The sequence below is a fragment of the Diceros bicornis genome, chromosome 2, assembly GCF_020826845.1.
Source record: "Diceros bicornis minor isolate mBicDic1 chromosome 2, mDicBic1.mat.cur, whole genome shotgun sequence".
NCBI lineage: Eukaryota > Metazoa > Chordata > Mammalia > Perissodactyla > Rhinocerotidae > Diceros > Diceros bicornis.
Genome location: NC_080741.1, coordinates 36,512,471 through 36,634,366, shown reverse-complemented (window position 1 = coordinate 36,634,366; position 121,896 = coordinate 36,512,471). Strand labels below are relative to the sequence as shown.

Genomic DNA, 121,896 nt, shown 5'->3' with positions numbered 1-121,896 from the left:
GGGCACAAAAGCCCAATGCTAAGGACAGTGGTGTGGAAAAATAGAGCCGAGTCCCTGGAGGCATCAGTGAGCACTAGAACCAAGGCCGGCAGCTGCCTATGTACCTCCTTCTCAAGTGAGGGAAAAACAATCTCCGTTTAAATCACAGAACCGTTTTTTGCTACCTGCAGCCAAATGCACTCTTATTTAACACAGCAACATGGGGCCTAACCCGCCTCATAGCTAGTCCTGCTTCCCCATAAACCAACTAGCAAGCAGGGAAAGTTCTAATTTCCTGAGATTCCTCCAAAGATGTATTGTCCTTGAGTAAAATTACAGGCCTTTTCCCACTTCACGCTACCAAGACCCTGTGGGGTTCTAGCAATTTATGAGATCTGTGGACTCACTCTCCAGAAAATGCCCAGGCGAAGCAACTCTGCCACCACCCTGCAGCATACAAGTGGTCCCACAGTGCTGCTGCCTATCTAAGGCTAGGGAAAGCAGAGGCTGCAGACTTGAACCAACACCAGTGCAGCTTTAGGGTCCTCCCCTCCTCTCAGAGAGGCCCAAGGAAAGAAGCTAGGCCACCTCTGTTTTCTGTATCCACCTGGAAAGAATCTACTCTGGCTATAAAACAACTGCAGTGTGACAAAAGGGCAATAGAGCCCTTGTGCACATCCATCCTATCTTTAAGTGGAGGAAGAAATCCCCCCTTCTCTGAGTTATTTAAGGGCAATGTCTAGTTACATCACAAATACTTAGTTCTGGTATATATCCCTATCTAAACTCGGATTTCAGCAACTGAATAATTCAGGTAAAGTTTCGGATAAATCACGTGCTTATCCAAACACTCCCCTTTCTAGTTGTGAAACTCAGGCACCAAAGATTCAGCTAGTGTGTTACAAATTCTCCAAATCAGGGAAGTGAAGCAATGTACACAGCAAGGGATACTCCTAAACAGCAAGCTTTGATGAATCTACCAAACAAGACCATAACTAGGAGGTCACCCAGTTTTTCTAAAGCAAGTCTGTATTGTGTTGGTGTTTTATCTAGAGTTAACATATTGACCGTATCGACAAATTCTGGCCATGTCAATCCTGTAACACATACCTCTCTCTTGGAAAGAAGCTTTTAAATTTTTGTTTGCATTTGCAAAGGGGTCAGCGATGAACCTTGAACTCCCTGCTAACAGACTCCAGAACCAGTGCTTCTGCCTAAGGGTGTAGGAGGGTGAACAAGACCAGCCCTGAACCCTGTTTGTCTTCATTTGTAATTTTTAAGCAAAGGACTCCTATCAGATCAGTCATCTCTTCTTAACCCAATTTTACTAGCCCTGTGGGTTTTATTACGCATTTTCTGGTCCTTTTAGTCATAACTAGGCATAAAACACATCAACTTCTCCTCCCCTCTGCCCCTGGGTCAGCTTCTGGACTGACTACTCATCGACTGCTGATGTTGCTCTCTCAATTTTTAAAACTTTAACACTAAATGTCAGATGCCAAAATACTCTAACAGTTGCAAGAAAGACAAAGTGTATTATACAAGACTGTTCTGATAAGACCATGTTTTAATTGTCTGTGACACAGATATATCACACAGTGGCTCAAAATTAATAGTCTAGCAAAGATTAAAGAAAAACAGATGAAAATGAGTTTGTGATTCCTTAATTTTAATTAAGCTTTTGGCAAAAAAAATCAGGGGTTAGAATCATTTCAAAATTGTGTCTTCAAAACTAGCACCCTTTACCATCTGTCTTTTATTCATTTTGCTGTGATACAACTAAAAAGGCCCGTAAATACTCCCCTGGTTCTCAGGTAACAGTTTTCCAAGAGCAAAATATCATTTTCTCTGTACAGTGAAAGCTGGCATTTGGATGGGCTGGATCGGGTGGACAGGCTGAAACACTGGCTTCTTTCTCATTTCAGAGAGTGTTTTCACTGCAGGGAGCAGCTGATTCCTTTTGATGATCTGTAAGGCCAGCTGGGTATTACCTATAAAAACACTTTCCATTAAAAACAAAAAGCACATAACAACACCACCATATACAAGGCAAGCCATCAGAATTCTGCAAGGGAGGTAAAAGAGGGTCTGGAAGAGCAGTGGTCTGCAACCTTTGCTATACACTGGAATCATACAATGTTTCCATCCCATCTCCAGAAATTCTGATTTAAGAGATCTAGGGTGTGACCTGGAATGGGATTTTTAAAAGCTCCCCAGTGATTCTAAGGTATAGACCAGGTTGAGAACTTGCCTACAGGTAGACTGCACAGGATAAGGGATCTGGGACCATGCACTGACCCTAATCACACTCTTCAGGAGGCCAAGGCCTGCTGGGTGCCAGGCCCTTCTTCAGCTATAAGAAGAGGAGAGCCTTGTAAGGATTCCCATGATCAACAAGGAGGTATGACTTAGAACTCTTAATGTTTCTGTCTCTTCGAATTTCGCCCATTCACATCTCTTTTCTACTCCATGCTCTCTCTCAGGTAGCGTCCACAGCCTTTCTTCTAGTAAGCCACATCCTGGAGGCTGTATATACCCCAGAGGTAGGACCTGGATTTAGGTTTGGATAAATAATTCTTAGCAAGAACTGGCTTACTGTAACACTCATTAATGACATGTGTTAAAAATACTACAGTGTACAACTCAGAGCATCTGGCATTCTGACTCATGTTCTCAATTAGAGTCACTTGGCTGCCTAAGTGTAAGGTTAATTAGTAGAGATTAATTATAATTAAGTGTCAGAAGTTATGCTATTCTGAATTTTCACAGATAAAAGGATATATGCTTAACTCGCAAGAAGCAGGAATTTGTAAGATACCAAAAACTACCTGGTTACATTTTTGTTTAGAAGAACTTGACAGGTAGTATCTTCAAGGAAGGCAAAGTTTCAATTTCGAAGAGAAAAAGCAGACACCAAGAATCTTGGGCTCTTTGAAGGGATACAGTCCTAACTAGAGAGAAGAATTACTTACCATTCTGCAGTTCAAGGTAGACTGCCAGTAAGATGGCTTCAGGGGGCACTTCTTTAGGATGGATCATTGAAGCCGCCTTTGCTCAAAACAAAAAAGACACCCATGAAAAACCAACAGCTTGAGATACAAACTCCAAGTAATTCCAAAAAAAAAAAAAAGAAAGTCAGCCTACCAAGTCTAAGTTAGCAAACTTATTCAAGCTCATTCCCACATGACCGCCTAGGAACTACTGTAGTTTTGCTCTGACGGCCTCAGCTGCCTTTGTCTTGATCCCTTTCAATTAAACTAGACATGTAATTTTTAGTTCAATATTTATTTTCCCTTGCCTGATCCATAATGAGTTCTTAATAGGGGAAAACCTTTCTTGCCTTTTGGTTTTCAGCTGCTTGGGGTTCTTCATCTACCTCCTGGCTATATTTGGTTTTGAGATGGGTGATCAGATGATTCTACACTCCAGTCATCTGTCCATGTCTGCTGGTGGATCTTCACCATAGACACAGTTGCACTTATATTAAAATCTGCATGCCCATTTGTTTTCCTAAGTAACAACTCAGTATTTTAAGCTGCAAGTGCCCAATGTTAGCAATACGAATTCAAACTTAAAAGGTTGGTAATACAGAAAAAAATGTACCACTAAGCATGTCTGACGTCCCCATTCTTAAGGACTGAAACAGTTCAATTTAGTCAAATAAAATAATTTATTTGTTTAGGCAACATGCTGTCCTTTCCTAGATGTGAGAGCCACATCACCAGCCAGCAGTTTCTCTCTGATCTCGTCCTGAGAAGAGGAAGCCTGGACTGCTCTGGTCGAGGGTGTGAGATTACAGTTTATTTCCTCAGTTCGGGCCTCTTTGGGCTGCAGCCTCTCCCTCACCCTACTATCAACTTGTAGTTTCCCATCCAGTTTCAGGTGCTCATGCTTCCAGCCTGCTTTGCTTCTTCCCTTAATCTAATCAGAAAGTGCACTTCTACAAATATTTATTGACCAGAGGTGGGTGTGAGGGTAAGACAGGGACTTACTCCTGATAATAAACAAGCATATGCAAACAACTGACAACAATCCAAACAAATTTACCTAAATGCTTGGGAGAGAGGAAAGTGAATGTAGGTGAATATGAAGAGAGAAAGAAGAGTTTCTTTCAAATGGAGAGCTTTGGGGAAAGGGAAGCCCACCTTAGTCCCTGCAGGGCAGATACCTGATAGGCAGAAAAGGGGGAGAAATGGCATTCCAGGCTGAGGGGTGAATGTGGAAACATCTGGGGGACCAGACACTTGCACATGGTCAGTTCCCGGCAGCACTGGAAGAAATCTCAGACTGGGGGGATTCTCATCCAGAGCACATGCTCCTAAGTTCCTCACAAATGAAGCAGGGAGGTTTTTATTCCTGTTAGCACATCACTGAGGTATAACAACTCAGTTGAGAAAATGAGAATCTGTACTTCTAGGCTTAGCTTTATACACACAAAATCATCTTTACAGCATTTTGTGGATATTAAAATCTCCATTTTCCCTCCAGGTGATTAGTTAACACAAGTCATTTATTGTTCTTTGCATTGACCACCGTCTGCAGCTTTTTCTAAAATACAAGAATTCACGGCAACAACTTTATGAGACTTAATGGTATTTTGCTTACTGGCTGTTCAGAATGGTTAGTGGTGGGCAGGCAACCTCGGAAACATCTACTCGGAGCCCTTTCCAACTCTTCACATCATTGTTCTGCCCTCCCAGGCAGGGTGGGCCTCCCAATTAACAAAGGTCCAGGCATTGGATTAACCTAAAAACCAAGGGACCAAAACAAAACCCCCTTCAGACCCCGAACCAGGCCTGACCCCATCTGCTCTCCCACTGTGGCAGCCGCCATGGCCACCTGCTGTACGAGAACCTGAGCTAGACCGCACACACTGTAACTTTAGATCCAGAGCCCCGTTTGCTGCAGTCATTGGGGTTCACTGGCACTTTCAAAAGGGCTGTGAAGCACCCCAGCCTTGCCATTGAGAACAGTGAAATGTTTTAACTCTTAGCCTGTACTCAACTCCTAGATGATGCCAAACATGTTTCCCTGGATAGTCTAACACTTAACTTTTCTGATTTTGGATCAGGACTGCTGACGAGATGCCACTAAGTTGACTAAATATCACTCATGGCTATTTTTGACATGGGAAGTTTCATCACTGCTAGACACAACATGGTGGCCTTCATAGGAAGGAAATTTCTGGAAGCCACCATTACCTCTGAGAATAGGCTTAATTTCAATTTCAGTTACTCTGACAAGCATATGGGGCTGTGGGCTCTCTCATGTGCTGCTGATGAATACACCATTTGGCACAAACTTTCCACATTAGAAGTCTTAAAATTCTGCATACCCTCTGACCTTGCAAGTCCCTTTTAAGGAAGGCATCTCCTAAAGGTAAGGCCCATGGGTTAGGGTTGTATCACACCCACTTATTTACTGTCTTATTCGCACAGCTTAGCACAGAAGTAAGTGCTCAGATACCTACTGAATTTATATCCTTCTGAGGAATTTCCTCTTTCTGATTCTGTGAAATCCCTCTGGGGCTGCCCATGGTGGTACCTGTTCCCTTACTCCAGGTAAGGATCCATGCCCATGACTGGTCTAGGGATGGGTGGGTGACCTAGAGGCCCAATCAGAATCTTCCTTGAGACCTGCTGATGGTGCACCATTTCAGTGGTAGAATTCAGAGGTCTATTTTAGTTATACATTGCCAGTAGCTTTCTTTAGTGTATGTGGAGTTTCTTTGGTACCAGTTTTCTGAACCCTGTGTCTCTGAAAGGTATATCTGTAATTTAACTTTTTTAATAGACATAGATTCACATAATTCAAAATCAAAAAGTATACAAGTATCCTGTGAAAAGTCTCCCATTTTAGTGCTCCAGCCACACAGCACTAATCCTGGCACTCCTGCAACCAATGTTAGCAGTTTCTGGTACATCCTTTCAGAGATCTTTTATGTATATACAGGACTATATAGAAATTGCTTTACATCTTGCTTTTTTCACTTAATATGTCTTGGATATTATTTTATAATTTTATTTATTTATTTTCCTCCAAAGCCCCAGTAGATAGTTGTATGTCATAGCTGCACATCCTTCTAGTTGCTGTATGTGGGACGCGGCCTCAGCATGGCCGGAGAAGCAGCGCGTCAGTGCGTGCCCGGGATCCGAACCTGGGCTGCCAGCAGCGGAGTGCGCACACTTAACCGCTAAGCCATGGGGCCGGCCCATTGGATATCTTATTTCAGTATACAGAGTTTGCAGCAGCATTGTATTCAACTATATGGAGGTACCATTATTTATTTAAGTGATCCCTTATTTAGACAGTTTTGAATCTTTTGAAATTCTAAAATCACCAAGAAAAACTCTATTTAAAGTGCCTAGGTTCACTTTGCAATTCTGACCAGTTGTTTACCTCACAAGAATATTTTTAAGCTTGGAAGAGTAATATTCCAATTTTTAATAAATTGACCAGAAGCCTCAAACAAAATTACAAAAGCCATAAACTCCACACCCTTTGCTGGCTGCTTTACAAGAGGGTTTGGCACCGCTCTCTCCAGTCTCACCTGGTGGAGACACTTTCGGGCTTTGTCATATTCACTCCTCAGGCAGTAGGCGCTGCCAAGGTTGAACAGCATCACGGTCCTGGCAGAGTTGACGGAACTGGGGTAGCACTGAGGGGCTCGCTTCCCAGCTGGGGGAAAAAGAGCACAGACACTGGTGAAGAGGCTAGGCCAAGGGCAGGGAGCAACTGACTCCACCATCCCTGAGGAGCTGCTTAGAATAAAGCACAGCACTACTCCTCAGGCTGACAAATGAAGGACACAGGAGGCTCGAGTGTAAATCTTTGGGATGCGGGCCAGGCTACTTAAGTATTGACAAAACTTCTTACTTACAGGATTCCATTGCTTCATTTTCTCCTTTGTCTGATCCTACAAAGACATGAAAATAAATCTGAGGGGGCAGGATAACAGAGTATATTTTCTAAAAACCTAATTTTCATATGAAACGGAAATCTAATATCAAAGCAACTGTCACAGTATTTACTTTTCACGTAATGGAGGTTCTATTAAATGACACCAAAATGCTATCAGCCACCACCATCCCACGCCTGAGAAATAACCTTGAATACAGTGATTGCCAGTCTCACTCCTTCAAAAACTTAGCCATGACTTAAAACTGACTTTTGAACGCAATACTTTTACTCTCCCCTGGATTATGGAATCCCTCCAAAGGAAAAACACAGTATGAGAACCAAAACAAATTGTTCTAACACTATCAGCCTTTCAAAAGTGGGAATTTAGATCATGTGATTGATAATCAACTCCTAGGTCTACTTAGCAAACAATTACTACAAAATCAGTACAACCAAAACTGTAGAGAGACAACTCCAAACTTCTTTCCCTTCACAAGTGTGCCCTTAAATTTCCACACATCCCGAGTTACAACAGGAAGGCAGTGGAAATGGTGACAAGTTCTGATCAAATGTGTCCTTATTAACCTTGGTCCTGCTCATTTGAAGAGATCCCTAAGGAAACATCAGTGACATTCTCTGGGTTCAAGTGAGTAATGGCATCAGATATTCTGTCCAGAGAGATGAGAGCTTCTGCAGCATATAAATGGCCCAAAAATCTAAAATGAAAAAAACAGATTCCAAAATGAAAAGCAGGCAATCATAAAAATATCCAATGTATAATAAGATTTGGTATATGTATGTTTCATATATTTCAAGTGCTTGAATTGAAATCTAAGTCTATAACTGGCTCAATTAAGGGTCATTTGAATTTTATCTCTTTAAAAATATCTTAAAATATATAATAGTTTTTATATTAGCTAAGTAGGAACAAATTACACATATCAATTGAGAAAGTAGTTCAAAACTGGCAAATTTAGGCTATTCTATTTATACAGAAAAATACCATTAGCATAGGAAGGTAATGAAGTTCTAAAATAAGAGGAGGTCCACAGATGGATGCTCGCTGAGTAGAGCATCAGAACCAGAGTCTCTGGTCTCTGCTGCTGGAAGAGTCAAAAGGCACCTGACCACCAGACCAGAGAGAGACCAGATTTGGGTTGGATCAACTTTACTTCTATTCTAGAAGTTTCCTGCTTTTCACATTATCTATTTCATGCCCACTGACGCTAGGCCAGATGCACATCCTCCCGGCCTGCAAGAGTCTGCTTCTTCCAATCTCTGTTAGCCATTTTCCCCCATGATTGCCTGGTTGATTTTTCAAAATTAAAACAGGCTTAGACGTATTACACCCTTGCTCAAAATCTTAATGACTTCTTCTACATGAGAACAAAACAAAACAAACAAAACTAAACTTTTATAGATTTAAAGCTCCCCACAATTGGGTCCCACTTTCCTATATCCAGTCAATATTCTCACTCCCCCAAAGACTCCTCTGTTCCTACCTGGGCAGTGTCCTGGGCAGGGCACACTCACTACTCCCCTGTGGCCTTGCCTTCTTGGGCTCAAAGCTCAGCCTCATCTTCACAAGCCACTATGTAACTACTCCTTTTAAAGGGCCAGCTCAGGTCTCACCTTTTCTAGCTAGCCTGCCCCAACTGAGTCTGTCCACGTGGGTCTTCAGTCCTCAAATCCTAGGCTCTTTCCAATTTGACCATTTTCTGGGATTTATGCACATTAATCACTCAAGAGCTCTTTACTTTTTTATTAAACAATTTCTTTCTTCTAACTAGCAAGGGCTGCAATGACCTTTTATTTTGCTTCCCCACCAAATACCCTAACAGAAATGAGAAAAAAAAAAAAATCAGTAACCTCAAGTATATTTTGAAATAAGATATTTAAAAAATTTCATTAAAGCAGTATCAACAAGTCAATAATCATCACAAAACACAAACACACAAATTCAAAAAACTACTTCAAATTGTTTCTCTGTGAATTTACTTAAAAAAAAATTTTTTTTTTAACTAAATGAAATGCCTTCATGACCCACAAAACACAGAAATCCTTGACTAGGGGTATAGAAAGCAACCAGCAGTGGGGTAAAGATGCTGTGGTATTTGGGCTGCCAAACACAGAAAGACCTGCTTATCCTCACTGGGAAGACAGACAGTGGCCTTGTTATTAATTAATAAACCAATGCTTAGGATAGAATGGTTAAAAGAATTAAAAAAGAAATTACCAGACATGGCTTGGCCAATCCCTCAGAAATTAGCTAAGAAATCATATGACCTAGGAATTTTGTTCCTTTGATGTTCAAAAGGAAGAAACTGATAAATGTGTTTAAACACTCTCCAACAAATGCCAAGTAAAAAATCTTTTTGGGATTATTTGAGAATAGTGATCACAATGTCAACCAAAGGATTAAAAAAAACAGCAAGGATTTATGTTTCATTTTTGGTAAAAAGAAAAACAAACAAAACACTGCTCTAAGAATGGGCACGCACACCACGGTCGGAACACTGCAGTTCCAGCCATGGCAGGAGCTGCCGTTCCTGACTGGTATTTCATGGAGTTGGGCAATGGTCAGGATGGAAGGCACCTTACAGGCAACCCAAGTGCCTTGAACTGGAACTCAGGATCCTTGAGATGCAAAAAAAATTCACTACCAAACATGAAATTACCAAATTAAGAAATTTTTTAATCAGTTGCTTTCCCTAGATGATAATACATATATTCCACTGAGGAAGTAAAAAGAAGCAACATGTACCACAAACTAACTGAAAACCTCCAAACAAAACAAGCCAGGGACACACAGGGTAAGTCACACTTACTTAAGAGATCCTGACAGCTTGGGCTGCTGAAGAAGTTTATCTGCATGATTCAAAGCCATAAGGTTATCACCCAAAGCCAGAGCCACGTAAGCACTACAGGCAAGTATGGAGCATCTGGAACACAAAAGGGAAGGGCTGAAATCCTGAGCTACAAAATCGACAATCATTATATTTGTTAAATAGGAAAGAACGCCCTAATTATAACTGTGACAATCTGGACACCAGGAAAGAAGAGAGGAAGCCACAATACTAATGGTAAGAATTAGAATGATGTATAAAACTCCCATCTGAAGCAGTTTAGCTATTTACCTAAATCATCTTTAGCTTCCATCCAATTGACCCCCATCTCCAACAAAATAACCAAATGGAGTTATAATATATATTTAGCCTGTAAAAAAATAATGTCATTAACGGCCTAGTGAGAACTTACTTCCATAGAATATTTAACATCCTAGAAATAAAGCCATAGAAGTAGATCTTATTCGTTCTACGCACATTTGCGATTTTGCTACGAAACAGTTAACTTACAAAAAAAGTCCATTTAGCTTATTAGCTTACTGTAAAGTCTTCTTCTCTGAACCTATTAAGAAGTCTATATAGTTCTCACTAAGCATCAGTATCAAGAGTAACTAAAAGAATTTCATTCATATAGGTACTATTATCCTAAATGAATATTCAAGAAAAAAAACAGGCTGAATAAATACATGTGAAGATAAAAAATTTAAGTTACACTGATTTTGCTAAAGTTGGGTTGGTTTAGTTTTCTACTTAACAGGCAGCTCATTTAAAACAGGTCTAGCTAAAGACTTGACACTAATAGATCACCTGAATGTTAAACAAGTGCTCCACAAAGCAATCTTAAAATAAACGCTTGTCAAATAGAAATGAGGTCTGAATGGCCAACCAGAAATGACTCGACTTAGATACAAGGTTTTAAGTTATGTTAACAAATTACAATACATATGTATATCATTAAGTGCATTCGGGTTGTAATTTCAGTCTAAGGAAAAATGTAACCATCATATCACCAGAGTTTTCTAACACTCTGAAATCCTCTGACTAGAAATGGCCCTTCTAGTAAAAGCACAGCTGGGTAAATTCAGAAGTAGTCTGCTGTTTTTCTTCACTGGCTCACTCCTGGTTGCTGGAACCTTAGGAAATTATCCACTAAAGGAAAAGTAGCCCCTCAACTCCTAACAACACAGAAAAATAGACTGGTCCCAAAGAAGGCACAAGGAAATTGAGATTTATGGCCGTAGGGTATAGCGGTAGGGCTGAAGGATTACTTAATGAGGTTCCTTGTTTTATCAATGCAGAAACTGAGATTCAAAGTGATCAAATATATTCTCTAGCTTAGAGTGTGTGATTAGAGTCAGGACTAACATTCAACACTATGGACTCCCAATTCACTGCTCTTCCCATCCTATCACATTGCTTCTCTATCAACTCACAAGATCACCCTAAAAATAAGGTAGAAAGAAAAGATTACATTATGATTTTTCTAATGCATACATAACTATGCATACACATGTACTCTAACCTGTCTTTTTAAAAAGGAGGAAAACAGAATCTAATCCAAACATTACAAGTTTAAATTTTGTTACTGAGCATATAACTTAAAATCTGAACCCTGTTCACAGAAGAGAGTACTTTACGAGCAGGCCAGTAGTGTCATTTCTAAAGGGATTTTCCTGGCAAGCCTAATGCCAATATCCCTGTGTCTCCAAGAGCTGTCTTCACAGCAAGGCCACAACCCCTGTGGGGAGTCCTCTCCCTGATGGAAGACTCAAGGGCCCAAAGGAGGGAGCCACTCGCTAGTCATCTCGCATTTTCATAAGCACTGCAGTGGTTAGCTCTGTGTGGAGAGATTAGGGTGACTTATTTTCCTCTTTTGGCTTATTTGTAGTTTTTATTTTAAGATGGGAATGAACATTCATTCATCAGCCAGGTAAGTATTGCTTATGAAGAAAAATAAAGACTTTTAAAGGCCTGGGTTAGGTTTCCAGATGCCCAAGACGACCACCAGCTCAGGGCCTATATGAATGACAGTCACAAAGTTTAATATCCATTTTCATCTATGACTTTGCCAAAGGTCAGGGCAAAACATAAGCTCCTTAAAAGCAGAAGCCCTCATCTGCTTTTTCCTAGACAAAGACTAGAGCAATTTCTCACCACTTGTAGTAAATGTTTAATAGGTATTCGCTGAAGACCACAGCTTTCAATGTTTTAAATTTACTTGTCTAGGCACCCAGACCGCCATCAGTTGGTAGGCCACCTTGCTGATGAGCCACCTCCTTCCTGGCTCCCACAGCCGGGGGAGCCATCCAGCATGCTCTAGGTCCTGGAGTCTAGGACAAGCCTCACCTCAGACAGGCTTGCTGGGAAAAGCCTGCCCTGGCCTCTCCCGACAGTAGGGGGGCTATTACTGCTCCAGCCCACTGTCAAGCCCACTTTGAGTCCAGAAATCAGTCATGTAAGATTTGCAGCAGGATTCTGTTTCCCAGGAAGTCCAAATTATAATTATGTACAAGGTAAAAATCTGTTTTCCTCAACTTTTACCTCTTTTTCTCTTAAGATACCATATCAAATCACAGGGTAAAAGATTCTAATAATAAAATAATCTCTCTCTAAAAAATACTCAAATATGTGAATGCAAAACTTTGGGGCTGACATTCTGATCAAGAGCCATTGGGATTTAGGCAAGTTTCACTGCATGCAACTCAAACTAACATTTATGCTCCTCTTCTCTTTGTGCCTTATAATCTACCCTAACTCACCTCTCATCACCCTCTCACTCATCCTCCTTTTCCTCTTAGAAAACAACACTCCACTCCGCATAATTCCCACAAACTGGTAACACTAGAAACACACATGACTCTATCTACTAAGCCCCTGGAGAAATCACTTTACTTTTGATAGTTGCTACTTAAAATATTGACACCCCCCCTGCACCACCACTTCCTTGACTCATTGTCCAATCTGCTTTACCAACCACTCAGTGGATCTGACAGTTCATCAGACTGGAAGAACTATACCTCAGGGGGAGACACACTAGCTTCTCCCCCTCTGCGGAGGATTTGACACAACCCCACACTCTCTCCTCCACATACTGGAGGAGCTGCCTCTAGGTCCACAGAACGCCAACCCTTGGAAAAGAAAAGAACAAAAAGATGAAGAAGAAGAAAGAAAGGAAAGAAAAGGGAAAAAAACAAAACAAAACTTTCCCTAAAGAACCAAATTACAGCAACAAGCTATACAAGACTGGGCATTAAAATTTGTCAAGTCATATATTCTGTGAGTTAAATGAATCTAAATGAATAACAGTGTAACCCTTATTCAAAGAAGCTAAAATAATTTACTGGGGGTAAATCCAGTCAGTCACCATTTGTCAGAGGAAAATAAATTTACAAAGCAATCTCACAGCAAACGTTTTTTGAAAAATTGGCTCCAAAATCCAATAAGGAATTTCTTCCAACAAACGGAATATGGTACTGGATTTTAAATTAAGGAAAAAAAAATTTTCAAGCTGTTTCCATTTATCTACAACAATCTAGAACATGTTCAGTTTAACTTTCAACTTTTAAGAAAATTTAAAAGTTCAATTAGGAAGTATTTCACTTCATGTCCTCTGTAAACATTTTATTTTCTAATAACAGTTCTGTGCAAAAAGAATCTTATTGACACACACACCCCAAATCCAACACAAATAGAAGCCCAACACAAAGGCTGAAAAAGTTTTTCCCTTAATCAAATCTAGCATCTGGAAGAACCCAGTCCTACCCTAGGCAGTAAATAAAAGGCATAAAATCACAGACAGCATTTTATAAGTGGACAGGACCTTAAGATCCCCAATCCAATTCGCTTTTTTGATAGAAGAGAAAACTAAGGCCCAGAGGGGTTAAATGATTTGTCCAATGTTGGCAGGAGTCCATGGGTTTCCACAGAGTGATAGACCACTGAAGAAATATTCTAAACCTAGCTTGTGGATCAATCTGATTGCCAGTTCCTCTAAATGAGATCCCGGGATGTAGATGTGAATCATGCCAATGTGAACACAAACTGCTCAGAACAGTTTCTCCTTCGGTAGAGTAGCAGGTTCCTTCTTTGGTAAAGTTTAGCAGATGGACAAATTTCAGTAGGACCACTCTCAGTTATAAGACTGAAATGGGGCTGGGTCTCTAGCAAGAGCAAAGGATATTCAAAAGATTATTAACCATAATCCTGTTTTAGTATGTCTCACAAGCTACAAGAGAACCACTAGACTAAGACCAAAAGAAATATGATTCTTTAAGTACACTAAAACTGTCTATAATATTTATGTTATCAACCATTTGTTTGAGTCATTTTCTTTTATAAACAGTGGGCCAGGGGAGGTCCCTTTTAACTGAATGGGAAATAATTCACTGAGCATCACATCAGACAGTAAATGAACTAATAAAGGTTCCATAATTTATACCTGTGGAATAACTTAACTAGGGTTAATTAAATTTGGTGTGAACATTTCCTTTTATCGATTGAGCCTCTTGTTAAAAGAAAAAGAGAAGTTGAAATTTCCTTTTTTATTTTGTATACTTTGATTTTAATTTCTCATATAGTCATTTCCCATGTTGGCCCCAACATTATTTCCTACCCTCTTCCAGTTCTGTTATACTCTTTTCAGGTTCTAGAGCAGCCTCCATTTTAGTTTTAGAAATTAAATTTCAGGGGCCAGCCCGGTGGCGCAAGTGGTTAAGTGTGTGCACTCCGCTGTGGTGGCCCGGGATTTGTCGGTTCGGATCCTGGGCGCACACCCACACATCGCTTGTCAAGCCATGCTGTGGTGGCGTCCCATATAAAGTAGAGGAAGATGCGCATGGATGTTAGCCCAGGGCCAGTCTTCCTCAGGAAAAAAAGACGAAGATTGGCAGATGTTAGCTCAGGGCCGATCTTCCTCACAAAAAAAAAAAAAAGAAACTAAATTTCAGCTAATATCACAATCTTAGAATAATAAAGATGTCCTATAATATGCAACATGTAAGACTCAGTACATACCCATGATGGTTATTATTTTATTTTTGTGTGTGTAAGGAAGATTCGCCCTGAGCTAACATCTGTTGCCAATCTTCCTCTTTTTTTTGTTGAGGAAGATTTGCCCTGAGCTAACATCTGTGCCAATCTTCCTCTATTTTGTATGTGGGTTGCTGCCACAGCATGGCTGATGAGTGGTGCAGGTCTGCGCCTGGGATCCAAATCCGCACACCCAAGCTGCCAAAGTGAAGCGCACCGGACTAAACCACTATGCTACAGGGCTGGCCCGCATGGATGAACTTTGAAAACATTATCCTAAGTGAAAGAAGCCAGTCATAAAAGCCCACATATTATATCATTCCATTCATATTAAAGTCTAGAACAGGGAAATCTATAGAGATAGAAAGTAGATTAACTAGGGCTGGGAAGCAGACTAGGAACAAAGAAGTGATAGCTAAAGAAAAAGGGTTTCTTTTTTTTGTGTGTGTGTGAGGAAGATCAGCCCTGAGCTAACATCCATGCTAATCCTCCTCTTTTTGCTGAGGAAGACCGGCTCTGAGCTAACATCTATTGCCAATCCTCCTCCTTCCCCCCGCCCCCAAAGCCCCAGCAGATAGCTGTACGTCACAGTTGCACGTCCTTCCAGCCGCTGCATGTGGGATGCGGCCTCAGCATGGCCAGAGAAGCAGTGCCTCGGTGTGCGCCCGGGATCCGAACCCGGGCTGCCAGCAGCGGAGCGCGCGCACCCAACTGCTAAGCCACGGGCCCGGCCCCAGGGTTTCTTTTTGAGGGGATGAAAATGTTCTAAAATTGACTGTGGTGAGGGATGCATATATCTGTGAATATACTAAAAACCACTGGATTATACACTTTAAATCGGTGAATTGTAAGGTATGTGAATTATATCTCAATATAGCTGCTTTAAAAATATGATATCAGTAGACAGTCAATAAATGTTTGACTTTTTTTTTTTTAAAGATTTTATTTATTTATTTTTTCCCCCCAAAGCCACAGTAGATAGTTGTATGTCACAGCTGCACATCCTTCTAGTTGCTGTATGTGGGACGCAGCCTCAGCATGGCCGGAGAAGCAGTGCGTCGATGCGCGCCCGGGATCCGAACCCGGGCCGCCAGCAGTGGAGTGCACGCACCCAACCGCTGAGCCACAGGGCCGACCTTGACTTTTTTTTAAATAAGAAATTTCTTAAAAGTATATCCTTATAGGGGCTAGCCCAGTGGTGTAGTGGTTAAGTTTGTGTGCTGTGCTTCAGTGGCCCGGGGTTTGCGGGTTGGGATTCCAGGCACAGACCTACACACTGCTTGTCAAGTCATGTTGTGGCAGTGTCCCATATACAAAATAGAGGAAGACTGGCATGGATGTTAGCTCAGGGACAATCTTCCTCAAGCAAAAAAGGGAAGATTGGCAATAGATGTTAGCTCAGGGCCGATCTTCTTGACCGGGAAAAAAAAAAGTATACCCTTATTATTATTATTATTATTATTTTTTTGTGAGGAAGATCGGCCCTGAGCTAAGATCTGCCAATCTTCCTCCTCTTTTTTTTTTTTTTTTGCTGAGGAAGACTGGCCCTGGGCTAACATCCGTGCCCATCTTCCTCTACTTTATATGGGACGCCGCCACAGCTCGGCCTGACAAGCGGTGCGTCAGTGCACCCCCGGGATCCAAACCGGCAAACCCCGGGCCGCCGCAGCAGAGCGTGTGCACCCAACCGCTTGCGCCACCAGGCCGGCCCCCTATATCCTTATTATTATTATTATTTTTTTTTGTGAGGAAGATCAGCCCTGAGCTAACATCCGATGCCAATCCTCCTCTTTTTGCTGAGGAAGATTGGCCCTGGGCTAACATCCGTGTCCATCTTCCTCTACTTTGTATGGGATGCCACCACAGTGTGGCTTGGCAAGGGGTGTGTTGGTGCACGCCCAGGATCCAAACCTGCGAACCCCAGGCCGCTGAAGTGCAGCACGCTTAACCACTGCGCCACTGGGCTGGCCCCAAAAGTATACCTTTATAATATAACCAATCACTGTATAAGAAAATCATTATCTCCCAAATGCATGTGGCAACATTAATATTTAAATCAAACCATATGGCCAAAATATCAATTCTGCACAAATGTCTACATTCCAAGATTCATTTGGACACTAGCCTTTCAATGACAAAAATTTTTCTCAAGAGATATTCAGCTAAAATTTGTGGCATGTGAGAAAACCAGCATAGCTACAACATTACACATTTGTAGAAACCATGTATCAACAAATACTTCAAACACAGTTCTAAAACCTTAGAGCAGCACTGTCCAATAGAAATATAACTGGAGCCGTAAGTGTGATTTTAAATTTTCTAGTACACGTATTAAAAAAAGGTAGAAAGAAACAGCTGAAATTAATTAATTTTAATATACTTAAATTAATCCAATATACCTAAACTATCATTTCAACATATAATCAATATAAAAAATTATCAACATATTTACATTGTTTCGGTAGTAAGTTTTGAAATCTGGTGTGTATCATATACTTAAACAGTGCACCTTCTATCAGCAACATTACATGTGCTCAGTAGCCACATGTGATGAGTGGACCTGGTACTGGATACTGCAGCCCTAGGGTCTAAGGAATACATGTTAAATTTAAGCAGAGGGGCACTTTTTTGGGTTAAGAAACCAAGTTTTCTGTGTCATGCCACCTCATATATGATATGTAAGAGAAATTGACCATTTATCAATCATAAGGGGTTAAATTATATTTCCTGCAAAAATATATTTAGAATTACATTAATTTTGCAAAATTTCAAAATATCTTAAAATTTTTAGGTGATATCATTTATATACATTAAAATACATCATTTTAAGTGTATAGTTTGATGAGTTTGAATATATACATGTACCAGCCCTATTAAGACTCAGAACATATCTATCACTCCAGAATGATTCCTTCCAGTCAATTCTCCCAACCACTGTTCTGATTTCTATCAATGTAAATTATTTTTGTATAGTTTTGCCTGTCATATAAATACTAAAAATGGAATCATACTGTATGTACCTTATACTGAGTAAAAGAAGAAACACAAAATGTTTTGAGATTCAAATCATGTTGACTTGCGCATCAGTAATTTGTTGCTTTTTATAGCTGAGTAGTATTCCAATACATAGAGTGGATTACAATTTAGTTATCCGTTTTTCTATTGATGGATATTTAGGCTATTTCTAGTTTTTGTCTATCACGAGTAACACTGCTATGAAATTCTTATGTGGACAAGTTTTTGTTTCTTTTGGGTAAATACCTAGAAATAGAATCACCTTTCATTTAAAAAATTTAGGGGGCCGGCCCCATGGCTTAGCAGTTAAGTGCGTACGCTCCGCTACTGGCAGCCCGGGTTCGGATCCCAGGTGTGCACCAATGCACCGTCTGTCTGGCCATGTTGAGGCGGTGTCCCACATACAGCAACTAGAGGGATGTACAGCTATGACATACAACTATCTACTGGGGCTTTGGGGAGAAAAAGGGAAAAAAAAAGGAGGATGATCGGCAACAGATGTTAGCTCAGGGCCGGTCTTCCTCAGCAAAAAGAGGAGGATTGGCATGGATGTTAGCTCAGGGCTGATCTCCCTCAGGAAAAAAAAAAAAGTTAAAAAATTTAAAGTCAGAGCATTTACTCAATTCAATGCTGCAGAATGTGCGTGTGTGTTTTCCTAAATGAATGAAAAAGATGGCTCTGCAGAGCTTTGAGTGGTTCAGGAACTGAAGTAATGTTCTAACAGTGTCATTATATATATATACTTTTCCTGATCCATTATATCAGTACCTCTAAGTTCATCTGAGCTTCACAATTAAACTACTTAGTTGATTTCTGAGACATTTTTCTGATTTGGGGATAAATTTCTGTTTTAATTGTGAGAATATTTTTCTGAAAGCTACCTTGATTGTAATATAGAATCTTACAATTGCTTCACATTGAAAACATACCTGTAACTTGGTTAAAATGAATATTTTTTTGGACTCATCTTCATTTATGTACAAATGGAAAAAACTGAAAAACTCAAGAGGCTGTGACCCCATACCGTAAGAAGTGCCCATTAGAACAGTCATGATAATTTACTGCATATTAGTTATGCTGCAAATAGGAAACGAGGTTTTGCATTGGTGTCTTGGGTATTATAGAGCACAGGGGTCAAATATAATAGTCCATAAAAACTAAACTATACACTAGTCACACACATTTCCAATCATATAAAAGAATTCAGGTCAGAAATAGATGAAATTGCTAAGAATTCCACTATCTTAACAGAGAACCAACGTGCTCAGGCTCCTTCCTTCTATGGAAGACAGCTGGCTTCTGCCACAGAACTGCCCTTTAACATACTCAACTGCATTGTGAGCTTTTATAGCTTTGAAAATAACGACACAAATCTTTTACGACTCCTTCCCTGCACCATTTGTCTCCACATTACCATTACTACTGTCTTGCATGGTAGTTCTTTTTATAAATCTACCCTAAGGCTCCTTCCATCTTGTTCCATTTCCTTTCTCCCATCTGCTCCATAAGAAAAAAAGGTTAATATATACCAGCGAACCCATCTTTGCCTCACTTTATGATGATGGAATTCCTTATGGCAAGGCTTTGCCCCTTTCCACAAAAACAGGGAAGTAATTTCATTTTCTCTGAAAATCACCAATCCTCTTATGAGGACACGTGGAAAGCAAAGACTTGTGCCATGAAAGGTACAAAATTCGTTGAGAGGAAGTACGCCACCCTGCAACTACCTTTCTCTTTAACGCCATTTTCAGAAGGTGAAGTTAAATTACACGACTCTGGAGCTGTTCAACCATCATGGGATAATATACTTCTTAAATTGTATGCATAAAGCAAGCAATCCTAAGATTAGTACTCACTCAAGTCAACTTGTAAAAATCAAATCAAGTTGAAAATTGTTTCAGATATCTTCTTCATTAAGGATTCCCCTTAAAAACTGTATACAATGATATTCACTGCAGCATTATTTGTAATAGCAAAAACTGAAAACATTATAAACAGCTAAATATAAAGGACTATTAAATCATGTCATATCCATATGATACAATTCTATGTATCCATTAGAAAGAATGAAACAGAGCTTTGTACCCACATGGAACAATCTCTAAAGATACACTGTCAAATGGGAAAAGTAAGGTATAGAGCAGTGTGGACACTATGCAATTTGCTAGTGTAAACAACACCATACAGACATTTGCTGGGATAGGAGCGAGAAATCTCCCTTGGAAGGGCATGTAAGACACTGGCAAGCGGTTGCCCCTCAGGGGAGAGGACACAGAGGACTGGGATGGGACGAGATCTACTCTACACTATATAACCTTTTATACTACTTGAATTTTTACCACACAAAATAACCTATTAAAAATAGACGAATGCTTAAATAAATAAGAAATATAGGTGGCTCCATAAAGAGAGACACTTCTAGAAAACATTAGGCATATTGGGGGAAAATGGTACATTTTCTGGCAAGTTAAAGCATTTTCCCAAATACTGTCCTGGGTGAATGCTAACAATCCACCCTCCTTCCCTGCCAGCTCTCTTTATATCAAATCCAGTTTAGCTTTACTTAATTTGCTTTGTTTTTACACAAAATTTGCTTTGTTTTACACATGTGCTTAATTTGCTTTGTTTTACACAAAAATTTTGTCCACTCAGGACAAAAATTTAGCATAGTGAGTTTTTTTTTTTTTTAAGATTTTATTTATTTATTTTTTCCCCCAAAGCCCCAGTAGATAGTTGTATGTCATAGTTGCACATCCTTCTAGTTGCTGTATATGGGACGCGGCCTCAGCGTGGCCGGCGAAGCGGTGCGTCAGTGCGTGCCTGGGATCCGAACCCGGGGCACCAGCAGCGGAGCGCACGCACTTAACCGCTAAGCCACGGGGCCGGCCCAGTAAATTAGTTTTAAAATCTTGACAAGAAAATCTTTCTAAACATTGCACAAAATGGGAAAAAAGTAAACAAAATTAATAAATATGATACTTAAAACATGAAATTCTGGAGACCGGCTCGGTAGCGTAGTGGTTAAGTGCGAGCATTCCACCTCAGCAGCCCAGGGTTCGCCAGTTCAGATCCTGGGCGCGGACCTACTCACCACTCATCAAGCCATGCTGAGGTGGTGTCCCACATAGAAGAACTAAAAGGACCTACAACTAGGGTATACAACTACGTACTGGGGCTTTGAGGAGAAAAACGAAAAACAAGAGGAAGATTGGCAACAAATGTTAGCTCAGGGCCAATCTTCTTCAAAGGAAAAAAAAAAGAAAGAAATTCTGCTTTATAACTAAATATCATAAACAATACCACAAGACAAATGATAAAGGCCAACTTCCATAATAGATAAGAACTCTTAGAAAAACAAAAAGGATGAAAAACTCAATATGAAAATGCTAAATTCTACAAATAGGAGGTTCACAGAAAAACATAAATACAGGCGATCAATAAACTGTGGCATCAGATTGAGCACCCTGAAAGAAATGCAAAATTTTAAAGTGAGATCATTTTCCACTTAGGGTGATAAAATTATCGCAAAAAGAAAAGAGACACCCCAAATCTCACTACCTAATAACTAACCTACTAAATAATATAATTTTCTCCTAAATGTTTGCCATCTGCTTTTTTTTTTTTTTAAATATTTTATTTATTTATTTTTCCCCCAAAGCCCCAGTAGATAGTTGTATGTCATAGCTGCACGTCCTTCTAGTTGCTGTATGTGGGACGCGGCCTCAGCATGGCTGGAGAAGCGGTGCGTCCGTGCGCACCCGGGATCCGAACCTGGGCCGCCAGCAGCGGAGCGCGCGCACTTAACCGCTAAGCCATGGGGCCGGCCCATCCATCTGCTTTTGAGAGCAGTGCGTTTTCTTTTACCTCTGATTCCCCTGCACCTCGCACAAGACCACCACTAATGTTTGTTGGAAAAAACGTGAATAAATGAAATGCTTTCCAAAAGTAATGCATCAATTCACAATCCTACCAGCAATATATAAAGGTTTTAGCTGTACTCTTGTCACTTTTTTGTAACTTAACAGGCAAAAACATAGTAATGGCTCTTTCTTTCCATTTTAATTTGCAGTCCTATTATTGAAATCATTCTTAAAAGTACTGCTATACCATTAAGCCTAGTTCCAAAAATCATCTGAAGAAATAATGGTCAAAAATATCCCAAATTTGGGCGTGGCCCTGTGGCCGAGTGGTTAAACTTCCGTGTGCTCCACTTCGGCAGCCTAGGTTTGTGGGTTTGATCCCGGGTGTGGATCTACTCCACTCAGCAGGCATGCTGTGGAGGTGTCCCATGTACAAAAAAAAATAAAGGAGGATTGGCAGAGACATTAGCTCAGGGTGAATCTTCCTCAACAAAAAAATAAATAAATGAAATAAAATATGGGCCAGCCCCGTGGCTTAGTGGTTAAGTGCGCATGCTCCGCTGCTGGCGGCCCAGGTTCGGATCCCGGGCGCGCACCGACGCACTGCTTCTCCGGCCATGCTGAGGCCGCGTCCCACATACAGCAACTAGAAGGATGTGCAGCTATGACATACAACTATCTACTGGGGTTTTTGGGGAAAATAAATAAATAAATAAAATTATTAAAAAAAATAAAATAAAATAAAAAAATCCCCAATTTGTTGAAAGATAAATTTATAAACAAGTCAGCTAATCCCAAGCAAGATTAAAAACAAAGAAAATCACACTTACACTCATCATAGTGTAACTGCTGAAAAACAAAGAGAGACAATCTATTCCGAGAGAAAAATGCACCTACACACGACTGTGAACTTCCAATCAGACACAATGAAGGCCAGAAGATAGTGCAGCGACATCTTTGAAGGAGCTGACTAAAAGGAAAAAACAAGACAACAACAACAAAACCCCACTACCAACCTAGAATTCTATATTCAGAGAAAATATCCTCCAAGAATGAAGATGAAATAAAGACAATTCCAGATTAAAAATAACAAACATAGGAAAACTAAGACCTGTACTATAAGAAATGCTGAAAGGAAATCTTCAGACTGAAGAGAAATGATACCTTATGGAAACTAGAATCATCAGGAAATGGTAATTATGTGGCTAAACATAAAAGACTCCTCTGTTCCTTTTAATTTCTTTAACATACATATGACTGTTCAAAGCAAAAATAATGGGGTTTATAATGTACATAAACAAAAATATAACTTACCCAACCTGACACAGATGAAAGAGAAAATCTGAATAGCACTCATCTATTGAAGAATTTGAATTCATTACCAAAAATTTCCCATAAGAAAACCTAGGCCAGATGGTTTCACTGGTGAATTCTATGAAGCATTTGAGGAAGAAATAATATCTATCTTATACAAGCTCTTTCAGAAAATAGAGGAGGAAGAAGCACTTCCCAACTCATATGTTCAGCATAACCCTGAAACCAAAACCTGGCAAAGACATTATAAGGAAAGAAAAGTATGAACCAATCTTTCTTGTGAAGATAGAAGCAAATATTCCTAATAAAATACTAACAAGTTGAATCACAATTTACAAAAAAGATAATACATCCCCCCCCCCCCCAAAGCCCCAGTAGATAGTTGTATGTCATAGCTGCACGTCCTTCTAGTTGCTGTATGTGGGACGCGGCCTCAGCATGGCCAGAGAAGCAGTGCGTCGGTGCACGCCGGGATCCGAAACCGGGCCGCCAGTAGCGAAGCGCGCACACTTAACCGCTAAGCCATGGGGCCGGCCTAATACACTCTGACTAGAAGGGTTTATCACAAGATTGAAAGGTTGGTTTAACATTTGACATCCAATCAATGCCAATCAATGTAATTCATAATATTAGTAGAAAAAGTGACATTAAAAACAATGTGCTGATTTCAATAGATGCCATGTTAATCTTATTTAGCTACTCACTTTAAGTTTTCTAGTTCCTGTTTTCTCAGTGGAGAAGAAGGTGGAGCTGGAATGAATTTATCTCCATCATGGCTTTTACTGCTAAAATAAAGAGAGACTCTTAATTATGAAGAGCAACAATGAAACAATAAAATGTAAAATTTTGTTTCCTATCCTCACTGCTATGCAATTTTTTATGACAAAGTGTAAAAGAGCCAAAACAATGAAATATGCTTGGTAACTTGGTATCACTAACATGTTAAGGCTATACTGTATATTAGTTTTTTCCCCAGTACACAATATCTCTACTATACAAAAGAAACCACTCCAATATTTTTATACATTTCTCATTCTTCTGATTGCCTTTTATCAACTACAGTAAAACATAACCCTTTGATGGAGGAAAAAAAAAAAATCCCACTATTTTGTTTCAAATTTTCTATAATAAACATGCATTTCTATTATAGTTAAGAAAAAATGCTAGGATGGGAGACGAGTTTAAAGGTGCCATGTGTAAAGAGAACTTTCTATATATAACGGCATTTGTTTTCTTGTTACTAGATAAGCTCTTCCAATTTCCATAGATTGGCATAATATTTAGTTTATATTAGAAAACTAGACATATCCTGGAGGTGTGTAGTTTACAGTATGTTAAGAGAAAAGGCAGCGAATAATAAGAAATGGAAAGTTTTAGGATTTTAGTATTTATTTTAATAAAAGTAAAAACAGGCTGTCTCTGATAGCACCAGGATTTCTTGAAACTGTTCCTACTGTTAATGAAAAGCTGTTACTTTCCACTTTTCTCTTTTAGCATTCTCTCCTCACTTAGCCTTCTCCTTATTTCTCTCTTCCAGAAACACTTAAACATTCATACTTTCCTTTCTTATTATTCAAAACAGAGAATTTTGGAAATTCAGGCTGAAAATTTTAGGAATTCATCTAAAGGACAAAGAGGCTTACTAATGGAGCCCTGAAGGGATTTTGCCAAGAGGGTTCAAAGGGATGAGAATACCTGCAAGTTTCACTGCTTTCACTGCTCTCCGTGTTCCCACCTAATTGATTATTATTTTTAGACCCATTTTCCTGCTTCGGATCTTGTTGTTCTTCAGGTAACAGCAACAAGGCATTTCTGAGACAAATGGCCGCAAACTCCATACTGGCAACAGGAATGGCTGAAGACTGTCCGTCACTTAAAAGAACAAAACCAAATTAGCTAAGTAAATAACATAAAAATAAGTAAGACTTTTCTATTATCAGGAATAAAACCAATCTAATCATAAACGAAAACTTTGTCCTTTGATAGGTAGAAATTTTAATATAAGCAGTTAGGAGAATGCTAAAGAACCTAAATCCTAAATATCACACATGAGATGTAAAAAACTACAGACTGTAAGTACAGTCATGCGTTGCTTAACAATGGGGATACGTTCTGAAAAATGTGTCGTAAGGTGATTTTTGTCGTGGTGCAAACATCACAGCATATACTTACACAAAGCTAGATGATACAGCCAACTATCTGGGCTATATGGTACTAATCTTATGGGACCACCATCATATATACGGTCCATTGTTGAGCAAAACACCCTTATGATGTGCAGGACTGTATATACATTATACGCATATGTCTCTAGAAATGGGACCAAGGATGAGAGACAACTTGAAGGATTACCTGCAACATCAATCTTAATGTAACAGGGGAGTTACAGACAAGGCAAATTGTAATGAAGGCTAGGACAGGCATAGTAGGAATTGGAAAGAAAATAGATTTTCACATTTGAGCCTTGTTTTGATTGATCCTTGCTTTAGAAAATGCCTTAGCTATAAGTTTTGAAAAAAGCAGCATTATCTCTTATAATTTTATTGAGATTTTATATAACTTTCTATTGATTTTATATATCAAACTGAGTCAGCTTTATTAGCAAAAAATGTGAAAAGTAGTAACAATTTTGAAATTGTAGGAAAATGATGCTTTATCTTAAGTCTTAAAAAAAAAATCTGCATTATAGTTGAAATAAATTAAGACCAAAATATTGTGTGCCAGATACTATTTAAAAACTTTGGAAAAACTTTAGATGGTAGCAAACAATTTTATTTTTTTGCAAAAGACAAAAAGCAGCAAATTTTTTTACACAGTCTACTATTTTAGAAATAATAGCGGCCGGCCCCGTGGCTTAGCGGTTAAGTGCGTGCGCTCCACTACTGGCGGCCCAGGTTCGGATCCTTGGCGCGCACCAATGCACCACTTGTCCGGCCATGCTGAGGCGGTGTCCCACATACAGCAACTAGAAGGATCTGCAACTATGACATACAACTATCTACTGGGGCTTTGAGGAGAAAAAGGGGAAAAAAAGGAGGAGGATTGGCAATAGATGTTAGCTCAGGGCCAATCCTCCTCGAGAAAAAGAGGAGGATTGGCATGGATATTAGCTCAGGGCTGATCTTCCTCACAAATAAAAGTAATAATAATAATAGGAACCCCAAATTGGAATCATTATTTTATAAGATAAAGATGTTCATATTTCAAAGTTGTTCAACTGAAAGTGCTACATGTGACAGCTTGATATTGCTTTGGTTGCTTTATGTATTAGTACTTCTTTCCCCTAATACTAAGAATTAGCTTTAGGGACTATGAGAAAATACCTAAATGAAAAGTATCAATGATAAACTATATAAAAAGGAAACATCAAGATGCCCTCTTCTGGACATTCTGAATAATGGCACTGACTAGACCAGGGTTTCTTAGGCCATCAGCAATTTCAGCACCCATGGACGTAATAAACTCACATCACTTGTCAGATAACATTCATTATGGACCTATGTCTGAGAGTCTATTTGTTGAAGTAACAATAAAACCTGTTTACAAAGTGGTACCTCCTATGAAATGATAAGTCTTTTTTTTTTTAATTTTATTTATTTTTCCCCCCCAAAGCCCCAGTAGATAGTTGTACATCATAGCTGCACATCCTTCTAGTTGCTGTATGTGGGACGCGGCCTCAGCATGGCCGGAGAAGCGGTGCGTCGGTGCGCGCCCAGGATCCGAACCCGGGCCACCAGTAGTGGACCGCACACACTCAACCGCTAAGCCACAGGGCCAGCCCTGAAATGGTAAGTCTTAAGCATATTTTTATACATCAGTAACATTAATGTGAAATAGTATTAAATATGAACACTTTCTCTTTGCAAAATACTTACTTATATACAGTATTCTGTATGGACTGTGATGCCAGAACTATTTTACGATGATAACCTTGACCAACAATAGACTGTACAATTCCTTTTTTGCTTGGAAGACCTTTAGTTTCTTGTTCAGAAGTCTATAAAATAAAAATAATTTCCAATTAATTCAATGGAATTGTAAGACGAGGTATGAAAAATGATCTAACATCTTTATAGTTACTCTAAGAAAATTCTTAAGATCCATCAATGTGGAGTTTTTGGTGATAAAGAAAATATGTTCAGTATTGAATTAAAGAGTACATGGGGCTGAAAGTCTGTGACATACACTATATTTTATTAATACGAGGTTTGAGATAATTCTAAGGAAAAAAGGCAATTTAAGAATGACTCAAGTATTTATTTAGAATGACTTATTTAGAATATCCTACACCCCAGGCACCCTGATGCCTATTACGGGCACTCTGACATCAGAGTAAGAAAAATAAGAAAGCCATAAAAACACAGTGAAAAAGAAAAGGGAAGCAGTTCCACTTGCTAAAAGACAGATCTTTTCCTTCTTAATTGAAAGTATTAATTAAACTGTCAACAACATATACACTCTAATAAGCTATATATATTAAGATTTACATGGGCATAATTCTTGCCTTCTAGGAAATCCCAAAACCCTGTAAACATTAAACTGAAAATAGTAAAAGCTACTTACGAGTGTGTGTGTGTATATATAAATATAGTATTTTAGGATATTTCACTAAGATACATTATCTCGCTATAGGAGTTTGACAGTGCCAATTTAATTTATCTTCCCCCTTCACTCTGCCTCTGATTTACTTGCAGGTGGAATCCCAACTAGTCATTTTATAAAGTCATCCAGATTCTCATACACAGGAACAAACTGAAGCCAATCCATATGAACTTCCAGAGCTAAATTCTGCCCTGCAACAAGTCCTTCTCTAAACACAATGTTTCTGTACTGTGAATTATTGCTCCCTAATATAACTTGATTATAATTGCGCTTCCATATATGACTTTTAATAAAACAAGGATTCACTTGTGTATTCATTTAAAAAAGAAAGTATGCTTAAAAAATACAAAACTGCTCTGGGGCTGGCCCAGTGGCAAAGCGGTTAAGTGTGCGTGCTCCGCTTCGGCGGCCCGGGGTTCGAGGGTTTGGATCCCAGGTGCACATCGATGCACCGTTTGTCAAGCCATACTGTGGCAGTGTCCCACATAAAGCAGAGGAAGATGGGCACGGATGTTAGCCCAGGGCCAATCTTCCTCAGCAAAAAGAGGAGGATTGGCATCAGATATTAGCTCAGGGCTGATCTTCCACACACACACACACACACACACACACACACACACACACACACAAAAATACAAAATTGCTCTGATTGGAAGAAATTTTGTGTCTAGGAGGTAGCCAAGCAATATTGATGAAAAATAAGAAAAAGTGGATAGTCTGAACATTATCAGAAGGACTTTCATTCTAACTTTTCCTAGTAGTGGTGATAAATTTATAATGATTCACCCATCTCTCTTCCCTGATCTTTAAGGCCATGCAAGTTGATCAGATGGCTATATCTGGAGATACAACAGATGACAATGATGGATGAAACTAAAAATCTGAAATAATAAACCATACCTTCATTAATATACCAATAGCCAGAAAGTGTGCCAGATCAGTCTTTTTTTTTTTTTCTTTTTTTTGGTGAGGAACATCAGCCCTGAGCTAACATCATGGCAATCCTCCTCTTTTTGCTGAGGAAAACTGGCCCTGAGCTAACATCTATTGCCAATCCTCCTTTTTTTTTTTTTCCCCTTTTTCTTCCCAAAGCCCCAGTAGATAGTTGTATGTCATAGTTGCAGATCCTTCTAGTTGCTGTTTGTGCGACACTGCCTTAGCATGGCTGGACAAGCAGTGCGTCAGTGCGCGCCCGGATCTGAACCCAGGCTGCCAGTAGTGGAGCGTGCACACTTAACCGCTAATCCATGGGGCCAGACCCCAGATCAGTCTTAATGCAAAAGAATCAAATGAAATTAAAATATCCATTATTTTATAGTGCCTTGGTGGTAAAAGTACTCAACAAATCTGTCAACTCAGAAAAGTAAATGGTACATTTTATGTTTTATTTTATTATTATTTATTTATTTATTTTGTCAAGGGATACTGGCCCTGAGCTAACGTCTGTTGCCATGGCCTTGAGCGAACATCCATGTGCATCCTTCTCTATTTAATATGTGGGAGGCCGCCACAGCATGGCTTGATGAGCAGTCCACGGGTCCGCACCCAGCTTCCGAACCTGCAAACCTTGGGCCACCGAAGCAGAGCACGCAAACTTAACCACTATTGCCACAGGGCCGGCCCGTTATGTTTTTATTTTTAATAGCTTTCTCTTAAATTGGTTAAATACTCTCCCTACAATTGAGCTTATGTTTACTTAGCAGATCTTTTCTCATATATTATACACTACCCAGGTAAGCATAAGCCCTGCTCTGCCAAAAGAGGTCTGAAGCAACATCAGGTAAACAGAACAAAATGATGTCCCTGGCATCACCAACTTAACAATTAATTGGTATTTATCAAAAAATAAATTTATTTCTAAAGTTACAAACTGCTTTGTTCAGCATCCCTTCTGTCCTGACTAAATAAAAGAAATTTTATGGAATTTTATTTGGACATTATAATTTCTCCTATTGGGATTTTGTTCTCTGATTTTACTCAAGAATGTTTTGGGGTTGTTTTTACTGCCTTTTAGGTCATCTCAGATCCTTTTTAGAAGCATGAGACGCACAGACAAAGACAGATAATTATTTATGGCAAATTTCCTATTAGTAGCACAGAGTATGAGTGTCCTGGTATCCAGCAAGTTATGGCAACCAACTCATTTTTTAAAAATTACAAATTTAGAACTTTCTAGAAGAAAATGGGGAGAAAAACCTCATAATGAAATTCATAGAACAAAGATAATCTTAAAAGTACTATTCCTAAAACTAAGTCGTTTAAATAAAATTAAACCTTACTACATGTCTCTACTCCCAGGAAGATGTAATTTCCTGGCTTCCAATAACCATACAAAAGAAAGGCTTCCAACACTTAAATTCATGAATGGATTAAAGAGAACAGCAATTTCTAGAGATCCTTTTATTCAAAAAAGTATAAATTCTGCCTAGAATTATGAGTTAATTTTAGAATTATCCAATAAGAAAGTTGTCCTTTAAAAGGACAAGTACAGGGCCGGCCCCGTGGCTTAGTGGTTAAGTGCGCGCGCTCCGCTGCTGGTGGCCCAAGTTCGGATCCCGGGCGCGCAGTGACGCACTGCTTCTCCGGCCATGCTGAGGCCGTGTCCCACATACAGGAACTAGAAGGATGTGCAGCTATGACATACAACTATCTACTGGGGCTTTGGGGGAAAAAATAAATAAATAAATAAATAATTAAAAAAATAAAAAATAAAAAAATAAAAGGACAAGTACGATGAAATAAACCATTAAAGCCTTTCAAAGACAACACTCATCTCCTCCCCGAATGGTGTACTCAAACTGCCAGGCAAACATTTTGCTTTAAAGCCTTTCGTTCTTGCAGTTGTTTCTCAGGAAGTGCTGTTTAGCAGCAGGAGGAGAGCCTAAACATTTAATATCACCTATGGCGAGCATGGCAGGTGAAACCTCATGCCATAGCCCCCCAGTCTCCACATACCCAAAGAGCACACAAGGGCGAGGGGTGGCTAGGAAATGGGATGATAGAGACATCTGGTAATTCTGTCTTTCCCCTACCTTCCCCTACCTCCCAATGACCCCTCCCCACTTGAGATTCAAAAGGCTTCCACAAACTGCTATTTGGAGATAATCTAGGCATGGACACTGACGTAAACGGGTCTATTTCTTAGCCACTGGGGACAAACGTTTGTCAGACAGAAACAGCCTAGTAATCCGTGAACTCTAAACCATTTACTAATTCAAAACTAAAGCCGCCAGGCACTGAAGGAAATGCAGTGTAATGCAGTTCTTTCCACACTCACTATGTTATCATCAGTCCTTCTCTAATCACCGGGTGCACACACCATTCTCACGCCAGCAGATGGTGTGGCCCCTGCCCCAGCAGCTGGCAGACCACTGTTCCAACAGATATGACTTTCTTACTGGCTTCAACTCTTTAATGTGACTACTGATACATATTGCCATACTTACCAAGAACCACAGAAATAACTTTATGAAACCGAATTTTTTTGTCCAACTGTTAAAGAATAGAAGACTGTAAATTCCCCGAGAGTCAAAAAGGGGATGAGGTCTTATATGTTTCCCAGTATCTTTTGCTTTCCATGTAACAGTGGGGCAGGAGGGGGTGTGGGGGGGTGTGGGTTCAAAAAGATACCCAAGCAGCACTCACCCCCTTATTGGCAGCAATGCAGCATTCAGCCAGCCGTAGCCAGAGGCGGGGATTTGCATGATAAACCTGAACAGCTTCAATCAGACACTCGAAGGCAGCAAGAGGCCTTCCAATGTGAAGAAGCTGAATTCCACAGTTATACAGCAACTCATACCTCTTGTTGGTTAGTAACGTACACATGGGTCTTCCTGAAAATTTTTTGCCTAATGATAAAAATTAGATGAGAATAAATCATTAGATTTAAAATAAGTTATACTGAAAACATTTATTCCACTAAGTACTTAAACACTACCTTGTTTAAGATCAATGACCCCAATTTAAAGTTGTAATAGCTCTCACCATGATGATCTCCATCCCCAACCCCACAAATATTCTCCAGGGTCATTTCAGCTGTCTGTGCTGACTGGGTCAGCAATGTCTCTTCTCATTTGCCAGCAACTCAGGCAAAAATGTTCCAGGAAGGCAAAGAAGAGACAGGACCCACTCTTACCCCTCTGAACCTTACATCATCTGTCCACATTTTTAGAGCCTGTAAAAAGATTCCACTCTTTTTCAGTTTCAGTTTGATTAACCATTTTATCATCATGTGCTTTCTTTTTTTTTTTTTTTTAAATAATTTTATTTTTTCCCCAAAGCCCCAGTAGATAGTTGTATGTCGTCATAGTTGCACATCCTTCCAGTTGCTGTATGTGGGACGCAGCCCCAGCATGGCCGGAGAAGCGGTGCATCGGCGCGCGCCCGGGATCCGAACCCAGGCCGCCAGCAGCGGAGCGCGCGCACCCAACCGCTAAGCCACGGGGCCAGCCCATCATGTGCTTTCTTAACCAGAAGTATTCAGTTAATGTTAGGGTGTTACGGACTTTATTGTGGAAATAAAAATTAATGTACTATATATACCTACAATGACTATGCTCCACTTACTCACTTATTCAAAGTTTCACAGTCCATAATAAAATAAGACTACTTGTGATTTTGGATACATTTTTCATCAATTAGTTTTTTTTTATATTTTAAAAAGCTAAATAATTTCTTGATTTTAAGTATTTGAGATTAAGGATCCATATACCATGAATATTAAATGAATAAACTTAAGGAATTTGCTTAAAAATTATCAGGTGCTACTGACAGTACCGCATGTGAAACCCTGAAAAGCTATAACAAAACTAGTTTGGGGGCTGGTCCAGTGGCCGGTTAAGTTCAGTGCACTTTGCTTTGGCAGCCGAGTTTGGTTCCTGGGCGCGGACCTACACCACTGGTCAGCCATTCTGTGTGGTGACCCACATACAAAATAGAGGAAGACTAGCCACAGATGTTAGCTCAGGGCGAATCTTCCTCAGGAAAAAAAAAAAACAAAAAAAAAACTAGTTTGGTAGTCAAGAAATCTTAACAAAATGTTCTGCTTTATAGCATTACCATATGGGATTGCCAATTTTCAGATCCACAAAAAAGTGAATGTAATTTAAATTTCTTTGATAATTACTCCTAACACCTTGCTATTCAAAATAGCAATATCTACTCAAAATCCCCCGAGTCAGACTTGGTGGGCAGGATCAGTGTCAACTGTATGCAGGTACACGTGGCATTTTGACCAGGTGCCTGCTCTATGAAATCACGCTTTCCTCAAGTCGTAAAACACAAACTGTCCCCCCGTAATGGGCTTACCCGGATCAGTGCTGCCTGCACTGAGCTGTGCACAGACATTGTCATTCTCCTGCAGAGCCTTTTTAAAGTAGAAAATTCCCAAATTGTGCTTGCTCATGGCAAAATGAATACAACCAAGATTATTCCAGAACATGCATCGCAAGCATTCACCTGAGAAAACACACAAATAAATTTGTCCACAGACAAATTTTAATGTTGATGTACATCATACAAGAATCAAGCTTGTCTAGCATGAGTTAATTCTATATGCAATTCCACCTAGTCCCTATGGAACAGTTTATAAGGCATTAAAAATCCAGGAAATATCTGAAAATTTTGCAAATTCCTTTTTTTTTTAAATCTCTTTTGTTAAAGTTGATAAGTCAACACCGCATATTGATTTTGTTAGCCTGTTTAGTTTTTTTCTGATTTAATTTTTAATAATTGTAGGCAAATGATACAAAAACGACAAAGACAAAATACATTTATTTGTAACATAATATATATGTATTGTATCCACACAACGAAATACTATGTAGAAACTGGAAAGAACGAAACAAGTATATATGGAAACAGTCGAAATATATTAAATGAAGAATAGCAAGAATATAGAAAATAGAATACATAAAATCCCACTTTTGTTTGTTAAACTATAAGTCTCCACTGTTCTTTTAGTTCACATGTCTTTAAATATCACAGTGGGTGAACATCTATCTTCTCATGTTTGTTGGGCATTTGTATTTCTTATCCTGCACACTGCCTCTTCCTGTTCTTTACCTATTATTTATTTGGTTACAGATGTTTTTTCTATTGGTTACCTGTTAGTGTATCTGTTATAGAAACTTTCTGTCACATCTGTTTAAAATATTTCCCCCATTGCCAGTTTGTCATCTGTCTTGTGACCTAGTCCTGTGTGTGTGTGTGTGTGTGTGTGTGTGTGTGTGTGTGTGTGTGTGTTTATGTTTTTAATCATAAAAAGTTTTACATTTTTATGTGGTCAAATTTAGTAATTTCTAAGCTCTATGGTTCTTAAATTTTGTATGATGTCTAATCAAGATTTCCCTACCACAAAACTAAAATGCTCACCCAAGTTTTCTTTTCTGCTTTTATGATTTTATTTTTACCTTTTCATCCTTCATCTTTCTGGATTTTATTTTGGTGTAATGAAAGCAATCCAAGCTTTAGTTTTCTTTTTCTAAATGGCTTCCCAAACATTCCAAAACAATTTATTGATAGTTCATCTTTTCCTCAATGATACAAAATGCCCAACTAGATTGACAAAATTAACAATCAGAATATTCATTGCTTAATACTAAAAACCAAAGGTTGGCTTCTGATATATTTTAAAATTAAGCACTGATAATACTTAAACCAGAGAAGAACTGGGGCTAGCCCAGTGGCTCAGTGGTTAAGTTCACATGTTCTGCTTCGGTGGCCTGGGGTTCACTAGTTTGGATACTGGGCGCAGACCTACTCACTGCTCATTGAGCCATGCTGAGGCGGCATCCCATATAGAAGAGCTAAAACTCTATAACTATGATACCCAACTACGTACTGGAGCTTTGGGGATAAAAAAAGAAAAAAGAGGAAGATTGGCAACAGATGTTAGTGCAAGGCCAATGGTCCTCAAAAATAAATAAAAAATAAAAAAATAAAAATAAAAAAGAGAAAAACTATGCTTAGGATAAAACCTAATAGGAAATACACCAAAATGTTCAAAGGAGATTGCTTCTGGGTACTGGCATTGTGGACAATTAAGAAAAATTCTATTCCCAAATCTTCTCTAATAAGCATACTTTATCAGCAGCAAAAACTAAATTATATATGGAAAGTAAATTAAAAATTATAAAATTAAATAACTATGAAAAACACCAATATATAAAATACAACTATATAAAAATCTTTCCTATTAAATTATCATAACTGTTGACTAGTCAACTATACGACCTGCTCCTGACTCCATTTTAGAGACTGACAAGATCAAGTTTGACATCTGCGTGAAGGCAATCCTAAGCAAAATTTTCTCAAAGCACGTTATTTCTTTAGTCTGAGAGATCATTTCAGCGTTTGGGTGTTAGTGGGCCTCTGAGGGGAAACTATGACAATAAAAACATCAGAAATAAAAATTTAGCAGAATTAAAAATGGCTACTCAGAACAAACAATATCCAAGAGAACCATCCTCTGCGACTCCACTGAACTGAAAGGGTAAATGGGGGAAACTTTGAGGATGTTTACATGTGTGTTCCGTGTATGTACCTGAATAGAATCTAAAACAAAATGAATTTGAAAACTTATTCATCTTTTGCATTTTAATCCTGATGCAAAACACTTGCAATAATTTAACCTCATTTCTTGAATAAACTGATTTTCCTCCTTCCTCCCTATAAAATAGCAATGGTGGGAACTTAACTGACAGCTGCATATTTTGCCTTTCATTTTACCACTAATATCAAGCAATTCGTTTAAACTTTCTAACTAGAGGAAAGAATAGATAACAGTAACTATGTTCCTAACTTTACAGAAATATTTTTGAAATAGTTAATGGTCTAAAGAATCATCATATTATTCACTGCTTTTATGGGAGAAAAGGGAAATGAAAGAACATTATCATCTCATTTCCTCAAAAGATCTCACGTCAAAAAGCAAAAGCCCAAGGACCTTACGCCCAGGATATAACTTCCAAGCTGGTATTAAAAAACCATTAGGAGTGACGTGACCATCATGGCAGACTGAGTTGTTCCCTCTGTCTCTCCCCTCCAAGTTACAACTAAACAGACATTCATTATCCAACAGAGAATTCCCTACACAGCACAACAGGACACCTGAGAGATGCAGGAAGCCGTACATCTGAAGGTGGGTGGACTGGATCCCCTGGAAGCAGTGGAACTAGGTGAGCCCACCCTTCTCCCTGACCCCCACCATCGGCAGTGATCTAGGTCTCAGATCCTCACACAGCGGCCAAGCACAACTGTAAGTGGAAGCGGGGGCAGTCCAGCCCACGGGAACACTCCCCACCAAGTGGTCGCAGCTCTGCCCCTGCATAGGCATCCCTCTCGCCTAGTGCTGCAGCTCAGCTGAACCACCGCAAGCGTGAGCACAACGCCAGCCTATGTGAGTGACCTGGCTGCCAAGCGCAGAGGCCCTGCCCATGTGAGTGCAACTTGCCAAGTGGCTGCGGCCAGCCCGTGCAAACACAGAGTGGCCCTGCTGGCACAACTACAGCAGTTGGGGAGGGATCAGAAAACACAGCTCCTGGGGTTGGCCCAGTGGCATAGTGGTTAAGTTCGCGTGTTCCACTTTGGCAGCCCGGGGTTTGCCAGTTCGGATCCTGGGTGCAGACCTACTCACCGCTCATCAAGCCATGCTGAGGCGGTGTCCCATATAGAAGAGCTACAACTCTACAACTATGATACACAACTATGTACTGGGGCTTTGGGAAGACAAAAGAAAAAAAGAGGAATACTGGCAACAGATGCTAGCACAGGGCCAATCTTCCTCAAAAACAAAAAGATGTTCCTTGCTAATAAAAACATCAAAAAAAAAAAGAAAACACAGCTCCTGCCCCCCTGACCAGTGGTGGCAGGCGGAATCTATGACCTGATACTACCACAAATGTGCTGGCAAAGAATCAATACATCAAACACTGTGACGAACTACAGTAATACTTCAGACCAGAAGCAAAATGACAACTCTCCAGAAACCAATCCTGAAGTCACTGAAGTTTACAATCTAAATGACAGAGAATTCAAAACAGTTGTCATAAAGAAACTCAATGAGTAACAAAAAAAGTCAGAAAGACAGTTCAATGAGCTCAGGAATAAAATTAATAAGCAGAAGGAATACTTCACCAAAGAGACTGAAGCTCTGAAAAAAACCCAACAGAATTTCTGGTTATGAAGAACACTATTAATTAGATAAAAAATAATCTAGAAATCATAAAAAAAAAAGAGCTGATGTTATGGAGCACAGAATCAGTGACTTAAGGATAGACGTACAAACAAGCTTCAGGTGGAGAGAGAGAGAGAACTAAGATTTTAAGAAAATGAAGAAACTCTTCGAGAAATATCCAACTCGATTAAGAAAAGTAACATAAGGATTACAGGTATTCCAGAGGGAGAATAGAGGGAGAAAGGACCAGGGAGCTTGTTCAAAGAAATAATAGCTGAGAACTTCCCAAACCTGGGGAAAGAACTGGACTTACAAGTACATGAAGCCAACAGAACTCCTAATTACATCACTGCAAAACGACCTTCTCCAAAGCATATAATATTAAAATTAGCAAAAGTCAATGACAAAGAAAAAATATTAAGGGCAGCAAGGCAGAAGAAAATAACCTACAAAGGAACCCCCATCAGGCTTTCAGTGATTTCTCAGCAGAAACCTTACAGGCTAGGAGAGAATGGAATGATATATTCAAAATACTGAAAGACAAAAACTTTCAGCCAAGAATACTCTATCCAGTGACACTATCCTTCAGATACAATGAAGAAATAAAAGCTTTCCCAGATAAACAAAAGCTGAGGGAGTTCATTGCTACTAGACCTCCACTATAGGAAATGATGAATGAAGCCCTCTTACCTGAAACAAAAAGGCAAAAGTTTACAAAACTTTGCGCAAGGAGATAAACAGACAAAAGCAGGAAATTGCAGCTCTCTATCAGAACAAGTTAGCAAACAATTATAACATAAAGGATAAAGGGAAGGAAAGCATCAAAAAGAACTATAAGCACTTCAATTTAGTCACAAACTTACAACACGAAAAAGAATAATTTGTGAAAACAGTAACTCAGAAGGGGAAGAGGAAAGGGGTGGAACCTGCTTAGGCGAATGGACTATCTCATCTATGATATCTTTTATACAATCCTCATGGTAACCACTAAACAAAAAATAAGAGCAGAGCCACAAACCCTAAACAAAGAGAAAACTGAGAAAACCATCACAAAAAACCACTAACTGAAATGGCAGTCAGAAATACAAGGGAAAAGAAACAATGGAAATATAGAACACCTGGAAAACGAGAGATAAAACGGCAGTATTAAGCCCTCATATATCAATAATCACTCTGAACGTAAATGGATTGAATTCTCCACTCAAAAGACAAAGAGTGGTAGGATGGATTAAAAAACAAGACCCAACAATATGCTGTCTCCAGGAAACACATCTCAGCTCTAAAGACAAACATAGGCCCAGAGTGAAGGGATGGAAGATGATACTCTAAGCAAACGGCAAGCAAAAGAAAGCAGGTGTTGCCACACTTAAATCACACAAAGCAGACTTCAAGATAAAAAAGACAACGTGAGACAAAGAGGAGCAGTATATAATGAGAAAAGGGACATTCCACCAAGAGGACATAACACTTATGAATATATGCATCTAACACAGGAGCACCAAAGTATATAAAGCAACTGCTAACAAACTTAAATGGAGAAATTGACAGCAACACAATAATAGTAGGAGACCTCAACACCCCAATTACATCAATGGATAGCTCATCTAGACAGAAAGTCAACAAGGAAACAGTGGCCTTAAATGAAACACTAGACCAGATGGACTTTAATAGATATATATAGAACATTATCTCAAAACAGCAGAATACACATTCTTCTTGAGTGCACATGGAACATTCTCAAGGACAGACCATATGTTGGGAAACAAGGCAAGCCTCAATAAATTTAAGAAGACTGAAATATCAAACATCTCCCCGCCCCCGAGGAAGATCAGCCCTGAGCTAACATCCATGCTAATCCTCCTCTTTTTGCTGAGGAAGACCAGCTCTGAGCTAACATCTATTGCCAGTCCTCCTCCTTTTTTTCCCCAAAGCTCCAGCAGATAGTTGTATGTCATAGTTGCACATCCTTCTAGTTGTATGTGGGATGCGGCCTCAGCATGGCCGGAGAAGTGGTGGTCAGTGTGCACCCAGGATCCGAACCCCAGCCGCCAGCAGCGGAGTGCGTGCACTTAACCACTAAGCCACGGGGCCAGCCCTCAAACATCTTTTCCAATCAAAATACTATGAAACTAGAAATAAACTACAAGAAAAAAGCTGAGAAAGGCACAAATGTGTGGAGATTAAACAGCATGCTACTGAACAACCACTGGTTCAATGAAGAAATCAAAGGAGAAATCAAAAAATACCTGGAGACAAATGAAAATGAAAACACAACATACCAACACTTACAGGATGCAGCAAAAGTGGTGCTAAGAGGGAAATTTATAACAATACAGACCTACCTCAACAAACAAGAAAAATCTCAAATCAATAATCTTAAACTACATCTAACAGACTAGAATACGGAGAACAAAGTCAGCAGAAGGAGGGAAATAATAAAAATTACAGCAGAAATGAATGAAATAGAGACTAAAAACACAATGGAAAGGATCAATGAAACTAAGAGCTGGTTCTTTGAGAAGATAAACAAAATTGACAAAGTCTTAGCCAGACTCACTAAGAAAAACAGAGAGAAGGTGCAAATAAATAAAATTAAAAATGGAGGAAAAATTACAACAGATACCATAGAAACACAAAGGAGTATAAGAGAATACTATGAAAACCAATATAGCAACAAATTGGATAAACTAGAAGGAATGGATACATTGTTAGACTCATATAACCTCCCAAAACAGAATCAAGAAGAAACAGAGAATCTGAATAGACCAATCACAAGTAAAAAGATAGAAAGAGCAATCAAAATGCTCCCAAAAAACAAAAGTCCAGGACCAGATGGCTTCTCTGGAGAATTCTATCGAATATTCAAAGAAGAGTTAATACCTATCCTTCTCAAACTATTCCAAAAAATTGAAGAAGATGAACACTTCCTAACTCATTTTATGAGGCCAACACCACCCTGATCCAAAAGCTAGACAAGGACAACACAGAAAAGGAAAATTACAGGCCAATATCGCTGATGAACATGGATACAAAAATCCTCAACAAAATATTGGAAAAACGAATACAGCAATACATTAAAAAGATCATACACCATGATCTAGTGGGATTTATACTAGGGACACAGGTATGGGTCAACACCCGCAAATCAATCAATGTGATACACCACATTAACAAAATGAGGAATAAAAACCACATGATCATCTCAATAGATGCTGAGAAAGTATCTGACAAAATCCAACATCCATTTATGATAAATACTCTCAATAAAATGGGTATAGAAGGAAAGCACCTCAACATAATAAAGGCCATATATGACAAAGCCACAGCCAACATCACACTCAACGGGGAAAACCTGAAATCCATACTTCTGAGAACAGGAACAAAGACAAGGGTACCCACTCTTGCCACTCTTATTCAACATAGTAATGGAGGTTTGGGCCAGAGCAATTAGGCAAGAGAAAGAAATAAAAGGTAGCCAAATTGGCAAGGAAGAAGTGAAACTCTTGCTGTTTGCAGATGACACGATTTTATATATAGAAAACCCTAAAGAATCCATTGGGAAACTATTAGAAATAATCAACAACTAAAGCAAAATTGCAGTGTACAAAATCAACTTAGAAAAATCAGTTGCATTTCTATACTTTAATAACAAACTAACAGAAAGAGAACTCAAGACTACAATGCCATTTATAACCTCAACAAAAAGAATAAAATATCTAGGAATAAATTGAACCAAGGTGGTGAAAGACCTATACAATGAAAACTATACGACATTATTGAAAGAAATCGATGATGACATAAAGAAATGGAAAGATATGCCATGCACATGGACTGGAAGAATAAACATAGTTAAAATGTCCATACCACCTAAAGCAATCTACAGATTCAATGCAATCCCAATCAGAATCCCAATGACACTTTTCATGGAAATAGAACAAAGAATCCTAAAATTTATATGGAACAACAAAAGACCTCGAATAGCCAAAGCAATCCTGAGAAAAAAGAACAAAGCTGGAGGCATCACAGTCCCTGACTCCAAAATATACCACAAAGCTACAGTAATCAAAACAGCATGGTACTGGTACAAAAACAGACACACAGATCAATGGAACAGAATTGAAAGCCCAGAAACAAAACCACAGAAAACCACACATATATGGACAGCTAATCTTCAACAAAGGAGCTAAGAACATACAATGGAGAAAGGACAGTCTCTTCAATAAATGGTGTTGAGAAAACTGGACAGCCACGTGCAAAGAATGAAAGTAGATCATTATCTTTTGCCATCCACAAAATTTACCACAAAATGGATTAAAGACTTGAAGGTAAGATATTAAACCATAAAACTCCTAGAAGAAAATATAGGCAGTACATTCTTCGACATCGGTCTTGGAAGGATCTTTTCGAATACCATATCTACTCGGGCAAAGAAACAAAAGAAAAAATAAATAGGACTTCATCAGACTAAAGAGCTTCTGCAAGGCAAAGGAACAAAACCAAGACAACACACCAACTGGGAGAAAATATTTGCAAATCATAAATCCGACAAGAGGTTAATCTCCAAAATATATAAAGAACTCATACTACTCAACAACAAAAAAACAAACAACCCGATCAAAAAATGGGCAGAGGATATGAACAGACATTTTTCCAAAGAAGATATACAGATGGCCAACAGGCACATGAAATGATGCTCAACATCACTAATTATTAGGGAAATGCAAATCAAAACTACAATGAGATATCACCTTACACTTGTCAGAATGGCTATAATTAACAAGATGAAAAATAACAAATGTTGGAGAGGTTGTGGAGAAAACGGAACCCTCATACACTGCTGGTGGGAATGCAAACTGGTGCAGCCACTACAGAAAACAGTATGGAGATTTCTCAAAAAAATTAACAACAGGGGCCGGCCCCGTGGCTTAGCGGTTAAGTGCGTGCGCTCCGCTACTGGTGGCCCGGGTTCAGATCCCGGGCGCGCACTGACGCACTGCTTCTCCGGCCATGCTGAGGCCGAGTCCCACATACAGCAACTAGAAGGATGTGCAACTATGACACACAACTATCTACTGGGGCTTTGGGGAGAAAAAAGGAGGAGGATTGGCAATAGATGTTAGCTCAGAGCTGGTCTTCCTCAGCAAAAAGAGGAGGATTAGCATGGATGTTAGCTCAGGGCTGATCTTCCTCACAAAAAAACAAAAAAATTAACAATAGAAATACCATATGATCCAGCTATCCCTCTACTGGATATATATCTAAAGAACATGAAATCAACAATACAAAGAGATGTACGCTCTCCTATGTTCACTGCAGCATTATTCACAATAGCCAAGATGTAGAAGCAACCCAGGTGCCAATCAACTGATGACTGAATAAAGAAGGTGTGGTATACATACAATAGAATACTACTCAGCCATAAAAAAAGACAAAATCCTCCCATTTGCAACAACATGGATGGACCTTGAGGGTATTATGTTAAGTGAAATAAGCCATACAGAGAAAGACAAACACCACATGCTTTCACTCATATGTGGAAATAAACACATGGCTAAGGAGAAGAGATTAATGATTACCAGATGGGAAAGGGGTGGGAGGTGAGCAAAAGGGGTAAAAGGGCACAAAGGTATGCGGACGGATAAAAACTAGACTATTGGTGGTGCACATGATGTAGTCTATACAGAAAGTGACATATAATAATGTACACCTGAAATTACACAATGTTATAAACCAATATGACTTCAATAAAATAATTTTTGAAAAAAGAAAGAAAGACTAAGAGAGGTGAAAGAGAAGTAAAAGAAGTGAGCCGCCTTCTAAAATGGAAACAAGTAATAAAACTCCAGGAATTTTCTGCAGCAGAAATAACAAAACATTTTCACTAAAAACTAGCAAAAATCACTCTGAAGAGCAGTCTAGGGAAAAAAACAAGCAATAAGGGGTATAAGAGCCAGGAAGAAAATACTGAAATTTCACAATTTTCTTTTACCTGTTTTCATGAATCCTGGATGCTCAGCAATGTTTGAACTATTTAATAGCTTCACAGCTTTTCGATAATTGCCTCTTAAATACTCAAAATTGCTTTTAAGAAACAGAGATGGTGCAGACTGCAAAGAAAATATAAGTTACTATAATTTGTTTTGAGATGTCTAAAGCAAGATCATAATCATACTGTTGCACTGACGTGTTCAAGAGCATAAATGAATCACTTAAGTCACGGTGACAAAAAACTATAGTCTAGAATTTTTCATTGCTCTCACAATCCAAAAAAAATGAAACTTGTCATAGAACATCCTGTAAATTGACTTACTAAGGGTCTACCTAAAAAAGTACACACAACATATATGTAGAAGAAAACAGTCAGCAGAGTTATCAACTGACTGCCTTTATCAACTACACTACTAACTGGAAACCATATTAGCAGCACAAACCAGGCCCTTCATTTTAACGGTTATTAGAAAGACTGGTGATCTCCAGTCTTTTTAGGATACAAATGCACCTTCATTAGAACCCAAAAAGGTTCTAATGCTTTTCCAAGTAGGAAAAAATAATCCAAATAATCAAATGCTTTTCCAAGTAGGGAAAAAAAAGTGTCATTCTACAAATGGAAAAATTTCCTAACAGAATGCCTTATTTTCGAGTGCCGATGTTGTTACAAAGATCACGTTTTAGATTACAGAACATGCCTCGCTTCTAAGAATCTTCGTGGTGGAGGGTCACCTATACAGCACCTACTTAGAATGCAAAAGCATGCAGAGCTCTGGAGGCTGAACATCCACCCAGGAGGATGTCTGGAATCCTTGTCTCGTTATTTACTCACTTCAGCTTAGCTACAGGCTTTCCTTTTAAACCCTCATTCATGCTTTGCTCTGCCTCCTGGTCACTAAGGAAACAAGAGCTTTCAAGGCTTATTCCAGGCAGCACTTCCTCCTGAAGTTTTTCCTGATTTAGGTATGACCATTACACTGCATTACAATTATTTATTTTTCTGTTTGCCTTTCCCCTACAACTATGGCATCCTTTAAGGCAGGGATCATGTCTTTTACCTCAAAAAAAGTTTGATCATGGCTAGCTGGCTAGTTAGGCCTTTCCCTCTTAGCCTCAAGTCTACCCTTTCAGGTTTAGGCTATAATTGTTCTCCTCAAAAATCACTTGAGGGGCTGGCTCGTGGCGTAGTGGTTAAGTTTGCATGCTCCGCTCCGCTCCAGTGGCCCAGGGTTCATGGGTTTGGATCCCGGGCGTGGAACTACACACTGCTCATCAAGCCATGCTGTGGTGGCGTCCCAAATACAAAAAATAGAAAAAGATTGGCACAGATGTTAGCTCAGAGACAATCTTCCTCAAACAAAAAAAAAGAGGAATATTGGTAACAGATGTTAGCTCAGGGCTAATCTTCCTCACCAAAATCAAACAAAAAAATCACTTGAGTACTGACCCAGTGGCTAACCTGGATCCTGTCTGAGATTTCTAGGTCCAATTTTCCTGAACAATTCCTACTACAAACCATATCTCCTTATGATTTCATACTTGTAATTAATAGTTTTCCTTAAAAAAAAAATAGTTTTCCTAAAAGCATCGAGAATGTTCACAATTCTGTCTCTTCCCTCTATGGTTTTAAAAATTATTTATCAGTGGAGGGAGTGGAAGAGAAGAGTAACTATATCTCAAATACCCTAGCACTAGTCAAACTGAAGGTACGTACTGTCAAGCCAAAGATCATTTAGAAGGGGCAGATTTGGGCTACAATTGGACTCAATCTTTTTTTTTTTTTGGTGACGAGGAAGATTGGCCCTGACCTAACATCTGTGCCAATTTGCCTCTTTTTTGCTGAGGAAGATTGGCTCTGAGCTAACATCTGTGCCCATCTTCCTCTATTTTGTATGTGGGACAGCGCCACAGCACAGCTTGACGAGCGGTGTGTCGGTCCACGCCGGGGATTCAAACCTGTGAACCCCAGGCCACTGAAGTGGAGCACGTGAACTTAACCCCTATGCCACTGGGCCGGCCCCTGGATTGTTAAATCTTTTTTTTTTTTTTTTTTTGTGAGGAAGATCTGCCCTGAGCTAACATCTGCCAATCCTCCTCTTTTTGCTGAGGAAGACTGGCCCTGGGCTAACATCCACGCCCATCTTCCTTCACTTTATATGGAAAGCCGCCACAGCATGGCTTGACAAGCAGTGCGTTGGCGCACGCCTGGGATCCGAACCGGCAAACCCCGGGCCGCCGCAGCGGAGCGTGCGCACTTACCTGCTTGTGCCACGGGGCTGGCCCCTGGACTGTTAATCTTTTTTTATAAACTTTTTTTTTCCCCCAAAGCCCCAGAAGATAGTTGTATGTCATAGTTGCACAGCCTTCTAGTTGCTGTATGTGGGACGTGGCCTCAGCATGGCCGGAGTAGCGGTGCATCAGTGTGCGCCCGGGATCCGAACCCGGGCCGCCAGCAGTGGAGCGCGCACACTTGCCTAAGCCACGGGGCCGGTCCTGGACTGTTAATCTTTAATAAACGTTTTGAGTATAATCTAAAAAACTCTTAAAGTGTCTAATAACAGTAAATGTTTAAATGAATTGTGATAATCACTCACAGAATACTAGACAACTATTTAAAATGTTGGTTTTGAATGCAACATACCAAGGAGAAATGCTTGTTATAATTTTAAGTGAGAAAAGTACTATATTAATATTAAATTGTAGAGACCATATGATCACTACTTCAGAACTCAATATCAAGGTTTGTATCTGGTAGTATATATACACTGTAACAGACTAAGATAAATCATTTAAAACTGACAAATACCTATTGTCCAAATAAAAAAGTTTTAGGACATAAAAGCCACAAATTGAAAAAAAAGAGAAATGTCAGGAAGAAACTTACACTTCCAGCTGTGTTCATGACTGATTTGATTTCCCTTTTGCATGCTTTCAGGGACTTCATTTGGATATAAGCTCTTACTTTATACTGTCAAAGGAAAAATGTCAGTATGTGTGAGAACTATCGTGGATTTACACATACTAAAGTAGTTTTACTTTCTAGTTAAGGAAATTAAACCCAATCTGTTTACAACATAGTTATACCAATTACTTGAAAAAGCAAGTTTAAAATTATCTTAAATAATGTATTTTTACTATACTCTTGGAATATACTCTAAAAAACTAAAAACACACTAGAATAAAACTTATACTTAAGTTCCAAGTAAAAGTCCTATCAATTCTTATCTGTACATGGCTAAGTAACGATGAACTTTAAAATTCTACAAACTGATTTTATCATCCAATACATTCCCAGGCCATTTCTCTCAATCTTCTATAGAGTGATTAAAAGAAATGATACTACATTACCATCTTAAGCACCATATATTTAGAAGGATAAATGTGCTTCCAAACTATAAAACTTCAAAGCCAAATAAACATACATGCCTTGAACTGTTTACTACTTTCAATGATCTATCACATTCTTCATTATTCATAACTACAATCAAACACATGTGACGTATAACCTCTCAAAATTTACGCTACCTGATGTATCTTTGATTTTGCAGCTTCTATTAGAGCTCCACTTTCAGCTTTATGATTAGATCCGTCTTTGTTGGTGTTATTACCAGTCTGTAGGGTGATGAAACAAAGTTAACCCAAATTAAATTTTTTTCCATAATTTAAATCAGTGATTTCCGAGTGAGCTAACCTGAATCACCTAGAGAGCATTTTCAAAATTCAGAATCCCAGGTCCCACTCCCAGAGATTCAGGTTTAGTAGTCTGTACTGGGTGACAGGAAGCTCTACTTATGAGACCCTCACAGTTCAGCATAATGATAGGCCAGGTTTAAAAAGCATGGATATTACTTTGGCAAAACTCAAATGATCTTTCTAAAACCCAGAACAGATCAAGTCATTCTCTCCTTAATAAGTTTCTCTGGCATCAACACTGCCAACATCATACTTTAAATTCCTAGTCAAGTATTCAAAATCCTTCACAATATGACCCATATTTGAGTGGCCAATCTCATCTCCTGCTGATCCCCATTACATTTCTCGGGTACTACTCCTTTCAGATCGCCAGAAAGTCCTCCATCACGCCACTCTCAAACCTTTTGTGCTGTTTTCTCTGCCAGGATGGTTATCCTGCTCCATCCTTCCTCTTCTGACTTGTCAAACTATTATATCTTTCAAGGCCCAAATCAAACAGCCGAATTTCTCTGAAACATTCCCTAACCTCCTTCCTTCCAGTCCATTAACAGATGTTGCTCAATCTTTCTCCTCCCAGACTTGAGTTCCTTAAAAAGCAAGAACTGCAATGTTTTCATTTTTTGTCACCTTAGGACCTAGCAGACCACAAAAGCATCAGTTTAACTGAGTTATATTTCAACTATTACAAGTACTGAATATAAAAATGAAATATTTTACTGCACAGTGTTTAGAAATAATGCTAAGATTACTTAACTGAACTCTTATATATACATACTTGTTAAATTGAAAAAAGTAACACTAGCTGTTTATTTTTTTTAATTTTTATTTTTGTGAGGAAGATTGGCCCTGAGCTAACATCCATGCCAATCTTCCTCTTTTTGCTGAGGCAGACTGGCCCTGGGCTAACATCCATGCCCATCTTCCTCCACTTTATATGGGACTCCGCCACAGCATGGCCTGACAAGCGGTGCATCAGTGTGCACTCAGGATCTGAACCCAGGCTGCCAGCAGTGGAGCGAGCGCACTTAACTGCTACGCCACGGGGCCGGCCCTAGCTGTTTATTTTTAACCTCCAGAATTTATACGGGTAGAAAGAAAGGTACTGATAATCTGTTTTCTGCAAATACCCCTTTTTTAACAAAAGGGCAGAAACAGGAAGAAAGAACCATCCCTTGACAACCAGAGCACAAGCAAAATGAAAAACATGAAAAACATGATAACTAAGATATATTCTTTTTTTTTTTTTTTTGGTGAGGAAGATTGGCCCTGAGCTAACATCCATTGCCAATCTTCTTATTTCTGCTTTGAGGAAGATTGCCCCTGAGCTAACATCTGTGCCAATCTTCCTCTACTTTGTGTATGGGATGCCGCCACAGCATGGCTTGATGAGTACTGTGTAGGTCCACGCCTGGGATCCAACCCTGTGAACCCTGGGCTGCTGAAGCAGAGTGTGCAAACAACCACTACGGCACCCGGCCAGCCCCTAAGATGTATTCTTTTTGTGTGTGTGTGAGGAAAGTTAGCCCTGAGCTAACATCTGTTGCCAATCCTCCTCTTTCTTTGCTGAGGAAGACTGGCCCTGAGCTAACATCTGTGCCCATCTTCCTCTATTTTATGTGGGACGCCTGCCACAGCACAGCTTGATAAGTGATGCGTAGATCCGCGCCCAGGATTCAAACCTGCGAACCCTGGGCCGCAAAAGCAGAGCGTATGACCTCAACCACTACGTCATCAAGCCAGCTCCCCTAAGATGTACTCTTAATGTGCGCCACCTCTCTTATTAGAACATGGTGAGGTTTAATCATCATAAATGTGTGCTGTTTTTGAAGAATTTCTAATTTTTACATTCTGTAAAACCAATATCTCACACGTGAAAAGATGCTAACATACATCCTTAGCCATTAGGGAACTCAAAACCATTATGAGATACCACTTCACACCCATTAGGATGGTTACAATTTAAAAAGACAGATACAGATAATAACAAGGGTTGGGAAGAATGTGGAGAAACTGGAACCCTTATAAGTTGCTGGCAGGAATGTAAAATAGTGTAGCTACTCTGGAAAACAGTCTGGTAGTTCCTCCTAAGGTTAAACATAGAGTTACCATATGATGCAGCAACTCCACTCTTAAATGTATACCCAGGAGAATTGAAAAGATATGCCCCACAAAAACGTGTACATAAATGTTCATAGAAGCATTATTTATAATAGCAAAAGTGGAAAACAACCCAAATGTCTATCAACTGATAAATGAATAAGAAAATGTGGCACATCCATAAAATGGAATATTATTTGGCCATAAAAAGGAATGAAATACATGAAAAAGGAATGTACATGCTACAACATGGTAAACTTTGAAAATATTATGCTAAGTGAAGAGGCCAATCACAAAGGCCACATATGGTATGATTCCATTTTTACGAAATGTCCACAATAGGCAAATCCACAAAGACAGAAAGCAGATTAGTGGCTGCCAGGGGCTGAGGGAAGGGGGGAAAAGGGAATGACTGCTAATGTGTATAGGGTTTCTTTTTAGGGTGATAAAAATGTTCTGGAATTTAGATAGTGGTGATGGTTGTACAACTCCATGAGTATACTAAAACCCACTGAATTGTACACTTTAAAATGGTAAATTTTGTGTATGTGAATTATATTTCCTTTTTTTACGTCATTAATCAAAATTTTAATACATCTGTCTCTCCCTAGCCTGTGGGCCACCTGAGGGTAGACATAATTCTTTTGATTTTTATTCATTTATTAAAAAATTTTTTTAATTGAAGTATAATTGACATATATTAGTTTCATATGTATAACATAATGATTCAATATTTGTATATATTACAAAATGAATAAGTCTAGTTAACATCTGTCACCAAGCACAATTACAAAAATTTTTTTTTCTTATGATGAGGACTTTGAAGATCTACTCTTAGTAACTTTCGAATATGCAACACAGTATTATTAACTGTAGTTCTCTCAGCAACTTTCAAATATACAATATAGTATTAACTATAGTCTCCATGCTGTATAGTGAATTATATTTCAAAAAAGCTGTTAAAATATTTAATAACCACAAATACTAATACTTTAAATTTTAGTCTGATCACCTCAGAACACTCACCTCATTCTTTCCATTTTTGTTATTGTTACCCTGTGAAATCATTTTTTCTAGGACAGCAAGAAGATGCAAAGCTTTCTCGGCTTGGTAGGTTAATATATATAGGTCTACAAGCAAAAAACACACTGCTTGGGCAAATTTTTCTTCTGGGGAAACAAAAACAGGAAAAGAAAAGTCACAACCCAAAGTGAAGCAAACATCTCAGACCATTTCCCACCAAAAAGCGCATAAGAGCAAAGCCTAAGTCTTTACTCAAATGAATTTTCATCGCCTAGAGCCATGAACAGAAGCAACCTGCAAGGCCAATAGTACCATTCTATTAGGCATCTCAAGGCCCCTCATTTCAGGGATTCTAGTGACTGAACCTCTTTTGGCAAAATATCTACCAAACACCAGCACATGAAATGAGGAGTATTACTGCAGGTGGAAGGAAACCTCAGTTCCAATACTTGCTTGGCTACTTACTAGATGTGTGGCCCCTGCACATCACTAAACTAATTTTTAGACCTCAGCTGGCTGATCTGTAAAATGGGGAGAATTCTTTACCTGCCAAAGGCAGAGGGGTGGACCAGGTGATCTCTTAAGGTTCCTTCTAACTCTAAAAAGGTCTTTGACTCTAGGAAATAGACTTCCTTTCTAGGCACAGAGATGGGAAAAAGAAACAATTTGATTACAAAGACAAAAGAAGCAAGGTATGGATTGGAGTATATGAGAAAATTGAAACAGCCAAGAAGAAAATATAAAGACAAAGCCTTTGAAGGAAGAAGAGCCCAAGGAAGAGAGGAAGGGTAACCTGGTATAACACTATCTTCCTTTCCTTTCAAAAGAGAAAGTGAAAAGAAAAATAAGGTCTAAAACAAGACTGCTATAATCAAGAACAAAAAATTTCAAAAGTCCTTATGAGCCTCCTCACAAGTCTTCCTGTGTCCATTCTTGCTCTTACACAGCGGCCAGAGTAGAATCCATTTAAAACTAAAATCAGTGCAGTTGATGTCAAAAAGGTCCCAGATCCCCCAGGGCTTCTCACCGACACACCACACTTAACATTGTAAGTCCTTACCTCGGCGACAAGGCTTTACCTGTTCTGCCCCTTGCTACTTCTGACTTCATTTCCTACAGTTCTCCCCACCCAGCTCCAGTCACACTGGCCTTCCTGCTGTTCCTGTCACTCACCAAACTCAAGCTCACCTCAAGTCCTCAGCATGTACCATGACCTCAGGCTGAAATGCCTCCCCCCAAAGAGTTCCACGGCTCACCTCTTCTCTTGTTTTTTTTCTCTCCAAAGCCCCAGTACATAGTTGTATATCATAGTTGTAGGTCCTTCTAGTTCTTTTATGTGGGACGCCACCTCAGCATGGCTTGATGAGCGCTGAGTAGGTCCGCGCCCAGGATCTGAACCCACAAACCTTGGGCTGCTGAAGCAGAGTGCGCGAACTTAACCAATACACCACTGGGCCAATCCCTCACCTCTTTTCATTCGGGTCTCTTTTCAAATACTGTCTTATCCCAGGCCTTCCTTGATTACTTTACCTAAAAGTAACATCCCCAGCCAATCTCTAGCCTCTTATCCAATTTTAGCTTTTCTTTACAGCATTTAACTACCCCACAATATATATTGTGTCGCTTTCTCATTAGAATATAAGCTTAATGAAGGTAAAGACTCTCTATTTCATTCACTGCGTTGTCTTCAGATCCCAGAACAGTGTCTGGTCCAAAGTATATGCTCAATAAATTTATGTTGTATAAAGAACAAAGTTGTAAAGCTAAAAAGAAAAAACAATAATAATTTTCAAAGAAGAAAAATGGATTTGAATACTGACTATATTCCTCTCAGCCACAGTACAGATTAACAGGATTTCATGAACTGCTCCAGAAATTCTAAAAAACAGCTTTATAGAAACATGTATCTATGCCATCCTAGAAATCTAATTCTGATTTCTAGCTTTACAGAAGAAAGAAACTGGTCACTAGTTACACAATTCCTCACCACTGATGTCTCTCCTGCCCATTCTGTCCTGCCACCATGCCCTCAGGATTGAGGGAAAGAGAAGCATCTTGAAAATGCTGCTCTGGAGCCACAGTAAACAGCTGTTCAACCAGTTGTCAGCAATAACTCTGTAACTCTTCCCAGAGCACCACAGAGGAGCCCCCACACTCCACACCTGTCCTGTGGTGACAACATCAGCAATCAAGTGTTTCTAAATCAGGAATTTGCATTAGTGTTTTAAATTTAAAAGAAAGTAATAGTAGAGAAAAAATACAAAATGTGAATCACGATTGTAATCTGACTGCTTATGGGCTGGAAACCAACGGCCCTAACAACCTGTTCTGGGTCCAGCTTTGCTGCTCTCTTTGTTCCTGCCTTTTTTCTTTGCCCTTACCTTTCTTACTACTCTTACTTGAGGCTAGTTAATTGCAGGCTAGTTAAGATACCAAAAAAGCTAACATAGTTCTGTACTAGCTACCCTATGATGACCCACAAAAATTTCAGTTAGGCAATAGACAAAATAAAATACTATGCTGCCCCCTAACATTTCAAAACATTGCTTCCTTAATACACTACTCACGTTAAGAAAGGACCAGGTACACTAAAGTGGTGTTTAAACAGCAAGAAAAAATAAAAAATCAATAACTCTTTCCAATTAGAAACAGCATTTCTAACAGTTACCTTCAAAAACTGGGTGAGGGGAGATGCTAAAAAAAAAACCCTGGAGGGCCGGCCTGGTGGTGTAGTGATTAAGTGCGCACACTCCGCTTCGGCGGCCCGCGGTTCACAGGTTCAGATCCCAGGCACGAACCAATGCACCACTTGTCAAGCCATGCTGTGGCAGGCGTCCCATATAAAGTAGAGGAAGATGTGCACGGATGTTAGCCCAGGGCCAGTCTTCCTCAGCAAAAATAGGAGGACTGGCATCAGATGTTAGCTCAGGGCTAATCTTCCTCACAACAAAAAAAACCGAAAAACAACAAAAAACCCTGGATTCATCTAAAAGTGATATAATTTTTATCTTTTCTAACCATTAAGAAAACCTGACATAGCTCTTTTTTCTTTCTTTAAATACTGACATGTAATTCTCTGATTTTGGTTATCTACATAAATGTACCAGAGACCTCTGCAAGTATGAGAAGATACGGAAATTTCTGACTTGACAGATAACATACCAAAAGGTTCTATGAACTGATAAAGTTTTTCACCAACTGATATCGCTTCTGTATACTGCCGCAGATGATAAAGAATGACTGCTTGATTGTAATACAACATGCTGTTTTCAACATCATCTAATCCATCCATTTCTTCAACAGCCGAGTGGACCTATAAAACAATCAACAGGGATTATGCTCTAACAACAGTAAGAAAAGAAAGAGCAAGTGAAAGAATCTATATGAATAAATACGGACACAGGCCAATATTTCTTACTCTGAATTTTTCCACATTTTCAACAAGACCTCTACATTTTAATTGCTCTCACATACTAAAAATTATTTCTTTCATAACAAAATTTTTTTAAGTAAAACATTTTGATGGAACTTCCTAGCACAAGAGAAGGAAGTTCTCTTCCTTGCCACTGTGAAGCTATCTTCAATGTTTTAACTGCTAACGTGGCTTCTAAGTTGGAGTCCCACTTTCTAGCCTCATGAGGAGTGGGCAAAACTCAAAATGATCCTTCCTACGAGAATGTTATGCAGTATGTAAACATAAGCTTGATTCCATTTTGTAAAAACTAAAGTAAAATTTAAACATTAACAAATAGCTAACTACTTAACTATGTGCCAGGCCTGCTACATTAAACCTTTTACGTAGAACATCTCATTTAATCCTCACCACACCTCAAGGACATAGATAACATTATCATTTCCATTTTATAAATAAGGAAACAAGTACAAAAAGCTTAATTATCTTGCCCAAGGCCATATGGCTAAGAATTATACTTCCTGATTTTCCTATTATGTTCATAATAAAAAAAAATTTTTTTTGGTCCAATAATAAAAAAAGAATAAATTTTTTAAACTAATGAACAACAAAAATACACTTTGTCATACATGGTGGTGAAAACAGGCTTTTAATGGCTTTACTAAAACCCTAACATCCACATCTGATACCAAAATAAAAAAAATCAGAACACTTCGTATTTTAAAGTTAATGATTATCTGTATACCCCTTCTGTAAGCTGTAGCAATAGGCTTTTAAATTTTAATCAAGTTTCACAACCATTCTACAATTCCATGTAACACAAGAAACTGGAATTCTACCTGTATTAAAACTTTCTTTGCCATTACCAAGATTGCAATAAATTATTGAGCAATGTTAAGTAATTAATTCTAAGAGTGACATTTCCCTAAATTAAGCAGTGGAACTTTGATATACATGGACTTAACACTCGTTTGGCTAATGGCAAGGAAACAGGAGGTTCACGACACATAGTGATTTGTAATCAGACTTCTAGAAACGTCAGTCACCTTTGCAGTGAGCTTGACAAGGGGGTTGAAATGTTAACAAGTGGTCCTAGCTGACCAACAGCACGTGCAGCTCAATGAGTCCGGGAGATCTCTATAATCTTCACTTATCAAGCCACTATGTTCAAGTGATTAAAAATAGTCTCTTTAAATAGAGAAAACAATTTCCAAAGAAAGACAACACTTCTTGATAGTTATGTAATGGAGAGAGAATGAGCTAAGAAGGGGTTCATTCTTAGCCAGAAAGGGGGTTTTGGATAAATTAAGGAGTTTTGGATTCAGCAATAGTTGAACTTATGACACCAATACTTGGCCACATTTTTTGATTCACCAAAATAATCTAGTAATTGCTCCAGCCAGAACAAAAAACTACTCATTAAATGAGATAAAACGTTAATGAAAGCAGAATAGGTTCAAAAGGTGTGTCACTGTGCCCAGGACATGTGACTGAACAGAAGCATGATTTAGAGAAAGCCAGGAGACACAAGCACAAACAATTCTAGGAAACTCAAAGAGCTGGAAGGCACCAGGGGGGTTACTGAATCAACTTTATTAAGAATAAAGGTTGGTGAAAGGATTTCAAAAAGCAGTTTTCTTGACTTAACAGGAAGTTTGCAAGAGCCTTTCACTCTAAAAAAAAAAGTTTAAGAATGAACTTGTGCTCAAAGACCAAATAAACATTCCCTGGAAGAAACTGTCTATGGGGTCATAGGGCACGTGTACTAGGTATCAGCAAACATCATCTTTCCTTTGATTCTGGAGCTCCAGATAAAGTCATGGCTAATAATACTAGAGTGACGATGAAATGGGATGACACATAAACTTACAAAGACTGAGGTAGTTTTGAGAACAGGCTCAAGAGTTAGAAGGTCTGGTTGGAATCCTGTCCCGCCCCCCACCCCCTTCCTAGCTGTATACATTAACATTATTAAGCTCCCCAAACCTCAGTTGTAAAACTGAAATAACAAGTTCAAGGGTTGAACGTGAGGATTATATGACAAGGCATAAAAAGCACTTAATACGGAATTTGGAATCAAGTAAGCATTTAATAAATGTTGGCTACTATTCTCACTTTTTTGAAGAATTTTAACACGATTGTAAAATTACTTTACTCCTATAAGGAATTATGAAGAGCCTGAAGAGGTTACTTATTTCTAACTATATCATGTTGAAGGTGATACTATATAGTATCTTTACTCCCATAAAGAATTATGAGGTCCGGCCCTGTGGTGTAGTGGTGCCCTGCGGTATAGTGGTTAAGTTTATGGGCTCTGCTTCGGCAGCCCAGGGTTCTCAGGTTCAAATCCCAGACATGGACTGATGCACCACTCAAGTCACGCTGTGGCAGGGTCCCACATACGAAAATGAAGGAAGGTGGCACAGATGTTAGCTCAAGGCCAATCTTCCTCAGCAAAAAGAGGAGGACTGGCAACAGATGTTAGCTCAGGGCCAGTCTTCCTCACACACACAAAAAAATTATGAAGTGCCTGAAGGGGTCACTTATTTCTAACTATGTCACACTTTAGGGTGATACTCTACGGTATAGTGGTATTCATGATTACAGGACAGGGGCCCAAAAATTTCTCAAGACCTTCCACAGCATGAAGCAGTAACTAAAAGCGCAGGCCCTAGAGTCCAAGAGAACTGGGTTCATGCAGCTCTTATCACTTAAAAGCTTTGTGTCTTTGGACAGTTTACATGAGCTATCTGTACCTCAGCTTTCCCATCTGTAAAATGAGAAAAATTACAGTAGCTACTTCATAGGGCTACCAGGAAGCCTAAGTGAGATGTATACTACAAGGAGAAGCAGGGCCTTGTTACACAGTAAGCACTAAATGTCTGCCAGCTGATCCCGTCATCATCATTATTAGCCCCCTTGAATATCAAAGGTCTAACCTTGTGATGCAAGAAATGTTGCTCTTATGACCAGACCAATGACTAAGGCAAGCCCCAAACCATGTATAAATCAGAATATCTTCTAAGTATTTATCTCCTGACCCAAAATGCTAAAATAATTTGATGTTATTAAAAATCAGATCTTTGCAGTTATAAATAAGATATATCTCAGCTGCTAAACTTCTTCATATATTTCTACTTTAATTTCTTCTCAAAACTCCAAAGCTCATTCAAATTTGGTATATTAAGCTATTCTGTTCAAGTTAAATACCCAAGAGAAAATTAAATCACACAACATACTTTTCATGTCCTAGAATAATTTTATACAAATAAAATTAATACCAACAAATGTTTCAGATATATTAGAAATTATGCTATATCAGACAAGAAGTCACATTAATTTTCCTTAACCATTTTTATTTCACAATTTAGACAATAACATAATATCACAATATTTTTGTAGTTAAATTTGTTTATGTATCACCTGATTCTTCAGCTGGTTAAGTGTTTGTCTCAAACTATCTGTTGTTGTTTGGTTACTTTTAAAAAACTCAGCCACTGCTGTATTCAAAATTATTTTATAGTCATCTTTGTTTATATCTTGTAGGCAGGCAAGGTGTTGTAGACAGGCATCATAATTTCCAGCCTAAAACCAAAAAAACACAAACAAAATTACATATCAGCTTTAAGAACTATACATTCATTTCCAAATATATTTCATTCATCTTTATTTGAAAAACTCTTTTAAAAGACAGATATAAACTCCCTTAAATATACTAATTAAAGTCATTAGATGAAGCAATATTCATGTCAATTAAGAAATTGTGATATGTCAATTACATCTCAATAAAACTGGAAAAAAACTAGATATTTATTTTCTAAGACTCAAACTCTAACACTGATACACGTATGTTATATCTGTAAGACATATATAGATACATGTATACTGGTATATAATATACCTATATATAATATAGACATAACAACATTATATATATATATATATATATAAATATATAAATATATATATATAGTGCAATATATATTGCTAGTAGGGTATAATAGATGAGGCTAGCCAAGAAAGGTAATACGATTAATTACTCCAAATTTTAATTTCTAGTACAGTAGTCCCCCCTTATCCACAGGGATTAATTTCAAGACCCCCAGTGGATGCCTGAAACCGCAGATAGTACCAAACCCTACAGATACTATGTTTTTTCCTATACATACATACCTGTGATAAAGTTTAATTTATAAATTAGGCATAGTAAGAGATTAACAACAATAAATTCTCTTTGGCATATCCAAACTGCCAGCATCATTACTATTGCACTTTGGGGCCATTATTAAGTACGATAAGGGGTTACTTGAACACAAGCACTGCGACACTGTGACAGTCAATCTGATAACCAAGACGACTACTAAGTAACTAACGGGTGGATAGTATATACAGGATGGATATGATGGACAAAGGGATGATTTACATCCTGGGTGGGACTATGCAAAATTGCATCACGCTACTCAGAACAACGCATAATTTGAAACTTATGAATTGTTTATTTCTGGAATTTTCCATTTAATATTTTTGGACCATGGTTGACTGCAGGTAACTGAAACTGTGGAAATCCAAATCATGGATAAGAGGAGACTACTGTAAATATACTTTGAATACCCAAGTATCAAGTTCTTCTGCTTACATGTACATAACCTGATAATCAAATGAGGTCTTCTTTCATATTGTCAAATTTCAGAAAAGTTCAAGTTTTGAGCCAGCCCTGATGGCCTAGTGGTTCAAGTTTGGCGTGCTCTGCTTCGGCAGCCTGGGTTTGGTTCCCGGGCGTGGAACCACACCACTTGTCTGTCAGTAGCCATGCTGTGGCAGTGGCTCACATAGAAGAACCAGAAGGACTTACAACTAGAATATTCAACTATGTACTGGGGCTTTGGGGTAAAAAAAACAGAGAGAGAGAGGACGATTGGCAACAGATGTCAGCTCAGGGCAAATTTTTCCCAGCAAAAAAAAAGATTCATACTTGACAGATCCTAAAAATGGAGCAGATTAAGAGAACCATTTCTTACCGTGAAAGCTTGGAAAGCATTGGTGGACAACTCCTTCTCTTGATCAGTGATCCCAGAGGACTGACCTGTCCCCTCATGTTTCTCTGCTCCCTGATCTGCAAACACAGAGGTTTTACAGTTTTTTAGAAACAAGAGCTGTGCAGTGAATGTGTCCCCAGTTTTCTTAATTATCTTCTTCCTAATGAAGCTGCCAAAGTTAGAGTTCTCTCAACTACAATGGCTAATTAGTGTTAAAAGTGAGTAAGAAGCCACTCCTCTGAGAACTTAAAGAAGAAATGTGTCCCTTGGCCGCGGTCAGGCACAATGAAAACCCACCATCACTTATGTAAGGATTACAGCTCTGTCCATCAGGTAATTCGGGCTGAGAAGGCTGTGCTCTCTTAAAAATATGAGATTGCCCTCCAGCAATACACCAAAAGTCCCACATATTCAAGAAACTATGCCAGGTCCTGGAGACACAAGATTATAAATACATGTACAATGCCTTCGAGAAGTTTATAATCCAGTTGGAACATACTAACACTTAACAATTAGAAAACTAAACTAATAAGAACTCAGTTAATTTCCAAGCAAAAAATGCTTTCATAGGCTTAGAAATCCAAAAGCCAAGATTAACACATTTGAAAAGCTTCCTTAACATGATTAAGTGTCCATATACATTCTAAGATTAATGATTCCTGCCCCACAATTTACTATTTTAAAAATTAGACTTTTTGTTTTTTTAGTGAAAACAGAATTCCAAAATAAATGTAAAAAAAATCTCAGCTGAACCAAGTCTAAAACCACTCAAGTACAACACTTTTAATTGCTCTGACAAATGCTTCAATACTTTCTCTTTCACTAAAGAAGAATCACCATCGATCCCAAAATGTGTAGGCACAACTGCAGTCAAATTATCTCATCTCTTCTTGTTCACAATGGATCTTTCTAGACTAAGCCCAGTCTATATTGTGACAGATGATTTTTGTGGGGGAGGGGCTCGCAGGAACCTTTCCTCCATTTTCTTTTTCTTGGGATTTGAAGTCTTGATATCAGATGAGTGACAGGAACCTAAATCATGAAATCACACTCTGGTACTTATTGAGTTCTCACAAACTTCAATCCTTTGTCTGTAAATTACATAGTAGTAGCCTTAAACATAATTAGAATGATTTAAAAACATAGTTCCCATTCTATACAAAGAAACAGACCTGAGCTTTTAACTTCTTTTAAAGGAAAGAAGAGCAACAAAGTAAGTTATAGAAGTTAATAAGAATAAATACTTCCAGGCAACCAAATCTACAGAGCTGTTAAACGCAGCATCTAATGCACCAAGGCACTGTAAAAACTGTTAAGTCCTTTAAATCTGTGTTTAAACAGGTTTCAAAATCTTTCAGCCCCTTTTACCTTTATTCAATGCCATAATAATAATAATAAAGACTTTGGGAATGGGAATGGCAGGGAGAGGGGAAGTGACGGTGTCTTGAGAAGGTATAGCTAGCTATAACGTTATGGATTATTTTAACTTTATTTAACCTCAAATTAACCACTACATTTCTTGCTTTTCCCTGAGGTACTGATCTCAAAATACAAGTTGTACTTAATAGTCTTTAGAAACTCTTTTCTTCTACGATTTACAAATATTTTTCCCACTTAGAAAATTTTCTTTTGATTTTAAAAAACCACCAATCTACTTTTCTATAAATTTTCTGGATCTTTTTATTCTCCAATCCCCTCCCCCAACTTGCAATTTTGAAAATTTTCATACCCACAGAAAAGCTGAAAGAATATACAATGAACACCCATATTGTCTTCACCTAGATTCACTTTTTTTTACATTAAGCTTTTTATTCTAAGATAATTGTAGATTCATCTGCAGTTGTAAGAAATACAGCGAGATCCCTCCTATCCGTTACCCAGTTTCCCCCAATGGTAACACCTTGTAAAACTGTAGTAAAATATCACAACCAGGATACCGACAACGATATGGTCAACAAACACATTTCCATCAACACAAAGATCCTTCCTCTTATACTTTTATAGCCACACCCACTCTTCCTTCCTGCCTCCCTACCTCCAGCAACCAGTAATTTCTTCTCCATTTCAATAATTCTGTCATTTCAAGAATGTTATATAAATGGAGATTCATAATTTTTTAACATTTTGCCACATTTGTTTTCTCTCTTGCTATTTATAGATACTTTTCGCTGAATCATTTGAAAGTAATATGGCACTAAACTCCTAAATACTTCAGCATGCCTCTCCTAAGATTAAGGACATTCTCCTACAGAACCAAAATAAAACAATCACTAAGAAAAGTAACAATAATTCAATAATATCATCTAACAAATAGTCTATTAATTTCCATTCAAATTTCCCTAATTATTCTAGGAAATGTTTTATAGCTTTGTTTTTCTTTCCCAATCCAGGAACCAATCAAGGCTCACACATTTCCCTTTGTTGTTAAGTAGCTTTAGTTTCTTTGACTCCAGAACACTTCCTCATTTTTTTGCTTATCAAGTCACTGATTTTTTTAAAAACTTACAGAGTCTAAGTTAATTACCTTGTAGAATGTATCACATTCTGGATTTATCTGATTGTTTCCTAAATTACATTCAGTTTAACATTTATGGCAAGAATATTATATAGATGATGTGAATATTAATTGTTTTTAATGTTAATATTTTAATTTTGTTTAAAAAATCTGCCTTTTGGGGCCAGCCCAGTGGTGTAGCAGTTAAGTGCCCACACTCTGCTTCAGCAGCCCGGGGTTCACAGGGTCGGATCCCGGGCACGCACCAACGCATCGCTTGTCAAGCCATGCTGTGGCAGCGTCCCATGTAAAGTAGAGGAAGATGGGCATGGATGTTAGACTGGTCTTCCTCAGCAAAAAAAAGAGGAGGACTGGCATCGGATATTAGCTCAGGGACAATCTTCCTCACAAAAATTAAAAAAAAAAAATCTGCCTTTTGTTTTAAAAAGGTACCTTTTATATTTCTATATCTCCCAAAGAATATTCTGTTTCTTGGTTTTATTCACCAACAAAAGCTCAAGGCATCACTAACAGAAACACCAATAAAAAGAAATACGACCAGTGCATAAATGAGATGCCATGGGTGGCAAACACAGGACTGTGAAGGTGATGTCACTGCTTATGACTTGGAATAAAGAAGAATTTCAAAGTCTCATGATATTTGAACTTCTTATTTATACAGGCAATTTTTTTCAGATAGAACCGTTGCCTCAGCCTGGAATTTAAAGACTTCCAAAGCTTGAACCCAGCTGCAAAATGGGGATAAGAAAATTCTTTTTAGAGTTATTGGGAGGCTTTAATAAGAATATGTGTAAAGTAATTGGCATCTATCTGGCAGAGTAAGCCCACAATATGTGGCACAGTAGTGCAGATTCTATTACTTTCAACATACAGCTGGGAGGCAGGTAGCACAGGGAGGTGGAGACAGTATTTGGACTTGAAATAAGAAGACTAAGGCTCTTGTGCCACTTGTGAAATTAAATGATACAGAAGTGGAACTGGGGCAAATGGCAGTTTCCCTATTTAATAAAATGAGGGTCTGTATTAGATGGCTTTTATGGTCCCTTCCAACCCAGAAATGCAGTAAGCCTAAACAAGCTTCTATAAAGAAACTGATATGTTTGTTTACAAAGCAACACTCAAATCCAACTAAGGTAGCAATGGAAGAAAAATCTCCATATGGGGAGAAATGATGGACCATCTTGTCCCCCACATTTACTACTCAATAATTCCTATACCTACCACCATCACCCAAGTTGCCCAGAAGACACTGTTCACTCTTTAACATTGGGCACACAGAGACACACAACACTTGCCCGGGAATTATTTTTTGTTTTTTTTCTGAGGAAGATTCGCCCTGAGCTAACATCTGTTGCCAATCTTCTCTTTTTTTGCTTGAGGAAGATCAGCCCTGAGCTAACATCTGGGCCAATCTTCCTCTATTTTGTATGTGAGTGGCCACCACAGCATGGCTGACGAGTGGTGTAGATCCGCCTGGGATCTGAACCTGCAAACCCGGGCCGCCAAAGCAGAACATGCTGAACTTAACCACTATGCCATGGGGCTGGCCCCTCAGGAGTTATTTTTTAACTGTGATAGGTTGGCTTGTATATAATAAATTCAGGCCATTCATTCAATGAATAAATAGCTGAGAGAACACTATGGATCAAGCATTGTTCCAAGTGCTAGGGATACAAATGTGAACCACAGAGACAAGGTTCCAGCACTTGTGAAACTCAAGAGACTCCTTGGGAAGATAGTATGCAAATACACAATTCCAGATCTGAATAATGCTATGACAATAACAGGGGGTTGTGAGAGAGAGGGGTGGGTGTAGGAGGTGAGGCTGGACCTAAATGAGGAAGAGGAGTCAGGCATGGGAAGTCCTGAGGGAATAGGGCTACAAATGATAACTGCTTGCAGCTTTGAAACAACCATCACTCCTTCCATCCTCTACTATGCCAGGTTCTAGCTTAAGATATCTGCTTCCCCATCCTATACTACCTGCAATTTCTAATTGTAACAGCAACAACAATAGCAGCTAACATTCATTGAGTGCTTACTATGTGTTAGGCATGTTCTAAGCACTTCAAATGGATTAACTCACTTAATCTTCAAATCAGTCCTCAGACGGGTCCTCTCATTCTGTAGCTGAATAGACTGAAACACAGAGTGGTAAGAATTTTGGCCAAGGTCACAAAGTTAGTAAGTTACAGAGCCAGCCTCAAACTCTAGCAGATTTCACTCCCAATCACCTGAGAACCACACTGCGTTGTCCCCAGGGAACCTTCTCCTCAGTACTGGGTCTAGGATTGGAAGGGGAAGGGTAGCCTTAAGGGTCTGCAGCAGTCCCCAGCTCCTTTCCTCCCCCTTTTCAGGTTGCTCTCTTTGGTCTAAGAGAAAGGACCACCCAGTTGAGAGACTCCTCCCTTATAGAGGAATTAGTGTTTCCAGTTCCTCTGTTCAGCATCCTCTCCTCAAATGCCACGCCTGGACCACTCACTGTGGCCAGTTACCTCCTTGGAGCTCACCACTCCCATCTTCAGGGTGACAGGGTTCTGGACATTCACTGGTGTCAAGCTCCCTAGTCTTCTGGCCTTTGTTTATATTAACGCAAAATACCCTTCACAGGAAAGCAAGAGATATTTGGATGTCTTGTTTATTGTCCCCAGGAGCAGCCAGACACTCAGTTTGTTATTGGTAATAATAATCAACATCAGACATTTAGTTATATGCCACCCCTTACACTAGGAGCTTTATATAAATTACCACTAATCATTACAACTTGCAAGACAGATGTTAAGGTTAAATAACTTGCCCAAGATCACTCAAGAAGCATCAAAGGTGAATTTTGAACTCAAAGCTGGTGTCCTTCCACCATGTCAAACCGCCTTCCTTCTTAGCCTTCCTACATTCAAGAAAGTCGTTGAGGGCCGGCCCAGTGGTGCAGGCAGTTAAGTGCGCGCGCTCTACTGTGGCAGCCCAGGGTTCGCCGGTTCAGATCCTGGGCGCGCACCAACACACCGCTTGGTAAGCCATGCTGTGGCAGCGTCCCATATAGACTGGAGGAAGATGGGCACGGATGTTAGCCCAGGGCCAGTCTTCCTCAGCAAAAAAAAATAGGAGCACTGGCAGATGTTAGCACAGGGCTGATCTCCTCACCAAAAAAAAAAAGAAAGTTGTTGAGAAGCACGCCAGTCATAGGGCTCCTGTGCTCACTGTCTCCTTTCCACTTTTCCCTTCTCCCATAGGTCTGCCAACATGGACTTGGGTTGGAGCTAGAGCTGGCATAATGTTATCCTAGTATTCTGCCCCAGATTTTTGCCTTTCATAATAGCTCCTTTCCACATCTCATCCATCATAAGTCCCCTTTCCTGGACAGTGGGGAAGTGTGACACCCCTCCCCAACAGCTTTCCAAGAGTTGCCTAGATAAACAAAGTTCCTTTATCATCAATAGCCTTCTGCCCTCTTCACCAAGGGCAGCCTCACCGCCACAGTCCTTCATATCTTTCCTCAAACACCAGACACTTGTTGAAAGAAGAGTAAATTTAAATTGGTTTAGTAACATGAAATGAAGTTCCATCTCATTATTAAATAAACATAAATGAAAACAATATAATTATCAGCAATCAGGTTGTAAAGATTTCTGATAATAACTAGCTTGGGTGGATGGAGAAACCCTGTTGGGTGTGAGTATAAACCGGTACAATCTCCTGGAAAGTAATTGGCAATACCTATCTATGTACAAAGCCTTTCACCAAACAACCCCACTTCTAGGCATTCACCCTACAAATACACATGTTCAAATACACAGAGATGCTCACTGCAGCACTGTTTATAATAGTGAATGTCCAAAAATAACTTAAATATCCTTCAGTTAAGAGACTCAACTAAATCAAGGTATAGGAATACATTGGCACACTAAGCAATTGTTAAAAAGTTGCACCTGCATGCCTCAACATGAAAAATATCTACATCTTGTTAAACAAAAGAAACAGATTGCAAACAGTTTTATATAACCAAACCCGATGTTTTGAAAAAATATATACACAGATGTGTATTTCTGAATACGCACAGAATAAAGTTTCGAAGGATATACATCAAACTCTTAGTGGTACCTCTAGGGAGTGGGATGGAGGAGCGATAGATCTTACTTTCCTTCATATTCCTCTTGTTTAAATTTTTATAGTGAGTATGGATTAGTTTTTTGAAAGTTTTATTTTTAAATGCCTGCCTAAAACTAATATGACGTTTTAGAAGTCAGCTAAGTGTTACTTTCAGGAGTCTACTGACTGCAAGAGACATATGGGGTGCTTGGGAGTGTGAGCATTCACTAAATTTTAGGTACACTTAAGATGAGTGCATTTTTTGATAACTGCCTAGAAACCTATATTCCAGGAGCATTTCAAAGAACCAGTCCTCAGCAGAGCTGACTCTGGGAAGCTCTGGCCTGGCACGTGTCAGCAGTCAGTAAAGACTCCCAACTTCTCTCTCTCAAGAAGGCTACAAGGTATAATGAAAACAGCACAAGTCTTGGAATTAGTCACATCTTCAGTCTGGTCTCCCCTTGGCCACCTAACCCTAAGCTTGGAGATGCTAAATGAATATTACCTCCCTTCTCCCTTTCCTTTTGACAGAACTAAGGATTCTTGCAGTTTTTTTTTTAAATATACTTCTTTCTGCACTTTAAACACACAAATTAACAATGAAACCAGATTTAGTGTGACTTGATTATGGAACAGCTCCTTAGATCACCGTGAAATCCCTATTAGATTGCACACTCTTTTGAGAATCACCACTTACACCAAGAACAAACTATAACTTGTGCTTAAGTGAACTTATCTAAGACTTAGATCTGCCCTACAAAAGACATCCTGATATTTGGGTTCATTAGAAGTGTTACTTCTGATAATTAAAATTAGCAGATAAATTAGTATTTAATTTCCACTTCAGCATACAGATAAGTAAGAATTGATTCCTAACAGAGAGAAGGAAAAACTAATAGTCTAATGGGGAAAGTTTACTAGTTTAAAAGGACACGGTTAAACTGCTTTTTCTTTAGAAAGCCAGTAACAATGAGTTATTGTTAACTCAACTGTTTACACAATACATCTGTTTTGCAAAACTTTCAGACGCACAATAACAGTACGACCAGTTTATTTTTTTTTTAATTTTTTGTTTATTGCAGTAACATTGGTTTATAACATTGTATAAATTTCAGGTGTACATCATTATACTTCTATTTCTGCATAGATTACATCATGCTCACCACCCAAATACTAATTACAACCCATCACCACACACATGTGCCAAATTATCCCTTTCGCCCTCCTCCCTACCCCCTTCCCCTCTGGTAACCACCAATCCAATCTCTGTCTCCATGTGTTTGTTTATTGTTGTTATTATTTACTACTTAATGAAGGAAATCATATGGTATTTGACCTTCTCCCTCTGACTTATTTCACTTTGCATAATACCCTCAATGTCCATCCATGTTGTCAGAAATGGCTGGATTTCATCGTTTCTTATGGCTGAGTAGTATTCCATTGTGTATATATATACCACATCTTCTTTATCCATTCGTCCCTTGATGGGCACTTAGGTTGCTTCCAAGTCTTGGCTATTGTGAATAACGCTGCAATGAACACAGAGGTGCACGTATCTTTACGCATCGGTGTTTTCAAGTTCTTTGGATAAATACCCAGCAGTGGAATAGCTTGATCATATGGGAGTTCTAGCCTTGATTTTTTGAGGAATCGCCATACTGTTTTCCGTAGTGGCTGCACCAGCTTGCACTCCCACCAGCAGTATATGAGAGTTCCCTTCTCTCCACATCCTCTCCAACACATGTTGTTTCCTGTCTTGTTAATTATAGCCATTCTGACGGGCGTGAGGTGATACCTCATTGTAGTTTTGATTTGCATTTCCCTGATAGTTAATGATTTTGAACATCTTTTCATGTATCTGTTGGCCATCTGTATATCTTCTTTGGAGAAATGTCTGTTCAGGTCTTTTGCCCATTTTTTAATTGGGTTGTTAGTTTTTTTGTTGTTGAGATGCATGAGTTCTTTATATATTTTGGAGATTAAGCCCTTATTAGATGTATGGTTTGCAAATATCTTCTCCCAATTGTTAGGTTGTCTTTTCGTTTTGTTGATGGTTTTCTTTGCTGTGCAGAAGCTTTTTAGTTTGATGTAGTCCCATTTGTTTATTTTTTCTATTTGTTTCTCTTGCCCGGTCAGACATGGTGCTTGAAAATATGTTGCTAAGACTGATGTCGAAGAGCGTACTGCCTATGTTTTCTTCTAGAAGTTTCATAGTTTCAGGTCTTACATTCAAGTCTTTAATCCATTTGGAGTTAATTTTTGTGTGCGGTGTAAGGTAAGAGTCTACTTTCATTTTCTTGCATGTGGCTATCCAGTTTTCCCAACACCATTTGTTGAAGAGACTTTCTTTTCTCCATTGTATGTTCTTGATTTCTTTGTCAAAGATTAGCTGTCCACAGATGTGTGGGTTTATTTCTGGGCTTTCGATTCTATTCCATTGATCTGTGTGTCTGTTTTTGTGCCAGTACCATACTGTTTTGGTTACTACAGCTTCGTAGTATATTTTGAAATCAGGGAGTGTGATACCTCCAGCTTTGTTCTTTTTTCTCAGGATTCCTTTAGCTATTCAGGGTCTTTTGTTGTTCCATATAAATTTTAGGATTCTTTGTTCTATTTCTGTGAAAAATGTTGTTGGAACTTTGATAGGGATTGCATTGAATCTATAGATGGCTTTAGGAAGTCTGGACATCTTAACTATGTTAATTCTTCCAATCCAAGAGCACAGAATATCTTTCCATTTGTGTCTTCTTCAATTTCTTTCAGAAATGTTTTATAGTTTTCCATGTACAGATCTTTCACCTCTTTGGTTAAGTTTATTCCTAGGTATTTTATTCTTTTTGTTGCAATTGTAAATGGGATTGTATTCTTAATTTCTCTTTCTGCTACTTCGTTGTTAGCGTATAGAAATGCAACTGATTTTTGTATGTTGTTTTTGTATCCTGTAACTTTACCGTATTCATTTATTACTTCTAAAAGTTTTTTGGTGGATTCTTTAGGGTTTTCTATTTATAAAATCATGTCATCTGCAATAGTGAGAGTTTTACTTCTTTGTTTCCAATTTGGATCCTTTTTATTTTTTTCTTTTTTTTCTTTTTTAGTTTTTATTTATTTATTTTTCCCCCCAAAGCCCCAGTAGATAGTTGTATGTCATAGCTGCACGTCCTTCTAGTTGCTGTATGTGGGACGCGGCCTCAGCATGGCCGGAGAAGTGGTGCGTCAGTGCGCGCCCGGGATCCGAACCCGGGCCGCCGGCAGCGGAGCGCACGCACTTAACCGTTAAGCCACAGGGCCGGCCCATTACTTCTTTTTCTTGCCTGATTGCTCTGGCTAGGACTTTCAGTACTATGTTAAATAGGAGTGGTGACAGTGGGCATCCTTGTCTGGTTCCTGTTCTTAGAGGGATAGCTTTCAGTCTGTCACCATTGAGGATGATATAAGCTGTGGGTTTGTCATATATGGCCTTTATTATGTTGCAGTACTTTCCTTCTATACCCATTTTATTCAGAATTTTTATCATAAATGGATGCTGTATCTTGTTAAATGCTTTCTCTACATCTATTGATATGATCATGTGATTTTTATTCTTCATTTTATTAATGTGGTGTATTACGTTGATTGATTTGCGAATGTTGAACCATCCCTGCATACCTGGAATAAATCCCACTTGATCATGGTGTATAATCTTTTTAACATATTGCTGTATGCGATTTGCTAGTATTTTGTTGAGGATTTTTGCATCGATGTTCATCAGTGATATTGGCTTGTAATTTTCTTTTTTTGTGTTGTCCTTGTCTGGTTTTGGTATCAGGGTAATGTTGGCTTCGTAGAATGCATTAGGGAGCTTCCCCCTCTCCTCAATTTTTTGGAAGAGTTTGAGAAGGATAGGTATTAAGTCTTCTTTGAATGTTTGGTAGAATTCACCAGGGAAGCCGTCTGGTCCTGGACTTTTATTTTTGGGGAGGTTTTTGATTACTGTTTCGATCTCCTTACTGGTGATTGGTCTATTCAAATTCTCTACTTCTTCTTGATCCAGTTTTGGAAGGTTGTACGATTCTAAGAATTTATCCATTTCTTTCAGATTGTCGAACTGGTTGACATATAGCTTTTCATAGTATTCTCTTATAATCTTTTGTATTTCTGAGGTGTCTGTTGTAATTTCTCCTCTTTCATTTCTGATTTTACTTATTTGTGCCTTCTCTCTTTTTTTCTTGGTGAGTCTAGCTAAAGGTTTGTCAATTTTGTTTGTATTTTCAAAGAACCAGCTCTTGGTTTTATTAATTTTTTCTATTGTTAAGTCTCTATTTCATTTATTTCTGCTCTGATTTTTATTATTTCCCTTCTTCTACTGATTTTGGGCTTTGTTTGTTCTTCTTTTTCCAGCTCCTTTAGGTGCAATGTTAGATTGTTTATTTGAGATTTTTCTTGTTTGTTGAGATAGGCCTGTATTGCTATAAACTTCCCTCTTAGAACCACTTTTGCTGTATCCCATAAATTCTGGCATGTCGTATTTTCATTTTCATTTGTCTCCAGGTATTTTTTGATTTCTTCTTTGATTTCTTCGTTGACCCAGTCATTGTTCAGTAGCATTTTGTTTCATCTCCACGTATTTGTGGCTTTTCTGATTTTCTTCCTGCAGTTGATTTCTAGTTTCATACCGCTGTGGTCAGAAAAGATGCTTGGTATTATTTCAGTCTTCTTAAATTTATGGAGACTTGTTTTGTGGCCTAATATGTGATCAATCCTGGAGAACGTTCTATGTGCATTTGAAAAGAACGTGTATTCTTCGGTTTTTGGATGGAATGCTCTGTATATATCTACTAGGTCCATCTGTTCTAGTGTGTCATTTAAGGCCAATGTTTCCTTATTGATCTTCTGTTTGGTGATCTATCTGTTGGTGTAAGTGGAGTGTTCAAGTCCCCTACTATTATCGTGTTACTGTCTATTTCTCTTTTTACGTCTGTTAATAATTGCTTTATATATTTAGGGGCACCTACATTGGATGCGTAGATATTTACGAGTGTTATATCCTCTTGTTGGATTGTTCCCTTGATCATTATGTAATGCCCTTGCCTCTTATTAAAGTTTTTGTTTTAAAGTCTATTTTGTCTGATATGAGTACTGCTACCCCAGCTTTCTTTTCATTGCCATTTGCATGGAGTATCTTTTTCCATCCCTTCACTTTCAGTTTGTGAGTGTCTTTAGGTCTGAAGTGTGCCTCTTGTATGCAGCATATATATGGGTCTTGTTGTTTTATCCAATCAGCCACCCTGTGCCTTTTAATTGGAGCATTTAGTCCATAGACGTTTAAAGTGGCTATTGATAAGTATGTACTTACTGCCATTTTTTAACTTTTTTTTTCTCAGTGTTTTAGTAGTCTTTCTCTGTTCCTTGCTCCTTCCATACAGAATTGATGGTCTCTTTAGTTTGACCTCTGTCTGAAAGCTCCACTCTTTAACTCCCTTCCTCCCTCATTTTATGTTTTTGATATCAAAAAACCTCTTTTTTGTGCATTTGTATCCATTACCCTCTTATCATGGAAATAGAGAATTTTTCCTATTTGTGGTCTTTTCTTTTCCCCTTAAATCAGTCCCTTTAACATTTCTTGTAGCACTGGTTTCTTGGTGACAAACTCCTTTAATTTTTGCTTGTCTGGGAAATTTTTGATCTCTCCTTCCATTTTGAATGATAACCTTGCTGGGTAGAGTATTCTTGGCTGTAAGTTTTTTCCTTTTAGCACTTTAAATATATCGTGCCACTCTCTTCTAGCCTGTAGGCTTTCTGTCGAGAAGTCAGCTGATAGCCTTATGGGGTTTCCTTTGTATGTAACTTGTCTTTCTCTTGCGGCTTTTAGGATTCTCTCTTTAATTCTGGACATTTTGATTATGATGTGCCTTGGTGTGGGCCTCTTTGGGTTTATCTTGATTGGGGCTCTCTGTGCTTCCTGTACCTGGATGTCTGTTTCCTTCCTTAGGTTAGGGAAGTTCTCATCTATTATTTCTTGAAATAGATTCTCTGCCCCTTTGTCTCGCTCTTCTCCTTCCGGGACACCTATAACACGGATGTTAGTGCGCTTGATGTTGTCCCATAGGTCCCTTAGACTGTCCTCACTCTTTTTAATTCTTTTCTCTTTTACCTGTTCAGCTTGGGTAATTTCTTCTAGTCTTTCGTCCAGCTCACAGATCCGTTCTTCTGTATCCTCTACTCTGCTTTTGAGTCCCTCTAGTGAATTTTTCATTTCCAGTATTGTATTCTTCATTTCTGATTGGTTCTTTTTTATATCTTCCATTTCTTTGTTGACATTCTCACTGAGTTCATCTGTTCTTCTCCCCAGATCAGTGAGCATCCTTAACACTCTTTGTTTGAACTCTCTGTCAGGTAGGTTGCTCATTTCTGTTTCACTTAGTTCCTTTTCTGAGGTTTTGTCCTGTTCCCTTACTTGGAATGTATACCTTTGCCTCCTCATTTTGCCTCTTTCCCTGTGCTTGTGTCTATGTATTAGGTATGACCAGTTACTTTAAAATGTGTAAAAACAGGACACCAGATTTCAGGACCCCAGAAAGCAAAGTATGGGTTTATACTGAAGCAGAACTCTCAATTCCATGTATATTATTCATCATAAAATTTTAACAATGAACATAATACTTTAAAAATTTTAGCAGAGACTGGGCCTTGGCATATTGGTTAAGTCTGGTGCATTCTGCTTCGGCGGCCCGGGTTCGTGGCTTTGGATCTCAGGTGCAGACCTACACCATTCATCAGCCATGCTGTGGCAGTGATCCACATACAAAGTAGAGGAAGACTGGCAGAGATGTTAGCTCAGGGCTAATCTTTGTCAAGCAAAAAGCGGAAGACTGGCAACAGATGTTAGCTCAGAGTGAATCTTCCTCACCAAAAAAAAAAAAATTTTAGGAAACCTAAAGTGTTTACAAAATTTATCTTCCCTCATAAGGAAGTACACTAAACTTAAACCAAATACCAAAAATTGTTAGTTTGCCATCAAGATATCTCCATAGCTTTTTTTAAAATATACCCTCTCTAGATTAGATGACATTCTTTAATGGGACTTCTGGGCCCAACTGTCAAACAGTGATTTAAATACAAGGTAGAGGGAAACACCCAACAATTCAGCAAGGCATTAAAGAGTTTAAGCTTCTCCTTTCCATTGTTATCCTCTAGGAACAGTAAAAGTCTCCTACAATCTTCCAGGAAAGGAGAGAAGCCAAGACAAATATAAATAAATAAATAAATAAATAAATAAATAAATAAATAAGCAAGCTAGACTCTAAGGCTGACAAGAGACTCTGAAGTTCCCTTTTCTATAGACATTTCAGAGAACTGAGCTCAATAAACAGCCTTTTACATGTTAACCAACCATTATTTTACCTATGTTCTTTTACATCAAGAGAAGCTTTAAAAAAAAAAAAACTCCAATGGGATTACTATTTTTATTTTCTTTATCTGTCTACACTTCTCAAGTTTTCTGCAAAGAATGGGTATTATTTTTGTAATCAGTTTTTAAAATGTTTTAAAAACATACATTTTTAGTAACTGCTGACTTCTTACCAGAAAGAGTCTGCACATAATCCCACAACGTGTCTTTATTTGTCCAAAAGTAGTCTCCATTGCCAATTGAAAGAGTATGTGAGCATTCATCCATAAGCTTGACTTTCCTTCTGCTCTGGCCTAATGAACATGACTGACCTTCTAGGCGTACAGAGCTCTTTGGTGCACAAACCTTGACACTCTTTAAGCTAAAAGGCTTCATTTCGAACCAAACAACTGCCTTTAGGTTTGAACTAAGTAGAAAAGAAACACACTGCTTTTTCAAAACTGAAAAACGTCAGTTAACCGAAAGCACAGACACATTCCAATATAGAATGTTAACAATGCAAATCTGATTGGAGGAAGGTCTTCCATATAAGCTACGCTTGTCAAAATATAGCTCCAACGACGTTCAAGAAAAGAAGTTTTTTCCAAAGAAAAAAGGAATGTTAAGGCCTAAGGAGATCTGCCACACTCACAAAACAGTACTAATGTCTTTATGAAGGAAAGTTTAAAAAAAGAAGGACGCCATTTCCAAGAAAAATAAAGCACCAAAGTCACCATATAGCTAAGGTTCACACACCTAAGCTTCACCCACATGGTTTTCTACCACTGAACAAGTTTATTTGACTTGATCAAAACCCTACATAAAATGGCTAATTTCTACACAGCTCAGAGAAATAACACGTGACCAGCAATGCTACAGACTTGAGCACCCTGTCCAGCACTACAAAAATAAAGGAAAAGAATATCAAAAATCAAGAATATCAGCATGCTTTGGGGAAGACAGGCAAAGCAGGACACTACCACTGCCCATGAGTATTTTTATTTTCATATCTGAGAGTAGTTTTTATGCATAGAAAAGAGATTTACTCTAGTTTTCAAATATTAATACTTGATTTATTGTTACAAATTCAAAAAGCCTAGATTTTCCTCAAACTTTTACATTCAACTTAGACATCTTATTCTATTTGGAGTTTTAATTTTAAAGGGCTGCAATGAATGTTTGATCTCATTTACAAAGTTAAACACCTTCAAACATATAATTTTAACTGCTTTAAATAATATATTTAATTTTAAGTACAACTGTTTGATCTAAAAAGACAAAATTTTCTGAGAACTTAAGTAATTTATAAATCTAAAAAATTAAACTGATGAAAATAGTGACTCAGGAACTCTTTAATGTCTATGCAATGATATCAATATAGCAAGCTTTTAACTTAAGTTCACAAGTATAAATCAATTATTCACTCAATTATACATTTCAAATTAGAATCAAAAGACCAATAAATTACTCTCAATTCTTAAACATTAAAAACACTTAAAATATCAAATGTGGGTCACTATTACATCAACTTTTTATTGTGAAAACTAGTAAATGAAAAGGATGAATTAAGTTTTAACACGCCTTTCTGGGAAGAATCACAGTTCATTCCCAGTTGATAAGGGACAGCTATTCTTTACAGAAACTAGCTAATAAACGTAGACAGTAATAGAACTAAGAGAAGTACCATTCTGCAACTCTCAAAGACATAACTGATTAAGGCAATGATCATCAATGTTGGAATGCTTACATAATGCCAATTACCCCACAGATTACTTCTAATTGCAAATGGAAAAAGATGTTCCTCTCACCACCTTAACAAACTGATCAAATTTAGCATCACTAATAGTGGACAAACTGACATTATGCACTTTTTATATAAAGTATACAGCAACAGCTACAAAGTATCTTGCAAATATGTTAAATCTAATCAGGCCCTTAGAAACAACTTTCAGTTCACAGAAAATACAGGAAATAAGGAACTAATTAAAGGATACAAGGAAGAAATAATCAGATGAATCCAGTGGGATATTCTACAAGAGAAGTGACTTAGTCTCTTCAAAAAAAAACCAGGTGACACTGGGAATTAAGAGACTCAAGAAACATAACAAAATACAATGTATGAACCTTGACTGGATCTCAGTTTGAAAAGCACAGCTTCCTTACAGCTTTAAATAACATTTTTGGGACAACTGGAGATATTCAATATAGTATAAAAATATTAATCTTCTGAAGTACAATAATGGTATTGTGGTTATAGGTGAATGTCCTAATTTTTAAGAAATGCATGGTGAAATATTTAGAGATAAAGTGTCATGATGTCTATAATTTATTTAGAAAAGCTGTAGCTAGAGACAGAGGAAGTAAATATGACAAAATGTAACAACTGTTGATCTAGGTGGTGGGTATATGGATATTCCTTTTATTTTTTCAATTTTTTGGATGTCTGAAATCATTTGCAATAAAAAGTTGAAAAAATATCAAATATGCATAGATTCCTAACCAGACCCTGAGAAAAGTGGATGGCAGGACAGTATTGCATAGTTTATTTCCTCATCTGCACATATACATTTTTAAGTCAATGTGAGCTTGGGTAGGCCTAGAAGAAGTCTAGAAGAACACACAATTCAGTACTGGTTACCTAGAGAGTGAGACTGGGTAGGGGTGATAGAGGACTTAATACTTTTTACCGTATACACTTAATAATAATAATCAGTTTTGGGTGTTTTAAATAAAATAAAAATAGCCTTGGCTTAAAACTTTCTCATTTGTACTTCCTACCATTTTTATGGTCATCCTGGCTCAAAATTTCAAAGCCATCTTTTTTTTTTTTTTTTGTGAGGAAGATCAGCCCTGAGCTAACATCCATGCTAATCCTCCTCTCTTTGCTGAGGAAGACCAGCTCTGAGCTAACATCTATTGCCAATCCTCCTCCTTTTTGTTTTTCCCCAAAACCCCAGTAGATAGTTGTATGTCATAGTTGCACATCCTTCTAGTTGCTGTATGTGGGATGCAGCCTCAGCATGGCCGGACAAGCGGTGGTTGGTGCGCGCCCGGGGTTCCGAACCCAGGCCACCAGTAGCGGAGCCCGCGCACTTAATCACTAAGCCACGGGGCTGGCCCCCAAAGCCATCTTTAAGTAACCCTCCCCTGATTTCATATTACTCATCAGGTCCTATCTTTCCCTTATTCATAATGTTATCAACCTTTTCCTATTAAGCCTACTACGGCCATGCTCATAGTCCAAATTCTCAGATAAATTCAAATCTAGGATTTTGTGTCCTAACTCCAGCCACTTTCTCCTTTCAAATAACCATAAAAAGTAAAGTCAAACAAATCATCCTAAAACATTGTTGGTACTTCCTTAGTCAAAAATGATACTGGTTTCACACGACTTTTATATTTTATACAAGGACATGAACCTTGTGAACCTTCCACTGCCCCTTCAATTTCTGTCTTTGGGTGGTGTTCCATCCACCCTGGGACATCCCTCCCTTTATGGGTTGCTTGAAATACAACTCAGGGTGTGAGAACTGCTGGCTGATCAGTCACTGAGAAGCCACACAACTCAGAAGCACAGGTAAATTAGTTCCCCATGGGGTGAAGCCTTGACGGTCTGGAAACAGGAAATGAGAGGAAGCTGGACAGATAAATAATCCCTTCTTTCTTTCTCATATGGACTACTCTGAAGTGTAGTTTTGCCTCGAAACCCTTTCAGAAAAGTCCCATACGCAAGTGACCTGCTATGTCTCTTAGCTCAAGGTGAAACAGTTGCCAGGGATGTAATGTACTGCATCTTCCTTTGCCTTACCTTCCTTCTCTCCCTCATTTTCACTACCCTGGGCTTGCAGCTCCCAAATAAAAAGTCAGCCACTTAATCGGGTTCTGCTTCCACAAGGATATGAGCTAAAAGGTACACATTACCTCAGCTGATGCTCACAAGCTACAGCCCTGTGAGGTAAATAAATTAGAAAGCTATTAGAAATAAATAAAAAACCAGTAGAATCCCCACTTTACAAATGAAGAAACTGAGGCTCAATTAAGAACTTTTCCCAAAGAGCAAGGCTTTCTGCTCACTTACTATACCTAAGCAGTCACAAATTCTGCCAATTTTACACCCTAAACATTTCTCACATCTGCCTCTCCTCTCCATTCTACCACTACTCTAAAGTAATACTAGCCAGCATTTCAAAAATCAGGGCCTGAGATGATCTCATTTAACTCTTTACCAACCCTGTGAGGTAGATACTATTATCATTCTCATTCTACACACAGGAAAGCTGAGGCTTAAGTGTTCTTAAAACTTGCCCAAGGTCACACCAATATCAAGTGGTACAGCTAGGATGAACCCAGCTGTCTGATTTCAAACCTCATGCTCCTAACTCTTCATCAATTCTCATCTAGCTCAGTTAAAACATAAATCAGATCACATCATGCCCTTGTTGAAACCTCTGTGGCTTCCCACTAGAATGAATTCAAACTTCTTCCTCGGTCTACAAGGCCTGACACAAGCTGGCCCCGGCCACAACTCTGACTTCATCTCTTGCCACGCTTCCTTTGCTCACTAGCAATAAACATGTACTGAGTGCCTCCTGTATGCCAGCCATTGCTCTAGGTGCTGGAGATAGAGCATGACTAAGAAAGGCAGAAGTGCCTTTCCTCAAGGCACTTACATTCAAGGAGTCTTCTTGCTGTCTTTAAACATTTTCCAAGGGGTCTGTATACTTGTTGTTCCTCCCACCTGGCTCATTCTTCCCCCACATGGCAGGTTCTTTATCTTTAGCGTCTCTGTTCAAATGTCACCTCTAAGAAAACCCTTCCTTCTCTAACCAATCTATTCAAAGTAGGGTCCTTGCTCCCAGTTATCCTCTGTCCTCTTCCTCATTTTTCTTTTCTTCACAATATTTATCACAACTTGAAATCATAATTATTTGTCTTTTTTTGCTGAGGAAAATTCACCCTGAGCTAATATCTGCTGCCAATCTTTCTCTTTTTGTATATGAGCCACCGCCACAGCATGGCCACTGACAGACAAGTGGTGTAGGTCCACACCGGGGAACCAAACCAGGCCGCCGAACCAGAATGTGCCCAACTTAACCACTAGGCCACCAGGGTTGGCCCATAATTATTTCCTATTTTGTTTATACGTTTATCTGTCTTTCATACTACATTATAAGCTCTTTGAGGACAGAGAGTTTGTAGTGCCTGGCAGAGCAGGCCATTGGTGAATATTTACTGAATAAATTAATATCACAACATTAGCTGGTCTTAGCTAGTCTCTGGCTTCCAGTCTTGTTTCACTTAAATCCACCCTCTACCACAGCCAGTGTGATCAGGTCGCTTACCTTCTTAAATCCTTTCTTAATCCTGAGCCTCTTTTCTTACCTAATGAAAAACAAGCCCACAAGATCCTCCACGACAAGGGCCCTGGACTCAGGAGTTCAGAGATGAAGCAGCATATAAACTATAGTTTGAATGAGGAGAGTGTTCACCAGATAAAGAAGAGAAAGGAGGGCATTACCACTCAAAAGAACACAACGCTTTCCATGAGAGTCATTTCTGTGAACAGCTAGATGTGTTGATATAGAAACATGAGCTGGAAATAGATTGTGAAGAGCCTCACAAATGACATTAAAGGGTGAGGATCTGATGCACAAAAGATGGTACACAATCAGAAAGTTTATAGACAGGGGAATGGTATGATCCAATTAGTGTTTTAGAAGTAAAAGGAAAAGGCAGCAGCAAGAAGAATGGACTGGATACAAAGACACAAACACTAATCAGAAGGCTGCTCATGTGAAATAGACCACCTTAAAAGATAAAGGCCAGAACCACAGCAGTTGAAATGGGCATGGAGAGGGGGAGCAGAGAGATTCAAGGAAGCCACACTAAACACTCATCTACTTAATACAAATTCAACTTTATTATCTGGGTAGGAAGTTTTCTACATCGTGGCCTATAAACTTAAACCAATCAAAGAAACAGCCCTCCACCACTCTGGACCTCAGTCTTCTACTATACATATTACACAGCTCTTAGCAAATGGGAGTGCCCCTATAATAGGTCTGTCTCTAACAGACTGAATGTGAGTGTCTCATATCCATTTCTTTAATATCTAAGGCAGCACTTGGCACTCAATCTTTGTGAATGAACGAATCAACAAGCAGAAGAATGCTTTACGACTGAGGTAAGACTTGAAAACTAGATGGGCTTTAGGTCTAAAAAGGTCATTCCAGGTAAGTGCAATGTTATGAGCAAGTAGGAATGGTAAACCCAGGGAACAGAGACACTGTCCTAGATTAAGAAGGAAGATGTTGATCTCCTTGGTCCAGCCTTGGACAGGTCATGCTTATGCTTTGCCTGGAACGTTCTCCCCAACCTCCCCTCCCCATTCCACACGGCTCACTCCATTTCAATTGGGGGTCTGCTCAAATATCACCTTACCAGAGGCTTTCCCTGACCAGCCCACCTAAAATTCTATAGCATACTTTATTATCCTCACTTTCCAAACCTTTTCTCTGTTATTTTTCTTCTTAGCAGATTACTGAAGAGACCCCCTACCGACTTTATTCATCTGTATCTGTATTAGGATTGCCTCACTTTAATTTCAAATCAAGTTCATCTGTCAGTTACTGAGATCAGGACCTACTAAAACCTACAGCACACTGACATTTTCTTTCTTTCTTTCTCTTTTTTATTAACTTCACTGTAAAAAGTCTAAGTTTTGACCACTTCTCAGTCCTGTCACTTAAGTTCCTTCCAATAAAACCTGGATGCCACAGAAAACATTAATTTCTTACAGGAAATATATGCTAGACCGCCCAAGAAATAGGCAGGAAAGAATTTTATATTACTTAATGGAAAAAATTCTAAGAATGGGGCAGTAAAAAAATGGGGCGCACACACACACACAAACCGAGATTAAATTAGTTAATCTTGCAGAATTAGGGGGAAATAAGTTCTAAACACAAGATATTAAAGAGCACAGACCGAAGGGAGACACTTACAATTTTACGTTTGTTTAAATAAGTGGTTTTCACAAAGCTAATTACACACGACTAGAGGTAGGCTGATGTGGCAGGAACAGCCCAGGTGAGTTCCAGCCTGAGCCAGGGGACACTAAGCCAGCTGGGTGCTCCGGGACGAACTTTGCTTGCTCTGGCTTCCCCGCTGGGAAGTCGAAAAGTCTGTAAAGCGGCTAAACAAATTTAAGCTTTTTAAGCAAGACATATTCTGGAGAGCGGGGCAAAGGCGGCACTTGGGTAAAAAACTATCGGATCTGGGGCCCGAAGACTCATATTAGCGACGGCCGAGGGAGAGGATGAGGGAGGGAAATGCATGTCCAAATTAAAGTCGCCCTCGAGTCCCCCCTCCTACTCCCCACCCGGGTCCCCGCCGCCTCAGCGCGCAGGGTCTGCCCCTCCCCGCGTGTCCCGCCGCCCCAGCGCGCGGGGTGCGGGAGCCTCACCTGCAGGTTTGTCTGCAGCCATCTTCCCGCCTCGGCTCGGGTTCTTACCCGCAGGTGGCGTGGCCTCGACTCCCGCTGGCCGGCTGACCGCTGTCCTGGACCTTGGAGGATGAGTCTGTGCCCACCCCGGCTCCGGGCCCCTGGGTTCCGGCCTGGGGAGTGGGCAGACGGCGGGCTGAGGAAGTGACGAAGGCTAGTCCGCGTCGTCTAGCAACAGCACCAGCGTCTCCGCCCGGGCGGCGCCACTGCCTGCCGCCGTACATGGCTTCCGCCCGGCAGCGTGCCCGTACACACTGCTTCCGGGGGCTGCGGCTGGCGTGGGAACTGCGGCTGGCCCCGCCCCGCGCTGGCGTCCCCCCTGCGCCCCGCCCCCTGCGGCGTGTGCGCGCGCGCGCCCGGCCGGACGTGCGCTCACTCGCGCCACTGGGCGTGTGCTGGGTGAGACTTGTGCGCCGCTGCCGTTAGCTTATACCAAAGTGTCAGAGCTTTTGTCCCTCACTTTACATAAAATCGCAATGACTACACGTGATATTTATGTGCTAAGCATTGAGTCTTGCACTTGGCCTTTACTCTCACTGATTTGTCACAACTCTGTGAGAAGGCACTGTTGCGGTTCCCTGTTTAAAAACAAAACATTTTATTTTAGAATAGTTGTAGATTTGCAGAAAAATTGCGAAGATGATACATAGAGTTCCTGTATACTCTTCACTTAGTTTCCTCTGTTGTGAACATCTTCAATAACTGTTGAATTTTTATGTACATCTGTCACATCTAAGAAACCACTTTGATTGGTACATTACTATTAACTAAACTCAACACTTTTTTTTGGATTTCACCAGTTTTCCCTCAATGTCCCTTTTCTGTTCCAGGAGCCTGTCCAGGATACCACATCACATTTATTCGTCATGTCGTTTTAGGCTCTTCTTTTTTCTTTTTTTTTTTGTGAGGAAGATCAGCCCTGAGCTAACATCCATGCTAATCCTCCTCTTTTTGCTGAGGAAGACCAGCTCTGAGCTAACATCTATTGCCAATCCTCCTCCTTTTTTCCCCAAAGCCCCAGCGGATAGTTATATGTCATAGTTGCACATCCTTCTAGTTGCTGTATGTGGGACTCGGCCTCAGCATGGCCGGAGAAGCGGTGCGTCAGTGCGCGCCCGGGATCCGAACCCCGGGCTGCCAGTAGCGGAGCACACGCACTGAACCGCTAAGCCAGGGGCAGGCCCCTAGGCTCTTCTTGATGGTGATAGTTTCTCAGATTTTTCTTGTTCTTGATGAGTTTGACAGCTTTGAAGAGTACTGGTCAGGATTTCTGAAGAAGATATCTCAACATGTGTTTGTCCAATAATTTTTTCATGGTTAGACTGGGATTATGGGTTTTTAGAAGGAAGACCACAGAGGTGACTTGCCATTCTCACACATCAAATCAAGCGTATATGCTATCAAAATGACTTGTCATTGATGATGCTCACCTTGATCACCTGGCTCAGGGAGTGTTTGCCAGGCTTCTCTACTACAGAGTTAACCTCCACTCTCTACTCTTTGGAAGCGAGTCATTAAGCGCAGCTCACACTCAAGCGTGTGTGTGGGAGGTGTTTTAAGCTCTACAGTGGGGAGTATGCACAGAAATTATCTTCTCTAAGGGAGATTTGTCTCTTCTCCCCCATTTAGTTACTTATTCAATCATATATTTGTATCAGTATGGACTAATGGATAGTATTTATTTTATATTGTGATTATAACCCAATATTACATTATTTTGTTGCTCAAATTGTTTCAGTTTGTTAATTGGGAGCGTTTTCAGGTTTGCTCCTATGTCTGCTTGACGTTGTTGCCCATTTTTTAAAAATCTTTTTTACTCACATTAACATACACATAGAAAAGTGCACAAATCATAAGTACAGTTTTTTGAATTTACATCGACTCAACATATCCACGTAACTTGCACCCAGAAAGGACAACACAAAGCTGCATCCAGAAGCCCCTCCCCCCAATGCGTCCTCCTATCCCTCCACAAGGTAATCACTATGCTGACGGCTAACACCATGCATTAGATTCACCTGTTTTTAAACTTAATACAAATGGATCATACAATATATTTTCTTTAGATTCTAGCTTCTTTTGCCCAACATCATGAGATTCATCCATGTTGTTGAGTGAAGTTGTAGTTTGTTTCTTGTTGTTATCTAATCTTTCATTATGTGAACGTACCATTATTTACATACTCATTTTATTGTGGAGTATTTGGGTATTTGGTCTGTATTAAATAAGGCCAATAAGAATATTCTAGTATGTCTTTTGATGAATATGTTAGAGCCCATGTAACAAGATACCTGAAGTGTTCTTTCTGTTAATCTTTCTGCACTAAGGAGATTTGCAATAAAAGGGAATTAGGAGGAAACTCTTATAGAATTTGAGCTTGTGCTGGATGATTTTAAAGAGGGATTGGGGAAGTGGGGGAGCAACTTGGGATTGGATGAGGTCAGAAAACAGGCAATTCAGTGATTGAGTGTCTTAGTTTTTATGTAGGAGGCAGGAAGATTAAAGCAAGGCTAGAGTTGTCATTGGTCAAGGGGCAGCATCAACCATATTAGAAGGGGGTGTCCCCTCACTTTTGTGGATGTGGAGGGCTTTGTTTCTCTCTTGTCCCAAACACAATCATGGTGTCACCTTCTCTGAACATCGTTCATATTCTGTGAACAATATTTATGTCCAGTTGGGAACATTCTCCTAGCTGAATTGCTTTTTATTTTCTTAGTCCGCCTCATGGTCCAGCTGTCAGCAGAGCCATTTTTCACTTTCTCAAATGTGGTCCCATCTGTTGGTTCTTCTTCCCAATTTCATAGATAAGGAAAACGAGGCACAGATGTTAACGCACTTTCCCAAGTCACAAGATTAGTAAGCAACTGTTATCTTAACCACTACATTCAACTTTAAAAGTTCTAGAATTTGGGCGGGCCCAGTGGCGCAGCAGTTAAGTGCGCACGCTCTGCTGCTGGCGGCCCGGGTTCTGATCCCGGGCGCACACTGACGCACCGCTTGTCAGGCCATGCTGTGGTGGCGTCCCATATAAAGTGGAGGAAGATGGGCATAGATGTTAGCCAAGGGCCAGTCTTCCTCAGCAAAAAAAGGAGGATTGACGTGGATGTTAGCTGAGGGCTGATCTTCCTTACACACACTAAATAAATAAATTAATTAATTTCAAAAAAAGGTCTAGAATTTGCCTATATTGAAGACATCTTGGGTCTCTTCTCTGCCCTTTCAATATTGGCAGCTCTCTCTCATTCACAGCCAGGCTGACATCAGTGATGGAGAGGAGTTAATTCAGGAGTAGGAGGTAGAAAATATCAGTGGGACTCTGTCACCAACCCTGGTGAGTCACTTCGCCTCCAGCCAGTGATGGTACCACTATTCACTCACAGTGCCTCAAACTGGTTGTGGTCCTTGCCACTTGTAGAAGACTGTCTCCAGGCATAGCTGTCAACAGTTCCTCCCATCCCAGTATGCTCATGCTGCTCTTCCTCTCCCTTTGAATCTGAGTTGTGACTTGCTCTAACCCAACAGAATGCAGAAGAAGTGATGCTGAGCCAGTTTGGGGCTTCGCCCTTAAAAGGCATAGCAGCTTCCGCTTTTATTCTTTTGTACTCAGCTACCATGCTGTAAGAAAGCCCAGGCTGTCCCGCTGGAGAGACACCACGTGAAGGAGATCCAAGATGCCCCAACTGATAACCAGCACCAAGGTTCCAGACATAAGAATGAAACCTTCTTGAACCTTCCAGCCCAACCTAGCTGACAGCTCAATGCAGTCACGTGAGTGATCCTACCTAATACCATCTGAAGCAGAAAAAAATGCTCAGTCAATTCCCAGAATGGGGAAAAATAATGTCATTGTTGAGGTTTTTTTGTATTTAGTTTTAAAAGTTGAGATGTAATTCACATGCTATGCAATTCACCCTTTTAAATTAGACAGTTCTGTGGTTTGAGTATATTCGTAAAGTTGTACAAACATTACTGATATCTCATTCTAACATTTTCATCATCCCAAAAAGAAACTCCATACCATTAGCAGCACTCTCCATTGCTCCCAACCACCACCGGTGGATCTATTTTCTCTCCCTACGGATTTGCCTATTTTGGGCATCTCATATAAATGGAATCATGCAATATGTGACCTTTTATCTATTCATAAGTTAATGGATAATTGAATGATTCCATTCTTTGGCTGTTAAGAATAACTTTGCTATACACATTCATGTAGAAATTTTTGTGTGTACATGTTTTCATTTCTCTTGGCTATATACCTGTTACTGGAATTGCTGGGTCATGTGGTAACTCTTTGTTTAACTTTTTGAGGAACTGCCAAACTGTTTTCCAAAGTGGTTGCACCATTTTGCATTCCCACCAGCAGTGTATAAGAGTTCCAGTTTCTCCACATCTTCACCAACACTTGTTATTGTCTTTTTGATTATAGCTATCCTAGTGGAATGTGCAATGATATCTCATTGTGGTTTTGGTTTGCATTTCCTTGTTGGCTAATGATGTTGAGCTTCTTTTTACGTGCTTATTGGCCATTTGTATATCTGCTTTGGAGAAATGTCTATTCAAGTCTTTTGACCATTTTTAAATTGGATTGTCTTTTTATTGTTGAGTTGTAAAAGTCATATTTTATCAGATGTATGATTTGCAGATATTTTCTCCTGTGAATTGTCTTTTCATTGCTTCTTTTTTTGTGTGTGTGAGGAAGATCAGCCCTGAGCTAACATCCGTGCTAGTTCTCCTCTTTTTGCTGAGGAAGGCCGGCTCTGAGCTAACATCTATTGCCAATCCTCCTCCTTTTTTGTTCTTCCTCAAAGCCCCAGTAGATAGTTGTATGTCATAGTTGCACATCCTTCTAGTTGCTGTATGTGGGATGCAGCCTCAGCATGGCCGGAGAAGTGGTGCGTTGATGCGTGCCCGGGATCCGAACCCGGGCTACCAGTAGCGGAGTGCACGCACTTAACCGCTAAGCCACCGGGCCGGCCCTCATTGCTTCTTCTTCTTCTTTTTTTTTCCTGCAGAAGATTCGCCCTGAGCTAACATCTGTTGTCAATCTTCCTCTATTTTTTTGTGTGTGGGCCGCCGACACAGTGTCGCCACTGACAGTGGTGTAGGTCTGTGTCCAGGAACCAAACCTGGGCCGTTGAAGCAGAGCATGCTGAACTTAACCACTAGGCCACTGAGGCTGGCCCTCCATTTCTTGATAGCGTCCTTTGAAGCACAAAAGTTTTTAATTTTGGTGAAGTCCAATTTATCTATTTTTTTCTTTTGTCACTTTTGCTTTTGGTGTCATATTTAATAAACCAAGTCATGAAGATTTACTCATGTTTTCTTCTAAGAATTTTACAGTGTTAGCTCTTACATTTAGGTCTTTGATGTATTTTGAATTAATTTTTATATATGATATGAGCTAGGAGTCCAACTTCATTCTTTTGCATCTGGATACACAAGCTTCTCTTTTAAACCACTAAATTTTGGGATGCTTTGTTATGTAGCAACGGATAACTGAAACACCATCTCCCAATTCTTCATTCTCCATCTGGTTCAACCAGCCAACCAAGGTCTATGGATTTCACCTCCTTAATATGATGGATCGCTCCATTCCCACTGCCACTCTATTCCCACATCACCATCATCTCTTACTGAGACTAGTGCCACAGCAACCTTGTCATCTAGTCTCTCTCCCTCCAGAATGCCTTCGTTTATCCAGAGATAGGTTTTTTTAATGCTAATCTGATCACGTCCTCATCCATTTAAAACAATTCATTGCTCTTAGCACCAAGTCCAAACTCCTTAAAATGACTTTTAAGGCGGTTTATGATCTGCCTATAAACCCTCTTCAGCCTCCACCTCACACGCACCTTCCTTTGTAGCTAATGCCATCTTCTTCCCAGGAAACATGAACATCATTTTCTCAAGAAGCCTTTCCTAACTACCACAGACTCTACTAACAACTTCCAAGTCGTCTGTTACACTGTGGGGACAACCTCTTGGCACGAATCCCCTCTCCATCACCCCAATTATAATCTCCAAATACTGTCTTTAAAGATCATCGTTATACTGATGCTTAGTAAGCACTCCAATATCCATGAGTGCATCGTGACATTAAGATAAAGATAATTCCTCAATGTATCAGGGTGCTGATCCTTGCTTTTGTATGGTCTTTTACACTTTCATAAAGAGGTTTTACAATGATTATCTCTTTTTGTCCTCAACATCCTTGTGATATGGATATTCAAACCCATTTTGTGCATGGGGAAACCGAGGCTCCAAGAAGTAAATCCACTAGCTCAGCTAGTAAGTGTCAGAACTGGAAACTGAAAAGAGTTCTTGGACTCTAGATGTGGATTTTTCTGGGAGCCAAAGGGTTAAATCAAGGTGGTATTATTCCTATAATCAAGATTCAGATGGAAACTACAAATGATTTTGTAACTGATTCATCACAGCGAATACATTACTACCAAGAAATACAACAAAGGTGTGAAAGCATAAATTTCTGCATGTTTTGCCAAAGCAGTGACATCCACAGGGGCACCAAGCTCCTGTCCCAGCTTCATTTTTCATTCACTGGCTGTTCTAAGGCAAAACTATTTGCTAACTTAAAGGGTGGCGGTAACCATTTGACCCAAATCTGGTGAATTTTGTGTGACCCTGAAATGGATCCAAACAGAGCTGGGCCTTCACCTCAGGTGCCAAAATTTAAAGAAGTGCCAAAAAATTCAATAATCAAGACAAATAATATTTTAAAAAATCTGAAATTAATATAAAAAAATCATGATGAATAGTATATTAACATTTTAAATAAAGAGAGATCAGCATTACTGATTTTTCCTTTTGCTTCCAGTTCCAACACATCTCAGCATGGCTCTGTTACTGATCCTGTCACATTAAAATTTTTGCTATTTTGTTCTTGGTGGATTTTTTGCATTAATTTTTTTTTAAAGAATATTGTATTAAAATATTATTTATCTTGATTACTGAGATTTTTTGCCACCAAGTCAAATTTTGCACACAAGGTGAGTGCCTCACTTGCTTCTCCCTGTGCCTGGCCCTGTATACAAAGGCAATGTCACCAGAACGTTTGCAGTGCAGTGGCATCATCCATTTCTGCAAAACAGTCTCTGCTGCTCTTTAATAGACGTACAAGTTAGGATAAGTTTTGTTTTTTGTATAGTTGGATGTACAAGTTAGTTTTGTTTTTAAAGCAAGATTCATTTAGAATTATACTTAGTATACAGTACATAAGATACAACTTTAAATACATGATGCCCAGTTAAATTTGAATTTCATATAAATAATAAAATTTTTTGTTATAAATATGTTCCAAATATTGCATTGTTTATCTGAAATTCAGATTCAACTGGTATTGTGTGCTTTTTTCCCCCCTAAATGTGGCAACTCTATATATGCAGGTGTTGAAAACAATTTTTAAAATAAATATGAGAAACAAGAAAGTTTAACTGATTAAGGTTATAATAGTGGAATAGATCCTCTCTGCCTTCAGATCTCCTTTTTGCCTGTGCTCTGTTCTGCTCTGTATCACAAGGCTGACCCCTATGGGCTGTGTTTCCCAGGCTACCATGTCGTCTAGCTTCTGGCTAAGTCCAGCCAATGGGAGGCACGATTGGGAAATTAGGGCAGAAGGGAGAAGCCAGGGTATTTCTCCCCTTCTTTCACACCTCAGGTAGCCTTTCCGGCAAAGCCTTCACCCCTGGATAGGCTCTTATGGTTTTGGCTTTGCTCAATGACCCCAGCCCTTGGACTCCAAAACACCTCCTCCTTCCTCCCCTTCCTTCTCCAGCAGAGGGCGGTAGTGGTGCTCTGCTGTTGCTAACGTCTGGGTTGCCCCACTACCTTGCCTGGTTTCTCAGCTTCTCCATCCAGTTCTTGTATTAGATTCCCTTTGGGTTTTTCTCCCTTCTGTTTTAAATGCTTACAGTATTTCCTGTTTTACTGGTTAGACTTTGACTGATATAAATCCTTTGGCAAAAGACTTAGAGAGAACATATTAACCCAGATAGTCTCCTCTCTCATCCCAAGCCCTCCTGAAGAGGTTCTTTGTTCTTTCTAGAGACATCCTACAGAGTTTGTTGACATTTAGATTTGTGTCTTTATCATTATTTCTAAGCAACTACTATGCAAATACAAGATATTGTTGATAAAAGTCTTAATTGTATACACAGAATTTTCACAATTGTATCTAGTACTTTTAGGAATAATTATTCTATGTCAAGTTGCCAAGGTGGAGTATTTTTCAATGACTCATTGGTGCCATCTCCTGTGGGCATTTCTAATTTACAAGTGAAGAAAAAATATGTATGTTAAACATACTTTCATTACTCTCTAAAACATGAATTCGAGAAGATTATTTCAACTATAAATATGGGAAAACTGAGTAATTAGATTTTTATCATCATCATCGTTATGAGATATTTTAGAACATAGAAAAGTACAGAATATGAAATGACGTTTATTCACCACCCGGATTTAACACATGTCAATGTTTGCCACATTTGTTTTTGATATTTCTTTTTAAAAATAAGCCAATCATTACTGGTACAGATGAGTCCAGTTTATATTTCCTTCCTGATTGCATTTCTCTTACTGCCTTCCCAGAGGTAGCCACTATTCTGAAGATAGTGTGAATCCTTCTAGTCCATGTTTAAAACATATATGTACCCATAAACAACATTTATCATTACTCATTCAACTTTACATAAATATCACACTGACAGTATCACTCTGAAACTTGTTTTTTTTACTCAACATGATATTTTTGAGATTGAAATATATATATTTTAAAAATATAATATTTATATTAAATATACAAACTATATTATAGTTGTATTAAATATATCTATAATATATTAATATATATTCCTATTAAACTATATACATATAGTTTATTTTAACTACTGTTCAGTAGTCCACTAAATCATTATCACTTAGGTAAACTTTTGTGGCATGAAAGTAAAAGTCTCATCAATAATATAGGCATTAATTATCTCACTGATGAGAAATCTGCAGGTAGGATGTTCCTTTGGTAGATCAGGGACTCAGCAATGTCAGGATGTGATTTGGCATCCCTGGGAAACTTTTTGTCTTCCCTTCATGGTCCCAAGATAACTGCGGTGGCAGTGAGCATCATGCCTGACCAAAGCAGGAAGGGAAGGAAGGGGGTAAAGAAGAATTTTCCTTTTCTAGCCTTATTCCCTAACAGATAGGTACCACATTTCATCAAACCCAAGATGCCATCAATTCTAAGGCACACATTTTTTCACTACAAAAAAAAAAATTCCAACAGTTAAACTGACTTAATGCTTTCTTATTCCGTAGAATTTTTATTTTACACTTTTTAAAATAGCTCTTTTAGACTTAGATATAAATTTTTAAAACTTATATATTAATCTTGAGTATACAAAATGGTAAAATAGAAATGAAATCAATTGGCTAAGGTATTTTCAGAACGTCTTCCCACCAGAGTTTCACTTGAAATCACTTTTCAATTCAGCGCCTTCCATGTCCATGTTTTCCCCCAAGACGTCACCCTCTGTGCCATCAGGAACACTGGCAGTGCAGCATCTCCTCACAGAGTGCGCCACTGTTGTCTCAAGAAGGCCCATTCTGCAAGTTTTAACTCTGTTACTTTCTGGATCTTACCAGAAGATGTCACAAATGGTAGGTTTTCAGGTCAAGCTCTCACACACACAGGGAACGACAAACATACCACAACAGGTATTTGACGGGCAGTGACTGGGAGATGCTATCAATTGTGAGAAGCCTGCCAATTACAGAAAGAAAGATTGTGTATCTTAGAATCAATAAAGTGTGGTGAATCTTTCCTAGAAATCTCTCACCAAAACTTGCCCTTAGTTCTCATTGGTGAAGTTGGTTGCCTGCCCACCACTGGATCAATTACTGGCAAAAAGAAGAGAGAGTCCAACGCATGCATCAGATTCATCATGATGCATCCACGAAACATTTCCGTGAGGGATAAATAAAATCAAGATTATATTAACCAGGTGGAACAGGGAATGGCTGCTGACAGGATAACCTCCTGTCACTTTACCTCTATTTATTTCTCTCTTCTTTTACTGACAGACATTGAAGTCATTTCCAATTTTCATTTTACAAACACAGCTGCAGAGCTCACTCTTGAGTACGTGCAGTTATGAGAGTTTCTTTAGGATATATACTATAAGGTGGGACTTAGCTGAATAAATACCCATATTTTTTTGAATTTTTCTTGTGAAACTTTCCAAACATACTTAAAGTAGAAAGTATAACAAACCCCACGTGTCCATCCCCTAGCTTCATTTTATCATCTACCACTTCATTTATCATTTCATCTACCACTTCCCCCTTGTTATGTTTTGTTGCTGGAGTATATTAAAGCAAATCCCAGACATCATATAGTTCACCTCTAAACACTTCAGCGTGCAACTCAAAAAGAAATATCCAAATATTTTCTTGCGTAACCACAATGCCATGATCACATCTAACAAAATTCAAAATAATTCCTTAATATCATTCAATTACCAAGCCATACTCAAATTTCCTCTATTGTATAAAAAAATTCTTTTTGTAATTTCTGTTTAGAATCAGGATCAAACAAGATCCATTTTATTTGGTTGTTATGTCTCTTGTGTTTCTTATAAGTCTTTTAAGTCTTATGTTTCTCTTAATCTAGAACAGTTCCCTCCCCTTTTATTTTTCCTTTCATTGACTTGTTGATGAAATGAGAGTCCAATATAAGATCCCTCCTTTGAGATCTGGTATATTGCTTCCTTGTGGACTGCATCTTCTATGCTCAATATTTCCTGTGGAATAGAGATCAGTTTTAAAGACTTAATTATATTATGATTCAAAAATTTTTGTCCTGAGAATCTCTCCTATGTGGTGCTGTGTACTTTCTGCATCTCCATCAGGAGGCACCTAATGTTTGTTGTCTCACTTTTTGTGACATTAAGATCGATTATTGGGTTCAGATAGAGACAGCTTGATTTTTATACATTTCCTATCACCTCTCTCCTAGTGGTTTTAGAAGCATTAATGACCACTGCCTGAATCGGTTATTTCATTAAGGATTGAAACACTTTTCTACTTTGGATACTCCTGTATTTGTTAACTAGAGTCAGGGCTAGGTGGGTGCCTCCTTAAATTTTATACCTTGGGCACCTCACTCTCCTTACCCTAGTCCCAGCCCTAGCCGGAATTCTTCCATACTGAAACACTGTCCCTTATCCACAGGGATATTCAGTTACACTGAAATTCAGTTTATATAAAAAAGGCAGGATGAGTATTTCATTCTTTCCCTATAATTATCAATTTTCAGAGGAATAAATTGATGTCTGAGTAATCTCCACGACTATTTACTTTCTAAAAAATTATTCTGAACTCATGGCTTTTTATATATCCAATATGTTTTAATCAACTGTAGTTCTTAATCTTTTTGAATTAAAGTTATTCCATGTGTGCCTGTGGGGGCACACAACCCAATGATTGGCCATGATTATATTTCTACCAGGTTTTTAATCTTCAATTTAGCTGTTGTTGATGTGTACACGTTTTAGATATACCCTCATGTTCTAAACTGGTTAGATACCAGTTTCTTTGTTCATCCTTGGTTCTTTTTTTAAAAAAAATAGCTATAGTGAGATATAATTCATATCTTATACAATTCACCCATTTAATGTGTACAGTTTGGTGGGTTTTAGTATATTCATAAAGTTGGCAACCATCACCACTATCTAATTCCAGAACACTTTCATCACACCCAAAAGAAATCCTGTACCCGTTATAGTCATTCCCCATTCCTCCTAACGCCCTGCCCCTGGCAATCACTAATCTGCTTTCTGCCTCAAATTGACCATTTGAGGATTTGCCTATTCTGGACATCTCATAGAAAAAGAATCATACAATGTGTGCCTTTTGTGACTGGCTTTTTTCACTTAGCATAATATTTTCAAGGTTCATCCATGTTGTAGCATGTATCAGTACTTCATTCCTTTACATGGCTGACTAATATTCCATTGTATGTAAAAATAGTCATGGGCTGCATAATGATGTTTTAGTCAAAGATGGACCGCATATATGATGGTGGTCCCATAAGATTAGTGCATTATAGCCTAGGTGTGTAGTAGGCTAAACCATCTAGGTTTGTGTAAGTACACTCTATGATGTCCACATAGTGATGGAATCACCTAACGACGCATTTATCAGAATGTATCCCCATCAATAAGTGACACGAATGTACCATGTTTTGTTTATGAATTCATCAAATGAGGGCCATTTTGGTTGTTTCCACTTTTTGGCTCTTATGAATGATGCTATTATGAATATTAATGTACAAGTATTTGTGTGGACATATATTTTCATTTCTCTTGAGTATATACCTACAAGTGGAATTGCTGAGTCAAACTCAGATGTTTAATTTTTTCAGGAACTTCAGAACTGCATCCAAAGTAGCTGCACCATTTTACACCCCCTCTGGCAAGGTGGGAGGGTTCTGATTTTTCCCCATCTGCATTAGCACTTGTTATTATCTGTTATTTTATACTTCGTGGTTTTGATTGTCACATCAAGTTCATATGCCGATGAGCAGTAAGCCAATCACTGAGACATTGGTGCTTGGAGATGGAGAAAGGTTTATTTGAGTGGGCCCAAATGAGAAGGCAGGAGGACAGGTTCTCTCAAATCCACCTTGACAAAAGAAGAAAGCAAGGGGTTTTATAAAGCTCAGGGGCTTGGGAGGAGGAGTTTCAGAGAAACTAAGGGGAAATCCGTGTTTCTTTCACTCCAGATAAGCCTTTCAGCAATCGGACTTCTGGGCATTCAGGGCAGATGGGGGCTGGTTACCTGGTGATCATATCTTCCTTAAAGGCATTCTTTTAGTTCTGTACCACAAGCTCATAAATCCTTGTGACTCCTAATCATCCCTCAGGTTAAACAAGAAAACAGCAAATTAACAAGATTACCTTCTTTTCATCTGCTTGTGTGTTGGGAACAAGGTCAAAGGGCAGTTATGTTGTTATTGGATATTTTACTATAACCCTCAGGTACTCAGCTTCAACCTGATGAGCTGAGGTGAGAGCACTCAGAGCCCCACGACTCTCAGTGGCACCACGTCCAAGGTAGAGCCTCAGCCCCGTGAGCAGGGTCTGGGCAGAAGAAAGGAGCCCCCACCTCTCAGCCACACTCACAGGGACTTAGCCTCAGAACAGGTTGATGGGGACAAGAAGAGAAATGCTGACGTCCTGCCCTGCCTAGAAAGATAGTCTTCCTACGGGAGCTGGGGAAGAGGGAGCCCTGTGTTCTTGGCTGCACCAGTGTTGAGTGCTCGTGTTGCTGAGTTAGGAGGGGGGAAAGAGGGAGTGGGTCTCAGCTCAAATACCACAGACTCTTACTGTTCTTACTGAATTTTAATTTTTTTTTTGAGTAAATGTTTCGTTCGCTATATGTCTCTGGGACCATTTCTAGAGATTTTAAATGCCTTCATGTTTTTTAAAAATAATTTTCACCAGTTTCACTGGTGAGTGGTTCCACAGTGTCTATGCTATCTGGTGGAAGGCCCTCTCCTCCATCCTGGCTTCCTGCATTACATCCTTACTTTCTTAGTTCCATTTCCTTCTTCTGGAAGTCCAGAATATGTTTTTGTTATAACTTTGTTAAATTAACATTTGTTAAAGAAACACAGGATGCGGATGGTGAGCTGTGCTTTAGCAAAAGACCGCAAGAGAAATTGAAATAGAGAAGTTTATTACTCATAGGTCCTGGAGGAAGTACACGGCATGCCTTGAGGGACCACATGGGGAGGTCAAAGCAGGGTGCAGGCAGAGAGAGCAGCAGGACACCTAGGGCACCTGCCTTTTTTAGGGTCTGTGGGTGGAGTGCTTTGGGGTTCCTGGGCTAAGGCCAGATTAGTCAATTCAAGCCAAAAAGAGTGGGGTTTGGGGAAGCTCCGCAGGAGTCTTATCTAAGGGACACACAAGGGGAAGGCTCTAGGAGGCAGGGAAGACTTGTTGATCACAAGGGCTGTTGGGGAAGTCATATCAGGAAGTTATATTTGCTTGTGACTCTGCAGGCCCTTGCATGAGGGAGCTAGTGTCAGTTAAGCAAGTGCAGGCTGCTTGGCTAAACAAAATGGATGCCAAGGCAGCACTACCACGAAGCAGCTTAGCTAAACTCTTGACAGTTTTCTTACTAAAACATAAGATAACAATATTAAACCTCTTCCTTTTTAAAAACTATAACATATATTTAATAACTGTTTGATATAATAAAGTATTCACACCAAAATCTATTGTTAATTTTTTTACACAAAACCCTCTACTGACATTTATAGAACCACACCTTTTTAAAAAACTTTTTATTTTTAACCAATTTTAGACTTACTGAAAAGTTGCAAAAATAGTTCAGAAAGTTCCTACATATTTTTCACCGGGCTTCATCTAATTCCAACATCTTACGTAACCAAAGTACAGTGATTAAAGTCAGGAAATTAACTTTGGTTAATTTGGTTAAATATTATCTAAAGTATAGAACTTACTAGAATTTCAGCAATGTTTCCATTCATGTCCTTTTTCTCTTTCAGGATTTCACATAGCATTGAGTTGTTACTTCTTAGTGTCTTCTAATCTGTGTAGTTCCACAGTCTTTCCTTATCTCCCACGACCCTGACATTTTAAAGAGTACTGGCCAGTAATTTTGTAGGATGTCCATCAATTTGGGTTTGCCTGATGTTTTCTCATGAATAGGATAAGGTTATGTATTTTGGGCAAGAAGACCACAAAATAATTTTGTGTCCTTCTCAGTACACTGTATTCAGGAGTTTATCACATCGTTGTGTCTTATTACTGGTGATGTTAACCTTGATCATTTGGTTAAGGTGGTAATTGTGCAGTTTCTCCACTGTAAAGTTACTATTTTTCCCTTGTGTTCATAAATATCTTGGAGTAGATACTATAAGATTATCCAAATACCCTGTTTCTTTTTAAACTTTTGCCCACTAATTTTAGCATCCATCTGCAAAGAATTAGTAACGTGATACTTGCCTAATGTTGATTTTTCTCTTTCCCTGTTTTGCTCTACTTGCATTAATTGGAACTCTTCTGTGAGAATTCTTCCCTGTTTATTTATTTATGTCATTATATATGTCAATATTCATGATATTTATTTTATTCTATAAGTTATAATCCAATACAATCATTTATTTACTTTAATGTTCAAATCATTCTAACTTTGGCCATTAGGAGCTCCTTCAGGTTGATTCCTGTCTTTTTGACAAGTCCCTTCCTTTTTTGAGCACTTCCTTACTTTCTGGTATCACAAAATATTCTGGACTCATCTCATATTTTCTCTACCCTAGCCCTCAAATCAACCACTTCTCCAAGGAATCCTGGTTCTTTTACTGAAGAATGGTGTGTAGAAACCAATATCTGGGTGCTAAGTGTGCTTATTGTTACTGGGGTCTCATTGCTTCTAGGCTCTTTGTGTGCAAAAAACAAAGAAGCATATGTATCTATACTAACCCCCCCACACACACCATACATCTAATATCTGTATCTCTCTATCTGCATATATATTTTAAAACCATAATTTTATGCTGATACCTCTGATTCCAATCCAATACTGCAGCATTCTTTATTTGTAACTTTTTATCCAATGGTGAGAAACCAGACTTTCCATTGTATACAATATTTTTACTTACTTATTCAGCTCTAGTACACACACAAAGTAGTGGCAGAATTGTTAACCCATACTGCTGTGAGAAACACATTTATTAACTAGATTACAGCATTTATATAGTTATTTTTTTTATTGAGGTCATAATGGTTTATAACATCATGACATTTCAGGTGTACATTATTATTTATCAGTCACCATATATATGTGGCCCTTTACTGCTTTTGCCCACCTCCAACTCTCTTTCCCTCTGGTAACCACTAATCTGTTCTCTTTGTCCATGTGTTTGTTTAGCTTCCACATCTAAGTGAAATCATGCAGTGTTTGTCTTTCTCTGTCTGGCTCATTTTGCTTAACATAATACACTCAAGGTCCATCCATGTTGTTGCAAATGGGACAATATTGTCTTTTTTATGGCTGAGTAGTATTCCATTGTGTGTGTGTGTGTGTGTGTGTATATATATATATATATATATATATATATATATATATATATATATACCACATCTTCTTTATCCATTCATCTGTTGATGGCCACTTGGGTTGCTTCCATGTCTTGGCTATTGTGAATAATGCTGCATTGAACATAGGAGTGCATAAGTCTCTTTGAATTGTTGATTTCAAATTCTTTGGATAAATACCCAGTAGTGGGATAGCTGGGCTGTATGGTCTTTCTATTTTTAATTTTTTGAGAAATCTCCATACTGTTTTCCATAGTGGCTGCACCAGTTTGCATTCCCACCAGCAATGTATGAGGGTTCCCTTTTCTACACATCCACTCCAATATTTGTTATTTTTTTCTCTTGGTAATTATAGCCATTCTAATAGGCGTAAGGTGATATCTCATTGTAATTTTGATTTGCATTTCCCTATAATAATTAGTGATGTTGAACATCTTCTCATGTGCCTGTTGGCCACTTGTATATCTTCTTTGGAAAAATGTCTGTTCATACCCTTTGCCCATTTTTTGATCAGGTGGTTTGTTTTTTTGTTCTTGAGTTGTATGAGTTCTCTATAAATTTTGGAGATTAACCTCTTGTCAGACATATTATTTGCAAATATTTTCTCCCAGTTGGTGTGTTGTCTTTTCATTTTGTTCCTGGTTTCCTTTGCCTTGCAGAAGCTCTTTAGTCTGATGAAGTCCCATTTGTGTATTTATTCTTTTGTTTCCCTTGCCTGAGTAGACATGGTATTCAAAAAGATGCTGCTAATGTCAAAGAGTGTACTGCCTGTATTTTCTTCTAGGAGTTTTATGGTTTCAGGTCTTATCTTCAAGTCTTTAATCTATTTTGAGTTAAATTTTGTGTATGGTGTAACATAATGGTCTACTTTCATTCTTTTGCATGTGGCTGTCCAGTTTTCCTAACAGCATTTATTGAAGAGACTTTCCTTTCTCCACTGTATGTTCTTGGCTCCTTTGTTGAAGATTAACTGACCATAGAAGTGTGGTTTTGTTTCTGGGCTTTCAATTCTGCTCCATTGATCTGTGTGTCTGTTTTTGTACCAGTACCATGCTATTTTGATTACTATAGCTTTGTAGTACATTTTGAAGTCAGGGATTGTGATGCCTCCTGCTTTGTTCTTTTTCTCAGGATTGCTTTAGCTGTTCGAGGTCTTTTGTTGTTCCATATGAATTTTAGGACTCTTTGTTCTATTTCTGTGAAGAATGTCATTGGGATTCTGATTGGGATTGCGATGAATCTGTAGATCGCTTTAGGTAATATGGACATTTTAACTATGTTTATGCTTCAAATCCATTTGCATGGAATATCTTTCAATTTCTTTATGTCACCGTCAATTTCTTCCAATAATGTCTTATAATCTTTCAATAATGTCTTATAGTTTTCATTGTATAGGTCTTTCACCTCATTGATTAAATTTATTCCTAGATATCTTATTCTTTTTGTTGCAATTGTAAATGGGATTGTATTCTTAAGTTGTCTTTCTGTTAGTTTGTTATTAGAGTATAGAAATGCAACTGATTTTTGTAAGTTGGCTTTTTACCCTGCAACTTTGTTGTAGTTGTTGATTACTTTTAATAGTTTTCTGGCAGATTCTTCAGGGTTTTCTATATATAGAATCCTGTCATCTGCAAACAGTAGGAGTTTCACTTCTTCCTTACCAATTTGGATATTATTTCTTTTTCTTGTCTAATTGCTCTGGCCAAAACCTCCAGTACTATGTTGAATAAGAGTGGCAAGAGCGGGCACCCTTGTCTTGTTCCTGTTCTCAGAGGGATGGCTTTCAGTTTTTCCCTGTTGAGTATGATGTTGGCTATGGGTTTGTCATATATGGCCTTTATTATGTTGAGGTTCCTTACTTCTATACCCATTTTATTGAGAGTTTTTATCATAAATTGATGTTGAATCTTGCCAAATGCTTTCTCTGTATCTATTGAGATGATCATGTGATTTTTATTCCACATTTTGTTAATGTGGTGTATCACATTGATTGCTTTGTGGGTGTTGAACCATCCCTGCATCCCTGGTATAGATCCCACTTGATCATGGTGTATGATCCTTTTAACGTATTGCCGTATTCAGTTTGCCAATATTTTGCTGAGGATTTTTGTATCCATGTTCATCAGCGATATTGGCCTGTAATTTTCCTTCTTCATGTTGTCCTTGTCTGGCTTTCGGATCAGAGTGATGTTGGCCTCATAAATGTGTTATGAAGTGTTCCATCTTCTTCAATTTTTTGGAATAGTTTGAGAAGGATAGGTATTAACTCTTCTTTGAATGTTTGGTAGAATTCTCCAGAGAAGCCATCTGATCCTGGACTTCTGCTTTTGGGGAGGTTTTTGATTACTGTTTCAATCTCTTTACTTGTGATTGATATTTCTCCTTGATTCAGTTTTGGGAGGTTGTATGAGTCTAAGAATGTATCCATTTCTTCTAGATTGTCCAATTTGTTGGCATATAGTTTTTCATAGTATTCTCTTATACTCCTTTGTATTTCTGTGGTATCTGTCATAGTTTCTCCTCTTTCATTTCTAGTCTTATTTATTTGAACCTTCTGTCTGTTTTTCTTAGTGAGTCTGGCTAAGAGTTTATTAATTTTGTTTGTCTTCTCAAAGAACCAGCTCTTAGTTTCATTGATCCTCTCTACTGTATTTTTGGGTTCAATTTCATTTATTTCTGCTGTAATTTTTATTATTTCCCTTCTTCTGCTGATTTTGGGCTTTGTTTTCCCTTCTTATTCTAGTTGGGTTAGGTGTAGTTTAAGACTGACAATTTGAGATTCTTCTTGTTTGTTAAGGTGGGCCTATATTGCTATGAATTTCTCTCTTAGGACTGGTTTGGCTGCATCCCATATGAGTTGTTATGTAGTATTTTCATTCTGATTTGTCTCCAGGTATTTTTTGACATCTCCTTTAATTTCTTCAGTGATCCATTGGTTGTTCAGTGGCATGTTGTTTAGTCTCCACATATTTGTTACTTTCCCAGCTTTTTTCTTGTAGTTGATTTCCAGTTTCATAGCATTATGGCCGGAAAAGATGCTTGATATGATTTCAGTCCTCTTGAATTTATTGAGGCTTGCCTTGTTTCCCAACATATCGTCTATCTTTGAGAATGTTCCATGTGCACTTGAGAAGAATGTGTATTCTGCTGTTTTTGGATATCTATTAAGTCCATCTGGTCTAGTTATTCGTTTAATTCCAATATTTCCTTGTTGGCTTTCTGTCTGAATGATCTATCCATTGATGTAAGTGGGGTGTTAAGGTCCCCTACTATTATTGTGTTGCTGTTAATATCTTCTTTTAGGTCTGTTAATAGTTGCTCTATGTACTTTGGTGCTCCTGTGTTAGGTGCATATATATTTATAAGTGCCACGTCCTCTTGGTGGAGTGTCCCTTTTATCATTATATACTGCCCCTCTTTGTCTCTCATTACCTGTGTTATATTGAAGTCTACTTTGTCTGATATAAGTATGGCAACATCTGCTTTCTTTTGTTTGGCATTAGCTTGGAGTATCGTCTTCCAACCTTCACTCTGAGGCTGTGTTTGTCTTTAGAGCTGAGATGTGTTTCCTGGAGGCAGCATATGTTGGGTCTTGTTTTTTAATCCATCCAGTCACTCTGTGTCTTTTGATTGGAGAATTCAATCCATTCACATTGAGAGTTACTATTGACATATGAGGGCTTAATACTGCCATTTTATCTCTTGTTTTCTGGGTGTTCTGTATTTCCCTTGTTTTTTGTCCCATGTATTTACTCTTGCCATTTCAGTTTGGTGATTTTCTATGACGGTTTTCTCAGTTTTCTCTTTATTTATCACTTGTGTCTCTGTTCTAATTTTTGTTTAGTGGTTACCATGAGGTTTTATAAAAGATCTCACAGATGAGATAGTCTATTTTCTGATAGCCTCTTATCTCCTTAGCCTAAGCAGGTTCCATCCCTTTCCTCTTCCCCATCTAAGTATTGTTGATACAACTTATTCCATTTTGTGTTGTGAGCTTGTGATTAAAATGAAGTGTTTATAGTTATTTTTGATGCTTTCCTTCCCTTTATCTTTAATGTTATAATTAAGTGTTTGCTAACCTGTTCTGATAGAGAGCTCCAGTTTTCTGATTTTATCTGTCTATTTATTTCCTTGCTCAAGCATTCATAAACATTTTCTTTTATTTCGCAGGTAGGAGGGCCTTCTTGATCATTTCTTATATGGGGGGGTGGGCTTCGGTGATGAACTCCCTCAACTTTTGTTTATCTGGGAATGTTCTTATTTCTCCATCATATCTGAAGCATAATTTCACTGGATAGAGTATTCTTGGCTGAAAGATTTTGTCTTTAATTATTTTGAAAATATCATTCCACTCTCTCCTAGCCTGTAAGTTTTCTGCTGAGAAATCTGCTCAAAGCCTGATAGGGCTTCCTTCGTAGCTTATTTTCTTCTGCCTTGCTGCCCTTAATATTTTTTCTTTGTCATTGACTTTTGCCAATTTTACTAATATATGCCTTGGAGAAGGTCTTTTCACATTGATGTAATTAGGAGTTCTATTGGCTTCATGTACACGTAATTCCAGCTCCTTCCCCAAGTTTGGGAAGTTCTCAGCTATTATTTTTTTGAAAAAGCTCTCTGCTCCTTTCTCCCACTCTTCTCCCTCTGGAATACCTATAGTGCTTATGTTGCTTTTTCTAATTGAGTCTGATATTTCTCGGAGAATTTCTTCATTTCATTTTAGTCTTAGTTCTCTCTCCTCCTCCACCTCCAGCACTTCTATATTTTTGTCCTCTAAATTACAAATTCTGTCCTCCATAATGTCACCTCTGTATTTTAAGGAATATAGATTGTTTTTTATCTCATTCATTGTGTTCTTCATCTCCAGCATTTCTGTTTGGTTTTTTTTTTAGAGTTTCAATCTCTTTTGTGAAGAATTCCCTCTGCTCATTATTTTTATACCTGAGTTCATTGGACTGTCTTTCTGAGTTTTCTTGTAACTCGTTGAATTTCTTTATGATAACTATTTTGAATTCTCTGTCATTTGGATTGTAAATTTCTGTGACTTCAGGATTGGTTTCTAGATGCTTGTCGTTTTCCTTCTCTTCTGGAGTGTTGACATATTTCTTCATGGTGTTTGATGGGTTGGACCTTTGCCAGCGCATAGTGGTAGTATCTGGTCGCAGATTCCACCTGCCACCACTGGGTGGGGCAGGAGCTGTGTATTCTGAGCCTGCTCTGATCCCTGGCAGCTGTGCCTGTCTGTTGGAAGCTGTGCAGACAAGCCCTGTCTGAGTTTTCCCACTGGCTGCTGCTGCTTCACACATGCAAGTGCAGGCACTCTGGCTTGGATCCGCTGCCCTGACCAACCAGCTGAGATGGTGTGCCAGGTGGGATGGGTGGGAGGGGGTGCTTTCTTTTTTTCACCCATGATCCTGCTCTGCACTCACTGGTGGCCCGCCTGGGCTGCTCAGCTTGGTGGGTGTGCTGCCATGGTGACTGAGCTGCCTTGGTGTGGAGTATTTCTGCACACTGATAAGCAATTCCGTAGCAAAAGCATTTCTGTGGAGGGCTGCCTTTTCCCCCATATCCTCTCAGAGTCACGTGCTGGCCACTGCGTGAGGTCCTGTGCCTTAGATCACTGATGCTGGGGAGGAGGAGGAGATCCACTTACCTCCCTCCACTGCTTCCCAGGGGATTCAGTACTCCCACCTTCAGATGTCTGGCTGTGTGGATCTCTCTGACATCGAATGTGCTGTGTGGATGTCCTCTGTTGGTTAATGAATGTCCTTTTCTTTGCATCTTAGTGGGGAGAGACTAAGGGAACAGCTCACTCCACCATGATGCTGACATCACTCTTATGTAGTTATTTTTGTCTTTATCCTTGCAGTGTCCAGACAAGATCCTGTTTTCCAACGTTACTTAAAGTAGATCTTTTCTTCCTCACTCCTTCAGTATGACTTTGTTTTTTACTTATAATACAATTATATTAATTTGTTACTGTATGTATTCCATCTTGGGTTACCTCCACATCCTTATTGGTCTGAATTACTGGTTTATTTTAGGGGAATGTGAAGGGCATGTGAAGCATTACTGTGGTTCTATAACTAAAAGGTATTCTCAAAGATGTGTGACCCTATCCTCATCTGTACTACCCAATTCCTGTTCTCCTCTTCTTTTTACCCCTTTCCAACCATCCCCTGTAACCAATTTATTAAGTTTCTGAGAACTGCACTTTTTCCCCACCTTTTAAAAATAGTGTAATACGTGAACATGTTTGAAGTAGAGGCTGTTAGCCACCTAGCCAACACATGTTTATCTTCCAAAGTCCTACAATCTATGATTTTAGCTTGGCACATGACTCCCCGGATCAAACACTACCATTTTCCCAGTCTTCCATGCAGCTAGGTGCAGCCACATGAGTAAGTTCCTGCCAATGAGATGCAAGGAGAAAAGTCACATGGCGGCTTTTGGCATACTGCTTTAAAACATTGCGGCATATCTTCTTTTTCTCTCTTTTCCCCCAATCCTCCATCTTGCTGCCTGGAATGTGAATGTGATGGCTAGAACTCCAACAGCTATCTTAGACCGTGAAGCCAACAGTCCTAAGGATGGAGGAGTGGAAAGCTTAAAGAGCCTGCATCCCTGATGATATCTTAGACTCTCCATACCAGTTCCAGACTGCATTTGTGTGTGTGTGTGTGTGTGCGTGTGTGTGTGTGTGTGTGTGTGTGAGAGACAATAAAACCTTGCTACTTGCAAGGCTTATTCATTGTTAATTTGGATTTTCTATCACATGCAGCTGAAACTAGTCCTAACTGATTCAGTTTCTAAATAAAACTAAGCAAATAGATCTGATTTGATTTTTGCATGTGTCATTTAAATTTATTATTCCATTGTTTACAGTCCCATGTAAATCCTGTAATAGGTCAGAATGAGAAAAATAAGTTTACATTAGAAACTTTGGTATTGTGATATAAAATCAGAGCTAATATCCAGTTAGAGTCCATGTGTATGATCATGCTGGTTGTTTACAGCTGACTCCAGTGCTGAATGAGAAGTGCCCATGCCATATTCGTTGTTAATTATTTTGAAAATCACCCCAAAGAAGAATTGCATTCACTGATTTACACATAACAAATAGTTATGGAAGGTATTGTGCTAGGTGTTGATTCAACAGAGAATGAAAATGAACAAAGACCCTGTCCACTTACACACCAATGAGGCTATAGACATTAATCAAGAGTCATATGTATGTGTGTGTATACATTTGAATATATATATTTGTTATTATATATATATTTTTATAATGAAAAATGAGAGGTAGAAGAACAGAAAAATGATGTTCTGAGAGTGCGTATTTAGGATATATGACATAGTCCAGGAGTCAGGAGGCTCAGAAAAAGCCTGAAGAAGGTGATATCTGAAGGATGGGTAGAAATTAACAAGGTAAAGGGAAGAGTGGGTGCAAAGACCCTGTGGTGAGAGGGATCCTGGTGGATGTGAGGGATGAAGATATGTTCAGTGTGGCTTGAGCAGAGAGAAAAAGGGACAAGATGAGGTCCGTGAGGCAGAGAGAAGTGAGACTCTACCTGGTCATACTGGCCATATTAAAGAGTCCCATTTGTTTTTGGGGATCAAAAAACAAGGATCACCTGACATCCAAAGTTTTGAATACTATTATTTTTCAAATATTTTTGTGCTTTTGATGTTGTTTTCTCTACCTTTTCCTTAGTGGTTACCTAGTATTCCATGGTATGGATGTGTCTTGATTTATATAGCCAATCCTCCACAATGGTCATTGAGATATCTTCCAATTTTTTGCTACTTCAAGCAGTATTACAACCAACATCTTTATACATGTTACTTCTCATCCATTGCATGATAAGTGTGTAGACATACATCAATAGAAGGTGCTAATGGAAGAAAAGCCAACAAGGTTTCTCTCTTATGGTCATTTTTCTTTCCAGAACCTGCTCTCTCTCACTCTAGCCCAGCTCCCTTTGGAAACTCCCAGTTTATTAGGCAGGTCTGTACATGTAAATCCCAATTGTGAATTGTCTCAGGTTCTTTCTTTATGTTTAGGACTGCAGGGCCATTGCAAACTAAGTGGTGAGGTTAGGCAACTGTCTTAAATGTCCCTGCACTGTCAATGATAGTTAAGAAATTCCCTGAACCTTCTGTGGCAGAGAGGAGGCTGTTCTGCCTAAGACACACAGGAGCTCTCTAGGAGCCTCATTTCCTCACACATTGCTTGTCAGCTGTATTGATGAATGTCAATAGTTGATTTCAGTCTTAAAGGAAAGCCAACCTCAGTTACTCCACTGGGTAAACCAAACAGGTTTTACATACCTTAGAGATCCAGGAGGAAATGGGTAGAGTCAGAAAACAACTAGCCAATCAGTAGCATTCTTTGGGATAGAGAGAATTTCAAGCTTCAGAACCTAAAAAATCTCACAACAGGTGTGTGTGTGCTGGTGGTAGAGGTGATGGATATGTGTGGGTAAGCCAGGGTCACATCAAACCTTCAGGAAGCTCAACTGCCCCTCCTAGGCCCAGCCTTCTGTTGTATATATCAGCCTGGATATGTGCTGGGCCAGGAGATCCTCACCAATCCTGGGGTTAGACAATATACAATAGTACTATGGGGTGCCATTCAAGTACCCTCAGCATGAATGGGCTTCATTCATCCTCCTCCCCGACCTCGGGTAAACATAGCCTGGTCCAAAATGTTCCTGAACTCAGAGCTGTGGACCTAGAACAAGGCTCAGTGCCCTGGAGCCTCTAGGATCATTGAACAGATCCTCAGATCAGATGAACGGCCTAGCTGCAGACATCCAGGGTCGAAACCCAGAATCATCTTTCACCATCCATTCTTGGGAAATGCCTCTGACAACCTTTTTCCATCTCCACAGCCACTGCTGCTACCTGTTCCAAGACCTCATCATACTAAGTCTCAGCACTGGCCTTGGAAATGTCCTTCGTGGTCCCCAGTTCTCTACACACCTCCTACATGTGTGGCTCTCATTGCGGCACCAGTTTTGACCCTTGGGACTTTGCTTATACATAGACCTCTAACTTGAAAACATAAATTTACCATTGACCACTAGATGGCACCCTATCACAAATCGTGCTACATTGAGGGAGGGCATTTTAAGACAGCCTTCTTTCTTTGAGAATGTCTGAACTGACCTGGATAATACTTCCCTCTAGAGTTTCAAGTTTACACATTGTGGGTCCAGTCCCAATACGAATGTAAAGACCTTGGCTGAACAATATGCACAAGTAACCATATAGTGAGACTGGTTGTGGTCTCTCACTCTGTTCCTCCATTCCCTCTGTATTTGTTGAATGTCTACTAATGGATTAGCTACTGTCTTTCTTTCAAATGACTCTTCTATGACTTATTTCTATCCGGACTACCAAATATCCCTGTGCCTGCCAATCTCATGCATCTCCTCCTCAGTCCAGCTGGTTTAGGCTCAGAATTTTGCCAACTGAGTGTATGCCTTCCACCTTTGCCCTCTTTCTTTCCTTTTTTTTTTTTTTTTATAATTTTATTTATTTATTTTTTCCCCCCAAAGCCCCAGTAGATAGTTGTATGTCATAGCTGCACTTCCTTCTAGTTGCTGTATGTGGGACGCAGCCTCACATGGCCGGAGAAGCAGTGCGTCAGTGCGTGCCCAGGATCCGAACCCGGGCCGCCAGCAGCAGAGCGCACGCACTTAACCACTAAGCCACGGGGCCAGCCCTGCCCTTTCATTTATCAATAAAACAGAAGGAAGAATAATAGGACCATAAATCCTTTTCATTAGGCCAAGGCCACACTATTTATAGCAAGTAATGCAAATGGAAATAAAACAAGGTATCTTCTCCTATGGGTAACTGTGATGTTCTGGCTCCTTGCTACCGTTTAACTTCCTTTGGTGATTGTAGCAGTATTTCATAAACAACACATGGAGCTGGGCTTTGCTCAATTGCAGCAAATGCTGGGAAATCCGACCCAGCTCTCGCTACATCCTGTCCCATTGTACTTACAAACTGACGAGGCTTGCTATCTGATTTCTTGTCATGGCATTTTGCTTTATTTCATGTCCCTACCATTTTTGATTCAAAGCATTTTCAGCCCGTATGTGTCAAGGCCTCTGTACTCTGTGTACACTGGCCACTCTGTGAAGGACTTTGCCCCTGGCAGAGTATATAGGATGTAGAGGATTTTAAAGTAGGAAAGGTAGCGGGAGGGAGTGACAGTCAGGTTAGTTTCAGTGAGACATAGCATCCCTACCAACTAATGTGGGAATCCTCTGCTGGTTTGTATTCAGTTTAACTCTTTTGAGAGAAAATAGAAAGTGAGAAACCAGCAAGGTGTGAAAAGATGCTTAGTGTTAACCTACTTTTGGCTTGTGAGATTAAAAATAATTCTTGTTTTCTGATCACAAACCTCTGGAGATAGTAATTTGTACACACAATGCAGAAACAACATAAAGCTCTGGCTTTATCAAGAGTTTGCCAAATAAAATGACAGTTGCTGAGGTTAGCTATGTGATGTCACCAGGCAAACTAGCCTGTCACTGTGACCCAGGGTAAGAAGGAGTCTGGCTAATAGATGATATTAGGAAATGAAAGCCAACAGGTCAATGGGAAGGGTCACAGTCCCTGTGGAAATAAAGGAACATAGTGACGAAAGGAGGATCTGAGAACATCAGAAGCACAGGTCCAGACTGTCCTGGAGAAGCAAGTGCCCTGAGCCTCAGACATAATTGCCCTTTGTTGTGCCAAATTTGTTACAATGACTGCTATTTTCACCAAGGCCCCCTCTCTTTATCTTTGAAATAAGAAGGTTAAACTAGACAGTGTAGGGAAAAATATGGAAGACATTGAAATGCAGTAAAATGATTTCTGGGTGTTTCAATAGAAAAATAGGCAGACATTATCTAAAAACACTCTTCTGGGTTATCAAATTCTACGGAGTATCTGTACCTTTCATTGTCTTTGAACTCTTTTCTAGGTCTATAAATTCTAGATAACTGATAGCAATGCAAATGATTCTTGTCCCTAGACATGTAAATAAATTTTGATACTTGGAAATGCAATTGCAGTCCCTCTCTCCCGGTGTTATTCCAATTTTGCATCAATTTGTAAGTTCATTTCGGTATTACTGACTGCTTATATATATGTGGTTCTTTGAATTATCCTTTGAACCAGTTGTCATATCTTGCTAGTCCTCTACTTTGTTAATGAGTTAAATAAAATCTTTGGTCTATCCTTATTTTATATTTGTATGAGGATCATGATTATATCCTGTTTAAAAAATTATCCTGGGGCCAGCCCCGTGGAGTAGTGGTCAAGTTCAGCGTGCTCCACTTTGGCGGCATGGGTTTGCCGGTTCAGATCCTGGGCGTGGATCTACGCCACTTGCCAGCCATGCTGTGGCGGTATCTCACATACAAAGTAGAGGAAGATTGGCAGGGATGTTAGCTCAGGGCTAATCTTCCTCAAGCAAAAAAAAAAAAAAAAAAAAAAAGAAGAGAATTGGCAATAGATAAAAATTGTCCTGTAACAATAGCCCCAAAATCCAATGATCACAAAATTATTTTGTCAGAAAACCATAATTTTTTTGGTAGAATATTGCGGTAAAAGTGATGAATTGCTCCCAAAATTGCTTGACTTGGCCCATGGTTATAATTATACATCAGGAATATATAGATAAAAAAGATCACATGCTAGAGAGTAGTGGGTTTACCAAATATTCCAGGTGTATGTTTTGAGTCATGTAGAAGCTAATGGTTCAAGGTGCTTTCTGAACAGAAATTTTGTTGGCCAGGTTGGTACCTGAGATTATTCAGACTGAAGAATAATATGCCTTTGTGACGTGCCATCTGTGTCCACGTGGGGGTTTCTGCTGATGGAAGTACTTACTATACTGGAGTGGTCTCAACTAAGACCACATTGCAAGAAATGATAGTGGAATGAGATTTGGGGTGGGCAGCCTTGAGAGAAAATGTACACATGGGAGAAGGAATTCTGGAGGGAATCTTCACAAATCTGGAATAACTCTTATTCCTTTCCTTTACTGTGTATCTTTGATGAGCTAATTCTATAACCTGGAGACAAAGAATATTTATAGAAGATGGGCATCTTAGCCTGGTTCCCCTGAAATCAGAGCTTACCATTAAAGCTTATGTGTAAGTCACTTATTTTGGAATGTGATCCAGGCTACATGAGTGAAACAAGAATGGAGGAAAGGCCAATACAAAAATGCATCCTCATGTTGACTATCACTAAGGGTGACTGACTGGTTGCTCAATCCCCTGAGAAACCTTGTGAAACTCATATCAAAACTGTTCAACTTGGCGATGAAAGGGGGAAAAATTTATCCACCAGGTCCTGTCCCCTGTTTTTTTTTATTTTTTATTGTGTGTGTGTGTGTGTGTGTGTGTGTGTGTGAGGAAGATCAGCCCTGAGCTAACATCCATGCTAATCCTCCTCTTTTTGCTGAGGAAGACCGGCTCTGAGCTAACATCTATTGCCAATCCTCCTCCTTTTTTTACCCAAAGCCCCGGTGGATAGTTGTATGTCATAGTTGTACATCCTTCTGGTTGCTGTATGTGGGACCCGGCCTCAGCATGGCTGGAGAAGCGGTGAGTCCGTGTGCACCTGGGACCTGAACCCGGGCCGCCAGTAGCGGAGCGCGCACACTTAACCGCTAAGCCACAGGGCCGGCCCACCTGTCCCTTGTTAATCAAAGGTTGCTCCAAGGGTCATTAGCTTCCCCCACACATAGTGCTGAAGTGGTTTAGAGAGGCCAGGGCAGGAAATGAAAAGCTTGGAGAGGTACTTGTTGAAGCCTGTGTGTAAGTGGTCACTACAGCAGAGCTTAAACAAAAGGTGAGTCCGAGACAGTAGTGTGTAAATAAACGCTTAACAACCAGCTTTCAAAGATGGGGAGGAAGCCCCGATTTGTAGCATTTGCCAATTTCCGTGGTATAAATACTCCTACCATGGCTGATTTCAAGTTACCAATGTGATGTCACTCAAGACAGAGTTGGGAAGAGATGTGCACAATGGGCCCTAATGAGCTGGTAGGAGCCAGTTCCAGGACACCTCTGGAAGAGGATTTGAAGTAAGTAGTGCCCAATCCTTGCCTGACACCCTGTTACTCAAGATTCTTATGGTTGCAACTCACTTTAACTTAAGCAAAGAGGAAATGTACTAGCTCACATGATTAGAAAGTACAGAGGTGGAGCTGACCGGATTTAGTTGCTCAAAAGACAAAAGTGAGGATCTCTCTTCATTGTGGGCCTCTGTCTTCTTCCCTATTGTCTTCATTCTCAGGCAGTATGGTAGCGAAATAGACACCATCAACTGCAAATTTACTTGCTATCAGCAAGGCATCTCCAGCAGAGAGGTGTTCTTTCTCAGTAGTTCCAGGACTGAGAAAGCAGAGAGCCTAGGATTTTTCTAGAGTTGGTTATACACTGATGACATATTAAAGGAAAACTATTTCTCTACTTACAACACATCTGACACCAAATGTGTGTGTTTTTGCCCACAATAAGTTTTCCAACTCTCCAGATACCAACTGGGTGTCCTATAATTTTATTCAATTCTGACACTAACTACTCAGTGTTAGTTAGACACACTTCAGAGATAAGTCACAAGAAATGGGTCCCCAGGTTATCCACACTTCTGTCCAACTTGGCTACAAAGTCAGAAGTTCCCACAATGCCCTCCCCTCACGTTTGATAATTTGCTGGAATGGATCACAAAACTCAGAGAAACATTTACTATGCTGAGGCGGCGTCCCACATAGAGCAACTAGAAGGATGTACAACTATGACATACAACTATCTACTGGGGCTTTGGGGAAAAAAAAGGAGGAAGATTGGCAACAGATGTTACTTCAGGGCCAATCTTCCTCAAAAAAAAAAAAAAGAATTTCCCTTAGGAAAAAAAATTCCTGTTAGAAGAAAACATAGGTGTAAATCTTTATGACCTTGGATTAGGCAATGGTTTCTTAGATATGACACTTAAAGCACAGCAACCAAAGGAAAAACAGATAAATTGAACTTCATCAAAACTAAAAACTTTCATGCATCAAAAGACACTATCAAGAAAATGAAAAGACTACTCGCAGAATAGGAGAAAATATTTGCAATCATTTATCTGGTATAGGTCTAGTATCCAGAATATACTTACAACTCAACAATAAAAAAAAAAAAACCTCAATTTAAAAATAAACAAAGGATCTCAGCAGAAATTTCTCCAAAGATATCCAAATGGCCAATAAGCACTTGAAAAGATGCTCAACATCATTAGTCATTAGAGAGATGCAAATCAAAACCATAATGAAATACCACTTCATGCCTGCTAGCACGGCTATAAAAAAGATGTGGGGGGCCGGCCCCGTGGCTTAGCGGTTAAGTGCGCGCGCTCCGCTACTGGCGGCCCGGGTTCCGATCCCGGGCGCGCACTGACGCACCGCTTCTCCGACCATGCTGAGGCCACGTCCCACATACAGCAACTAGAAGGATGTGCATCTATGACATACAACTATCTACTGGGGCTTTGGGGGAAAAATAAATAAATAAAATAAAAATAAAAAATAAAAAAGATGTGGAGCCAGCCTGGTGGTGCAGCAGTCAAGTGCGCACATTCTGCTTCGGCAGCGGGGTTCGCAGGTTCGGATCACTGGCACACACCGACGCACCGCCTGTCAAGCCATGCTGTGGTGGCGTCCTACATAAAAAGTAGAGGAAGATGGGCACAGATGTTAGCCCAGGGCCAATCTTCCTCAGCAAAAAAGAGGAGGATTGGCATCGGATGTTAGCTCAGGGCTAATCTTCCTCAAAAAAAAAAAAAAGATGGACAATGCAAATGTTGGTAAAGATGTGGAGAGTGGAACATACGCTGTTGGTGGAAATGTAAAATGGCGTAGCCAATTTCAAAAGCAGTTCCAAAAGTAGCCAGTTTCAAAAACTTAAACATAGAGTTACCATTTGACCTAGCAGTTCCACTCCCAGATATATACCCATGAGACTTGAAAACATATGTTTTCATATGAAATGTTTTCATAAGCATAATATGTTTTCATAAGCAAATACTTATACATAAATGTTTATAGCAGCATTATTCATAATACCCAAAAAATGGAAACAACTTAAATGTCTGTCAACTGATGAATAGGTAAACAAAATGTGATCTATCCATAAAATGAAACGTCATTCAGCCGTAAAAAGGAAGAAAGTACTGACACCCACGACAACATGGATGAGCCTTGAAAATATGCTGAGTGAGAAAAGTCAGTCACAAAAGACCATGTATTGTATGATTCTGTGCAAATGAAATGTCCAGAATAGGCAAATCCATAGATACAGAAAATAGATGAGTGGTTGCCAGGGCTGGAGGGAGGAGGAATGGGGAGTGACTGCTAATGGGTATGGGGGTTTCTTTTTCGGGTGATGAAAATATCCTAGAATCAGATAGTGGTGACGGTTGCTCAATTCTGTGAACATACTAAAAACCACTCAATTGCACTTCTCTCTTCTTTAATCTGAAAACAGTTCTTCAGTCTTTCTTTGTCTTTCATGACATTGACACTTTTGAGGAACACAGGCCAGTTATTTTGTAAACGTCCCTCAATTTGAGTTTATGTGACATTTCTTCATGATTAGATTCAGATTATGCATTTTGGGGCAGAAATGATGTTGTATCTTTCTGCGTGCATCATCTCAGGAGGCACCTGATGTCAGTTTGTCCTAATATTGGTGACGTCGGATCACTTGATAAAGTTGGTGTCTGCCAGGTATTGCTACTGTCTAGTTACTATTCTCCCCTTTATAATTAATAGGTAACTTGTGGGGAGATACTCTGACACTATGTAAAGTAACGTATTCCTCCATCAAACATTCACTCACTAGTTTTAGCATCTGTTCATGATTTTCTAAATCCTTTATGGTCTAAAATGCCTTGTTTCTACTCAGACTAGAGGCTGTTTAAATATACTATTGTCTTACTCCTAAGTTAATACCAATTCCTCTACAAAAAGGTTTCTTAAAAAAGTCCTGATACTCTGAATATATATCTCCTGAACACAAGAGAGGCATCCAGGCTGAGAAACAGTTTGACACAAAGAATTAAAAAATAGCAGGGTGCTTTCTCATTTCTGTTCTCTTTTGTTTTGAAATTTAAGCTCTGTGTCTAGACATGGAAATAAACACACAATTGTTCAGTGTAATTATATCTATTGTTTACAGGGCTGAATTAGTCTGGTGGGGGAGGACTGACTAATGAAGAGGTAACACTATTTCTTCCTTCCCACTCAGCACAGATTGGAACAAGTACAGCTTTGAAAATAATGTGTTCCGTGTCTTTATTAAGCCCATCATTTGATTTCCTTTTATTGTAGTCCTGGGATGGTGGGTGCAGATTTATGGTGAAGCTAGTGGTTCAGGAGACATTCTGGAAATAAAATGCTACAGGAGCAAGTGATGGAACTCCATTATTGATATCTTGGCAGCACCGCTTCCTGGCTACATACAACCTTAACTTCAGCTTTCTAAGCCTCAGTTTTCTCATCTGAAAAATGAGAGGGGGTAATAATAGTGCCCAACCAATTGTTTAGCAGATTAAATGAGATAATACATGTGAAGCACTTGGTAAGGTGTTGGCACCTAGTAAGTACTCTGTAATGTTTGTTATTATTATTATTATTATTAGCGAGGAATCTTAACTGGGCAGGGGTTATTGTAGTGACAATGTTTTTAGGAGGAAGAAGAAGTTGCCAGGCTGGATGCTCAAGCCTAAAATCTTAATACCACTCCACTAATTTCATCAATATATCCTCATCCTTTTTGGGCTATGAGGGCCTTTGTAGTTCCAGGTGTTGCCAATTAAAAAGCAAAGGCCTGAGGACGTGTTCACCCCCTGCCCTGCCTTGGAGGGACAGGGGCACAGGCAGTAGAAGGATGGTAAGGGAGGGGCTGTCACACCAAAATACCGGGTTTAAATCTCACCTCCCAGGAACCATTGGTGTGAGTTTCATTATTTACATCACTCTTTGGTGCTTCAGTTTCCCCATTTGTAAAGAAGGAGTAATAATAATAGTATTTATTATATGTTGCCCTGTGGGATATTTTAAAAAATCAACAGGTTCTGGCTTTATTAAATCCTTAAGAGCTAGATATACACTAGTTTTTCCTCCCATCTGTGGATTGACTGCATATGCCCACAACGGAACTGGATTCTTACCAAAGGTAAGTGCTGTTGGTAGATATAAAATAGATCTGGGTTAATCTGGACCAAGAAGAAGAAATCCCAAGTGGCCTTGATAGTAATGGCCGATATTTTCTTATAGCCCTCACTCAGTGCCAGGCACTGTTTAAATACTTTACAGCATTAACTCTTCACCAAAAGCCGATGACATAGGTTATATTATGATCTCTGTTTTACAGATGCGACATCTCAGGCACAGAGAGGTCATGGCTAGTAAGAGTTCGAGCTGATTCAAACTCAGGCAAGTTCAAGCTTTTCATCAACAGGCTGACTTTTAATATCTAGAAATACTGGGAGGGTAGAACCCAATGTCACTAAAGAGATCATCACAGACAGTCATTAGGCCCTTATGTCTTGGTTTATGGAGACAGAAACTACAGTGGCTCGGCATCCTGGGAATTCACTGAACACTTTGTGGAGCCTGTCTAAGCTGAAGCCTCTGTGCAGATATAACACATCATTGCTCTCTCTGTGAAGGCTTGTACATGCAGGGGGAGAAAAAGCTCCTGGTGTTCTTTTTAAAAATAAAAGCTTTAAAAATGCACAGCTCTGAGTGCCTTCTCACAGATGAAAACAAGCTCATCTCAATTCGTTCTATCGGGCAATGCTAGACAGTGGCCGCTCAGCTCTTCTGCCCCACATTCCCTCCTCTCAACCCGTCTTTTCTCCCAGCAGTTGCTGCAGCAAGCTGCTGTGAGCAGGTGTAACCGGACAATACCTTGCCCTAGCTGCTCTGTGTCGCTCTTGCTTTCTGCCCCGGGGCAGCTGCATGGTGCCCTGCCATATGTTGCCTATCCACTCCCACAGCGTGAACACCTGTCAACACACTAGACTATGATAAACAGTCTTATCCTTGTTCCCATATAGGCCAGAATGAAAATTCCTTTGGGATATATAACCAGGGATATATGCTGTGTCATAGGGTATATACACAGATGGTCCCTGATTTACCACGGCTCGCCTTATAATATTTGACTTTACAATGGTGAGAAAGAGATATGCATTCAGTAGAAATTGTACTTCCAATTTTGAATTTTGATCTTTTCCTGGGCTAGCAATATGTGGTACAATACTCTCTCATGTTGCTGGGCAACAGCAGTGAGCCACAGCTCCCAGTCAGCCACGAGACACGAAGGTAAACTGATACACTTATAACCATGCTGTACCCATACAACCATTCTGTTTTTCACTTTCAGTGCAGTATTCAATAAATTACATGAGATATTCAACACTTTATTATAAAATAGGCTTTGTGTTAGATGATTTTGCCCAACTATAGACTAACGTAAATGTAAATGTTCTGAGCATGTTTAAGGTATGCTAAGCTAAGCTGTGGTGTTCAATAGATTAGATGTATTAAATACATTTTCGACTTACAATATTTCAACTTATGATGGGTTCATCAGGACGTAACCCCATCATAAGTTGAGGAAGATCTGTATTCTTTTTTTTTTTTTTTTTTTCTGAGGAAGATTCTCCCTGAGCTATCATCTGTGCCAATCTTCCTCTATTTTGTACGTGGGTCACCGCCACAACATGGCTAACAAGTGGTGTATGTCCGCGCCTGGGATCTGAACCTGCAAACCTGGGCCACTGAAGCAGAGTGTGCCGAACTTAACCACTATGCCTCTGGGCCAGCCTCCATATCTGTATTCTTAATTTCAATGAGAAATGCCCAATTGCTCTCCAGAATGTCTGCATCACTCCTGCCAGCAGGGCCTGCAGAGTCTTATACCCTCAATCCCAACCAACATTTGACATTATCCATCTTTCTAATTTTTGCCAGTCTAAAAGGTGCAAAGTGAAATCTCAGTGCTGTTTTATTTTGTATTCCTCTAATTGCTCATGAGCTTGAGCATCCCAGCATATGCTTGTTAGCCTGTTTGGTTTTGTCTCTTATAAATTGTTCATTTTCCTGTTGGGGTTCCTCTTTTTCTTGTTGATTTGCAAGAATCTCTTGGACATTCTAGATATTAGTTACCTATCAGTTTTAGACGTTTTAACTATCTTCTCCTATTTTATTTGTCTGTTAACTTTTTCCATAGTGTTCTTCATTGAACGTAAATAGTTAATCAGTTGTATCAAATTTTTTCCTATAGATTGTGCTTTTGAGTTTCGTTGAAGTCCTTTTCAACATGGACAGTCTCCCACATTTTCTCATTTTAACTTTATATATTTATTTTCACATTTAGGTCTTTAATCTGTCTGGAGCTCACTTCTGTATGTGGTGTTTGGCAGGGATTCAGTTTTATTTCTCCCTAAAATGTGTTTAGGGAGTTTTTCCAAGGCCTTTTACTAAACAACTATTCTTTCCCCATTGCTTTGTGATGCCAGAAGGTGCCATGTTTGTCATGACATGGCAGAGACTATAGACAAGCCAGAAGAAAGCAGAACTGAGTGGTGGAGAGAGAGAGAGAGATGCTGGTGTCTGAGTTCCAGATATTTCTAAAGTCAGATATCTTCGCCCACCTCTGTTTTTGCCTGGGTTTTTGTCATTTGCAACTGAAATGACTATTACAACCACAAGAGCCTAATTTAGCTTCTATCTAGAAGAGCTAATTTCATATCCTGCTGAGATTCAAATGATAATGATAATTCTAGTCAACATAATTTATTCTTACTTGTATCAATTAATTGAATTTGTGATATGTTTGGTTGGATTCTTTTGTTCTCTTCCAACCCGAGGTGGAAGAATATTATGTAGTTGAAAATGTGGTTTCGTTCTGAGATAATTGGTAAAGATTTTGAGAAACTGACAGTTAAAAAGCTCACAGGGGGGCCAGCCCGGTGGCGCAAGTGGTTAAGTGTGCACGCTCTGCTGCGGCGGCCCGGGGTTCACTGGTTCGGATCCCGGGAGCGCACCGATGCACTGCTTGTCGAGCCATGTGTGGCGGCATCCCATATAAAGTAGAGGAAGATGGGCACGGATGTTAGCTCAGGGCCAATCTTCCTCAGAAAAAAAAGGAGGATCAGCATCAGATGCTAGCTCAGGGCTGATCTTCCTCACAAAAAAAAAAAAAATAGCTCACAGGGGAAACATAGGAGAAACATCTTTTGACCTTGGGTTAGGCAAAGATTTCCTAGATACAAAACCAAAAGCATAATCCATAACAAAAATTTGGTAAATTAGAGTTCATCAAAATTAAAACCTTTTTCTCTTTGAAAGATACTGTTAAGAGAAAGAAAACACAAGCGATAGTCTAGGAGAAAATATTTGCAAAACACTTATCTGATAAAGGACTTGTATCCAGAATATATAAAGAACTCTCGAAACTCAATAATAAGAAAACAACCTACCCAATAAAAACTGAACAAAAGATTTGAATAGGCACTTGACTAAAGAAGATATACGGATGGCAAGTAAGCACATTTGAAAAGACGTTCAACATCATTAGTCATTAGGGAAATTAAAACCACAATGTGATACTATTACACATTCATTAGAAGGGCTAAAATAAAAAAGATTGCTAGTACCAAGTGCTGGTGGAGAATGCGGAGCAGCTAGAGCTCTCATATGCTACTGGTGTGAGCATAAAGTCACTCACTGGTAACTATTTAGCATAAGTTCCCCAAAAAACAATGTATTAGTTTCCTAGGGGTTCTGTAAAAAAGTACCACAAACTAGGTGGCTTAAAAAAACCAGAAATTGGGCCGGCCCTGTGGCTTAGCAGTTAAGTGCGCGCGCTCCGCTGCTGGCGGCCCGGGTTCGGATCCCAGGCGCGCACTGACGCACGGCTTCTCTGGCCGTGCTGAGGCCGCGTCCCACATGCAGCAACTAGAAGGATGTGCAGCTGTGACATACAACTATCTACTGGGGCTTTGGGGGAAAAAATAAATAAATAATTATAATTAAAAAAAATTTAAAAAAAACAGAAATTTATTCTCTCACAGTTCTGGAGGCCAGAAGTCTGAAATCAAGGTGCAAGCAGGGCTATGAGGGAGAGTCTTTTCCATGTCTTTCCCTTAACTTCTAGTAACAGCCTGCAATCCTTACCTTTCCTTGGCTTGTAGATGCATCACTCCAATCTCTGCCTTTGTCTTCACATGGCTGTCTTCTCCCTGTGTGCTCTGTCTCTGTGTCTTTCCTTCTCTTCTTATAAGGACACCAGTCATATGGATTAAGGCCCACCCTAATTAACTATGACCTCATCTTAACTTTGAAGACTACATCTGCAAAGACTTTATTTCCAAGTAGGGTCACATTCACAGGTACCAGGTGTTAGTACTTCACATATCTTTTTGGAGGACACAATTCAATCCATAGTATACATGAGCTAGAATATTCATAAAAACACTATTTGTAATAGTGTAAAACTGAAAACTATTTAACTACTCAATAGTCAGATAAGTAAATCACGGTATATTCATTCAATGGGATGACGTAGAGCAATGAAAATTAACAACCTACAACTATGGACAATAAGATGGATGAATCTCACCAACATAATGCTGAGAAAAACAAATAAAAACAAAATAGTATAAAAACTGTATGATTCTATTTATATAAAATATAAAAACAGGCAAAATTATTCAGTTAGAAGTCAGGAGAGTGTTTGTACTTGGGGGGATTAATGTCTGGAAGGGAGTATGAGAAAAGCTTTCTAGGGTGCTGGAAATCTTGTTTCTTGATCTGGGTGCTGGTTACACGGGTGAATTTAGTTTGTGAAAATTCACTGATCTGTACACTTATGATATATGCCCTCCTGTGCATGTTATACTTTGATTAAAAGATTTTTTAAAAGTCATGATCATGACTTGAGGTTTTCTCTTATAATATCTAGATTTAATTTCTACACTAAGACTATATTTCCAAAGAAGCCACCAGCATTGTTCATAAGTCTACCAAGAATCAAGCGACACATATATATTGGCATCAGCTATGCTTACTTTGTTGACTTTGAAGATTACTATGAATTCAAAGGTGGAAGTACAACTTTTACAATTATTATTTATTTTTTAAACAGATAATTCAGACACACAGTACATAATACAAGTGGTCAAAAGGGTGTTAGTAATTTTAAAAAACTATCCTAGGTTCTTTAGCAATAACAATCTTTCTGGTAATAGGTGAGGCCTAGTAAACTATAGTACTATAATGGGCATAAATTTGGCTTACAAGTAAATATTCTTTTCCACAAGAATTGTTAGAGTCCTGCAGAGATCAAGAAAAGCTCAGGCTACCATATTTTAAGGATGTGTGCGTGTGTGTGTGTATATATATATATGCCCAAGCAGGGTGACAAATATTGTGCATTATATTTTGAAATATATTTTATGTCTTTACATTAATAAATTTAATAATTGTAACACAGAACAATCCCAAACAATGTAACTGTGCAATTCACTATAGATAATGTCAAAAGTCCTGATGTAGGTCCTTCTGACTATGAAGGCACTATTCTAGATGGTGGGGATACATCAGAGAACAGAATAGACAAATATCTCTGCCCTCATAGAGTTTGCATTCCAGCTGGGAAAAGACAGACAATAAACAGCAAACACAATAAATATGCTAAATACGCTAGTTCTATGGTATGGTAGAGGTAACAATTTGCCATGGGAAAAAAAGTAGAGTAAGATGAAAGTGTTCAGGGGAGAATAGGGAGGGACTGCAGTTTTAATGGGGTGGGCAGGTTAGGCCTCCTTGAGAAGGTGACAGTCGAGGGAAACCTTGAAGAAGATAAGGGAGTGAGCCATATGGTTATCTGGGGGAAGTCACTTCAAGTAGAGGGCACAGATGTTGCTAAGCCCCTAAGATGTAGCCATACTGGCATGTTTTAAAAATAGCAAAGATGAATGTCTAGAAAGGAGTGTGTGCAAGGGAGAGTATTAGGAGATAAGTTAGAGAGGTAAAGGGGGTCCAGATTATACAAAGCCTCTTAGGCATGATAAGGACTTTCACTCAGAGAAATGGGGAATCATTGGAGGGATTTGAGCAGAAGGGTGGCTTTAACATGATCACTCTGGCTGCCATGTTGAAAAGAGATTTTAAGAGGCAAGGATGAAAATAGTGAGACGGGAAAGGAGGCTAATTAAATAATCCATGTGAGAGATTATGGGGGTTTAGATCAGGATGATAGCAGCCCAAGTGTTAAGAAATGGTTGTACTTGGATATATTGTGAACGTAGAGCCAGCAGAATTTGCTGACAGACTGGATGGGGGTGGAGGCAGTACGAGAAAGAGAAGAGTCAAGGAGGATGCCAAGCCAAGAACCAAGATGTGAAAGATGGAGAGCTGAGTAGATTTGGGATAGACGGTCAAGAGCTCAGTTTGAACTCGATGAGATTGAGATGCCCTATTAGTCTCAAATGGAGATGTCCAGTGGGCAGTTGGGTAGACTGATTTGGAGTTCAGGGAAGATGTCTGAGCTAGAGATACTTTTGAGAGTCATCAGCATACAGTGGTATTGAAAGCCACGAGATTGGACGAGTTTGCCATCAGACTGAGTGTAGAAAAGAGGAGGGGTCCAAGGTTTAATCCCTGAGGCCCTCAATATTACAACGTTTGGAGAGGAGGAAGAAGCAACAAAGGACGAGGGGGAGAACAGCAGGGAGGCAGGAGGAAAACCTGGGCACGTGGAGTCATAGAAGCCAAGTGAGACAAGTGTTTCCTGGAGGCAGGAGCAATCAACTGGATCCAATGTTGCCAAAAGATCAAGAAAGGTAAAAACTGAGAACTGACCTTTGGAATTGACAATGTAGAGGTCATTGCTGACCTTGACAAAGGCAGTTTCTAGAGTGGTGGGAACAAAAATCTATCTAAAGTGGGTTTAATCGAGAATGAGAGGACATGGATTGATACCATGCCATGCTGTAAAGGGGAGCAGTGAATTGGGGTGATAATTGAAGGGGAAGGGTCTTATAGAGGGATTTTTTAAGATGGAAGAAATAAGAGCACATCCAATCGTGCACTTGGGCCCTATCTCTCCCCACCCCCATAGGCCCTGTATGAACTTATATTACAATAAAGATGAAATACTTAGGGAAACTCCACAAATTTTAGATATCTTTGATATTCTATGTATAGAAGTCAGAGTTCAGAAAGTCTTATTTATTTGAAGTTTTAATTCTATTCACATAGCCAGATTGTTTTTGGTGAAAAACCTACATCTTATAAAACTCTAACCATGAATTTTTGCTTCAAAATTGAGACCAGCTTTGCATTCTGTTGGGGATTTAGGGAAAGAACCTATTTCGAGCAATTATTTTAAGAGCATACCTTCTTGATTAAGGCTGCCTGGGTTGGAATCCCAGCTCTACCACTAGTTAGCTGTGTTATCTTTTACAAGTTACATGATCTCTCTGGGCTTCAGTTTCCCCATCTGATAAAATCAGGATAATAATAGCACTTAATCCATAGGATTATAGTGGGATTAAATGAAATCATACTTTAAAACAGAGCAGTGCCTGGAATGTGGTCAATAACAAATGTTCCTCACTTTTCGTAATCCTGTATTCCCAATTAGCTGTGAGTAAATCATGTTTTGGTGTATTTTAATTATACCTGAGAGGCCATTTAGTAAGATAAATTTTTTGGCATACAAATAAATTACCTCTTAATCAATCTGTTTAATTTTGAAAAACGGTCCTTTTTCACAAAGCCTTCTTGCGAACTATGACAGTCCCCCTCACTAGGTGGCACCTGAGTGGGCTCCGGGAGGGTGAAACAAGGGTCTTAAAGAGCATCTGACCCAGCGACAGCTCACCAGCTGCCAGATGCACTCATAGGTGAAGGTAATTTGGTCTGCAAGTAATTCACAAAATGTTCTAAAATTTATTTGCCAACATTCAAAAATCAGAAGATTTCATAGAAAAACTTGATTTCCAGCTTCTCCATAAATTGGAAGACCTGGTAACCTGGGGCCTGCAGTGGTGCCTTCTTTAGGCTGGGGTGGTGTCCTCCAGTCCAACACAGCCCCCTCCGTCCCCCTCAGCCACCTGCTTCTCTCACTTGTTCCTCCCTGTCTCCTCTAGGCATTTGAGCTTGTAACCCCTAATTAGTCCAATCCTTCCCTTTTCAGAGAAGTTGAGGTCTGGAACTCCAATCTTAATGCTCAGGCCAGGGCTCTTGTTTATACCTTGTGTTGTTTCTTTCACATTTGGTTGTTTTCAGAGAAGGACTGAAGTTAAAAAGCAGGTAAGACATATGGGACAACTGAAATTGGGGGATTTGGGAGCACCATTTAGGTGATTAAAATGAGATGTGGGAAAAAGTAGAGGTCAGTAGGATTCTTTTTCTTTTCTTTGTGGAAAATAACTTCCTTGTTTTTTTGGGAAGTGATATATGTTCAGTGCAAAAGATTAAACAATACAGAAAAATACAACGAGGGTAAAGATTTCCCCAAATTGCATTTTCATTAATAACTTCCATTAACATTTTGGTGTGCATCCTTCCAGCCCTCTCTCTGTGTATTTATAGATACACTTAATATAGACACTGTATGGGCCAAGGAATACCTGAGAGTGTGGGGCTTTAGGATTCCCACATAATCTTCATCAGCTTCCCTCTAATTCTTTGATGTGGCCCGTTGGGAGTTTTTTCAGCTACATTAAAGTGCTATGCAAATGTGATGTGAAGGCTTTTTGCTCACCCCAACTCCCTTCCAATCAGATTATCCAGCCACCTATATAGAAATTCTGGAGCTGCCAGAGTGCACTTTGAAATTTTCCTAAGTGAGAACATACAAGTTGTTCTATAAACTGATTTTTCCACTAATAATATTCTTAGAATATCCGTCCCTAGTTTATAAATACAGACTTTAAAAAAAAACATAAGTCTCGCCTTCAAGTACACCCTTAGCATCCTCAAGACAGGCTAGTTGGTCTCTTCAACAGACTTTGCTCCGTTTGATTGATGACTGGAAAGATGGGGACCAGCTAACTGGTACCCAGAGTGCACATTCTGAAGTCTGATTGCTCATGGAAAAATTAGTTTTTCAGTGATTGTATTATTCAGGTTTTGCTGCAATAATGTTACATAGCAAACAACCCCCAAATGTCAGTGATTTATAACAACAGACATTTATTTTTCTCTCACTAGTCTGCACACTGCATTTGGGCTGGCT

At 39.2% G+C, this 121,896-nt stretch overlaps 1 protein-coding gene across 3 annotated transcripts; it reads right to left on the bottom strand.

Moving 5' to 3' along the window:
* Nucleotides 1–1,631: 1,631 nt before the first annotated feature.
* On the bottom strand, nucleotides 1,632–79,612 carry CNOT10 (CCR4-NOT transcription complex subunit 10). 3 transcript variants are annotated; one of them, XM_058554481.1, is made up of 19 exons: nucleotides 79,404–79,612; nucleotides 57,951–58,045; nucleotides 56,356–56,517; nucleotides 52,683–52,833; nucleotides 49,524–49,666; nucleotides 46,233–46,319; nucleotides 45,592–45,675; nucleotides 42,709–42,826; nucleotides 32,852–33,001; nucleotides 31,190–31,392; nucleotides 26,818–26,939; nucleotides 24,638–24,814; nucleotides 23,647–23,727; nucleotides 9,708–9,821; nucleotides 7,465–7,595; nucleotides 6,860–6,895; nucleotides 6,530–6,657; nucleotides 2,952–3,027; nucleotides 1,632–1,970 (listed from the first exon to the last, which is right to left on the bottom strand). In XM_058554481.1, the coding sequence occupies exons 1-19, from the start codon at nucleotides 79,423–79,425 to the stop codon at nucleotides 1,819–1,821; spliced, it is 2,232 nt and encodes a 743-aa protein (XP_058410464.1). In that variant the 5' UTR covers nucleotides 79,426–79,612; the 3' UTR covers nucleotides 1,632–1,818. The 3 variants fall into 3 exon arrangements, with proteins under 3 accessions (XP_058410464.1, XP_058410474.1, XP_058410483.1); XM_058554491.1 differs by having other exon boundaries at nucleotides 23,647–23,724; XM_058554500.1 differs by lacking the exon at nucleotides 79,404–79,612 and adding an exon at nucleotides 72,133–72,349.
* Between the last annotated feature and the right edge of the window lie 42,284 nt (nucleotides 79,613–121,896).

Excerpts from the sequence above, each read along its gene's own strand:
- CNOT10 (XM_058554500.1), bottom strand. The coding sequence starts at position 72,334 with ATGAAGCCTTTTAGCTTAAAGAGTGTCAAGGTTTGTGCACCAAAGAGC. Across the intron at positions 45,676-46,232 it reads CAAAATCAAAGATACATCAG|TATAAAGTAAGAGCTTATAT; the intron begins GTAGCGTAAATT and ends TTCCTTTGACAG. Across the intron at positions 7,596-9,707 it reads AAGCTGTCAGGATCTCTTAA|ATTTTTGGGCCATTTATATG; the intron begins GTAAGTGTGACT and ends TTTTCATTTTAG.